We start from the raw sequence: 106,173 nt of genomic DNA, 5'->3' as shown, positions 1-106,173 counted from the left end.
CGCCAGGAGTAATTCCTGAGTTCCTGAGTGCAGAGCCAGGAGTAACCCCTGAGCATTGCTGGGTGTGAAGAAGGAAGGAAGGAAGGAAGGAAGGAAGGAAGGAAGGAAGGAAGGAAGGAAGGAGGGAAGGAGGGAGGGGGGGGGAGGGAGGGAGGGAGGGAGGGAGGGAGGGAGGGAGGGAGGAAGGGAGGAAGGGAGGGAGGGAGGAAGGGAGGGAGGGAGGGAGGGAGGGAGGGAGGGAGGGAGGGAGGGAGGGAGGGAGGGAGGGAGGGAGGGAGGGAGGGAGGGAGGGAGGGAGGGAGGAAGGAAGGAAGGAAGGAAGGAAGGAAGGAAGGAAGGAAGGAAGGAAGGAAGGAAGGAAGGAAGGAAGGAAGGAAGGAAGGAAGGAAGGAAGGAAGGAAGGAAGGAAGGAGCCCTGAACGCCGTGGCAGGGAGTATGAGTCTCGGCGAGTACTGAGCACAGCATGTGATGCGCCTGCAGCCACTCTGAAAGTTGGGACAGTCAAAAAACAACAACAGCAAGGGAAGGGAGAGGGAGGGGTGGGGAGGGACATACAGTGAAAACAATCCCGGAAACAAACACCTTTTAACACCTTTGCTTCCCCTCGGTGGGGGAGGAGGGGACTGTGCCCCCTGCTCCTGAGAGCGTGTGGGGACCGGAATGGAGGGCTGGGGGCTGAGCCATGGTAGGCCGCACGCATCAACCTCCGGTCCAAGAAACACACTCACTCCCCCGCCCCCACCTGTCTAAACACCGCAGTTTACAAAGTTGTCCATGGGGATTTGTTACAGGCATTCAATAGTCCAACCCCAGTCCCACCACCACTGTCACCTTCCCTCCACCATCGTCCCCATTTCCCAACCACCCCTCAGCCTGTCCCCAGAGATTTATTTTATTTTTATTTTTATTTTTTTTTTTTTGCTTTTTGGGTCACACCCAGCGATGCTCAGGGGTTACTCCTGGCTTTGCACTCAGGAATTACTCCTGGCGGTGCTTGGGGGACCATATGGGATGCCGGGGATTGAACCCGGGTCAGCCGCGTGCAAGGCAAATGCCCTACCCGCTGTGCTATCGCTCCGGCCCCCGGAGATTTATTTTATATTGCTTGTTACCACTAAGCGGGTGATGGAATAATCAGAAAATACTTCAGTGGAAGAAAACTTGTGAAAATTGTTATATTTCACATGGGGACATTGGGTTCTTGCCTGGGGGTTTCTAAGCTGTTGTTGCTAGTTGAGCCTTCCCTGTTACTATTTCTGTTAGTTGGTCTTACTTGGCTTCTACTTTACACTCCCATCCAGTCTCCTGTGCCCTACTGCAATGCGAGTATCGCAGGGTTTGGGCATGTCCAAAAAGTCCAGACTGTTTATCTGGGCAGGGTCTTACCTGGCAGCAGACACACAGTAAAGACTGTCTAGGTGTTGTACGAGACTGTAAATCTGTGGGAGGAAATAAAGTTTTAGGATGGGTTTAGGGTTCTGGGTGATGGTTCCCCCGAGTTAGAGGAGGAAGTGGTCTGGACTGGGAGGGTAATTTAGTCAGATCTGAGTTACGGGCAAGATCCTTATCTCATTTACGCTGTTAGGAATGTTTGCCTGCCTCTCCTTTCCCGGTGGTGGTTCTCCTGGCGAGCAGGTGGCACAGCCCTTTATGGCGTCTGCCTGCACCCACTGGGGAGCTAACCCTTGGTTGGGGGCCCGGGAGTCCCAAACACAGAGCCACTCACTGGGCATTCCAAGCACCAGTCAATCTAAGTAGAATTTTACATGTGAAAATCATGCATACATGAGTTTGAGTTTCTAGAGATATATCAACATTTTCCTATAAAAAAAAAAAAATCCATGCTCTCCACCGAGATGTGACCCAAGTGGCCACATGTGTTCGGCCTCTCGGTTGCTGGATGACCATGATCCCGGAGGCAGATAAACTACTTTTGGTACCAGCAGCTTCTTGCAGAAATGTCTCTAGACTGTGAACTTAGCCACGGCCCCATGCCGCCCCAGGAGGGGAAAGGTTTTCCTCTCTCCGCTTTTCCTTTCTGGGGGGAAAGGCGTAGTGACCACCATCTTATAAGGACCACTAAAGAGAGGTACGAGCTTGCAATGATGCAATTTCTGGCAGAAATCCAAAACCTCATATCTCTTCATTCTCAGCAATGGAAAACAAACTATCAAATGCTCCTTTTCAGCAGGTCTGATTTTGGGGGGGAAACTCTAAACAATAATAGTGAGTTTTTTGTGGAAATATTGAATGTAATCAAAGTAAAGAGAAAGTAAAGTGAAAATCATCAGCTACACAGGTGGGGGCGTGGGGGTAGGACGGGAGGTATATTGGGGTTCTTGGTGGTGGAACATGTGCACTGGCGAAGGGATGGGTGTTTGACCATTGTATAACTGAGACTTAAGCCTGAATGCTGAGGAACCTGGTTTGATCCCCAACACCCTGTATGTTCTTTGAGCCCTGCCAGGAGTGCTCCCTGAGCACAGAGCCAGGAGTAACCTCTGAGCACTGCTGGGTGTGGTGACCCAACACAAAAGCAAACAAAAAAATTTAACTTTATTTTCTTTCATATTTTTTTGGTTTTGGGGTCACACCTGGCTGTCCTCCACTTACTCCTAGCCCATCACTCAGAGATCACTCCTGGGGGGCTTGAGAGGCCCCCTCGGGTGCCAGCGAGTGGGACCAGGGCCAGCTGCGTGCAAGGCAAGCACATTATATGCCCTACTAACTCTCTGCCCCCCAAAATCCAATTTTAGAAAAACCTGCCAAAGTCCCTGCTGATCCTTCTCGGCACCCCTCTGCTGCCTTCGCAGACAGGATAGACCTGTGCTATAACTGAACACTCCAGTGTGAGAAGCGAAAATCCCGTCTAGTCCTCTGCTGCGAGGAGTTAGGGAACAACCCTCTCCCAAGCCTTGCCGCCGCCTCCTGTCCTTGCCGGAGTCACGCAGAGCTCGCTTGTTCATGTGACAGGGAATCTTGGGGACAGACCCTGGCCAGTGTCACTCACAGAGCTGCCAGTCCGAGTGTCCACGCTGCTCGCTGTCCTCAGACTCCAGCCCTGTCACTCACTGACCACGCTGGCAGTTTCCCACTTGCCATGGGGGTTGGCGCCCATTCCCAGCCCCCACACTTTCCTTTTTTGAAGGTCATGGACCCAGCAAGGCTATTCCTACCTCACTTGTGAGGGTCCCTCCCAGTCTTGCAGAGCCCTGAGCTGCCTTTCCAGCCCGCCCCTGACTTTTCTTTTTTTTTTTTTCTTTTTGGGTCACACCCAGCGATGCTAAGGGGTCACTCCTGGCTCTGCACTCAGGAATTACCCCTGGCCATGCTCAGGGGACCATATTGGATGCTGGGAATCAAACCCGGGTCGGCCGCGTACTAGGCAAATGCCCTACCCGCTGTGCTATCGCTCCAGTCCCCGCCCCTGACTTTTCTTTTTTTTTTTAATTTTATTTATTTTATTTTATTTTATTTTATTTTATTAAATCACCGTGTGGAAGATTACAATGCTTTCGGGCTTAGGTCTCAGTTATACAATGCTGAAACAACCATCCCTTCACCAGTGCCCATATACCACCACCAAAAAGAAAAAAAAAAAAACAAAACCCACACAGTACACCTCCCATCCCGCCCCCCTACCCCCTACCTTGTAACTGATAAGTTTCATTTTACATTCTGTTTACTTTGGTTACATTCAATATTTCAACACAAACCTCACTATTGTTGTTAGGAGTACCCCACTAGATTCAGACCTACTGTGAAGACAAATAAGGTGAATTTCTGTACTTTAACAAGAAGTCCAGGGAGATTTCTTCCAGATATTAGATAATTGCAGGCTTGAAAACCCAATCTGTGGTCGTCTTAATATGGCGGCCACCGCGCCCTTCATCCCCGGAGAGAAAGAGGCAAGAGAGAGAAATACCTTTCCCCTCCTGGCCGGGCACGGGGCCGAGGCTTAGTTCTCAGGCTGGAGACATTCTGCGAGGAGTTGCTCACACCGAAAGAGGTTTTGCTGGGTCTGGATTCACGCTTGTACAGCTGCGGAGAGGCCGCACATGTGTGCGGCCCCCGGGATCACATCTCGGCGGTGGGAGGGCGCCCCTGACTTTTCAAGTGAAGTTTCCTGCCTCCCGAGAGGCTCCACAGACCTGATTTGGAGCACCTGTCACTGTCACTGTCATCCCGTTGCTCATCGATTTGTTCGAGCGGGCACCAGTAACATCTCTCATTGTGAGACTTATTATTACTGTTTTTGGCATATCCAATACACCACGGGTAGCTTGCCAGGCTCTGCTGTGTGGGCGCGATGCCCTCGGTAGCTTGCCTGGCTCGAGAGGGGCGGAGGAATCGAACACGGGTTGACCTCGTGAAAGGCAAATGCCCTACCCGCTGTGCTATCACTCCAGCCCTACATTTTCCAAAACTCAAGTCTTATAGCTCTCCAAGTGGGGGCAGGCAGGCACGAACAGTGCTCCCGACCCACACAGAGAACACAGCCATCCTGTTTCGATGGCCAGTCAGGGGACAAGCAGGGAACCTCACCCACCAATGGATGAGGCCACTGGGTGGGCAGTACCTGCTGTGTCCGAGCCCAGCCGCAGGCCTCTCTCGGGCCAGACCTCTCTCCTCAAATAGTTTTTCTCCCCTTCTCAGCCTCTCATCCCTGTGCATCCTTTCAGGCCAATGGAATCCTTAGAAAGGGGTCAGGCTGGCATCACTAATTCTCTTGGCTGTTCTTCAATGGCCATAAACTGACCTCCAGGATGCTCCCCTCACTCCCCCCGCCCCCCACACTGAGGCAGGAGCAAGCCATAAAGCTGTCCTCTGCATTTGCCTTGTTCACAGGCGGGCAGACACTTCCCAGTGACCGCCGTCCCCTGCCCCCAGGCTTCCCCTAGTAACTCATTGGCGACCTGGGTGCTCAGGTGACAAGTTCTGGTACAGATGCTGATTGGTGTTACTGGTCTAGATCAGGAACCCAGCCATCCCATCCGTTCCAAAACCAAGTTCTCTGTAGAAGGAAGAAGGAAGGACATGGCCAGTGGAGTTTCTCAGAGGCCACGTTCCAGTAAGTTCCCGTCGCCATACACTGCCTGCCTCCTGCGCCCAGAAGCAGGGTCGCCTTCCCCACGCCCCGCAGCTTGGCGTGGCTGTGTGAGCCCCGTTTCCTCCTCTTCCCTTCTCTGTACAGGTGCCGCAGCGAGTGTCCCACGAGCACTCAGCGTGGAGCGTGCACCTAGGGACAGGGCTCCGCAGGGCGTGAGTCACACTCAGCCATGCTCACTGGGGATGGTTCAGTCTTGGCTGCACTGGACCAGCACCTGCTTGACGTCACGAGTGGCACTGTAATCAGATGCCAAGCTTCCAGCCTGCAAGGAAGGTGCTTCTGCCGCTGAGCCGTCCCCACCCCACCGTGATCGGCTTCTAAGCATATGCTAGAGGGGGCTGGAGTGATAGCCCAGCAGGTAGGGCGTTTGCCTTGCATGCGGCTGACCTGGGTTCGATTCCCAGCATCCCATATGGTCCTTTGAGCACCACCAGGGGTGATTCCTGAGTGCAGAGCCAGGAGTAACCCCTGTGCATTGCCGGGTGTGACCCAAAAAAGCAAAAAAAAAAAAAAAAAAGAAGATGCTGGAAGGTGGAGAAATGAATGTAACCCCTAGGAAGTAAGGGGAAAGTTTATGTCTTAGCTTTCCCTCCAACCGCTGAGGGAAAGTGGATGTGGCTGGGAGCTGTGCTCAGCCAGTGAGGCACGTGACGGAAGGGGGGACCTGAGGGTGCCACAGGGCACAGAGGTGACCACACCTTAAGCATTTACTTGAAAGAGAACAACTTCTGTTACTTTCAAAGCACTATTTTACAGACATACCAATACCCCAGTAAATACAACTGCCTTAGCCCTCTGCCACACATGGGTGAGATCCCACCCCACCTCTTTACCCTGAGTCTTGGATTTCCATCCTGCCTCTTCACATCTGAGCAAGCAGCAAATACAAACTCCAGTCCTCACTGAAGTAGAAAATGCCTCACAGACCTGTGTGGGGTGGGGTGGGGGCGCTAGAGAACCATTAGCAGCAGTGATCTAAGGCCACAAATAAGGTCACCTAAGCAATCACAAAACCTTATCTAACGATAGCAATGGACGGTATCCAGCTCATGAGTTTGTCTGGGGCTGGACTGGGCTGGGCTGACCTCACCTGGACTCACTCAGTGCTGGGTCAACTGCTGGCTGGCCAGATAGTCCACTGGCTTTGGCTAAGCTCGCCCTTAGGGCAGAGGCTATGGCTGTCTCGGGCGGCCTCAGGGAGACCTGGCCCAGGGCCCTGTCTGTCACCTTCCGGAAGGCAGCCTACATGCACTCCAGTGCCCAGGACTCGCTGCATGTGGGCCACAGCCACTGAATCTAGTGTTTCCCCCAAATTCATCTGCCTGTTGGATGCCTTTGGGGCGTGGCGGCCAGCCCTGCAGAGCCAGAGGCTCTTGGCTGTGTGTTCAGGAGTGACTCCTGCTGAGGCTGGAGAACAATCCTAGCGCCGGGGATACCTGGGAATTGGTCGCACACAAGGCAAGCCCTTCACCCCTGCGCTATCTCTCTAGCCCGAGAGTCATATGTTGAGAAGCAAATACCCAGGGAATGACAAGGGGAGAGGGTGTGCTTTGGGAAGTGACTAAGCCATGAGGGTCAACCCTTCAAGAATGAGTTTAGAGCCCCAGACGGGCCCCATGCTCCTTCCACCATGGAAAAGCAGAAAGTGGCCAGTCTCAGCAACACCGGGGATCCAGACGGAGGAGGTACAGCCAGCACACCTTCTCCAGATGGAGCCCCGGCGACACTGAGCAGCAACTAACACGGTTCCGGGATGCGGGACTGGGACAGCTCCGAACCACGCGGCCGCTAACGTGGCCGCGTGACCTTTTCTAAAAACTGAAAACATACAATCTTTTAATGGAAAACTAATTATCAAATGCTTCCTTGGTAGTAGGGCTGTCTTTCTTGGGGGGAAACTCCAACAACAATAGTGAGTTTTGTGTTGAAATATCGAATGTAATCAAGGTAACGAGAAAATGAAGTGAAATTTATCAGTTATACAGTTGAGGGTGGGGGAGCGGGGCTGGGGGTATTCTGGGGTTTTCTGGGGTATTCTGGTGGTGGAATATGGGCATTGGTGAAGGGATGGATGTTTGAATATTGTATAACTGAGACATAAACCTGAGAACTTTGTAACTTTCCACATGGTGATTCAATAAAAATTTAAAAAATAAAAAAAATTTAAAAAAAAAAAGAAAGTGGCCAGTCTGCAGCCCAAGGCTAGAGCCCAGGCATACTGGCACTGTGATCTAAGGCACTCGATCATGAAAAGCTGGGTCCACCACGAGGACTGGTCCATGGGTGGAAGCTGGCCACAGACCGGGGAAGGGGGGTGTTGGGGAAGGTCGTTAGGACAGAGAAGGTACCACTATGACAATGAGAGTTCGAAGTGATCACTCTGGCAAGAACTGGGTGCTAAAAGGTGGAAGGTGGAGGCATGATAGGCATGATAGGCATGATACCCTCTAAGTAAATCACAGTGCCTAAAAGCGGGGGTGGGGGGAGAGAGTGAGAGCAAGCAAGCGAGAGAGAGAGAGAGAGAGAGAGAGAGAGAGAGAGAGAAGTGTCTGCCATAGAAGCAGGTTGCAGGCAGGGCTAGAGGGAAACTGGGGGCTTTGGTGGTGGACATGTACAAGGGACGGGTGTTGGAACATTGTATGACTGAAACCCAGTCATGAGCAGCTTTGTAACTGTGTATCTCAGGTGATTCAAAAAAAAGGGGGAAAAGAGAAAAGGTGGGTGCAGAGTCCAAACAGGAGAGTCCAAGCAGACAGCATGGCCTCAGAGGAGCACATCAAGGCACCTGGGGCCAGCACCCGGCCAAGCCACGCTCTGAGGATCTCACAGGGTTGGGACCTGGGAGACACTAGTTGCTGATGGGTATCTGATGCCACCGCCGCAGCAGGAGCCCTCCTGGCACTGAGCCCCCAGCTCCCTCCCATGGGCGCTGCCGTGCACAGCAGCTCCGCACAGCAGGTGCCTCTCGGCTGCCTGTCGCCTTCCGCCTCCAACCACACCTGATTGTCTGGTGAGGTCGCCGAGACATGCACCAGGAGCCCGAGCTGGTGCAGAGCTGGTCCTCCCCGCGCCGACCTCAGAGAGGAGAGCATTCTCCACATGTAGGAGCAGGGCTTTGTCACAGGTGGTGGGAAAGAACACAATGATGAGGAGGGCGGGGAGAGGAAGAGGAGGAGGAGGAGAGGGACACACTGGCCTCTCTGATGGAGCTCACGCTTCTCACTGCCCAGCTCCATCCATCATGCAAAACCCAGAGTCACGGCCACACTCACAGGGCACAGCCAGCTAGGGTCCAGCCTGTTTACTTGCTTGTTTGGTGGTTTTCTTTTCTTTTTTTTTTTGCTTTTTGGGTCACACCCACAATGCACAGGGGTTACTCCTGGCTCTGCAGTCGATGCCAGTGTCAAGGGGATACAAAGTCAAAATAATTAATCGGGATTCTATTAAATGGAAAAACCTGTGCAGCAAAAGAAAATATAAACAACATGAAAAGGCAGACTACTGAATAGGAGCTTCATGCACATCACACACCTGGTAAGACTGTATGATAAACAAGCCATGCAGGGCCAGAGCAATAGCATAGTGGGTAGATGCTGGGTTTGCATGTGGTTGACCCTCATTGGGTCCCGGCACCCCATATGGTCCTCCGAGCTTTCCAGGAGTGATCCCTGAGCGTGGAGCTAGGAGTAAGCCCTGAGCACTGCTGGGTATGGCCCACAAACAAACAAAAAAAAAAATCAGGCAATTGAACAAAAACCAAAAAATACATATACATATACTCTATCAGTGAAAGGAGGGCTTGGAGTGATAGTATAGCAGGGAGGGCTTTTGCCTTTGCATGCAGCGAACCCAGATTCGATCTCTGACATTCCATATAGTCCTCTGAGCCCACCAGGAGTGATTCCTGAGCACAGAGCCAGGAGCAACCACTGGTGTGGCCCCAAACCAAAACCAAAAATAAAGAGAGGCTTGGGTGCAGCAGAGCAGTAGAGCACATGTTTCATGGGGATTAGGTTCTGGGTTTAATACCAGGAACCAAAAAAAGTGGGGAAATGTTGCATGATAATACCTATAGATGTGGGGAAAGCGTTTGATAAAATTTGACACTCATGATAAAAATGCAATTAGAAGGAATACATATCAGTATGATAAAAACTATAAACTATTAACCCACTGCTAATATATACAGTAGTGAAAGAGAAAATATTTTTCTTGCTTTTTTTTCCCTTTTCCGGGTTACACCCGGCGATGCACAGGGGTTACTCCTAGCTCTGCACTCAGGAATTACTCCTGGCAGTGCTCAGGGAACCATATGGGATGCTGGGAATCGAACCCGGGTCTGCCATGTGCAAGGCAAATGCCCTACCCGCTGTGCTACTGCTCCAGCCCCTTTCTTGCTTTTTTAAATGTTTGTTTTTCTTGCTTGCTTGCTTTTATTTTGTATCGCAGTACTAGGAACCAAACCCAGGGCGTCACACATGGAAGACTCTGCCTACCACAGAGCCGTGTCCCCGGAGCCCTGAATGACTTTCCTTTAAAGATGTAGATGTTCTCTCCCACCATGTCTATTTCGTCTAGTACTAGAGGTCTTAGAGCAAGTAAGACGGACCCAGTTCAACCCCAACACTGCATAGTCCCTCGGACACACCAGAGAGTGGCCTTGACACACAGTGGGTATAAGTCCAAAGCCAGAACAAATTACCCACTTCAGAAAATAAGTAAATATTTTTGAGGGGGTAGGTTTGGGCCACACCCAATGGTGCTCAGGGATTTCTTCTGGCACTAGACTCAGGAATTGCTCCTGACAGTGCTCTAGGAACTAGACAGGATGCCGGGGGTCAAACACGGGTTGGCCACGTACAAGGCAAACACTCTACCCACTGTGTGCTGTACTCTTGCTCCAGCTCCAGAAAAGAAGCAAATCTTTAACCGGATGAAGGGTCTAAGACCACACAGCAGAGAAAGGAGAGTGTCTTCAACAAAAAGAGCTGAGAAAATGAGTCATGTGTAAAAGAATGAAACTGGGTTGCTTTCTAACCCTACTTCACTGTATCACTGTATCACTGTCATCCCATTGTTCATTGATTTGCTTGAGCGGGCACCATTAACATCTCCATTGTGAGACTTGTTGTTACTGTTTTTGGCATATCGAATACACCACGGGTAGCTTGCCAGGCTCTGCTGTGCGGGTGGGACACTCTCGGTAGCTTGCCGGGCTCTCTGAGAGGGGCAAAGGAATTGAACCTGGGTCTGCTGCGTGCAAGGTGAATGCCCTACCCACTGCGCTATTGCTCCAGCCCCTAACCCTACTTACAAAATAAATTTTAAATGGGTTAAAGACCTCAATGTAAGGCCCAAATCCATGAAGTATATAGAAGACGACATACGTGAAATATTCTGTGACATTTGTATCAGAGAAGCTTGGGGCAGTCGATGCCAGTGTCAAGGGGATACAAAGTCAAAATAATTAATCGGGATTCTATTAAATGGAAAAACCTGTGCAGCAAAAGAAAATATAAACAACATGAAAAGGCAGACTACTGAATAGGAGCTTCATGCACATCACACACCTGGTAAGACTGTATGATAAACAAGCCATGCAGGGCCAGAGCAATAGCATAGTGGGTAGATGCTGGGTTTGCATGTGGTTGACCCTCATTGGATCCCGGCACCCCATATGGTCCTCCGAGCTTTCCAGGAGTGACCCCTGAGCGTGGAGCTAGGAGTAAGCCCTGAGCACTGCTGGGTATGGCCCACAAACAAACAAACAAAAAAAAATCAGGCAATTGAACAAAAACCAAAAAATACCCCCCAAACAATCCAATTAAGAAAAAGGGGCGGAGTATTTGAATAGATAGCTTCTCTAGAGGAAACATCCAAGTGGCCAATAGGTAAATGAAATGCGCTCATCATCACTGGTCATCAGAGAAATGCAAATGAAGGCTACAATGAGATGCATTTCCCACGTGCTGCTTCAGAAGCAGCAACAGTGGGCGGGGAGTTCACTCTGTGGGCTGGGGACATGCTTTGTACGCAGAAGCTACAAACAAACAAACACACAAACGTGGCGATAACAACGGGGATGAAGAAAAAGAAACTCTTGCACACTGTTAATTGAAATGTAATTGTTGCACTATTTTAGGAAACACTAGATTTTCCTTAAGAAGTTGTAAGATCAAGTTGCTGAATGATTCCGCTATCCCTCTTAGGTATCTAACCAAAGAAAATGAAAACACTGAAACACAACATTGGATCCATTCCAGTGATTACAGAATTATTAGCAAACCTGAAATAAAGAAGTAATCAAAGTGCCTGCTGATTGAATAAAGAAAATGTGGCACATTTATACAAAGGATTATTATTCAGCTAAAACCAAATGAAATATGACTATTTAGCAAAGTGGAAGGAGCTTGCAGGAGCTATGCAGGGCAAAGTAAGTCAAAGGGAAACAAAGACGAATGTTGTACCATTCCACCTATGTGTTTTTGTTTTGTTTTGAAACCACACTCCATGGTGCTCTGAGGTTACTCCTGGCTCTGCACTCAAGAATTACTCCTGGAAGTGGTCAGGGGACCATAAGGAATGCCAGGGATTGAACCTAGGTCATCCGGGTGCAAGGTACTTGCCCACTGTACTTTCTCTCCAACCCCAAATTTCACTTATGTTTTATCTAAGCTTGATGAACAGATGAAAAAATTAAAGTGATCAATAATAGAACTTAGATTACCTGAGAAGAAGGTGGGAGAAGGGAGGCATGATGAAGGGATATAAAAACAAGGAAAAGAAAAGTTAAAACAAACAAATATGCTTACTGAGCACCATTTGAAATAAAATAATCAGGGATGACGATGACAATGAGAAATATTCATTCACAGAGCAGAAGAGTATGTCACAGTCTGGGGCTGGAGCAATAGCACAGCGGGTAGGGCATTTGCCTTGCACGCAGTCGACCCGGGTTCGATTCCCAGCATCCCATATGGTCCCCTGAGCACCACCAGGAGTAATTCCTGAGTGCAGAGCCAGGAGTAACCCCTGTGCTAAGCCGGGTGTGATCCAAAAAAGCAAAAAAAAAAAAAGATGAATAAACTAGAGCACCATGTATCAACAGAATGCAAGAAGAAGTTGCCAAAGCATATGTACAGTGTGATGCTATTTATAAAGTTTCAAAACATGAAAAACATGTTTGTGGATACACACATACGAAGTGAAAGTCTAAACATACATAAAATGCTGTACGCATCACACAGGACCGTGATTTCTACAGGAAAAAGGATCAAAGAAGGAGCAAGAGGGGAATTAAATTATATGGTAAGGAATTTTTTGGTTTTGTTTTCCAATATTGTTCTGATTAAGCAAGTATATATTCTTGCTACTCCTTTGTTTTATTTTATTTTTCAGTGCTGGGAATTGAGCCTAGAGCTTCATACATACAGGCCAAGTGCCACTACTGAGCTACATCCACAGCCCCATGTCAGTTATTTCTTTCTTTCTTAAGTAAACTAATAATTTTTGTGGGGGAAGCATACCCAGTAATGCTCGGGGATTACTCCTGGCTCTGCACACAGGAATCACTCCTGGCAGTACTCTGGCGACCATACAAAATGCCAGGGATTCAACCTGGATTGGCGGTGTGCAAGGCAAGTGCACTACCCACTGTCTTGTTACTCTGACCCCACCTGCCTAAATCTTTGTTCTCTTTTCCTCTCCTCCCCTCCCCTTTGTTGTTGCTGTGTCTGCAGGGATGGAGAGGCGGGGATCAACCCTAGGTCAGCAGCATGCAAGGGAAGTGCCCTCCTGCTGTGCTGTCTCTCCATGAAGTAAAATAGTTTTATTTAAAGAAATTTACTTAAATACAAGGGAAGTGGGGCGGAGAGGGGGAGGGGGGGAAGAGGAGAGAGAGGAGAGAAAGAGAGAGGAGAGAGAGAGAGGAGAGAAAGAGAGAGGAGAGAGGGGAGAGAGAGAGGAGAGAGAGAAGAGTGAAGAGAGAGAGAGATGTTTAAAAGAGAATAGGGCTTCTTCAGAGGGAGGAACCAAAATGCTTAATTTTCTTTATTGCAAGGCCTGGCAAATAACCAACACGGGTCCTATCTGGCATGATGGATTTTGAGTCTGTGTTTTTGTTTTGGGGCCACAACCTCACGTTCAGAGTAGTATCAAGCAGTGCTCAGGGGACCATGAAGTGCTGGGAATCAACTCAGGGCCTCATATATGCAAAGCATGTGCTTAGGTCATTGAGCTATCTCCCTGGCCCTTGACATGATGTTTTTGCATGGCCCATGAGCTAAAAATAGGTTTTACATTTGTTTAAAAAGAATTGAGGGCCAGAGACATAGTATGGTGAAGGTACTTGCCTTGTTCTACACTCAGGAATCCCTCTTCGTGTTCAGGGCACCACCTGAGGGGCTGGAATGAAGCCCAGGACAGCCTGTGCAAGGCAAGCATTCTACCTACTGTACTCTGGCCTTTCACAAAGAAAGTTTTATTGGAACACAGCTATGCCAGTATATTTTTATATTTACTGTGATTTCATGTTACAATGCCTCAGCTTAGTTGCCACAAAGACTGTATAGCCTGAAAAACCAAAAAGACTCACGATCTGGCCTTCATAGAAAAAGTTCATTGTGTTATATACATTTCATAGTAACTCAGTAAGTGGTAATCTTAAAGAACCCCCAAATTAAGATGTATAATTCTACTGTCTAACAAAATTTACTTAGGTTTTCTTATGTTCTTTCACAAAACCCATATAATTTTATTAAAATCAGGCAAAGTTAATTTTGCATCTGCTTCCCCCCAATATATAATTTTATAAGCTTTTAAAAACATCCTATGTCACATTCAAATTTGCACCCGGCATAAAACCACACAGCACAATCTGTATAATTATCTCGTGTCTGAATCTTTTTGGGGGGTGTTGGGGCACTCTTGGCAGTGCTCACGGGTTAGTCCTGGCTCTACACTCAGGGATCACTCCTGGCGGTGCTTGGGGAACCTTGTGGGATGGTGGGGATTGAACCTCGGTTGGCCACATGCAAAGCAAGCACCGTCCCCGCTGTCCTATCACTCTGGCCCCTCATGCCTAAATCTTTCTGTTCTCTTTCCTCGCCTCCCTCCCCCTCGTCTTTGCTGTATCTACAGGCGCTCACTTGCTTGCAGTGTGCTCATAGGGTCGCACACTTTGCTGTGACTCCCACAGAAGGGCTGGATTGTGCTCGGCATGTGGGGCAGTGTCTGAGACCAAACCCTCAGTCTCACTGGCTCTGAGTCTGCAGGACAAGTGTTCTAGCTCTGAGCTGATCTTGAGCCCCCAAACTGATATATTCTTTTTACAACCCCCCTTATTACTCATAACAAGACAGAGTGTACATGTATATTTTTACTTCTCCATCCTTTTGCCTTATTTTCTTATAATAAATGCTTATGCATTATTTTATCTTGTTTGTTTGTTTTACAGCCTCACCCTGTGAGTATAAGAATCACTCGTAGCAGTGCTCGGGTGACCACATGCTGAGGTGGGGATTCAATTGGGGTCAGGAGCATATAAGGCAAGAGCCTTGCCTCCTGTACTATCTCTCTGACCCCTTAATCGTCCTCTTATCACAGGCTGACTCCACTTCTTGGCTAAGACAAAGTCTGCCAGTGATCTCTTTAGAACTAAGTCCAAAGTTAAGGGTTTTTTTTCTTTTTTCCTTCCCCATGAGTCCACTTTGAAATCACTGCTCTATATTCTTCAGGTCTTTCTCCTTCCTTTCTTTTCTTTTTTCCATTTCTCTCAACTCAAAACTTATTTCTTCTTCCCAAAACTGAAATTTTCCCCAAGGAGAGGAATATGTGCACCTCTTTATTCCACTTTTTTCTAATATAAGTTGTTTTACTGAGCCTAGACTGGAGATGAAGTCAAGAAGAGAAAAGTAAAAACTGCCAGATGAGTCACGGTGGGAATCCCCTGTGCTTTGTGACACCTGGAGCTCAGAGGGCCAGGCGGTGCTGGGACTCAGACAGGATCAGCTAGCCGCAAGGCAGGCAGCCTAGCTGCTGTACTATCTCTCTGGACCCTGGAGTCAATTTTTTAAATCCTGGAAGGGAAACTGGTTTAGATATAGAAAACGGTGAGTGGGAGCAGGAGAGTCGCTAAGGGTATGGCCTGGGAATCAGCATTCTTTAGCATTCCTTAGATGACCACAGGACAAAAACACATCAGGACAGTTCTTTCACCTGGTGAAGTGTCATGTTAATAGGAAGTATCTTCTAGAATACTCCTGACACTACAGGAACGGCCTGGGAATCATGGAGAAGGGCAAGTTCTGGTGATGTCTTTCAGCTCATAAACTCTGGTGCCAGAGAGATGGTTCAAGGCTGAGCACATGGTTTGCAGGGTAGACTCCTGGCACTGCTTAGTCCCCAGAGGACTGCCAGGAGTGAGCAGAGAGCTAGAGTTACCCCCCAAACTTTGGCGGTATAGCCCCAAAACAGCACCAACAAAACCCAAGAGAAAAAATAACAGATAATGAGCTCTGAACAGCCAGTTGCTACCAAGCAGCACCACCTAGAGATTGCTACAGGCTGGTTACTTCTTCATGACATTAGTTCTTGAAAAGTCCCGAGTGCGAGTATAAATTCTGGCTGAATGGAAAAAAGATAAGAACATTGCTTCTACAAAGCCTAAGGAAACCAGCTGGCTCTGGCTGCCTGAGGAAGAGAGCAAAGGAAAGGCAGCCAAATGATGAATGATGGGGTTTTGTCTGATGGATTAGCTGTCCATAAAGGTGATCATCTGAGACAAGAGAAGATCAAAGTCTACAAAGGCCTAGAAGATTTAAAGATAGCCAAAATAGCTCTTTTCATCCAGTCCTATCATTGTGAAATTAGAGGACCAAAGAAGCTTAAAAACAAGGGTAATGTCTATGTAGAAACAGATCACAGGAGGACATACAATAGACGTCCAGTAATAGTTGGGGGGTGGGGGGCTCTCTAAGTATTTTCCAATATGTGAAAGGACTTATGGTAGCAGAAAGCAGGATTGGGGTGGGGTGACCAATCCATCTCAATGGTCTTTATGTTGTTGTTACTTTGGGTTCACATCTAGCAGTGCTCAGGCTTACTACCTGGCTCTCCACTCAGATATCAATCCTGCCAGGCTCAGGGAACCATATGGGGTGCCATGGATTAAACCTGGGTCTGCTGTGGGCAAGGTAAGCGCCCTGCCCCCTGAATGATCACACCTGTCAATGAGCTTTTTGATCTAAAAACTGTAAGTCTAGCGTAGGCCCCAGATGCTGTGGGTACAATCAGGGAAATGGAGCAAAACCCCAGAAGATATTAAAAGGAGTAAAAGGCTGGGGCTGGAGCAATAGCACAGCGGGTAGGGCGTTTGCCTTGCATGCGGCTGACCCGGGTTCAATTCCTAGCATCCCATACGGTCCCCTGAGCACTGCCAGGAATAATTCCTGGGTGCAAATCCAGGAGTAACCCCTGTGTATCGCTGGGTGTGACCCAAAAAGCAAAAAAACCCCAAAAAACCATGATTAGACTTCATCAAAATTAAGACAACTTTCAGAGGATAAAAAGGCAAGCCATTGATTGGGATAAAATTTCTGCAGTGGGGCTGGAGCAATAGCACAGCAGGTAGGGCGTTTGCCTAGCGCGAGGCCGACCCAGGTTCAATTCCCAGCATCCCATATGGTCCCCTGAGCATCGCCAGGAGTAATTCCTGAGCACAGAGCCAGGAGTAACCCCTGTGCATTACCAGGTGTGACCCAAAAAGAAAAATAAATAAAAGATTAATAATTATTAAGGGGCACGTTACAAATGTTCCAAGGGCATTAAAGCACCAAGTTTTGCATCTCAGGCACCAAGCGGCCTCTGAGCATTGCAGGACGTGGCCCTAGAAGGCGGCCCCACCCTCCACAAGCAGGGCTTGGCACTGACGCATTCTGGGCCCAAGTACTGAACCACAGGCCTGAGTGAGGGAGGACTGTAGGGAGGGGCCTGAGTAGTCCAGTGAGCACCCCTTGGAAGCCTCCCCAAGAATGTTTGGGACACAATCCTTAATCTTTGTGATTCATATATTATAGATAATATATATTATGTTCTTGCAAGAAATATTAGTAGTAGTCTGAATAGAACGGATAAAATAAGACTTGCCTAAATAACGTAGGGACACATGCAGGTTCCCACTGGCAGAAAGTGATCGTTACTGGCTGAAACAGGGGTTAAGTGACTCGGATTTCACCCACAGTACAAATCCTTTAAACAGTGTTGGTTAACAGGGTCGGAGAATCTTATTTACCAGAACCGACCGTTACTCGCGTGTTGAACTGTTAGCAACCCAGGGCTAGCGGATCCTTACTGATCTTCCTTCTGGAATTGAACACAAAGTTGAGTTCTAACCGTCCGGGGGGATGGAGGCAGGTACTCGCCATCGTGTCACTGAACTGGGAGATATTAAATATGAGCTGCAGCCCACACACGGGCCCTAAGTTTCAGGGTTCTGATGACGAAGAGGGATACATAGGCTTCCTCTTTCTGCAAAAGATGAGATTGAGAAAGCCTCTCTCTTCCCACGCACTGTCCCTTTCTTTACCTGTTCCTGCCCCGGAGTAGAAACTTTGAGCCCCGCCTCTCGCACGCCCAGCCCCGCCCCCGGCCCACCTGCGCGCCCGGCCTCTGACGTAAGCACGCGGCTTCAGCGGCCCGCAGGGTTCCGACTCCCGATTGGTCGGCCTCGGGCCGGCGGCGCCGCGCGCCAATGACAGCGGCCCGGGCCGGGGGGTGCCCACAGCCAAGATGGCGCCCCCGGGAGCCGGGAGCGGGTGAGCGGCGGCGGGGAAGCGGCCTGGGTCGGCCTCGGATCGCGGGGTCGGGCGTGTGCGCTCGGCCCTGCCGCCGCCCAGGCCCGGCCGCGCCATGGCCGCGGAGGGCAGCAGGCAGTTCTGGAAGAGGAGCGCCAAGCTGCCGGGGAGGTGCGCGCGGGCGGCGCGGCGGGGGCGGGGGTCGCGCGCAGGTGCCGCCCCGGCCGGAGACCCCGGCCCCCGGCTTCTCCCGGGAACGTGGGCGCCGCCGGCCGGGGCAGCGGGGGCCTCGGCGACCCTCCCGCCGGCCTCGTGCGGGCCGGGCTGCGGAGTCCGCCGGGCGGCCGGCCCGCGGCCACTCGGGCTCGGGGCCCGCGCGCGGGCGGCGCTGTCGGCCGCGGGGGGCCGGCAGTGGGCGGCGGGCAGTGGGCCGCGGGCAGTGGGCGGCGGGCAGTGGGCGGCGGGAGTGGGCCGCGGGCAGTGGGCCGCGGGCAGTGGGCGGCGGGAGTGGGCAGCGGCGTCCCCGCCCGCCGGCTCGTGTCCGTTCGCGCGGGGCAGGGCGCTTAGAGCGGGAGCAGTTTAGCCCGGGAGGCTGCTCCCTGTAGCGTTAGAACGTACGTGTGTGTGTGTGTGTGTGTGTGTGTGTGTGTGTGTGTGTGTGTGTGTCTCAGAGTGAGATGGCCCAGTGCTGACCCACAGCAGTCCCTGAAGCCTGCCAGACACGTGTGTGTGTGTGTGTGTGTGTGTGTGTGTGTCAGAGTGAGATGGCCCAGTGCTGGCCCACAGCAGTCCCTGAAGCCTGCCAGATGTATGGAAGATAGCCTGGGACCCCGTGTGTTTGTGTGCGTGTGTGCGTGTATGTGTCTCAGTGTGCGCGTGCGTGTGTGTGTGTGTGTGTGTGTGTCTCAGAGTGAGTGTGTGTGTGTGTCTCAGAGTGAGATGGCCCAGTGCTGACCCACAGCAGTCCCTGAAGCCCGCCAGACGTGTGGCGGGCAGCCTGGGACCCCGTGTGAGCGGGACCTGCAGGCTAGGCGGGATCACTTCAAAGTGACTTGCAGCTGTCAGTAGCGCTGGAGATGGCTGTGTTTTCAGATAAGCACCACTTCCTGACAACTGATTCCTTTTCCTTTCTGGTCTGGTGAACCTCAGTCTAGCTTTAACAACGATTGTCTGGGTTTTTCCATGGTGAGATCACTGAATTTTGACATCCTAGGGTTAGGGTCAGAACCAGTCGCTCCCCGTGGAAGTCAGGAAGCTGTGTGTGAGAGCCAGGACAGGGTTTTGTGCTGAGTCTTACAACAATCTTTTGTCTTCTGCATTTCCTCAGTTACACTGTAGGAACTGTTTACTTTTTTCAAAGCACTGCCTTTATGAGATAGGCAGATACTAATTTCTTTACATGTCTCTTTTCTTTCACTTGATGACTACATTTGAGTTCAGAAAGACTTGACTGTTTAGACTCTGGCCTGTGTGATCAAGCATAAACGATTTACTCAGTCTCTCTCTGGACTGAGTTTTCTCGTGTATGAAATAAAGGCAAAATACTTTCCTTAGGACTGTTGTAGTGGCTGAAATTAAGGGTTGTTTGTTTTTGTTTGGGGGCTGCAATGTTCAGGGTTGCTCCTAGTTCTGCACTCAAGAGTCGCTGCCCTGGGATCATGTGGGATGCAGGGATTAAACACGGGTTAGCTGTGTGCAAGCAAATGCCCTCCCCACTGCACTTCTCTCCAGCCCCTAAACTCCGTATTTGTATATTTCCTAGGCCAATATTAATTTAGTACATTATAGTTGCTCAATAAATACTAGTCATTATGGCTGGAAAGATTGTAAGGGGGTAAGACAGTTGCCTTGCCCGCAGCCAGCCTGGTTTGTCTGGCATAATTCCTTGAGCTCTGCCAGGGCCATTCCTGAGCATAGAGTCTGGACGAGCACCCCTGGGTGTAGCCTCCAGACCGAAATAAACAAACACTAGTTATTATTAATCCTTGTTAAAGTAAGTAAATATTTAAAATAATGTTTCTCAGTTGTTTGTTTACACTTGCACTAGGGACTCATTGTCACTGTTTATCGTAAGGCATTAAATGTTGCCGCAATTCATAATAGTTTTATTGGTTGTCAGAGAATTATTGTTCAGCTGTGTGCATGTAGCAGGGAAGCCCTAGGAGCCTCTGGTTACCGGGGAAAAGGAGAGCTCTTTGAGATAGAAAGTGTTTTGATTTAAGGGAAAACTTAGGGCATTTTCTCAAGAATAGAGTTTTGCATTTGTGCTCTTTTGGTCCTAGTGAAGGAAGGCTTTCTCCTGGGTGGGGAAGGGAACGCTGGTGGCTGTGTGAAGCTGGTCTTCTGCTCTTCTGCAGATTGAAAGGCAGGTATTCTTGTGGTGGCGGCTTCCTTTCGTTTTCTTTGTTTCCATTCAACAACCTGAAAGGCTTTTTACTAGCAAAGTAATCTAATTGAAAAATCAAATAAACATCCTTATTTTTTGGGGGGCGTGGAGTGTTAGTGGTTTCGAATCATACTTAGGCTGGAATCTTCTCCCAGTGGTACTTAGGGGACCACTCGGTGCTGAGGGTCAGATCTGGCTCTCACATACAGCACATGCACCCCAACCCTTTGAGCAATCTCTTAGCCCTAAACATTCTTTAGAACAGTAGTTTTTATTAACACACCATAAAAACTTAACCTGTTTTTTATGGTGCAAATTTTTTTTTAATTTTTTTTTTTTAGCTTTTGGGGTCACACCCGGCGATGCACAGGGGTTACTCCTGGCTCATGCACTCAGGAACTACTCCTGGCGGTGCTGGGGAGACCATATGGGATGCCGGGGATCGAACCCAGGTCGGCCTCGTGCAAGGCAGACGCCCTACCCGCTGTGCTATCGCTCCGGCCCCAGCAAATTTTTATTTTTAAGGTGCAAATCAGTAGTTTTAAGTATAGTATAGATGGTTTTGAGCAATTTAAGTGATTTCTTTCAACAGGTTTTGTGATTTATAATACTGTTAATGATGGTTTCTCATGCACATAATTCCAACACCACACCACCATCCCCAATGTACCTACCTCCATCCCCAAGAACCCCAGTGCCCTCTCAATAACTTGGCAACATTTTTATCATCCCACAAAGAAAACTTGTTTCCATTAGATTTAACTTCCTACTCCACTTTCCCTCCAACTAAGCTTTCTGATTTTATGAGTTTATGTATTCTGGTTAGTTCATATCATTAGAAACTGTGATATGAGATACTTTGTGAAATTTTTTATATTAAGCATACCATTTTCTTTTCGGGGTGGGGCAAACCTGGTGATGCTCAGCGGTTTCTCTTGGTTCTGTACTGAGAAATTACTCCTTGCCATGCTTTGGGGCCATATGGGATGCTAGGGATCGAGCTGTGACAACCGCGTGCAAGGCATGCACCCTCCCATCTGTGCTTTCTCTCTGGCCCAAGCACACCGTTTTCAATGCTTCTTCATGTTGTATCGGCACTTTGTTCCTTTTTACAGCTAAATGGTAATTCATGCTGTGTTTACACATCATTTTATTCTTTCATCAGTTGATGACATCTGTTTTTTTTTTCTATTTTTGTATTATTGTGAATAATAATACTATAAGCCAGAGAGTCTCTGGCCCGAGCATCTGGCTGTTTTCTTGGGCCATTCGGAGGGGATGGACTCCAGTTTTCCTCCCCGCCGCGAATAGAACTCCCACGGCTGAAGACCTCCAAAGCCTTAGCCACAGCCATGCTCAAGGCCCCTTTCCACACGTTTGGGCGAGCCTCACGCATGAAGGTACCGGCAGAGGAACCCAGGTGTGTGGGACCCGGGGCTGAGACTTCGAAGCCTGCTCGGATCAGGACTGGGCCTCTTCTGCCCAGATTTCCCATTTTCCAGTAGCTAGGCAGTCACACCCAGGGACTGCCCCCTGTGCCGTGTAATCCCGTCAATGGCCAACATTCAGAGACTTAAAAGCAAGCTCCCGGAACCACTTCTTATAGCTTACTTCTCCCTCTGGGAGAACCGGCAGGCTACCGAGAGTTTCCTGCCCATATGGGAGAGCCTTGCAAACTCCCCATGGTGTATTCATATGCCCAAACCAGTATCAAGTTGGTTCTCATTCCCCTGACCCTAAAAGAGCCTCCAATGCAGCATCGTTGGGAAGGACGAGCAAAGAGAGGCTTCTAAAATCTCAGGGCTAGGACGAATAGATATGTTACTGAGACCGCTCGAGAAATTTGATGATCAACGGGATGATAATGATGATGACGATGATGATGAATATTGCTATAAACATACATGAACAAGTTTTTGTGTGGATATATGGTTTCCATTCTTTTGATTATATGTGGGAATGGAATTGCTGGATGATAGAGTAAGTAGACGAATTTAAGCGCTTTTTTTAAGAACTCTCAGTTAAAATGTCCTTGTCTGTTTGCCTTCCTGTGTAAAGATAGGCGGTATAAAGTAACGTTGTGGTTAAGAATTCTCTGGAAACTCCGGCAGGACGTGAATAACACACTGCATGGTGATTATTGTCAACAACACTGTATTGTAAACTTAGAGTTGCTGAGAGGCTAAATCTTAATTGTTCGCACCACATGCAAAAACGAGAAAGAAATGGTAATTAAATGTGATAAATTACACATGATAATGTGTTAGCTAATGCTATGGTGGTAATCATATTACACTATGTAAACGTATCAGACCAACACATTGTACACCTTAGACTGCTACAATGTTATAATTTCAGTGGTATCTCCAAATAAAAAAACCAAAAGAATTCTGTCTTTGGAACCTTGAGATCGAGGCTGCAACTCTGCTGCTTTTTAGTTATGTGACTAGTAATTCAGTTACTTCTTCGTGCCTCAGTCATGTCACCTGTAAAATGGTGACAGAGTAGGCCCCATTTAAGGTTGTCTTAACCTTAAGGCCACCAGAGAGATACTTTGGGGGAGGGAGAGTAGGCTTTTGCCTTACATGTGGCCAACCTGTGTTCGACCCCCAGCATGGCTGGGAGTTACCGCCCCCACCCCCAAAAGTACTACAGGATGTGTCCCAAAACCCTCTCCCAACTACAAAAACATAAGGTTGTTAATGAGGATTAAATGAGATAATGTGTGTGTGTGGGGGGGTGGGCGGGATTGCTGAGGAAATGGCCAAGAGGGTAGTAGAGTGCATGGTTTGCCTGCAGGAAGCCCAGGTTTGATATCCCCAGTACTGGATGTTCCAAGAGCACTGAGCTGGGAGTAGCTCCTGAGCACTACTGGGTTGTGACCCCAAAACAAAATAAAAAGGACCAAAGCATTAGATGCTTGCCTTGTATGTCGCTGGCCCAGGTTTCATCCTCATTACCACATATACGTCCATGAGCACCACCTGGAGTGATCCTTGAACATGGAGCCAGGAGTAAGTTCTGAACACCACCAGTGTAGCCCCAAAACACCACTACCATCACAATCATCAAAACCCAAATTTTAAATAAATGAGATAATGTATAGAGTGTTATGTGGAATTAATATTCAGTGCAATAATACTAACTTTAATACTAACTTTTACAAAAGCAAGAGTTGTGATTATGGTAGCTTCTATTCTTATGTTTCTCCCCCTTGATTTAGATTTGGATTCTTTAACTTTGTCCACTTTCAACTTCTTTTGCGGGGGTGGAGCACACCTGGTGATGCTCAAGGGTTACTCCTGGCTCTGTACTTTGAAATTACTCCTGGCAGGGCTTGGGGAACCATATGGGATGCCCAGGATCGAATCCAGGTTGGCTACATGCTAGGCAAATGCCCTACCCACTGAACTATCTCTCTGGCCACACTGTAAACTCCTTTCCATATAAGAAAAGTTTAGTTTGGTTTGGGGCCCATACCTGGCGCTGCTCCAGGACTACTCACAGCAGCTCAGGGGTTTTTCTTCTGGGAGTCCTTGGGGGACCATAAAATGCTTTGGATTAAAGCATGCAAAGCATTCATTCTCTCCAGCCTATTGAGGTATCTCTTTGACCTTCTGAGGAAAACAAATTTTTTTAATAAATGTAGCCACCATGATTTCCAGTCCTGTTAATAGTGATGTTTCAGACATTTAGTGTTTACACCACACCTGCCACTGAGCTGTCAGCCGGCTCCCCGCCCCGCCCCACTGTCTCTGATCCACTTTCAGCCCTGCCCCACGCACCCCCAGTTCTGTAGTCCAACTCAGCGTCTATTGTCATTGACTGTTTTTTATTCCCTCACTATGTTTCTTATACTCCACATGTGAGAGAGATGATTTGGTATTTGTCCTACTTTTGACTCACTTTGCTCAGCGTGATGTCCTCTAGTTCCACTCATGGAGCAGCAAACTGCAGGATTTCATCTTTATTATTATCTGAGTAGATCTTGTTATGTATACATAACCACAGTTTTTAAAAAAGTTCTACTAATCTCTTCTTGGCACTTGAGTCGTTTCAGATCTCGGCATTGTGAATAGCATACAATGAACATAGCTGTGCAAATACCTTTTTAGATTCATGTTTTCATGCTCTTGGGGCAGCTGCGAGGAACGTGGAGGTTTTGGTAGTACCTTTGTGAGAAGTCTCCTGTTGCTTTCCTTAGAGACAGAGCCAGACAACATTCCCACCAATAATAAAAGATGATCTTCCCGCCCATTCTGCTAGCCCTGTTTCCAGTCTTCTTGATGTGTGCCAGTCTCACTGATGGGATGTGATACTTGATTGTGGTTTTGATTTGTGTTTCCCTGAAAAGTGATGAGAAGCACTTTTTCAGGTACCTTCTCCTTTGAGGAAGTGTCTGTTCATCTCCTTTTCCGTTGTTTTTGATGGGGTTAATTTTTTTTTTTTCTTTTTGGGTCACACCTAGCAATGCACAGGGGTTACTCCTGGCTCTGCACTCAGGAATCATCCCTGGCGGTGCTCAGGGGACCATATGGGATGCTGGGAATCGAACCTGGGTCTGCCTCATGCAAGGCAAACGCCCTACCTGCTGTACTATTGCCTCAGCCCCAACATGGGGTTAATTTTTTGTTGCTGTTGCTAGCTGTCATCTTTGGTTCTGTGTTGTAGAGGCATCTTCATTTGATGTGATCCCATTTGTTTATTTTTGCTTCTGTTTTCTTGGCCAGTGGCATTTAGTCTTTGAAGATGCCTCTGGAGACAGCTTTACGGAGCGTTCTGCTACATATGTATTCCTCTGAGTATTTATGGAATTGACACCCGAAAACTTTTATACCATATGCCTGGGTGTACAGGAATGTAAATCAAACATTTCCTGATAATCATTCATAATGAGATTTGTTTGAAAATGATTCCCACCTTAAGTTTTGGTGGGCTGGAGCGATAGCACAGTGGTTGGGCTTTCGCCTTTCATGCAGCCAACCCGTGTTCGATTCCTCCGCCCTTCTCGGAGAGCCCGGCAAGCTACTGAGAGTATGGAGCCCTCGTGGCAAAGCCTGGCAAGCTACCCATGCGTATTGGATATGCCAAAAACAGTAACAATAAGTCTCTCAATGAGAGACGTTACTGGTGCCCGTTCAAACAAATCGATGAGCAACGGGATGACAGTGACAGTGACAGTGAAGTTTTGGTATCCCTTATGGGAACTGGATGAAGTCTAGTTTAAGAACCTCATGTATGTAGGCTGATCTCAAAGGGCTCCAAACTTAATTGATCTACTCCCCCTTTTTAGAAAAAAAAATCACTTTATGCCTTCTCCCCCAAATATACCTTCTCTAAACCAACAAATATAGCACCCCCAGCTACCCCTGACTCTCTTGGGTCCTGGATTGTTCCAGCTCCCCCTGAGGGATGGAACCCCCATACTGGGAACCACCTGAGATCTGAGAAATTGAATAGCTTAGGAAAGTGTTTCTTACCGTTTCCTAATCCAGACTCTCAGGGTGGCCCTTTTGGCCTTGTTTCCTTCCTTGTCTCCTGTCATGTGGTGGTGTCTAATCTCTGACCTTGCCACCTCCTGCCCTGCCCTGCGTGTGGCCTAGTGGAATACTCATCCCCGCCATTCAGAGACATTGATCTGGGGCTGGAGAGATAGTCCAGCACACAGGGCCTTTGCCCTTGACCCAGGTTTGATTCTTGGCACCCTTTGTGGTCCCCTGTGCTTGCCAGGAATCATCCCTGAGCACAGAACAGTTTTGGGTGTGGCCCGAAGACCAAAGAAAGGAAGAAACATTGCTTTAGAGAGCCTCCAGTGAGTCCTGGGGAGGCAGGAACCACCTATGGGACATAGCAGACGGTTGGTAAAGTCATAGAGACCAGTGCAAGATTGCTGTGAGCCTCAGCTGTTTATTAGTGGTGAAGATGATTCTGAGCGATGGTTCTTTAATGTTTGTGAGAACATCTCATTAAAGCAAAGATTTCCAGGGCTGAAAGGGCTGGAGCATGTGCTTTTGTTGTTGTTTGCTTTGTTTTGGGGCCACACCTGGTGATGCCCAGGGGTTACTCCTGACTCTGTACTCAGGAATCACTCTTAGTGGGGTTCTGGGGGCCATATGGGATGCTGGGGATTGAACCCAGTCTGCTCTCCACCGTACTGCCCCTTACCCCGCGGGAGTACGTGCCTGTATGCGGGAAGCCAGCTTCCATCCCCAGCACTGCATGGTCCCCCCCCAGCCCCCCCAGCCCCACACGAAGATTGCCAGGCCCCACTGCCCTGGTTTCAGATTCAGCTGGTCTGACTTGGGACCTGAGCAGTTAAGCACCTAACAGGTTCCCACGTAGGCAGAACTATTGGGGACAATCTTGGTTCCCATTGACAGAGCCACGAGGACAGTGCCACGTGGCTCAAGGCGTCTCACATTTGACATGCCTGGACTCCTGGTTCCCACGTCTTCCACTTTCCCAAAAACATCCTTCTGTCTCTCTCAATGATTCCACTGGTCACTGGGTTCTTCATCCCCAGATCCTACTGTCTGGTTTTTCTCTTCCCCTGCCTGTCCTACCCAGCTCATCAGTGAGTCCGGTAGCTCATGGGAGCATCCTGCAGTCAGCCCAACTGGGTCGGCCTGAGTCCTTCTGGCCGTGGGGCTGCTGTCACCTCCTCATTGGTCTTCCTGCTTCTCTTTTGCAGACCTCCCTCACTAGTTATTGGAATCAACTCCAAACTTTTTCAATCTTCTAGGTCCTTCCTGCTCAGAAAGATAAACCAAGTTAAGACTTTGATATTTATCACAAGATGGTTGTGCCACTCTTAGATTTGCATTTAGGAACCTACCATTCTGGCCGCCGCAAGGTAAAAGAGTTGGGCCTGTTTTCAGTAGATGGGAGTGGGGACACACAGGTGGTTTATTGAACGGGTTAACTCCTGAGTGTTTTGGACTACGGTTGTGTCACACCTCCGGCCTTTGTCTCTGAACACCAGGCTGTCCCACCAGTTACTGGACAAACACCCTCCCCTCCCAACACATGCACGCGCGCGCGCGCACACACACACACACACACACACACACACACACATTCCTCAACACTTCATCCCCTCAACACCTCCAGCTTCCTCGTCACACACAAGAGCAGACTGAGTGTAGCTCTAGTCCCCTCAGTCCGTAGACAGGGCAGCAAGATGATGTGGACTAAGACGGGATGAAGAAGCGAGCTCAGAATATCTGGAAGATGCAGTAAACCATTGGATTTGGGGAGTGAGGGAAAAGGAATGGCAAGGAGGTGTCACAATCTGATTGATAGTTTCTGGCTTTGACAGTCAGGTAAGAGGGTGGTGTCACTGACTCGGAGAAAGGGCCAAGTGTCAGGGCAGTGGACTTAAATACTCCACGCTCCGTTTCCCTATACAGGGAATGAGAGGTTTCCACTCAGTGGGCTCTAGAGCTCTTAGTTCTGAGTTGAGTGACAAGTTTAATTGTCCCAACTCCAAGTCGTGCCATGGGATATTTCGTGCTGGCTCTCTCTCACACCAGGCGTGATTGATGGGGTGGGCTGGATAGGATGGGGTGGGGGGGCAGCTGGAAGCAGCAACTCCTTGGCATTACCAAGCACTGCTTTCTGTTTTTATTTCCACTAGGTATATATTACTTTTGTAATCAGATAAACTTCCAAGTGGAAGTGGTGAAAACACATGGTTGAAGGAGATGATCAAGAAATAGTTTCCCAAGCCAGAGATTGTAGAATTCAGTGCCAGGCTTACTGCAGGTTGGGGGAAGTGACTGTCTCCAAATCATTTGGCATAATAGCACATATTCTTGCCTCGGGTCCTTACTAGCGTCTCCCCTTCCTGAAATCTCTGCTTGGGGGGACACCTCCTGGTGGATCTCATCCAGCGCAGGGGTGTGGACACTGGCAGGGAACGTGTCCACAGCCCTTGGCCGCAGGCATAGTGGCGCCAGCTCTGGCTCCTCTTTTGGGAAGGCAAGTATTTATTTTTCAGATCAAGAAACTCCTTTTTTTTTCCCTAAGCATTTAATGAAGTTGACTAAAGTCCATTTGAATTACTTGGGAGCCCATGTATTTTAAGCAGTTTTGTGTGTGTGCGGTAATAATGACTGAATCTCATGGTAGACATGGCATCCTGGCCCCAGCCTGTCTGGGCAGGTATGCTACAGCCTGTTCTTAGCTTGGAAGTGTCTTGCTGATAATGAGTGGGAGATACTGAATCATTACTCACGCAGCGCAGGTCGCTGGTGCTGGAAGTCGGCCATCAAGTGAGTGTGTGAACCCGAATCAGTCACCAACATGCTGGACTTGAAATTGGCTCGTTCCAGTCCCATGTTTGCTTAGCAGCTTTGTCGGCATTAAGCAAACACCTGTTGACGGTCCTCCCAAGCACTGTGCCAGCTCCACGAGCCAGCGTGCCCATCCGTCCTGCCGAGTGCGTTTTAGCAAGAGAGTGGCGGGCGTGCAGGGGTGTTTGCTCTGTCCTAGGCTCCGGTAGGCTCATGTGTGGCTTGCTTTTCCCTCTCTGCAGGCAGTGGGATCCACCAGCTTTTCGGGCTAGGGAGAGAAGCAGCAGCTTCAGCAGAGCCGGAGGGTTTGTGGAGTCCCTGTCTGGTCACCTGAGCGTTGAGTGCCTGCTGGCATGTGCTGCCAGGTGGCTGGGACTGTCGCTTCGGCCCGGAGCCAAGTGTCTGTGTGGCACCATCACTCCCCCGGGGGAGGATGTTAGTGTTAGTGACTTTCTGGGTTTTCCATGGAACATATGTTACATTCGTGATGCGAAAAGCTTAAAAGTGGAGCTGGATGGAAAACACTGTTTAGCGAGATACGCAGGGTGTGGAGTGCTGGGTGTGGGGTGCCGTCTCTTCTGACAGGTTTTGAAACATTCCAGGTTGGACGTTGCTCACGGAGGAATGAAAATACATGAAAGCATAGCAACCGACGGGAAGGCTTTCAGACCTATTGGCGATTCCCTCTTGGGGAGAAAGGGGGCCGGGCTGGGCACAGAAATTGTGGATTCAGTCACCGAATGCTTAATTTTTGTTGTTGTTTGTTTTGCTTTGAGGCCACACCTGGTGCTTCTCAGAGGCCGTTTCTGGTTCAGTGTTCAGAAGTGACCCTTGGCAGTGTGGGGGGATCATACATGGTTCTGGGGGCTCGAACCAGGGTCATGGGCTGCAAGGAAGCCACTGACCCTTACCTCCTATACTGTCTCTCCAGCCCGCCCCCCATGCTTAATTAATTGATTTTTTGAAGAAAGAAATATGACAAATATTAACATTTGTGAAATTGGAGTGATAGGTTTTTGGATGTTCATTATAGTCTCTGTAGTTTCCCTATATTCTCTATAGTTTTGTATTTGAAACTGTCGAATGCTTTTTACACTTGTGTCAGGGCCAATGTTTTTTAAATCTGTATTTGAGAGATCAGCCAGGCAGCCATGAAGTTAATATTTAAAGTATCATTCACAATTTAGAGTCAAAAGAAGTCGTAAATTTAGTGTAATGTCTCTAATATAGTTCTAAAAAATATTTTGTTAAATAAAAATGTAAAAGCAAAAGTGAAGGTGAAAATTGCTTTTGAAAATGGAGAGGGAGAAGAGCCCAGGTTGGTAATTAAGGTCACAGGAAAGGTCAGAGCAAGACCGGCTGAGAGCTGAGTTTGGTGGCGATGAGAAGTGCCAGGAAACCGAGTGCTCAGCTTGCGCGGTTCCCTCTGGCCCCTCTGCCTCCCCCAGTCTCTGTGCTCAGCTTGGCTTCTCTTCCTTTTCTAATTTCTTGCTTGTTCTTTTTGAGTTCTAGTAAGTTGATTAATTCAGTTCCATCACGTGTTCCAGATACAGTTGGGTTAAAAAATATGGTAATGAATTCAGCTTATGCTCTGATGCCCTCGATAATGAGTTTATTTTTCATTTATTTTGGTCTTTCTGGCTGTGCCAGTGAGTTGGGTTGATAGAAAGTCTACCTAGTTTCTGAGATATCTTTTCTGGGCAGTAATTGGTAGCTTTGATCCTTACTCCTTTACAATTAGGGCTGCTTTTGTTTGTTTTGGGGCCACTCTCGGTGGTGCCTGGGCTCCTGGCTCTCTGCTCAGGGAACAGATGGGGTGCTGCGGGTTGAACCCTGGCCGGCCGCATGCAGGGCCAGTGCCCTCCCCACTGTGCTATCACTCTGCCCCAAGGCTGCCTTTTTTCTCCCCGCATGAATTATTAGCAGGCCATGGTATTCTTTTAGGAGAGATTCTAAAGGCCTCTGACTTTCCCTACTCAGTCAGGGAACTTAAAGCGGCCTGTCAGGATCTTCCTGAAGAGTTTATTCTCTGATCTCCATGTTTAGTTACAAAAAGGCTTGAGGACTTGAAGAGTTTAGTCGACTCATTTTAGCATATTTGCAGGCATTGAATCAATCGCTGGCCTTGGTGTATTTGCATTTTGTTTTGTCTGACCCTTCTTACAGCCGTACTTCCCTTATTCTTTGATCTCTTTTTGTCTCTCCTTTTCTTCTGGGCAATAACTTGACCTAATACAAAATATTTTTGTTAATTTTCACGGATACATGTAATGGTGATGGTTTGTTTATAAATTACCTAATAACTTTCCCGAGAAGTTTAGGGAATAGAAATTCTTACAGCTGACGTAGCTGTAAGCCTGGGACAGCCGTGGATGAAAAGCGCCCGCTCTGTGAGCATGTGATGAAGGCTGCGACCCCGCCTGTGGGCCCTGCAGCTGGGAGTGACCCAAAGGAGTCCCGCAGCCAGCCCTGGGGGAGCAAGCAGCGGTAGTGCAGGCTCAGCAGGGAGAAGCAAATTAATGTTTACAGAGTACATTTGAGAAACAAAGTTTGTACACAAGAACTTTTGGTAGACATCCCATGAATTGGCTACATTTTATTTGAAAGCAACTTTAGGCTCTATCACATCTGTGATATTTAAGTACTTGATCTTGGTAAACTTGTTCCCCCTCCTCCCTCTCCCACTTTCTCCCCTCCTCCTAGCTTTGTGTTCCGGATTTCTTCTGGCAGGCTCGGGGTGGGAGTCACACGTGGCCATGTGCAAAGGTCTACCACACGGGGGACAGGTGCCCTACCTGCTGTATCATCACTCCAGCGCCTGCTTTCTAAATATTGGAAAAGAAATTATAACCGTTTGAGAGTATAGAGGGTAAGGCGCATCCCGCTGCCCCCAGTTTGAATCCCAAGTACCACATGTAGTCCTGGAGTCCCACCGGAAGACGTCCCTGAGCCCAGAGCCAGGAGTAGGAATGGTCCCTGAGCACCACTGGGGAAGGCCCCAAAACAAACAAATAAAGCACATGCCAGGAGCTGGAGAGCTTGAAGAAAGGTTCTGCCTTGCACACAGCAGATCCCAGGTTGATCCCCAACACCTAATAGAGACCCCGAGCACAGAGCCGGAAACAGCCCTCGAGTAATACCACCAGCTATGTCCCCCAAACTGTGAAATATTTAAATTACAGAAATGGAAGAGAGGAAAAAAACCAACATTTCTTGGTCAGGAAGTTGTCCCGGGCTGCACCGATAGTATAGCGGTGGGGTGCTTGCCTTGCATGCGGAACACCACCAGGAGGTCTTTGAACAGAGTTGGGAATAAGCCCTGAGCACCACGACATGTGACCCCAAAAAGGAAAAAATAAGCAGTGTGTCTCAAGGCACTGGAGGGTAGTACAGTGGGTAGGGCACCTGCCTCGCCTGTGGCCAGTCAGGTTTGATCCCCGACGTCTCATTATGGCTCCCCAAGCTCGCCAGGAGTGATTCCTGAAGAGAGAGGCAGGAGTAAGCCCTGAGCTTTGCTGGGTGTGAACCAAAAACAAGCAAATAAATAAATAAAAGCATGTGCTAAGTAGCATTCGAATAGTGGGAAGATCTTATTCTCTGCTAGTATTACCACCTGCCAGGAGTTGTGCTAAAGGGTATTTCCCACCTTAAGTTTGCTTAATTTCTTTGTGAGAAAGGTGAGTCATGTACATGGTGCCCTTTCAGAAAGACACAGAGAGTCTTGACTCCCTCGCCTGGCCTTCCAGCCTTCTGCTCGGAACCATGTCTCCAGCCTTGGGCAGTCCTGCAGAGATACACTGTAACACAGAGAGCCAATCATATGTACATATGTGAATGTTTTAGTTGAAAGAGTTTTTACCAAAATAGTGACATATTGTACATGCAGTTCTTTTTTCAGTGAATATCTTTGTTTTCTGTTTAGGAAACTGTCTCTTTCTTTTTATTTTTTTGGCAGGATGGGCGCCCCCATGCAGTGGTGCTCAGGGCTCACTCTGGCGGGGCTCAGGGGACCATATATGGTTCCAGGGGTTGAACCCGAGTTGGCCGTGTGCAAAGCACTGCCCTGTGCACAGTGCTGTTGGCCGGCTGCTGCCTCCTGTTTGTGTAGGTTTCTGTTGCTGTGGCTTCGGCTCACTCCCCTCTCTGCACTCAGGAATCCCTCCATGCAGGACTCAGGGGACATTTGGAATGCGGGGATTCAGCCTGGGTGGGCCACATGCAGGGCAACTGTTGCTCTGGCCCCTGCCTTGCTTTCTTAAAAGCATGGGGTTAATTTATTAGCCTATTTCTGTTGATATGAATCCTTTTTCTTTGAATAGGTAAACTTAGCCCATTTATATTTACTGGAAAAAACTGATGTGTTTGATTTTAAGTCCAGTTATAACACACACACACACACACACACACACACACACACACACACACACACACACACACCGTTTTTTTTTTTTTTTTTAAATTTATTTATTTTTAATTAGAGAATCACCGTGAGGGTACAGTTACAGATTTATACACTTTTGTGCTTATACTTCCCTCATACAAAGTTTGGAACCCATCCCTTCACCAGTGCCCATTCTCCACCACCCGTAAACCCAGTGTCCCTCCCACCCTCCCCAATCCCATCTCCCCCCCACCCCACCCTGCCACTGTGGCAAGGCATTCCCTTCTGTTTTCTCTCTCTAATTAGCTGTTGTGGTTTGCAATAAAGGTGTTGAGTGGCCGCTGTGCTCAGTCTCTAGCCCTCATTCAGCCCGCAACTCCCTTCCCCCACATGGCCTTCGACTACAATGTAGTTGGTGATCGCTTCTCTGAGTTGACCTTTCCCCGGAACGTGAGGCCAGCCTCGAAGCCATGGAGTCAACCTCCTGGTACTTATTTCTACAGTTCTTGGGTGTTAGTCTCCCACTCTGTTATTCTATATACCATAGATGAGTGCAATCTTTCTATGTCTGTCTCTCTCTTTCTGACTCATTTCACTCAGCATGAAACTTTTCATGCCCATCCACTTGACTACAAAATTCTGACCTCCTTTTTTCTAACAGCTGCATAGTATTCCATTGTATAGATGTACCAAAGTTTCCTCAACCAGTCATCCGTTCTGGGGCATTCGGGTTTTTTCCAGATTCTGGCTATTGTAAACCACACACCCCGTTTTTTTTTTCTTTTTTTTTTTTCAGTTTTTTGTTTGGAGGCCACACCTGGTGGTACTTTGGGCTTTCTCCTGGCTCTGTGCTCAGGTATCACTCTTGGGGGCCTTGGGGGTCAGTATGTTTCAAGGACTAAATTGGGGCCAGCCTTGCGTAAAGCAAATGCCTTACCTGCTGTATTACTTACTTGTCTGGCCTCCAATTTTGTTTTTGGTTTTTTTTGGTCACATCCAGTGATGTTCAAGGGCTCCTCCTTGCTCTGCACTCAGCTGTTACTCCCGGCAGAGTTTCGGGGACCATATGGGATGCTGGGGATCAAACCGATGTTGGCTGTGTGCTAGCAGTCACCCTATCTGCTGACCTATTTCTCTAACCTTGGTCTTCAATTTTTAATATTTTTTTTAAAAGCCTTTCACACTGAGGCTGGAGAGGTGGTACAGGGGTTAAGGCGCTTGCTTTAATTGCATCTGACCCTGATTCTATCCCCAGCACTACATATGGCCCCTTAAGTACCTCCGGGAATCACCCTTGAGTACAGAGCCAGGAGCTCTGAACACCACTGAGTGTGACCCTAAGAAATAATTTTTTAAGCTGGTGGCATGCTGATCCTCAGAGGGCTGAAGCACAGGGTGCAGCTGTCCCAGGTTTGTTTGTTTTTAATGTTTAACTTATATTTTCATAAGGTAGGTCACATTAATTATTACATTCAATCTTTCAACACTAATCCCACCACCATTACACTTTCCCACCACCATTATTTCGGATTCTCCCACCACTATTCAGGCCTGCCTGCCACAGCAGATGCTAGATAATTTATTTTCTATTTTTTGTTATGAATATCATGAGAGCTCCTGGAACCCTAAAATTGTAAATGGTTAAAATAAATAAATAAATAAATAAAATTGTAAATGGTTGGGGTCGGGAGACATCTCTGCAGGGAGCTCATCCATCCCGAGATTCACTCGGGAGTCTCTCGATCAAGGCCATGACTCGCTTAAATATGGCCCGGAGGCGGAGTTTTCAGCCCCTGCTCCCGCTACCTGGGATTTTCTTTTCTTTTCTTTTTATTGAATCACAGTGAGATAGTTACAAGCTTTCATGTTTGGGTTACAATCTCAAACACCCATTCTTCCACCAGTGCATGTCCCCCCTCCCCCCAGTTGGTGGGCACCAGGGCTTATCTGGAGTGGGCGGAGAGGGGCCCCCGCTCCATCTGAGGTGCCCGGTGAGACCTCTGGCGAGCTGCTGAGTGCCCCAGGTTTGACTCCTGGTATCTCATAGACCTGCAAGCACTATCCGCGGTGGCAGCAAACGGAAACGCGGTGCAACGGAATAGTGAAATTAAGAAGCAAGAAAGAAGTTTGTTTCGGGAGTGTGTGTGCTCTGCTGACTTGGAAGGATTTTTTTCCCCCTTTTTGTCATGAAGTTTTGTGGAGAGGCCTCCCGGGTGGTGCTCCCAGGGGTCTTCAGGTCATGGTGCTGGGGGATGGGGTGAGGCGTGTGATGCTGGGATTGGGCCCCAGTTGTTCAGACTTGGGGCACCCTGAGCTACCCCCCAGCCCTGGGGTTACACTTTGAAATCTGACTCAATGCCGTATTCCCTCCCTTAATGACCTTTCCTATGAGCACTCATGAAATTAATAATTGTATTTATTGCCCTTTTCCACCTTTTAATTATTTTTAAAATTTCTCTTAAATATACATATGCTTCTACTAATTGAACTATTAGCTTTATGAATATTTTGAGTGCAAAGATGAGGATATCAGTGCATATTATTACTTCCTTTTCCTGCATTTCATTTTAACATTTGTCAATTTTACTATTTTGTAATTCTCTTCTGTAATCATGTAGCTTTAGCTTTAAGGCTCAGTTGTGTGACTAAACCATTCCCTTGTTCTCTGCCAGTCCTCTTTTGGTTTTGGTTTTGTTTGGGGACACGCCCAGATGTACTTAGGGCTTACTCCTGGCTCTGCACTCAGAAATCCCTTTCAGCAGTTCTGGGGACTGAACCCCGGTTGGCCACATGCAAGGCAAGCTCCCTACTTGCTGTTCAGTCTCTTCCTGCCTCTGCCAGTTCTTTTGGCATGTTTTGTGTGTTTTTTTTCTCCACTTATCTCATTGTCAATTTAAAATATTTCTGTATTGGTTTCTTCCAGAGCTATTGAAGCCATATGCCCTGAGTTCTCATATGTTAAAGCATGTTTATTTATCATGTTTGTGTTTAAACAGCAGTTTGGTGTGATGTAATTGTTCTCAGGTCCTTTCATTTTGCTCTGAGGAGACCAGCATTAGGCAGTGCTCAGGAGTCGCTGCTGGCTCTTTGCTCAGGAGTAACCCTGGGCAGTGCTCTGGGGAGCATGAAGCAAGCTAGGGTCAGCTGCACTCAGGTCAGGTGCTTTACCTTCAGTACTGGCTCTCTGGCAGGTCATTCCTTCGCAGTGTGAAATATTACACAGCAAATCATGCAAAAGCAACCATGTGCAATGGTAGTGATGACTCATCAGTGACACCCCAGAAGTGGACTCCCTGGAAATCCGTTTACATCTGTTCCCTGTCACTCCCTTTCTCCTCCTCCTCAGAGATCACCAAGTCCTTTTTACTTACAATGTATGCTTTCTTATCATCCAGCTTTCTTAAGATGCTACTCTGCCCCTAAACAATTAACTTTGAGACTAGATCACTCTACAGTCTCTGCAGCATTTACCCTTTGTCCTTTGCATGTTCTGCTCGCTGTGGTATTTATGAGTCACGTTGCCACTCACAGCCTCCCACCTGTCTGTGTTGCTCTAAAGTCCAGCAAATGGACTGCTCCAGTTTATTCCTGGTGGGCTGTTGGTGGGCTTGGGTTGTTTCTAATCTAAGACTGAAAGGAACCGTGATGAGGGCGCGGGAGACAGCTGCAGAGCCCGAGTTCAATCCCTGGAACTGTTCACTCCCGGGTTGGCCTGGTGGCCACTGACCAGCACTGGGTGGTCCTGGTGGCGTCAGCACCACTCGGCCCGAACAGCCCGTCACCGGCAGGGGCGTCTCAGAGCATTAGGTCTTCACCTCTCAGTTCCCAGCAATTAAAAATAAAAGTTTTGCATATGTTTTCAAAAGCACATATTTCTGTATATTATTCTTAGGTTAGAGGGATAGCTTCCACACAAGAAAAGGGTTTGGGGGTGGCTCAGTGGCCACATGGTGCCTGTCTCACAAACGTGAGGCTAAGAATTGGTGCCCAGTGCTGCCCACATGTGCGCGGGTGGCCCTGGTGACTCTGGAGTGTGGGACAGAGCGTGGGGTCTCTAGCGCCCCACAACCAGTGATTGCGCAAGCAGCTCTGCAGGGAAGAGCCCCCACCCGCCCCAGCCCCCTGCTAAACGGTGAGCATCACAGCCGAGCAGGTGTGTGACCCCGCTCGCTGGAGCAGTAGCAGCAAAGAGAAGGGAAGGAAGACAGTTTTTAGTCTATTAAAATGCTGGGTCTTCACGCTTGCTTATATCTGTCTTCTTGGGTAGGGCCAAACATCTGAGGTGGGTGTGCCATTGTGCACCACTAATGGCTGTGTGTGAGAATTCTTTGGCTCTCACCTAGTGCCGTTTCACTGCCCCTTAGCCCAGGTGTTCCTTTGGGTTAGTGAATGTTCCCATCTTACAGTTTCTTGTTTTACAGATGGGAAAACAGGTTCAAAGAGGTCACGTTACTCAGTGCCAGTACACAGATACTGAATGCCAGCACTGGCATCTGAACATGGTCTCTGGGGTTGGAGAGCTTGGACAGTGGTCAGCCACTTGCCTGGCACACAGCTGACCCAGGATCTATCCCTGATACTACCCTTGGGTGCTGCCAGGAGTGATCCCTGAGCGCAGAGAGCACCAGTGGGTGGGCAACCCAAACAAGCAAAAAAGTAACATGTCTGAATCTGCTGTCCGAATCCAAAGCCTGTTCTTCACAGCTCTGACTCCCCAGCCTTCTCGGGTGAGGCACAGACCCTTCTCCGGAACATTCCCAAGGACACTTCTCCACAAATAGGCTATTGCCTCGTGGCTCGGATGTGGTGCGTTCTCGGAGGCGACCTGTGTCTCAGAGACCCTGCACTTCTATTCCGCAGGTGATACTCAGCTTTCTTCCTTTTGTCTTGCTTTTAGCATCCAGCCTGTGTATGGAGCACAGCATCCTCCACTGGACCCTCGGCTCACTAAAAAGTAAGTCCGATCTCCCTGTGCATGTCTCGCTCTCAGCCTGATCGCACGCCTGCCTGGCTGAAATCACTGCCCTGTTCTAGCCCCGCTGCCCACTCGGGCCGGAAGACGAGCAGCCTGGCTTCCCACTCCTCAGTGAGTGGAGCTGCAGTGCGCAGGCAGGGCTGTGCTTTGGTCAGAAAGTCCCTGTCGTGAGATGTTGTCCAGAAACCAGATCGTTTCTGACTTCTGAACAGAGATCATCTGCTCATTGCCTCTGCTCGCCGGTATCTCCCACAGAGACTCGTTGCTATGAAATCTAAGTGATTGTGAGCTACAGGGTCCTAGATTCTCATCACCCTGGGTCCTATGTCAGAATACACACCTTTTCTTCTCCTCTCAAGTCAGCAGTGGGTACTAAAGTGTTTTGCATCCCTAGAGAAATTGTATGTCTAGTATGCACTATCAATAATTTGCCTTCCCCAGGCCAGAGTGACAGGCCGTTGAGTAGGGCATTCGCCTTGCACGCAGCCAACCCGGATTCAATCCCCATCATCCCCCAAGCACTGCCAGGAGTAATTCCTGAGTGCAGAGCCAGAAGTAACCCTGTGCAACACTGGGTGTGACCCAAAGAGCAAAAAAATACATATAAGTAACTTACCCTTCCACTCCAGTAACTTTGCTGAATAGATAGTATTCATTAGAAACCGCCAACTCTTTCACTCTGCTGTTCACCTGTTTTGCCTGTTTTGTGGCTCTCTGTATAAGGTCAGTTCCCAGCCCGATCTGGAAGCATGCCTGCAGCTCTTTTTGAAAGTTTGCTTTAGGGTTGGTTATTTTTGTGTTCGCGGCCGCGCGATATCTTATAACCTACTTCTCCCTCTGGGAGAAACTGGCAAGCTTCTGAGAGTTTCCTGCCCACATGGGAGAGCCTCGCAAGCTTCCCATGGTGTATTCATATGCCAAAGCCAGTAACAAGCTGGATCTCATTCCCCTGACCCTGAAAGAGCCTCCAATGCGGCATCATTGGGAAGGCCGAGTAGAGAGAGGCTTCTAAAATCTCAGGGCTAGGACGAATGGAGAAGTTACTGAGACCACTCGAGAAATTCGACGGTCAACAGGATGATTATGATGATGATGATGATGATGATGATGATGATGATGATGATGATGATGATGATGATGATGATGATGATGGTCAAACCCAGTGGTGCTCGGGAGTTACTCCCAACTCTGTGCTTGCACAGGTTTCACCCCTGGTGGTGCTGAGGGACCAGGCGACACTAGGCACCAAACCCAGGCCTCCTGCATGCAGGGTGAACACTTGGCCCATTAAGCTCTCTCCAGCTCAGGTGCCTGAATTCTATCAGAATCACTAAACAGGGGAAAAAACCAAACGAACAGGGAAAGAACCCCCAGAGCGAAACAAGAACGCATGTGAGGGTGAGCCCGTGAGGCAGAGGCTGTGCTCACTGTGCCGCTGTGCCCTTCGCACCTCGAGTGGCACATGGCGCCGAGGAGACATCCTGGGTGAAGGTGTGGAGCTTGGCGTTTATGGAGGCTGTGGGCTTCTCTCTGGGTCCACTCACCCCTCCCTTGGGGTAGCTCTCCTTCACAGGAACGTTTGGTTTTTCTTGTGATATTTCCATTGAGTGAGTAGAAAGAATTTCTTGATTGCCGGGTTTTGCCAGCCACAGACTCTGGTCCGATGTCAGGGTGGCGGGCGCCGTTTCCTTGCCTGCCTGTCCTCCCACCGCCACGGCTGCTTCGCTCAGGAACTGTGATTTCCTTGCCCCACTGAGAGGAGGCAGGTTCCTTAAAGCAGGCATCGGGGCTAGTTCTGCAGCTTTGAATAACTGTTTGGTGATCGAGTGCTTGGTCGGCAGCGGCTGGTCTGGTGGTCAGGTCGGCAAGGGGAGAAAAGGTCTCCGGGGCCTGGCTCCTGGGCAGGGCTTCCTGTGGCCAGAGAGAGCACTTTGTGAAGAGGGCACACGTTTTGCCTCCACTTTCATGTTTCTGCCTTTGAATGTGCTTAGTGTGGAACTGAGGGGGACCGGCCACAGAACACCAGCCAGTGCTCTGACATCACGCCTCTGTGGGCACACGTCATAGCCGAGCCATTTCTGCTCCCAGCCACCTCTGTGGATGGTGATAGACTTACCCGCTGTGTTTCAGGTGGCCCTTGCGAAGCATGCAAGTAGCACGTAACTGTGTCTGTCCAGCAGTTAGGCGGTGGGGTCTGCTTTTCCAGTTTATACTTGAGACCTTGTCTGGTCCTGTGTTTGAGACAGGTTTTGAGGAATGTCATATTCCACATGCCAGGACTCTATACTCTTGTTTTCTCACCAGTTAATGTACAAAACCACACATATTTTCACGTGTCATCTGCTAGAGCCACTATCATCCTTTGGGTCGAATTGGCACTTGGCTCTGCAGTTTGGGGGAGCACAGTCGTCCTGCATGGGGACTCCTGCACTTGACCACGGGGCAGTGTCGGTCTGCACTCGACTGGCTTGTGATTCCCGATGGCTCCTATGAGACATTAGTTGGGACACTTTTCTCCTCTCTACTCCCTGGTTGCTTTCCACTCCCACGGCCGTTAATGATGGCGTGTCCATCCTCATCTTCGCAGGAGCCTCTCCGTGCGCTCTTCGGTCACATCAACCGCATGAGCACTGAAGTTCTCCTCCTTTGTGGATGTTGACTTCAGGTTGCCAAAGTAATTATAATTAGTGACAATATTGCCTGTAATAATTTTTATAGCTCAGGTGAAATGAGTCTTATTAGTGAGTGGCCCACAGGCCATCAGTGACACGACCGGCTTCTAACTATACTGTTCTCTGAATCTGTGCTAAAGTGTATCGATCTCGTTTTCTGTTTCTGAGTTGTGAAACTAAGTCACCTGGGGCCCGAGAGATAGCACTGTGGGTAAGTCACTGGCGTTGCACACGCCAACCCCAGTTCAAACCCTGACACCTCATATGGCCTCCTGAGCCCCTCTAGGAGTGACCCCTGAGCACTGCCAGTGTGTCCCAAACTGCCCCCTAAACAGTCTGATTCACACGAAGCCTCACCTATTGTTGAGGCCACTGGACTTTTTTTTACTAGTACTTCTTGCTTTACATCCCTACCAGGATCAAACAGTATGTTCCTAAAGACACGTGTGTCATGTTTCTATTAAGTGGACAGCCATATTATTAAAAACAAGTGTTAATCGAGTCACAGATGGTTGATCTTTGATTCCTAACTTGTATGGTCTTTCCAAAAATATCTTTGGTTATTTTTGTTGCCACTTAGCAAGATTTCATTTACCAAACATTTGCTTTCTCTGAAATAAATCATTTGCTGCGTTTTAGAGAGTTTTTACTGTCAACTACACTTCTAAAATCCCCTTTTTATCACCACTTACTAACTCCATAATCTTGAGCAAATTACTTAACTTTTCTGAACCTTAATTTCTTATCCATAGGCCTCACAGAATTGTTATGAGAATTAAATGAGAGATTTGTGAAAGTGGTTTTTAAACTGTAATTTGACATACAGTTGTAAGGAGGTACCAGAGGCAAGTTTTATTGTAGCTTTGATATAGTTTTATTAAATAATGGCTTTTGGTTATGTTTATTGTTTTATTTACTTGTTTGGGAAGGTGTTAAAATCAGGCAGCCTGTAAACCATAGGCAGAATTAACTGGATTGATTTTCTTTTTTTTTTTTTAAATTTGGTTTTGGGGGCCACACCCGGCAGTACTCAGGGGTTACTCCTGGCGGGGATGATATGGGGTGCCAGGGAATCAAACCCTGGTCAGGTCATAGAAGGCAAGTGCTATGCTATCTCTTACCTGCTGTGCTATCTCTCCAGCCCCCTGGATTGAGTTTTGGTACACTAACTCCTGGCTTTGTGCAGGGAAAGAGAGGAGGAGACATTTCTCCTCCCGCAGCCCGTCCCTGGCCAAGGTTTCTCTGCAGCCTGGCTCCCATGTGTGTGAGCAGACAGCGTGTGCTCGTGCACGGGGGCTCGTGCCCTGGCTGAGCTCACACGGACTCTCGCTCTGGCTGCTGTGCTCGGCTTTCCCGTGCCTCCTCTCTGCTCGCTCCAGGCTCAGATCCTCTGTGCGCCACCCTCTGCCCTCTTCTTCCCGGCTCCCCAAAGCAGGGCTCGGCAGACCCTAGGGTCCTGCTAGTGATTCTTGGCCAGGTGGGCCAGTGGTGGCCCAAAAAACTGAAAACAGAACAAACGGAGCCAGGGAGATGAGTACACTTTAAACTTCCAGTGCGTTTCAGCCACGGTCCGTGCCAGTATGTATGAACGTACCTTCTCTGCAGAGAAGTAAATTAATAAAAAACGCAAAGCTGCAAAGCTTTAACTCTCATTCATGTCCCTAGTCTCTAGATTTTTTTTTCTTTTGGCTTTCAGAGGTAAGCCCCTACCTTCTTTTCACTATCTTCTTTTATTGTTTTTAATTTGAATTATTTGGCTGTGGAAGGGCCCACCCAGCAGTGCTCAGGGCTTTCTCCCAGCTCTGTGCTCAGGGGTCATTCCTGGTGGGGGTCTGGGGACCACCTGGGGTGCCAGGGGCCATCTTGCCCACTGGGCGATCTCTCTGGCTGCATTTTATTAGTGTTTTAATCTGGAGTATGTTGGTGGGCCTGGCTCTTCGGCTGGGGAGGACCCGGGGCTCCGGGTGCTGCTTTCTTCAGGAGCAGCTTCTTTCTCTGAGCTGGCAGAGGGCCGTGGAGCAGCCTCGGCGGAACTGCGGCTCTCGGTGGCCGAGAGCACCCTGGGTGGTTGAGTGTCTGGTTTTGTGCGGTTGGTGTCTCTAAAATATCAAGAAGTTATTTGGGAAATCACAATCAGCAGGACCCCTGCTCAGCCCCTGGCCGGTGAGAAGGCAGCAGGAACAGCCACGTGTCCGTGTGGTGGGCCCAGGCCGGGCTCCTGAGCCCAGCCACCTGTTTGTGCTGTCTGCGGGCTCTTGGCCTTCCACATGGCACAGAGGTGCTGGCATAGGGTGGCACTGCCATTGCGGCAGAGTCTGCTAGGGACGGTGCTGCCCCAGGCGCGGGGCTGGACCATGCAGAGGTTCGCACTGCCTTACTTTCACTTGTTTTTTCTGGACTTGGGCTTTGCTCTTTTTTTTTTTCCTTTTTTTTTGGGGGGGGGGGTCACACATGGAGATGCCCGAGACTCACGGGTGGCTCTGCTTTCGGAGTTGATTCCTGATAGTGCTCACGGGATCATATGGGGTGCCAGGGATCAAACCTGGGTGGGTTGTATGCAAGGCCTTCCCTGCTGAGCTGCCACTCCAGCCTCTCTTGTTCATTTCCAGTTGTTCGTTGAATAGGTTTATATGTATTCTTAGGAATTGGTCAAAACCATCAAAACAGCCTATCTACTGATTAATAAAAAGTATAATGCTCCTCATTGTAGAAAACAATTCAGAGAAGTATAAACATGAAATCAACTATCACTTATGAGTTAAATAGCACTGTTAGCATTTTGAAGTATTTTCTCCTGGTTTTTTCTATATCCATACTTTTAAAAAAATCATAAAAATACATAATATTGGTTCCAATTTTCACTTTGATAATTTTCTAGTGTGATATTTTTAATGACAGTATAACTTTCCATCAGGTGTGTGTAGTCACAAAAGGGCAGCGGGGCTCTATCTCTCCTGCCACCCGTGTTCCGTAGTCTCACACTACCTCCCCCACCCCAGGGAGGTTGATGGCGATGGGCAGGTGAAGGAAGGAAGGAACAAGTGCCAGGCTGGTTGCCAGGCTGGTCAGTATCAGTTGCAGTTTATTCCAATCTCCATTCCCCTTCTGCTTCTGTCTCGCAGCTCCCTCGGTTCTTACAGTCTTTTTATATAGCAATCACATAGGGTGGTGACACAAAGGTGGGTCGGAACATTTAACAAATTAACAAAGAGAGGTAAGACCACTCCTCAAGGACAAAATCTCATCTGAGGAGATTACTCCAGATTACTAGGGGATCCACTCAAGGGTTGGATCCAAACAAGGGTGTGTCGCTTTCTTCCTTCCTCAGCTAGTAATCCACTTAAATAGTTGTAGTAAATCTACTTCTAATATTTCTAGCAATGTCATTCTGTATGAGCACATTAAGAGATATAATCTTAAAGTTTGGTTCTTCCTGAGGACATCTCACTATACATTCCAGACCACAGTCCTCAGGCCAGGGATCTTCCTAACCCCAGCAGGGTCCTAGTCTCGTCATTACCTTTGGATCATGACAGCAGTGTCCATGATCATGCCCTCAACCTATAGTTGAGTATTGTGGCGCTTTGGCCTGGCCCATTTCGATGCCAGGGTAGCTCACAGCTTGCCCTGCGTTCATTCCGTCCCTCGTTGGGACCCTGCTTTTGGGGTGCTAGGAGCTAAGGCCACTGAGTCGAGAAAGCAGATGCCCGGGAGTAAAATTATTGGAGTCAATCAACTCCCAGGTTACAAGAACATAATATTAACTGTCTTCCTGTGTCCATACAGAAAGGACATTGCTTTAAGGTAAACTATGCAAAAATCAATATTTAATTTACAATACAAATTCAATGTCCTAGAAGGATCTGATCTTACAAGTTAACAGAATCTGATTAGGGGAAAGGTGATTAACTGGTTGGGGAGGAGAGCACAGAGAAGAGTTTACAGATAAGCAGAGGGATGGGAGTGTCCTCAGAGCGCTTAAACCTAAGCTCCCTGTGGCATGGGAAGAAGGACAAACCAAACCAAACTAAAATGTTTAGAGCTATACTCCAACACAGGTGAATCAGTCCTTTTAATTCAGCATTTTCCATTTCTAGATGTTTATATTGATTGCAGTTTCTAACCAAAATAAATTCCAAATAAATAGAACATTGCAAATTGTCTTTAAATTCTCTTAGTTTGATTTCTATATTTTTCCAGTGGATAGACTGAACCATTTTAAGGTCCCTGGAACGTATGTCGCTAGATGGCTTTCTTGACGTTTGGCCAGCCGGCACCAGCAGCCGGTCTTACTCCGTCCTGGGGCACTGTGAGCACATCTGCAAGGCCTGGTCACTTGTGACACACGCCATCCTGTTTCTGCCCCCTTTTGAACTGTTACATTCTTGTAATCTTGTGTTTCTTTGTATTTCGTGGGTCTTGCTCCTGGTGGGCTGCTAATGATGACATCCCGATGAACTGGGCAGATGGGAGAGATTAGTGGCCAACCACCTCTCACCCAAGGGGAAGAAACATCTTTGAAATGGGGAAACTTCTGCTCTTGAGGCCAACCCTTGTTTTTACAGGAAAGCAGGTGCTGAGGTGCTTTTAAGGATGTGTTGACTCCTCAGTGGTAAATTCATGGCAGACTGTTCCCTTTGTTCTTTGTTTAGGGTATGAGTTAGAGAAGTCCCAACTTCATCATCTGCAGCCAGATTTTTAGGGCCTCAGACATTTAGGGAAGAGAGAAGAGAATCCAGGTAGGAGTGACCCATGTGAGTTAGGACTAAGCTCTTTTGCCCCAACATTTCCCCTCATAGTTCTCAGACTGCACACATGAAGCTTTGTTATTATTTTTTGTTTTTACCATATTTTATACTATATTCTGCTAAATATATTTTGAAGAGAACCCATTTTTGTTTGTTTGTTTATTTATTTATTTTTTAATTGAGTCACCGTGAGAACAGTTACAGGGCTTTTAGGATCGAGTCTCAGTCATACTATGCTCAAACACCCATCCCTTCACCAGTGCACATGTTCCACCACCAGTAACCCCAGCATACCCCCCTTTCCACTCCCCCTCTGCCTGTGTGGCAGATGATTTTCACTTCACTCTTTCCCTACTTTGATTACATTCAGTTTTCGACAGGAAACTCACTATCATTATTTGGAGTTTTCCCCCAACAGTCAGACCTGTTGGAATGGCATCGTTAGATTGTATGTTTTCTATTGTTGGTAACAAAGAGCATATGATGTTGCACGGTTGAGAAAGCGGCCGCCCAGATTTGGAATTCTGGTATTAAGTCCAGAGGTATTTCTGCCAGCAGCCACTGCATTCCGAGATTGGTTTCTGTGGCACTGGGATCATGGCTGTTCAGGAGCAGAGGAGCTGTACATGGACGACCGCTCGGGGTCTCATTTGCGCCGAAGGCAGGGCCGGAGAACCCATTTATTGACAAAAATAGACTTATTTTTACTTTTGAAATATTCTGTTATTACCTTTATTTTGTGGGATGTAGTAATATTGCTTCTTTTTTAAAAAATTTTATTTTTATAAAGTTGTTCACAATAATTGATTACATTCAGTATTTCAACACCAATCCCACCACCATTACACCTTCCCACCACCGTTATTTTGATGTGTTCCACCACCGCTCAAGTCTGCAGATGCAAGATAATTTATTTTGTATTGCTTGTTATGAATGTTATAAGATGTCTCTAAGGGCCTATCTCACAGTGATTCAACAAAAAGAAAAAAAAGTAAAAACATATGAGATGTTGTGGGGTGCTCCTGGATTTTTAAAAATTAATAAAATTGGGGTCTGGAGCCATCCCTACAGCAAGCTGCTTGGTTCTGAGATTCATTTGTGAGTCTTTGGACCGTGGCCATTAATGTGCTTAAATGGTACCCAGAGGCAGTTAGTGGGCGTGACAGCCAGGACCCAGGAAGGGTGGGCAGGGAAATGAGTCCCAATCCCCTGAGACCCGGTGTTTTCAGTCATTGGTCCTGCATACCTGCGTTTTTCAGTGAATTTACTCTCTTACGTGGGGTCCCAGGATGTGGAGATCGGCCGTGAGGGCGGTGGCGATTGGTTTCTGGAAGTTAAAAATAGACTTATTTTTAAAAGGAAATTTATCACTGTGTGAATGGAAAACCCATTTACCAATATTATTTGCATGCATTGAAGAATAACCTTAAAAAGAGGGCCAGAGCGATAGTATAGCGGGTAGGGTCTTTACCTTGCACACAGCTGACCCAGGTTTGATCCCTGGCATCTCATGTGCCCCCCCTTGCATTCCTGAGTGCAGAGCCAGGGGGAACCCCTGAGCATCTCCATTTATGGCCCCAAACCCAAATAAACACAGGAGAGGTCTGGGAGATAATGCAGTGGGTATGGAAACACTGGGAGAGGCCTGGAGATAGACAGTACTTGCCTTGTTATGCAGTCTAGACAGATTCGATCCCCGTCATCATGAATAGTTCTGAGCCTTGCTAGGAGTGAGCCTTTTGAGCACAGAGCCAGGAGTAATCCTTGAATACAGCCAGGTGTGGCCCCCAAACCAAAATAAATAAGCTGTGAAAACTAATTGGATATTTCCCTTTTTTCTTTTGTTTTAGAAGCCATATCCAGTGATGCTCAGGGTTTATCCTGGCTCTGCATTCAGGAATAACTCTTGGAAATGCTTGGGGAACCATATGGGCTGCCAGGGTTTGAGCCCAGGCCAGGCACGTACAAGGCAAATGGTTTACTATCTTTCTATCCCCAATCTTTTTTTTTTTTTAATTTTGTTTAAACACGGTGGTTTACAACATTGTTTACGATACAGTTGTAATGGGCACTCAGTGTTCCAGCACCAGTCTTCACCAGAGTGACCTCCCTCCACCATTGTCCCCATTTTCCCAACCAGCTGCAAGCCTGTCCCATTAGCATGCACAGAATAATTTCTTTTATATTGCTTATTACAACTAAATGGCTAATGAAATTATCAAAAATACTTCCATAAAAGAAAATTTGTGAAAATTATTATATTTTACCATGGGGTCATTAAGTCCTGGTCTGTGGGTTTACTAAGCTGTTTTGTTGCTAGTTGAGCCTTCTGTGTTACTGTTTTCATTTACTGAGCTTAGTTGGCTTCCATGTTACTTTCCCATTTGATGGCTGTGTTCTTACTGGGATGGCACCATTGTGAACTTTTTGGTGTTGTGTGGCCGTATGCCCCCATGCAGTCCAGAAACCTCAGGGTCTGTAGCGTTGGGCTGATGATTGGCGTGGCAGAAACTGTAGCATGTGGGCATTGCTGCCGGGGTTTCTGGAAGTTTCGGGGGTAGGGAGAGGATGCCAGGACCCACTCTGAGAAAACCTCCAAGTTCCAGCCTGAAAACCAGAGTACCTGGAGTTTTGGCAGTTTGTCTCCACAGAGATTAGTCGTGAGTCAGGGGAGTTGGGCTTCTGTCCAGCCCCAATCTTAATAAATTCTAAGCCAGATTCTGTTGTTTGCAAATGCATTAACCTTGAAGCTTCTCTTAAAATGCTTAAAGTAGCCTTAAAAGACAGAGTAGAGGTAAACTAAGACTGTCTTCTCGAAGCTAGTAGAATAAGATAGAAGTGACTTGTTCATTTCTGAACTCAGAATTTAATGCTTCATATGTGGAATACCTACTATTGCCTGTGGATCATGCCCCACTCCAAGGAGTGCTCGAGTTTGTTTTGTCGTAAGAAATTAGCCTGAATTCTCAGTAAGCTGACCCACCAAAGATTTATTTCTTGCTCATCCTAATGCTCCTTTCTTAAGCTTCATCAAAGAACGGTCAAAAGTCAATGCAGTTCCTCTGAAGAGTAAGAAGGCCTCCAGTTTTCACGAATTTGCCCGGAATACCAGCGATGCTTGGGACATTGGTGATGATGAAGAAGAGGACTTTTCCTCCCCTTCTTTTCAAACTCTGAACTCAAAAGTTGCTTTGGCAGCTGCAGCCCAAGTTCTGGAAAACCACAGCAAGCTACGGGTGAAGCCAGAACGGTCCCAGTCCACAGCATCGGACGTCCCCGCAGGCTACAAGGTCATCAAATCCAGCAGTGATGCCCAGCTGTCGCGGAATTCCAGTAAGTCCCACTGCTTCCCTCTCAGCAGAGTGCATTTCACTCATTCGCTTGTTTGCCCAGGTACTCGTTGATTGATTTTTGGACCTCTGCTCAGATCCCTGGCTCTGCGCCCATGGATCACTCCTGGCGGGACTCGGGTGACCACATACGGTGCCTGGGATGGAATCGGGGTCAGCCACCTGTGAGGCCGGTGTCCTACCCACTGTGCTACCTCACAGGCATTTCTCCTGTCCCTAAGGGCCAACACTGCCTGCCAGGCGCTGTGCTCCCTGGAGAGAGTGGGCTGTGGTGCTGGTCGGTTTGACGGGGTTGGATACTCTGTCCGTTGCCGTGTCGAATGCGACCCAGAGGGCCTTTATGGAAGTCAGTTGCTCTGAGCTAGAGGGGCAGTGCCACCATCCTAGCGGAGGCTCAAACAGCAGACTGAGAGATGAGAAGGGCAGCAGAGGCCTGCTGGGGCCCGGAGCATGTCCGGACTCGGCTCCAGGCAGACTTTCCGATTCTGCGCTCAGGAAGCTCTACTCTCAGGCCCCCGAAGTCATGCCCCGTAGCCGACTTAGAGCCCACTGGCAGTGCCCCCTCAGCCAGGGTCTGGTGGCTGGCCTGCAGTCGGTGCGTGGTCAGGCGTTTGCCTGCCCTCCTGGGAATCCCTGGGCAGAGGCGCTCCTTGCAGCACAGACTGTTCCCAGGCCCAGGGTTACACGTAGGTTTCCCTTCCCTGTGTCCGACCTGAGGCAGTTGTTCTCCGTTGGCTACTTGTGCTGGTGGTCACCATTTCAGTCTTCTTGTGAGTGCTGCTTTTTAGGGTCCACAGAGGTCAGGGATGTGACATAGTCACAGAAAGATGTCAGAATTTACTGTTGTTGTGTTTTGGGCGGCCTTGTCCAGCAGCACTCAGCACTTGCTCTGGCTTCATGCTCGGGGGTGACTCCTGGCAAGTCTGGGGGACCGTATGAAGTACCAAGGGTCAGACCCGGGTTGGCCACATTTAAGGCAGATGACTCACCTGCTGTACTGACTTGACAGTCAGAATTTTAAATTGAGTCTATTTGGGACAATAAAACAGTCACGGCTTTTAAATGAGCAGACCTAAGGTAACATCTCAGCGCTCACCTAGAAATTATTTAACCTCTCAACCGCAGTTTACTCTCCAGTACAGTCGTCACAAGCCCCTACCAGATGTTGGAAGCCTCCAGTCAGGTGCTCACACGGTGCCTGGCATGGGGGAGCCCCCCATGTGGGTGCTCAAGTGCTCATTTCCCCAAGTGCTAGTTCAGGAGTTCTGGCACCTGGTGTGGGTTCGGTTTGAAGCCGTGCTAAGTTCTGGCCAGACCCCTGTGGAAGGGGGAGCCGGGGAGGCAGGGAAGTGCCCTGGGGCACACGGGCAAGAGGTCACAGCTGGGCTTCCAGAGGGCAGCCTCCACCTCCTGTCGTTTCTCTGCTCTGCTCAGCACTGCCTGCGCCTGTGGCCCCTACACTCAGCTCAGAGGAACCAGGTTAAGGGAGAAAGAAAACAGTAGCCTTCACAAGGGGCTCCAGGAGGGCTGGAGTCTGACGACCGAGTCACGGCCAGACTGGGGAGCGCAGGCGCACGGGCGGCAGGGCTGTGGGCTCAGCCGCCCGTCTCTGCCTCCCCTCGCAGGTGACCCCTGCCTGAGGAACCCCCTCCACAAGCAGCAGTCCCTCCCGCTGCGGCCCATCATCCCCCTCGTGGCCCGCATTTCCGACCAGAATGCCTCGGGGGCACCTCCGATGGCTGTGCGCGAGAAGACGCGGCTGGAGAAGTTCCGCCAGCTTCTCTCCAGTCACAACACGGACTTAGGTGAGTGCTGGGCCTGGGCCCTGAAGGTCGGGCTCCTGCTGGCTGGACCCACGCGAGACCCGGGTGCTCTTACTCTTCATTCTGCCTTCTTTTACTTTTCCAGCGTCTCCTGGCCTGGTGCCCACTGCAGTGACACGCAGGTACCAAGTGAGAAGTGCGCGGCGAGGACCTAGGGCAGATAGGCAGGGCGGCGTCCTGGCTGTAGGCGCTGGCGCAGCTCTTCCGGGGGATTCTTCCCGACCCCCAGGCCTACTGGCTGGTCGCTCTTCCCCTCTGCCTCTAACGCCGCGCCCCCAGCCTGACCTCGCATCACGCTGCTCAGGGCTGTGCGGGGCTTTTCCCTGTGCTTGCCAGTCACAGTGGTGGCGGGCACTGCTGTTCACGGCTGGCTACCCGGTGTCTGTGCGAAGGGCTGATCCAGCAAAGCTGTTGTGTGTTTGCAGATGAACTGAGGAAGTGTAGCTGGCCAGGAGTTCCCAGGGAGGTCCGGCCTGTGACCTGGAGGCTCCTGTCGGTGAGTGCGCCCTCTCAGCCCTGCCTACCCAGTCCGCACGTTTCCTGGGCATGGGTGTCTTCCGGGCCTGCGAGGCCGCCAGGCGTGCTCCCACGGGGCCACTGTCCTTATTGCTGTGCCGACAGGCTCAGTCTCTCCCGCGTTTCCTCTCACACGTGAACTCGCACACGCCACTCTGTCTCTCTTGGCTCTGGGGAGGAAGGACACGGCCTGGCTGGGAGATCCCACACTTGTCGGGGCTTGTCCCACTTTCCCTTTCATTAGGTTGAAACCCGCCTTGCCACGCTGAAGAGTGATAATGGGTTGCTGAGGCAGCTGAGCTAGTGTGCCAGCACTGTGCCAGCCTCTCAGATGGGAACTGGGAAGGGCTGGGAATTCATTCATTCAGCGAGGCAGGATCTGCTGAGGGCCTGCTGCTCCCCAGGCTCGGTGCCAGGTGCTGAGAGGGCATAGGGAAATGCAGCCGCCCAAGTGCCGGCCCCCAGCACCCGCTGGGAGACCTGGTCCAGAAATGGGAGCGGAGCGGCTGCCCTCCTGCCCGCACCCAGCCCAGCCCCAGCCAGGCCCCACCAGGCCTGAACACTCTGAGACGTGGATTCGCCGAGAATGGAAGTGGGGGTGGAGATGTGGGGCCCGAGAGTGGGCTCTGCACCAAGGCTAGCAGAGAGGGGCTGCCGCCAGGCACCGTGGGCCTGGTCGCTGCAGTGTCCTATTGCAGGTTCCGTCCAGCTTCCCGAACACGCAGCTCTGGACAGGACCCTGGAAAAGCCTGTCGAACCGGCCCTCGCTTCTCCAGGCTGCCTCCGGGCTGCACAGAGAGCGCCTTCTCCCTGTGCTGGGCAGAAGCCCCAGGGATGTGGCCCCGCCTTGGGCCCTGCTCCCTCCCCTTGGCCCCCCAGACCCACTCGCAGTGCTCTGGAGGGCTGGTGCCATGGGGGCAGCTGGCCTTGCTTCAGTGCCCAGGGGGTCTCACTGCCTGGGCGCAGGCGGACGCTGGGTGGCCCGGCCACAGGGGAACCTGCTCTTGTCTCCGTGGCCGTTTCCTTCCCTTTCCTTCAGTGGGTTCCCAGCCACTGTTCAGCTGAAGTAGAAGCACAGGGCTCAGGACTCTGGCATCTGTGCCCACCTGACAGCCCTCCGGCCCGCAGGGCTACCTCCCGGCAAACACGGAGCGGAGGAAGCTGACGCTGCAGCGGAAGCGGGAGGAGTACTTTGGCTTCATCGAGCAGTATTACGACTCTCGGAATGAGGAGCACCACCAGGACACCTACAGACAGGTGAGGGCTCTCCGCACACCTACAGACAGGTGAGGGCTCTCCCCGCACACCTACAGACAGGTGAGGGCTCCCCACACACCTACAGACAGGTGAGGGCTCTCCGCACACCTACAGACAGGTGAGGGCTCTCCCCACACACCTACAGACAGGTGAGGGCTCCCCACACACCTACAGACAGGTGAGGGCTCCCCGCACACCTACAGACAGGTGAGGGCTCTCCCCACACCTACAGACAGGTGAGGGCTCCCCACACACCTACAGACAGGTGAGGGCTCCCCGCACACCTACAGACAGGTGAGGGCTCTCCGCACACCTACAGACAGGTGAGGGCTCCCCACACACCTACAGACAGGTGAGGGCTCCCCGCACACCTACAGATAGGTGAGGGCTCTCCGCACACCTACAGACAGGTGAGGGCTCTCCGCACACCTACAGACAGGTGAGGGCTCCCCGCACACCTACAGACAGCTGCAGCCTCTCCGCACACCCACAGACAGGTGAGGGCTCTCTCTCTTGTCACCTACAGACAGCCTCTTCTGACATGCACAGACAGGAGCAGCCTCTTCTGACACGCACGAACAGGCGCAGTCTCTCTCGACACTCACACACAGGTGCAGTCTCTCTCGACACTCACACACAGGCGCAGTCTCTCTCGACACTCACAGACAGGCACAGTCTCTCTCGACACTCACAGACAGGCGCAGTCTCTCCCGACACTCACAGACAGGCACAGTCTCTCTCGACACTCACAGAAAGGCGCAGTCTCTCCCGACACTCACAGACAGGCGCAGTCTCTCTCGACACTCACAGACAGGCGCAGTCTCTCTCGACACTCACAGACAGGCACAGTCTCTCTCGACACTCACAGACAGGCGCAGTCTCTCTCGACACTCACAGACAGGCGCAGTCTCTCCTGACACTCACAGACAGGCGCAGTCTCTCTCGACACTCACAGACAGGCACAGTCTCTCCTGACACTCACAGACAGGCACAGCCTCTCTCGACACTCACAGACAGGCGCAGTCTCTCCCGACACTCACAGACAGGCACAGCCTCTCTCGACACTCACAGACAGGCGCAGTCTCTCTCGACACTCACAGACAGGCGCAGTCTCTCCCGACACTCACAGACAGGCACAGCCTCTCTCGACACTCACAGACAGGCGCAGTCTCTCTCGACACTCACAGACAGGCGCAGTCTCTCCCGACACTCACAGACAGGCACAGCCTCTCTCGACACTCACAGACAGGCGCAGTCTCTCCTGACACTCACAGACAGGCACAGTCTCTCTCGACACTCACAGACAGGCACAGCCTCTCTCGACACTCACAGACAGGCGCAGTCTCTCCTGACACTCACAGACAGGCACAGCCTCTCTCGACACTCACAGACAGGCGCAGTCTCTCTCGACACTCACAGACAGGCGCAGCCTCTCCCGACACTCACAGACAGGCACAGCCTCTCTCGACACTCACAGACAGGCGCAGTCTCTCCCGACACTCACAGACAGGCACAGCCTCTCTCGACACTCACAGACAGGCGCAGTCTCTCCTGACACTCACAGACAGGCACAGTCTCTCTCGACACTCACAGACAGGCACAGCCTCTCTCGACACTCACAGACAGGCGCAGTCTCTCCCGACACTCACAGACAGGCGCAGTCTCTCCCGACACTCACAGACAGGCACAGCCTCTCTCGACACTCACAGACAGGCGCAGTCTCTCCTGACACTCACAGACAGGCACAGTCTCTCTCGACACTCACAGACAGGCACAGCCTCTCTCGACACTCACAGACAGGCGCAGTCTCTCCTGACACTCACAGACAGGCACAGCCTCTCTCGACACTCACAGACAGGCGCAGTCTCTCCTGACACTCACAGACAGGCACAGTCTCTCTCGACACTCACAGACAGGCGCAGTCTCTCCTGACACACACAGACAGGCACAGTCTCTCTCGACACTCACACACAGGCGCAATCTCTCTCGACACTCACACACAGGCGCAGTCTCTCTCGACACTCACAGACAGGCGCAGTCTCTCCTGACACACACAGACAGGCACAGTCTCTCTCGACACTCACACACAGGCACAGTCTCTTCTGACATGCACAGACAGGCACAGCCTCTCTCGACACTCACAGACAGGCACAGCCTCTCTCGACACTCACAGACAGGCACAGTCTCTCCCGACACTCACAGACAGGCACAGTCTCTCTCGACACTCACAGACAGGCACAGTCTCTTCTGACATGCACAGACAGGCACAGTCTCTCTCGACACTCACAGACAGGCGCAGTCTCTCCTGACACACACAGACAGGCACAGTCTCTCCTGACACACACAGACAGGCACAGTCTCTCTCGACACTCACACACAGGCGCAGTCTCTCTCGACACTCACACACAGGCGCAGTCTCTCTCGACACTCACAGACAGGCGCAGTCTCTCCCGACACTCACAGACAGGCGCAGTCTCTCTCGACACTCACACACAGGCGCAGTCTCTCTCGACACTCACAGACAGGCGCAGTCTCTCCTGACACACACAGACGGGCACAGTCTCTCTCGACACTCACACACGGGCACAGTCTCTCTCGACACTCACACACAGGCGCAGTCTCTCTCGACACTCACAGACAGGCACAGCCTCTCTCGACACTCACAGACAGGCACAGCCTCTCCTGACACACACAGACAGGCGCAGTCTCTCCCGACACTCACAGACAGGCGCAGTCTCTCTCGACACTCACAGACAGGCACAGCCTCTTCTGACATGCACAGAGAGACGCAGCCTCTCCTGACACACACAGACCAATGCAGCCTCTCCTGACACTCACACACAGGTGCAGCCTCTCCCGGCTCTCACAGACCGATGCATCCTCTCCCACTGCCCTTTTCCTTACTGGGCACAGCTTTCTCGGTCTCCTGGCTCCCCGTCTCGACTGTGGCACGTGTGTGTGGAATGAAGTGCACCCCAACCTGCTCTTTCTCTCTCCAGCCTGCAGCTCTCATGTTAGTTGTCTAAACTCGGTTCAATTCTCTTGGCTGTTTTTTTGTTTTGTTTTGTTTTTGTTGTTTTTTGCTTTTTGGGTCACATCCGGCAATGCACAGGGGTCACTCCTGGCTCTGCACTCAGGAATTACCCCTGGCAGTGCTCAGGGGACCATATGGGATGCTGGGAATCGAACCTGGGTCGGCCGAGTGCAAGGCAAATGCCCTACATGCTGTGCTGTCGTTCCAGCCCCCGGCATACGTCTGTTTTGTGGCCCCTCAGATTTGAGTGCAGCTGCAGCCCCCAGGATGTCTGTGAAATCCCACCCACGGTGGAGGGTGGAAACGCAGATTCACACTCGGTGGGTTTTGAGGCGAGACCTCGCTTTCCACAGCTCCCGGGGAAGACGAGGCTGCTGCTCTACAGACCCGACAGCTGTGCGGTGACAAGTACGGGGTGGAAGACGAGTCTCTTAGCGGGGCATCAGTGTCCCCTTCTGATCTGGGCAGCTACGGCACCTGCCTAGCAGCCGCATCTGTCCATCCGTCCATCATTCTGTCTGCCTCTTTGCACCCACTGTGACAGCCAGAGCCCAGGAAGGTGCCTGGGAAGTGGGTCTGCTGGCTGCCCGGGGCAGGTGTGGAGCCCTGCAACCAGGCGGCCTCTGGCCACTGGCACAGCTCTCAGGACTGTACACTGGGAGCCCCCTGGTCTGAGCCAGCCTAAGTGACTGCATCAGCTACAGAAGTGGGACTTTCAGGCCAGCTCTGGGGGGCTTGCTCCCCCGCCAGCCCCTCCGACTTCCCCGTCCTGAGCAGCGCCTTCTCCGGCTCCCTGCTTGCTGAGGTCCGTAGCTGCCGAGCGCTTTCTGCTCGGAGGCTCTCATGCACGTTTCCATCTGGCACTCAGAGTGTCAGCCGGAGGGGGAGTGGCAGCTGGCCTGCCTGGGCCGAGACGCCCAGGCTCTGTGATGGGCACTGTTTATTCTGGGAGGCTTCCCCAGGCCACTCCTCAGGAAACACACCCATGCGACTTTGTGCGTGCGTGTGACAGCCAGTTCTCTCTGACAATTCAAGCAGACTGCTCGCACACTCCCTGGATTCTTGGTGTTTAAGAAAGAACTCTGCAGGGCCCAGAGAAACAGCACAGCAGGTAGGGCATTTGCCTTACACGCGGCCGACCCGGGTTCGATTCCCAGCATCCCATATGGTCCCCTGAGCACTGCCAGCAGAAGTGATTCCTGAGTGCAGAGCCAGGAGTAACCCCTGTGCAATGCCGGGTCTGACCAAAAAGCAAAAAAAAAAAAAAAAGAAAAAAGAACTCTGCAGAAGAATACCCTGACACTCATGGTGTTTGGACGTGACTTCTCTCTTCCAGATCCACATCGACATTCCCAGGACAAACCCTCTCATTCCATTGTTCCAGCAGCCGCTTGTGCAGGAGGTGAGGGACATTTGACTCGGGCCCCTGAGACCTTCCTGAGCGTGCCGGCCCCAGCTCGAGCTCGGAGGGAGACCGTCTGGAGCCACAGCGGGCTGGCTGCACTCTCCCTCGGCCCAGAGCGCGAGGGCATTCGAGGAGCAGAGTGGCCAGCGGCGTCCAGGAGGATCTGTGCCCTCACAGCTGCACAGCAGCCTGGGAAACAGCCTCCACGGTGCCACTGGGACTCTGCTCCTCTCCTGCTCCAGAGCCGGGCAACTGCTCACTCCTTTGCGCCATTCTTCCTGAGAGATCTCTGTCGGCAGGTCTCTCTGTCCCCACTCCCGCCACATGTGCCACTGCCTCTGCCATCTCTCTGGCCTGGCCACTAGGGTCCTGAGGCCCCGTCAGAGCCACTGTGAAGCTTGGGCCCCAGGAAGTTAGTGCGTGTTTGTGGAGGGTGTAGGGTGGCAAGCTTAGAGGACCTAGTGAAAATGGGCGTATGGCCGAGTGGGACAGGAATAAAAGATGCCTCTTTCTGGTCTATGCCTCTGGTCTCTCGTGGTGGACATTAGGTCCTAGAGGCTTTCCGAAGAAGGCTGGCTGGTTCCTGTGTTTCAGAATTCCCGGCTGTCGGAGCCCGTAAGATGTGGCCCATTTGTTTTCCTATCCCAGAGATGGTCCAGGTTGTATCCTGGTTTGTTAGGTGACTTCCTGTATTTGTGGCAGTCACTGGTTCTTAGTCATCTGCGTGAGAACTAAATCTAGAGCTCCCTCCAGCTCAGGGTGGGGTCTGGAGAAAGGTCAGAGGAACACTTCCCTTCGAGATGGAGAAAGATAATAGAACTCAGATGTTCTGATAATCGTGTTCCTGGAAATAGAGAAGCAAATGAGTGTGGTGGTCAGAATAGGTTCTTTTAGGTTCTTTTTGTGGTTCTTTCTGTGTATTTGTCCTCTCCTTTTCCTAATTTTATATCGCAGTAGATACTACAGTGAACAGGGTGCAAAGTGTCGAGAAGCTCCCGGCTTGAGAACTGTTCCTGTTTGCATCTTGTTCCCTTTGGTCCGCAGTATTAGAAATTGTCCTAACGTTTCTGAAACAGTCCTGAGATAAGGGTGAGGGAGTGGGCGTATTCCCTGATTTAATTGCTATGTCCTATTTCTTCTCTCCCCAGATCTTTGAAAGAATCCTCTTTATCTGGGCTATCCGACACCCTGCCAGTGGCTATGTCCAGGGAATTAATGACCTGGTCACTCCGTTCTTTGTCGTCTTCCTCTCAGAATATGTGGGTAAGAAGCAGAAGTGCCAGCTGAATAAGCTTTAGCTCTTTCTTATCTGTCATTGGTTTTCCCAGAAGGCGTATCTCGCAGGAACAGAGCCATGACATTCCCGTACACACAACTAAGCCTGTTAAAGCAGCAGCATCTGTCTTTTTTCTGGGGTCTATCACAGATCTCACCTAAAAAGATCACTTTGTCACAGAGTGGACAAATTCAATAGTTGGATTCTTCCATAAATAGGAAGCTTGATGGTTTACTTGAGATTAGAATCCTTTTGCGCTTGTCTCAAACACAGTCCCTTCTTGATGAAAGCTGGAGTTTTCCTTTGCACACCAGGCCATCTTATTTCAGCGCACACCATTAGTGTAGAAGCAGGACATGGACACAGAGGAGGGAGCCTGTGGCAAGGAGCCCAGCCCCCGTGGGCAGTATAGAGTGGGCCAGGGTTAGTTCCAGGGCTATGGTCGCTCCCCCGTTTTCCTGACCGCTTGTAGCCCAGCCTCCCCAGCCGGCCTGAACAAAGCAGAGTCGGGGAAGTGCAGGTTCCTGTGCGTGTCCTTCTGGCACCGAGTCCCTGGTGTGGAGGGTCCCAGGAACGCCCGTCTGCCATGGCCTGTGCTCTCCTCCTGTAGGAACCAGAGCACTGACGGGGTTGAAACCCTTCCACCTAATTCCCATTTTACAGATGGGTTGTCCCTCCTTGGGGCTGCAGAGTTGGAGCTAGAAGCCCTTTCTCTCCGCTCGGGGTGGGGATTCTGTGGTTCTGTGGGAGGAGGGCAGCAAGCCTTGGACTCGAGCCTCAGGGCCTCCCCGGGCGGGTCACACAGCTGCCTCCTCTGCCGTCCCTGCACTGCATGGCTCCAGGACCACTGGGAGCACCCCTCGCACCCCAGACACGTCTCTAGACGAACAGTCTCACTTGCTTCATCTCCTCGAGGATTTCTGTTGGGCTGCTGGGTGATGTCTTGGTTCTTCATGGTCCCGTCTCAGGTTAAGGGAACCGGCTGAAGCTACCTCATTCCCCTTCCATGACAGCTCCCAGGTCCCGCTGGGGAAGGGTGGGGGGTTGAGTTTGTCAGGTGATCCCAAGCAAAATGAAGACTAGATAAAATTTAGCTACAGAAAGCATAAAAATTAAGCTTTGGCCAGAGGACTTTGACTATTTTCACACAAAGAGGTTAAGTTTGAGGCTACTTAATTCTGTGACGAACTTCATTAAGAGAAGAGCATCTGGGGGCTGAAGCAATAGCACAGCGGGGAGGGTGTTTGCCTTGCACGCGGCCGACCTGGGTTCAATTCCCAGCATCCCATATGGGCCCCGAGTACCACCAGGGGTAATTCCTGAGTGCAGAACCAGGAGTGGCCCCTGTGCATCGCCAGGTGTGACTTAAAAAGGAAAAAAAAAAAAAAAGAAAGAAGAGAAGAGCATTTAATCTGTTGGGATTTGGGGGTCACTTCTTACGACAGTATATGAAATACCTGTAAAGTAGTATTCCAGAATGGACTTAGGAAGGTATTAATCCATTCATCAATCTGCATTTGAAGCCTAAATGCTAAGCAGAAATCTTTTTCTTTGGTGGGGGCACACCCACTGGTACTCAGAATGTACTCTTGGCCCTGCGTTCAGGAATCACTCCTGGCAGTGCTCAGGAGACCACACCGGATGCCGGGGATCCAATCTGGGTTAGTTCCATGCAAGGCAAATGCCCTCCCCGCTGCACTACCCTGGCAGGAAGTCTTGTCATAGTGTCATGCCGTCAGAAATCAGCCTCAGTGGCCTTGTACTATTTCCTCATTTTGTTAGCTGCCATCTGCACTTCGCTCCCGGTTTTCCTTTCCTTTCTGTAGACTACTTCCACGAGTGCCTCCATCCCCTCAGCTCCGTGGGGGCACCTCCTGCCCTTCTTTGGGACCTGTCTCGGTTACATTCTGGTTTCCCTCTACAGCAGATGACTACAGATTCCAGATCTTTTCACCTCAACCTAGACCTGAGAAAATGGAGCCTGTTCATTTGCTTTCGGAACATTTATATTATGTTAAGTTTCAAACCTGTGAAAGTAGGAACAAAACAGTACCCAAAATTTCCCTCTATTTATCACCTTCCAGTAGCAGCCAGTTTTGTTGTTTTAGTTTTCTGTTGTTTGGGTCACACCCAGTGATGCTTGTGGGTACTCCTGGCTCTGCACTTAGGAATCACACCTGGAGGTGCTCAGGGGACTGTGTAGGACGCCGGGGATGAAACCTGGGTCAGCCGTGTACAAGGCAAACGCCCTCTCCACTGTGCTATCACTCTGGCCCCCAACCAACCTTGCTTTATCTGTATCATTAGCCATTCTCTCCTTCGTCAACTTTGTGAATTATTTAGAGGAAAATCTCACCATGCAGCACCATATAATTTCATCCATAAATTATGGATGTGATCATTTGAAGATTGTATCTAGACTGTAGAGTCTGAAAGGAGCCCCTGGCCGCAGCACAGTGATTACATCTGAAGAGCGTAGCTGGGCTGGGAGGCAGTGGGGGGGTCTGGAACTCGTGTGCCCAACCCCAGTGTAACTCCGGGTGCCTCTGGCACACTCAGCTCCCAGCATCATGTGCCCAGGGCCAGGGGCTTCCTGGAAACCCCTGTGTACCCTTGGGTCCTCGCATTGAGCCACCCTGTTGGCCAGGGACCCATCGGGAGCACAGCCTGGAGCGGAAGGAAAGCTGTACCGGCCTAGTGTATTTTAGTGAACAGTCTGTGTGCAAACCATCCTGATTTTTGTATCTACATTCGACAGGGTCTTGTTTGTTTGGGGGCCTCACCTGGTGGTCCTCGGGGTCTGCGTCCAGCTCAGTGTGCTCTGGGGACCCTGTGGTGCTGAGATCAACTCTAGGCCTCCTGCATGCAGAGCCCAGCCTTAACCGCGGTGCATGCCAGGCCCTGCTAAATCATACCGTGAGGTCTGCTCTCCCCCTGCCTGGCGGGGCTGCGGCCCCTCTGTTTGCCAGCGTGGCAGCTCGGCCATCACTTCAGCCGGGTCTCCACTGCCACACTGGTGGGATTGTCTATCTTTTCTTTTGTGATCTGCTTATCCAAATCTTACACATAAAATCTTTTTTGTTTTCTATAGGGTTATTGGTCTTACTATTTTGTGAGAGTGTTTTATAGGTTAGACATGCATCCTCCATATGACGTGCTAAAAATGTTAGGTTGAACCCCATTTACCCTCAAAATATTTAACCAGTTTTGATTTTTTGTTTGTTTGGGGTTTGGGCGGAGCCAGGGGTCCAACCCATGGCTTCACATAACCAAACTGAGTGTTCTTCCTCTGTGCTGTACCCTTAGCTCTTCAGCCTCCCCAGTGGGAATTTTATTTTACTTATTTTTGGTTTGGGGGCCACACCCAGCAGTTCTCAGGGCTTACTCCTGGCTCTGTGTTCAAGGATCACCCTCGCTGGGGCTTAGGGTACCATGTGTGATGCTGGGGATCGAACCTGGGTCAGCCGGTGCAAGACAAGCTCTACATACTGTACTACCTCTGCAGCACCCAAATAGGAATTGTATGGGATTTTCTTAGGGTTAGCTTTTTTATTGGGAGGGGGGGCGTGGTACAACACCCATCAGTGCCCAGTTCTTACTCCTGCCTTTGTTCTCAGTGATCACTCACTCTGGGATACAGGGGTCAAACCCAGGTCAGCCCCATGCAAGGCAGCTGCCCTACCTGCTGTGCTATTGTTCTGGTCCCTTGAATTTTACATGACTTAACCTGTAATTTTTCTCCCAGGCCAACACTTATCTTTTTATTTATTTTTAAAATTTTATATATTAAAATATATTTATTAAAATATATTTTATGGGGGCTGGAGCAATAGCACAGCAGGTAGGGCATTTACCTTGCACGCGGTCGACCCGGGTTCGATTCCCAGCATCCCATATGGTTCCCTGAGCACTGCCAGGGGTGATTCCTGAGTGCAGAGCCAGGAGTAACCCCTGTGCATCGCCGGGTGTGACCCAAAAAGCAAAAAATATATATATGTATATATGTACATATATATACTTTTTTTTAAATATATTTACTTCATTTCATAGATACATCAGCTCCTGCATTTATGGACAAATAATCTCATCCATACTCCGTGTTTTGAGACAGTTCCTTCCTTGCAAATCATTCATACCATAGTGGTATATTTAATTCCAGTGCCCAGACTTCCCCAAAATAAAATCCAATTCCTAGAATATCATCTCACCTATGATATTGTTTGGGTGCCCACAGAGTGTGTTACTAAATCCTACACAGGCCCCCCAGAAGAAATGGCCACCAGGTTCAGTGGTTCTTGGGTTCAGTTAGAGTCCAGTACCATATACTCTAAGACGTGCAATTCCACCATCTGAAAAAGAAAAGATACCTCTGTTGTTTCATTCTTCAAAAGTATCTCTTAGAGGATCACAAACTACAGAGCCCCTGTCCCTCCCTGCTCTATTGTTCAAATGTATCAGCCCATTGTTCCAGAATATTTGCATTTGCCAGTCTTTAGCACAAGAATAATTTTCTCAGCTCTCCTAAAGATTGGACTGGAGCGATGATAGCATAGCGGGTAGGCGGTAGACTTGCACGCAGCGGACCTGGGTTCGATTCCTCCATCTCTCTCGGAGAGCCCGGCAAGCTACCGAGAGTATCCCACCCGCACGGCCGAGCCTAGCAAGCTCTCTGTGGCGTATTCCATATGCCAGAAACGGTAACAAGTCTCACAACGGAGACGTTACTGGTGCCCGCTCGAGCAAATCGAGATGAACAGCAGGACGACAGTGTATCAGTGCTAATTAATGTGCCCATTCACCAGGAACTGACTGGGCTCCTCTGTGCCGGGTACTGGAGTGGGTCCACAGCAGGGTGGTGCTGGGAGAGAGCCCAGGGCAGGCGCCTTCCTGGTGTGGCTGCACCAGTGACTGCCCTGGGCTCCCTGCCCATGGTGGTCAGCAGGGCTGCTCTGCCGCGTGGAGCTCCTCCCTCTGGGGTGTGCGGGACATGCCTCCCCTCTCAGGCCCGGGTCCGGCATTTTGCTCAGGACGCCCATCCTTCCTGCCTTTCCTACTCGGGTACTGCACAGATGCTCTCCCATGTTTTCTTTTAAAGTTTTTATGGTTTTGTTTTGGCCCTAGTGTGAAGGTTCCATTAGTGATCTCTTTCCTGTGGGAGGTAGTTGGTATTTCAGGCTGCAGTTGCGGTGGGTATTGTTCCAACACCGTTTATAAACAGTACCTTATTTCTTCGCACACATGAAATTCCTCTCCAAGACTCAGTAATGGAAATTCTTTTCTTTGCCTGGTTCTACCTGTTTGTCCCACATTTCACTGCTTCTAAGTAAGTAGCACACAGCTTGAGTTTTTTGGTTGTTTGTTTTTTTTTTTAATATTTTTTAGCTTTTATAGTATGTTTTATTTTATGCCAGGGTTGTTCTCATTCATTATACTTTTAAAAAAATTGTTTTGGCTCTTCTCCCAAATGAATTTTAGATTCAGTTTGCCAAACTTTAGAAGGTAGGGAACCCTTTATACTTTTTCTTGAAGTAAATTGATAAACTAAAAAATTTTATAACGTTTTTAGTGGGTTGTAATTAGTATATCATACAATTCACTCATTTGAAATATTAAATCTGGGGCTGGGGAGATGGTGCCAGTGGTAGCGTGGCTGCCTGAGACCCGCAACCCCCTCTCTGCGCCGAGTGGCCCCTACCTGCCCCCTCCAAAAATGATTGTTCAGTTTAGGTCTTTGGTTTGTTTGGTGGCCACACCGGATGGTGCTGAGTGCCTGCTCCTGGCTCTGCGCTCAGGGATGATGACTCCTGGTGGGCTCAGGGGACCATATGGGATGCCAGGGATTGAGCCCAGATTGGCTGCGTGGAGGCACTTGCCCTCCATGCTTGCTTTCTCTTCAGCCCTAGGGTAAAGACTTTCACATGTACAATAACCATCCTTGCAGCTAGTTTTATCACAGTCTCTCCAAAAACAAGCCCTCTTCCCTTAGGGCTCACTCCTCCACTTCCTCTCTAGCAGCCACTGATCCATTTTCTGTCGTGATGAATTTACCTTTTCTGGAAATCTCCTCTAAAGGGAACCGTACGGTATGTGGAAATTTGTGTGTGGCTTCTTTCCCTTTGGCCTTTTCTCTCTCTCTCTCTCTCTCTCTCTCTCTCTCTCTCTCTCTCTCTCTCTCTCTCTCTCACACACACACACACACACACACACACACACTGCTTATTAAAGTTTGGTAGTCATTTTTTAGTTACAATACCATGATTTCAAAGTTGTTTATAATACAGTTGCTTCAGGCATTTATTGTTAAAACACCACCAGTGTGACCGTCCCTCCGCCAATATCCCCAGTTTCCCTCCCAACTCCAACTTGCCCCCTTAAGCACATAAACAAACTTACTTTATATTGCTTGTTCTAACAAAACTTAAATGGCAAATACATGATCAGAAAATAAATCAGTAAGAGCCAATTTCTGATTGCTACATAGTTTTAACTTATGTAAATACAGAAATTAAACCATTTAATACAATATAATAAAATACTTGTTCTTATTTATTTAAATAAGTTTTCAACTCTGGAATTTAAAGTATATTGCATTAAATTTTATTTTATACTTGGATCACATTGTGGTAATCATAATGTCTTACTGTCATTAATAAAGCTTTAAAAAGATTCCATGCTAATATATTTTGGAGTTTACATGAAATAGGTAAGGCTTTCATATCACTGTATCACTGTCATCCCATTGATCATCGATTTGCTCCAGTGGGCACCAGTATTGTCTCCATTAGTCCTAGCCTTAAGATTTTAGCAGCCTCTGTTTACTCATTCTTCCCAGTGGTGGAGGCTCTTTCAGGGTAAGGGGAATGAGACCCATCATTGTTACTGTATTTGTCACATTGACTACACCATGGAGAGCTTGCCAGGCTCTGCCGTGCAGGCAGGATGCTCTCTATACTTTGTCAGGTTCTCCGAGAGGGAGAAGTAGACTAATAGAAGTTGTGCAGCCACAAATGTGGCCACGTGCTTCCGGGAGCTTTGTTTTATAGTCTCTGGATCTTGGCCGTTGATGGGATTACATGCCCCCCCCCCCAGCATTTTGTGGGTGTGGCTGCCAAGCTACTGGAAAATGGGGGATCTGGGTGGAGAAGGCTTACATATGTTAAAAAAATTTTTCACCTACACTTTACATAAACATGGTTTACAAAGTCATTCGAGACAGCTATTACAGGCATTCAGTATTCCAACCCCAGTCCCACCACCGCCACTTTCCCTCCCCATTGTCTCCAGTTTTCTCACCACCCCTCAAGTCTGCCCCATAGCAGGCCACAATAACTTATTTTGCTTTGCTTGTTATCAATAATTTGCTAACAGAATGATCAAAAAGTGTTTCCATAGAGGAAAGTTAGTATAAGCTGTTATATCTCACCATGGAGACTTTAAGTCCTTGTCTGAGGGATTACCGAGATGTTGTCCCAGGTCAAACCTTTTGTGTTTCTATTTTGTTAATTGAGATTGGTGATTGGTTGTCTTCTGTGTTCCATCTCATCCAGTCTGGTTGGGTGCTACTGGACCATCAGTGTTGTAGAGTTTGGAGATGTCCAAGGAAATCCAGAGTGTTTAACTCAGTGTCTGCCTTGGGGTGTGGGTGTGACTGCCGGAGCTTTGGGAGGGACAGGGAGGAGGGAGGGGCCCATCCTGACTCCAGGAAGCCTGGAGATTTCAGCCATGTACCTGGACTTTGGGCAGGTTGATTTTTCAGTGAGACTTGATTCTGAGATGGTGGGGTTCAGCCAGAGACCTGGTGGTGATTCGCAGTCTGGTTGTGTGTGGCTGCCAGGGCTCTGTTGAAGCGGGAGCTGGGCTGGCCCCCCCCCACACACACACACACACACACTCGGGGTGCTCCAGTTGTCTCAGCCATGAGTGGGTGTCCAAACATATTTTTTTTTGCAGCTAATTGATCTCTTAGGAGATTTATTTGAGTCTCTGGATCAAGACTGATAGATGGACTTCCACGCCGCTGGAGGTGGCTTGTCCCTGTGGTCAGCAGGACTCAGTACAGCACTCCTCTTTATGCTCCAGCATCCCGTGCCATCACGGACCACGGTTCACTTATCCATTAGCTGATGGAAGATTTTAAGTTTTAAAGAAATCGGGCATAGAGACTCTTCCCCTTCGGTGCCTTTCTTCAGCACAGATAGAATGGTATTTGTGGCGCTGATGAGCACTTCTCTCCGGGTACCAGTGCTGTGCTTCTGTCCCTTCTGTAAAACTGAGTGGTGCCGTGACAGCTGAGGCTGCTGCTGTGAAGGACTCCGGGCTGTGCCCTCTGCAGGGCCAGGGAGCAGCCAGCACCCCCCCCTTCCTGCACGAGGGTGCTGTGTGGCCTCCAGCTCCTCTCTGCCTGCTCTCGGCGACCCCTCTCAGCTGGGCTGGTTCACGCTTTGTGTCCGGCTTATGTAAGAGAGTTACAGCCGGAGATCCCAGAGCCGTTTCTGGCACCAGCTGCTCTGCCTGCTGGCTCTTCCGTGGGTTGAGTCGACGGGAGGCTCCCTCCTGGGGAGAAGGTCTCTGGACTTTGGTCCCCAAGTGTGCACAAGACCTCTGACTCTCGTGCCAAGACCACCCAGGCGTGGACGGTGCAGTTGCTGAGTCTGCGGTGCCGGTGTGTTCCCGTGAGAGCAGCCGGGAGGGCAGCGACTGAGGCGATGCCTGTGAGGGCTGCAGGGAGGGCAGCTCGCTGCCGTGTCTGGTTCCCAGGGTGGGGCCTGGTGGTTTCTTCGCTAGGGAGCAGGTGCTGGCGTGAGAAGCGCGCCCTCCTCTGCGGTGGCTGTGTGGTGGGAGTTTCGTTTCAGCTTTACTGAGAAGCTCGACGGCAGTGGAAACACAGAGAAGTCTGTCTGCCTCTCCTCTTTGGTGGCACCCAGTGGCACTTAAGGCTTTCTCCTAGTGGGTCACTTTTTTATTATTTTAAATCTGTTATATATTTACTTTGGGCTCTTGAACCCCACCTGGCTGTGTGCAGGGCTTACTCCTGCTCTGTGGTGGCCAGGGATCACTGCAGGCTCAGGGGACCGTATGGGATGCTGAAGATCGGACCTTGGTCAGCCACGTGCAAGGCAGATGTCCTGCCTGCTGCTCTCTCTCCCTCTCTCCTTCTCTCCCTCTCTCCCTCTCTCTCTCTGTCTCTCTCCCTCTCCCTCTCCCTCTGTCTCTATTTTTGGGGCCATACCTTGCAATGCTCCGGGGTTACTCCTGGCACTGTGCTCAGGAATCACTCATGGTGGACTTGGGGGGATCATGTGGGCTGCTGGCTATCAAACCATATGGTCATACGCAAGGCAAGTGTCCTCCCTCTCGCTCCAGGCCCTCAGTTTTTGGTTTGTTTTTGGGGCCCCCCTCTTGTTAAGGTCTGTTCCCTGCACGTGCCCTCCCCTGCCATCACCGTCTCGTGATGGCCAGCTGCCCGGCTCTGGAGCACCCACGTCAGGTCGCCGTGCTCATGGGGTTGGCACCCGTCAGTTGTGGTGCTTGCCAGGACTCACAGCTGCGCCCACACACCTTTTTGGGGTGCTATGCGCTGCTGGCGAGTGTTTGGGAAGGCTCCAGCCAGAGCCACGGGAGCACACTCAGCGCGAGGGGCCCCCGGGAGGAGGCCTCTGGCCTCCCGTGTCTGCTCTGCGCTTGGTTAGAGCCAAGTGGCAGCAGGTGACAGGGAACTCTGAAGAACTGCTGGACGCGAGCTGGTGAAATGGACACTTCTCTCCCATTAAGAGCCAGAGGCAGGGACCCAAGCCATAGTCCAGCGGCAGGGCACTTTTCTTGCACACAGTGGACCCAGGTTCGACCCCCGGCACCCCTTAGGGTCCCAGGTGCCAGGAGAGAACTGAGGCAGCTGAGTTAGCGGCGCCTCCCGTGCCTCCAGCCCTGCTCCGTGCCTCTGCCTGCCTTTGGTGGCCCTGTACTGCTGAAGGCCCAGGCATGTCATTCTCCGTCTGGCTTCATCCCCGCAAGGCTCAGCTTCCGCACCATTCAGATGGGTTCGCGTGGGAGGCGCCTGCGTTTACCTTGCGCTTGTGTGTCGCAGCTGGTTAAGCTGTAAGGTTCTTTGAGCCGTGCTTCCTCTCTTACCCCTTCAGCTCAGCAGTACAAAATTGGTATTTTATTTTTCATTTGTTTGTATTTGGGTCACATCCAGCAGTGCTCCGGGGTCCCTCCTGGCTCTGCACTCAGAAATTACTCCTGGTGCTTGGGCGACCATACTGAATGCCGGGTATGGAACGGCCAACGCCCTCCCCACTGTGCTGTTGTTCCCGCCTCAAATTGGCATCTTAGTGTAGACCCTTGTCCTGCGTCGCCCTCTGTTCCCTGTGTGCCCATGGCCTCGGGAACACAGAGCCACGCACAGCAGTGCACTGGGGCTCCAGGATGATGTGCGGCGACTGGCCCTTCTCAGGCTCCCCGCTCCCTGGACTAGCCACCCAGTGCCTCCCCACCATCCTCTCCATTTCCCCTGTGGCACTTCACTGTGTCAGCTTGCTTTTCTCTGTTTCCTGCCCTCTGTTGAGATACAGTAGCGTTCTGTTGTTTGTGTGTGACTGTTCAGAACCAGGAACGGGGAAATACAGGGTTGGTCTGGCTTTTCAGGACCTGGCTGGCCACTAGAGGGCAGGGAAGGACAGTTCTCTGACACGGGGTGGACGGAAGGTCCCTTTGCGGAAAGGCTGGTGCTGCTCCTGTCCACACCTGCATGAGCCCTGCGCGGAGCGGACGCCACGCTCGCGGCCACTGTGGAGCCCCTGCCCCACAGACATAGATGAGTAAAGTGCGAGTGAAGCGCAGTGTGCGTTCCTGAGAAGCCCGTGCGTGTCCAGTAAATCCTCCTAAAGAACCTGCACAGAGACTGGAGCGTTGCCAGCGCTGCCTCGGCTCGAGACCCGCCTTGCCTCTCGTCCCCTCTCGCCCTTTACGTAGAGTGAGCCACGCGCCGTGGCATTCCTGTGCCCTGGTGGCACTGTTAGTCCCGAGGAAGCCGAGGCACAGAGCTGCTCTAGGGTCTTTCCCCGCCCTGTTTGGGACCCTCCTTGTCCTTGTGCTCCGTCCGTGCCCTCTCAGGGCTGGGCAGCCTCTGAGGCACCCAAGCCAAGTGGCCCCGAGCTAGAGTTCCTGTCCAAGTGGACGCGCGTGCGCCAGCGTGCTCTGCCCGGGCAGCTATTGGGAGGCGCGCGTGCTTGGTGTCGCTCTCTCGTCGGCCCAGGAGTGAGAGGCAGACTGTAGCAGAGGGGAAACTGAGTCCCCGGCCTGTTCGTGATACTGGAGCTCGCTGGGGAGCTGGCGTGGGACTGACATTCGCTCTGGGCGCCCATGTCTCCTGAGCCCTTTACACCCCCAGCATCTTGGGGATTTTGCTGCCTTTCTCTGCCTGTGATTCTTTTTTTTTTTTATTTTTGAGGGAGGGGCCCACCAGGCAGTGCTCAGGGCTTCATTCGGCTCTGGCTCTGTGCCAGGATCACTCCTGGCAGTGCTTAGTAGTGCTGGGGATCGAACCTGGGTCAGCCGTGGGCAAGGCAAGTGCCCTCCTCACTGTACTATCTCTCGGGCTCTGCTCTGGCACTTTCTTAAAATTTGGGGGCCAGGGTGTGGTCTAAGCGGAGATAGAGCTTTGGTCTCAGTTCCTGACGCATTCCAGTCCCTAGCAGTCCGCATGTTTTTCTGGATGGACTCGACGTTCCTGTCGAGTGGGCTTCTTTAGATGTGTGACCAAAAGCCAGATTGTTTCATTTGCTCATTCGGTTTCTCTTGGCGCTAAGGAAATGTGACGTCTTCTGCGCCTAGTTCTTAGAAGGCAGGAGTCAGGTAGACAGCAACTCTGGGAAGCAGAGTTTGTGGTGCTCCCCGGGAGACCGAGGCTGCCCCTGAGGGCAGGGAGTGGCTCAAGCAGGGGTAGGCTCAAGCAGCCAGTGCTCTCGCAGCTGCCATGGGGGCTGAACCAGCACAGCATTTGGCGTTCTCTGAAACATGAGCCGGGGCATCTTAGCAGTGTGTTCTTGTCGGGCCCAGCATGGACGGCGTTGTAAAGAGCTTTCCGTGGCTGGGCGATAGCACAGCAGGGAGGGCAGTTGCCTTGCATGCTCCGACTCGGCCCAATCCCCAGCATCCCGTATGGTCCCCCGAGCACCACCAGGAGTGATCCCTGAGCATTGCCGGGTGTGACCCCCAAAAAAGCCGCCTCCACAAAAAAGAAGAGCTTTTGGTTCCTTGATCCTGGACAGCCACAGGCCGCCTCCTGCCAGGGCCTGACTCTGCGTCATGCTCCGGCCAGCTCCCGCGTGTCTTTCCGGCTCGAGTGGGTCCCGGGAGAGCTCCCAGTTTGCCCTGTGCAGTGCTGGGATGGGGCCCCCGAGCTTGGGCGCCTCCTGAAGGATCAAGACGGCGGCCAGGGCGAGCTCAGAGCACTCCGACTCACGCTCCACTCGCAGGAGCCCGGGTTCCATCCCTGGCACCACACGCTCCCTGGAGTTCTGCCAGGAACAACCCTTAAGTACCTCAAGGCATGACCTAGAAACAAACAATTAAAAAGAAAAAAGAAAGAAAAAAAGTCTACCCGCTCCCAAAATGAAAAGCACTCAGACGAAAATAGACAGCTTTGGGAATGGACTTGTTACATTCTCAGATGAGTCCAAACAAGCGTCCGTTTAAACACGAGAGCTCTGACCAGTGGGGGTGGGGGCCTCTCCCTTTCCTCGACACCAGGTTAGCCTGGTCCCCCCACCCTTGGGACCCCGTCTGAGCGACCACCCTCTCCGTGCTCAGAGACCTCTGGGTTGTCTCCGTCCTTTGTTTCACAGAGGAGGATGTGGAGAACTTCGACGTGACCAACCTGTCTCAGGACGTGCTGCGGAGCATCGAGGCTGACAGCTTCTGGTGCATGAGCAAGCTCCTGGACGGGATCCAGGTGGGCCCCAGCACCCCCCACCCCGCCCGACCTCTCCCCTTCTCCTTGGCCCCTGGCGCTGCGGCCCCAGAGGGCCCTGGTCTGGAGTCTGAGGACATGGTCTGCCTCCTGGGCGTGTCCCCCAGCCCTGGGGTTCTCCCCCCTAGTGTGATGACGCTGCTGCCCTGTAGGCCCCGCCCTGTCCCCCACGCCCTGGGCTTGGCAAAGCTGCAGGTGTCAGGCCTGTCGCCCTGGCCCAGGGGGCCGCAGTCACCGCTCCGCTCCTTTCAGGATAACTACACCTTCGCACAGCCGGGAATCCAGAAGAAGGTCAAGGCCCTGGAGGAGCTTGTCGGCCGGATCGATGGTAGGCTGGGGCGGCCGTGCGGGTCCTGCGCCACCCTTGTTTTCTGTCGGGTTTTCATATGCAGTTGGTTTTTTGTTTTATTTTGTTTTGGGGCCACACTTGGTGGTGCTCAGGGGTTACTACTGCCTCTGCACCCAGGAATCACTCCTGGCGGTACTCAGGGAACCTATAGGACGCCGGGGTTCGAACCCGGGTCAGTCCTGAGCAAGGCAAGTGCCCTGCCAGCCATGCTATCCCTCTGGCCCTCATATGTAATCTTTATTAAATTTCTTCTATTCCTGCTTATGTGTGTGTGTGCATGCGTGTGTGCGCACACGTGTTTGCAGTCTGATTTACAGAACTGTTACTGATAGACTTTCGTACATAACCCTGGCCCTTTTCCTTAGTGGGGGTCCACACTGGGCGATGCTCTGGGCTTGGTTCTGCCTCTGCACTCAGGAATTACTCCTGGTGGTGCTCAGGGGACCACATGGGTGCAAGGCCTTAACTGCTGTACTATTGCTCTTTTCTATCACCAGCGTCTGTCATTTCTCCATTGGCATCTCTCTTCAAATTGAGCTTTCTCCTCCGATTTCCTGGTGCTGGTCCAGCCAGGCACAAGTCACGGATTCCTCCTAGAAGGGTCTGCCTCCGTCACACTCTTCCTTCCTTCCTTCCTTCCTTCCTTCCTTCCTTCCTTCCTTCCTTCCTTCCTTCCTTCCTTCCTTCCTTCCTTCCTTCCTTTCTTCCTTCCTTTCTTCCTTCCCTCTCTCTCTTTTCTTTCTTTCTTTCTTTCTTTCTTTCTTTCTTTCTTTCTTTCTTTCTTTCTTTCTTTCTTTCTTTCTTTCTCACTTCCTTCCCTCTTTCTTTCTCTCTCTTTCTTTCTTTCTCACTTCCTTCCCTCTTTCTTTCTCTCTCTCCTTCTTTCTTTCTTTCTTTCTTTCTCTCTCTCCTTCCTTTCTTTCTCTTTCTTTCTTTCTTTCTTTCTTTCTTTCTTTCTTTCTTTCTTTCTTTCTTTCTTTCTTTCTTTCTTTCCTTCTTTCTTTCTTTCTCTTTATTTCTTTCTTTCACTTTATTTAAACACTACAGTTTACACTGTAGCTGAAGTTGCTAGTTGAGCCTTCTGTGTGAATGCTCTTATTCATGGAGCATAGTTGGCTTCTCGTTACATTCCCATCCAGTCTGGTGTGTTCCTACGGGATGTTAGTACTGTAGGGTTTAGAGATGTCGCTCTGGAGAACCCAGGCTCTTGAACTGGGCAAAACACCTGGAGCTTTGGGCATTTAAAAAAAAAAAATTTTTTTTTATTATATCACCATGTGGAAAGTTCCAGAGTTCTCAGGTTTATGTCTCAGTTATACCGTATTCAAACACCATTCCTTCACCAGTGCCCATATTCCACCACCAAAATTCCCGGTATACCCCCCGCCCCCCACCCCAACTGTATAACTGATGAATTTCACTTCATTTTCTCTTCACCTTGATTATGTTCCATATTTCAACACAAACTCACTATTGTGGGAGTTATGCCCCAAACAAGATAACCCTACTAAGGAAGCATTTGATAATTAGTTTTCCATTAAAGATTGTATGTTTTCAGGTTTTAGAAAAGGTCGCGCAGCCACATTAGCGGCCGCGCGGCTCGGATGTGTCCCAGTCCCGAATCCCGGAGCCGTGTTAGTTGCTGCTCAGTGTCGCCAGGGCTCCATCTGGAGAAGGTGTGCTGGCTGCACCTCCTCCTTCCGGCTCCCCGGTGTTGTTGGCCCCAATTCGGGTCCGGAGCATTTTCCGGGCCGTGTTGCTCACCAGAATGCCTGGCCGCTTCTCTGTTGATTGTGGCAAGATGGCGCCGAGGGTGGGTCGAGGGCGTGACTTCCGGCGGTTGGGACCACTTGGAGTTTGGGCTGGCGCCGCCCCACTCCAGTGCAGCTTTGGGCATTTTGGCATCTCTGTGGGGCTCAGTTGCGAGGTGGTGGGGTTGGCCATCGGCATGGCGGCAGCTGTTGGGTTGTGAGTGTGGCTGCTGGAGGTCGCCCGGGACCCCTGCCCTAGGCATATGCCCCCACCCCCGCATCCTCTGATCCTGTCTGGGCAGGGCCTTCTGCTCAGACCTCCTGGCCGTTGAGTGGGCAGAGTGCAGAGCGTGGCTGTGGCCAGCTTGCGCCGAGGGACCCAGGACTCTGGGGCTGGCTGATGCCCAGCAGGGATGAGGCAGGGCAGGCGGAGGGGAGAGTCACGGAGATGAGGTGTCTCCGGAGAGGCCCTGCTGTGACAAATGGAGAAACTGAGTCCAGTGAGAGAATTCAGGCTTATTCCGGAGAGTGCACCACCCCACACGTGCCCATCCCGCTGGACAGTGCCCGGAGCAGCTGACAACCCTGAGTTGTGGGCTTTCGGCATCCCTTTGTCAGGCGTTTGAGGGCAACAGAAAGTGAAGCCAGACCCAAGCAATCACAGGGCCAGGGAGCTGCTGCCCGAGCACTGCCTTCCTCCCGCCCTCCGCTGTCCGCCCCACCCCTTCCCTGGAGGCATGAGCGTCTTGGTTTCCCTTCCAGGGCCGCTGCCAGCCCCCTCTGCTCCCCTCTGCCCTGGCCCCTGAGTCTCGTTTCCCTTCTTCTCACGAAGACGTGACCGTGAAAGCCTAATACTCTGGAGTGGCAGGTTTGGCTTCAGAGCATGTCCGTATCCGCACTGTGGCTTTGGCCCAGAGACGTGCTCTGCACTCGTTGCCCCCAGATTTAAACAGGTCAGAAAAACACGGAAAGTGAAAGCGTCTGCTCTCCTTACGCTGTGCTCCCTGGATCACTCTCTGGGGTGTAGTGCGTGGAGCCACAGCAGCGCTCTCTGCCGGCCCACTCGGGGCCCTCGGGAGCTCAGACAGTCGCGCTGCTGGGGACTGAACGCAAGTCAGCTGCTCGGAAGGCGAGTGCCGTGCCCGGCGCTGTCTCTCTCGTCCCTCATGTTCCTCTTGTTCCTCTTCTGTCGCACGGTCAGGAGGTGAGGCGCAGCACGCAGCCAGCATGTCCCGTGCCCATCACTGGCCAGGGCCTTGCAGGCCCCCGCCCTACTCGGTGGCCCAGGTAACCCCTGGCACCACGTGCCTGGACAGCTGGGGCCCTTGCACTGAGCCACTGCCGAGTTGGCTGAGAACCTCTGGGAGGGACCTTTGACCTCCTAAGCACTGCTTGGGGAGCCCCTTGCATCCCCACCCCCCCAAATGGTGTTAGGAATCTCACGTGCCAGGCACTGCTGAAAGTCAGCACTTTGCTGATTTTGCCTTCCCCTGCACCTTCAGAGGGCTGAGTGGTTTATTTCTACTCGCTAGGCTAGAAACTGAGGGGGACAGTGATCTTCAGATGCTATCAGGAGTGGCCAGAGCAACAGTACGGCAAATAAGGCACTTGCCTTCCAGGTAGCTGACCCAGATTCACTCCCCAGCATCCCGTACAGCCCCCCGAGAATGGCTGGGAGTGATCCTGAGTGCAGAGCCAGGAGTAACCTCTGAGCAGTGCCACGTGTGGCCTAAATACTAAGCAAATAAAAAAGTACTATCAAGAGGGCTGGGAAATGGTACAACAGTTATGGCATGTGCCCGACTCGGGTTCGAGTCCCTCCCCAGGCATCAGCAGCTACAGTCTGGAGCCCCCAACACCACCGCAGGGGCCCATGCAGCTCCACAGCTCAGGCCCCTTATTCGCCCAGTTGACCGAGAACCGCTGGTGGGCCCCTGCCCAGCCTCCTGGACAGTTGGGTGGCCCCGGCAGGAATAAGTAGAGCAAAATAGGGTCCAACCCAGCATTCCTGAAGGGCCCTGCTGTCGCAGGGGCCAGCTGCTCCAGCCTGCCCGGGAAGGGCCCACAGGGCCGTGCTCTCTGGTGATTGATTCAGGACCCCCAAGGGGCGGCTGCCCGAGGGGAGGCAGAGGCCGGTCACAGCAGCATCTGTCAGGGACGCTGAGAGGAAGCCCTGTCCAGCAGGAGGGTGGCCCAGCCGGCCCCCAGGCTCCTTCCCATCCTGCTTCCTCTCGGAGAGTCGCGCGCTCACGTCTCTGCCTTCCGGCCGGGCCAGATAGCCAGTCATGCCCTGCACAGCCAGGAGTGTGGACTGCAAGGACAGTCTCGGCCCTGGCCAGCTGGGCCCCTCTCTCCCCGGCAGCCTGGGGATGGGGGCAAAAGAGCAGCAGGTGCTGGTCTTGGAGACTGGCCCCTCGTTGTGGCCCAGAACCAATCTCCCCCCGTTCAGAGCAGGTACACAGTCACTTCAGGAGGTACGAGGTCGAGTACCTGCAGTTTGCCTTCCGGTGGATGAACAATCTGCTGATGCGGGAGCTGCCTCTCCGCTGCACCATCCGCCTATGGGACACCTACCAGGTGGGCCGCCCACACCCGGGGCCCCGCACCCAGGGGCCCCGACCTAGCCCCCGGCCCAGCCCCCGACCCGCACCAAGACCCCCGCCCCAGCTCCCGGCCCACACCCACTGCCCCCGCCCCAGCTCCCGGCCCAGTGATGTGACCACTTGGAAGCTCCCTCTCCCACCTGGGCCTCTCTCTGCCTCTATCTGAGAGCCGGGACCCCACCTAGTCTCCACGGCCCGGCCGGCCGCCAGGACTTGCTGACTGCTCTTCCCCTGCAGTCTGAGCCAGAGGGGTTCTCCCAGTTCCACCTCTACGTCTGCGCAGCCTTCCTGGTCAAGTGGAGGAAGGAGATCCTGGATGAGGAGGACTTCCAGGTGAGTGGGTGGGCGACGGGCTGGGGAGTGCCAGGAACAGAGCAGGGGTGCGTCGCAGGAGAGGGGGCAGGAGACCGCTCACGGAGGGCTGAGCCCCACTGAGGTGGAGAGAGCTCACACAACAGTGTGCGGTCAAGGAGAAGAATGTTAGGGAAACGAAGGCTTTTTCCACTGAGCCGTCTAAAGGATGATGAGCTGGTGAGTCTCCAGGAGGTGACATCTGAGTGCATGTCGGGGCGTGGGGGGCCCAGTGAGACATGTTGGTAGGGGATGGGGAGTGCAGGCCGTCAGGGGCCCTGGAGCCAAGTGGGTCAGGGGGGCGTGGGGGGAAGTGCTGCTGAGATGTCATGAGGCAGGTGACAAGGACCGTGTGGCCCAGCCCTTCCTCCTAGCAGAGGACGGAGGGGACGTGACTTTGATTTCCAGAGCTCTCACAGGCTCCCGTGTGGGTGTAGTGTGGGCCCGGGGGCTGTTGTCTTCATGGAGACCTGCACAGAGTGTGGCCGTGGCCGGAACTCACCCTGTGGTGGCGCCAACAGGATTTCCCTGGATGGTGGGTGTAGGCGTGTCGGCTGAGGGGGCTCTCAGAGGCCGTTTCCTGGCGATGGCCAAGCCACTCACATTCACCCGAGTGGGGAGGTAGTGCAGCAGGTGTCAGTATCGCTGGGGTGTGGGCAAGTGGGGCCTCACTGTGTGGGACCTTGGGCTGGTGGAACCACAGACAGATGCCAGATGAGATCCCTCAGGGCGGTGTGAGCACAGAGCAGAGGAGCAGCCCGCAGGGGGTGGGTTAGCCAGGCAGCCACCTGAGAAGCCCAGGAAGGGGGCATGAGGGTTCGGCCAGCAGATGGCCAGCTCTGCCGTCTGCAGAGAGAACGGCCTGGAGCTTGGTCATGGCACTTAGCTCTAGTGCAGCTGTGGGTCGTGTGTTTCTGCTTTGTACATTTCTGAAGTGTTTTATAGTTTAAATGGGCATGTATGGGCTGAAGCAATAGCACAGTGGGTAGGGCTCTTGCCTTGCCAACCTGGGTTTGATCCCCAGCATTCCATATGGTCCCCGGAGCACCACCAGGAGTAATTCCTGAGCACAGAGCCAAAAGTAACCCCTGAGCATCGCCAGGTGTTGCCCCCCACAAAAAATTGATTCCTAAAAATCAAACATAAATGGGCATGTATCTCTTCTAATAGTATAGCGGGAGGATACTGGGCGGTAAAGCAGATGCCCCGCGAGAGTTGGTTTCCCTGACACCACAGTATAAAGAAATCAGGAGCAGTGAGAAGAAAGCGGGCACCGAGTGGCTCTCTGAGGCAGGCAGTCTGCATGCAGTGGCATTGCCCTGTCACTGGCGCTAAGCCATTAAGCCCCGATGGCTCAGCGGGTACCCGGGGAGCCGGGCCCGGCTTGCCCAGGAAGGGCCGGGCAGGGCAGCGCAGGCCAGGGCACTCTGTGCGCCAAGGCAGCAGCTCCTGCCAGCGGGCAGCGCGAGGATGGCTCGAGGCCACAGGCCAGGGCTGACGGCCCAGGGTGGGCCGAGCTTCAGGGGACACTGGCTTTGGGTGCCGAGAGCAGGTCACGTTTCGCTCTCACGGCCAGGCTGCAAGGGCCTTGTCATCCGTGGAGAAGGTGCTTCCCCGGTTGGCTCTGGGCGTGGGGGCGATTCCTGGGTGGCTTTTGGCAGGCGTGGCATAGCGTCTGCCTGACCCCTAGAGAGGCTCTCCTTGATCTGTCCCGTCGCTAGGGCCGGGTGGGTCTGCCGTCTCTCTGCAGCCCCTGCGCCTGACGCCAGGCTCTGCCCACGCCTGGCAGCCTGCTTCGGTGCAGTCACATCCCTCCCCTTGGGCAGAACTGGATAGGCCTTGGCACTGGGTGGTCTGCAGCTCCTCGCAGTGCTGTGGCTCCACGGGAGAGCGGGAGTGTTCCTGCCTCGGGCCGGCCGTGAGCAGGTGAGACTGCTGCCCTCCCCCCACCCAGGGTGCTTGGGGAACGTGCCAGGACTGAGTCGTGTCTGCAGCTGCAGCTGCATGCCGGGCAGGCGTCTTAGCCTCCGGACTGTCTGTCTGGCCCTGCCTCAGTCTCATGCCCACGGTCGGGGCTGAGAGCTGTAGTGAGGACTTAGCAGACGGGCACCGTGAGCAGTCGAGCCCTCCAGACCTGACTCCTGCGTGGGCTGCCGGAGCCTGGGGAGCAGGAGCCGGTCGCTCCTCCCCAGGCCTGGAGCCTCAAGACCCGCCAGCGGTTTCCACTCCTGCCTCAGCTGGGTCTAAGTGCTCCCAGAGAGGTGGGCCAGGCTGCGGGGCGGAGGCGCTCTCCTCCCAAGGACCCAGAGAGGCGGGCCTGGGCTGCATGGCTGAGGCTCTCCTGGTCGCCGGGACCTCGGCAGCCCAGGCTGGGAGAGGAATTAATGAGGACATTAGATTGGCTTACAGAAAATCATGTTTGTGGGTCCAAATGGCCAAATGTTGGCGATTTTATTAAATTCTGTTTACTGCTAGCACTGTTAATGTGTCAGGCACTCAGCTAAATGCTCACCTGTGTCGAAGCGTTTGATCTTTGCAGTGAGCCCCACAGGTGGTTATGATTAGAAGGGGAAGTTGAGTCACAGTGGAATGAGCTGGGCCAAGGCCACGCAGAGGGTAGGGGTGGAATTGGCATCATGCTCTGCCACCTGCTCCCTCGGACCATCGTCTGCTTGCCCCTCCTCCTCTTCTTCTCAAGGCTTTTCCCACCCTATACTCTGCCATTCTTCCCCTCTCCTGGATGGTTCTAGAAGGCTTTTGTCTCACAAAGTAAATTTTCAAAAATTTGGTTTAAAACTGAATGAGGGGGGGGGCTGGAGTGATAGCACAGGGGGTAGGGCATTTGCCTTGCACGCGGCCGACACAGGTTTGATTCCCAGCATCCCATAGGGTCCCCCGAGCACTGCCAGGGGTGATTCCTGAGTGCAGAGCCAGGAGTAAACCCTGTGCATCGATGGGCGTGACCCAAAAAGCAAAAACTAAAATAAAAATAAATAAATAAAACGTAATGACAGGCCAATGGTCAATTGTTTAAAAAAAAAAAAAAAACCAACTGACGGAGGGGCCAGAGATGGAGTCCAAGGGCTCCAGTGCCCGTCTTGCACATGGCCAGCCCCACCTGGTCCCGGCACCGCCTGAGGTCCCTGAGCACCTCTAGGCTCAGAAATGACAGAAAAACGAGAAACTGAGTAGGTCTCCCACTTCTTCCTTCTGACTTGCTCCTCTCTGGGAGGAGGGCCCAGTCCCCTGGTGCCTTGCCTCGCTGCTTCCTAGGGGCTCACGTCTGGGAAGGACCCCACTCCCGAGTGCAGTGGGGAGGGCAGGCGGGAGGCTGGGGAACCGCTTCAGCCTCGGCTGGTTTTGGCCTCTGGTGCTGGGATGGATCCAGGGGCTCATATGTGCAAAGAGCACATGTCCCCCATCCCCCCAAGCTGCATCTCTGGCCCTAACTTGTTTTTCAAAGTGTTTTTCTACTTCTTGAACATTTTATATGGAAATAATTTTACAGTCATAAAAATGTTGCTCAAAAATGCAGCTTTATAAACCCCTCTCTTACCCACTTAATATTTACATCTCACACAGCTGTGCTGTCAAAACCCAACCAGGAAATTTGTGTTGATCAAGTACTATTAATCCCCAGGTCTTATTTGAATTTTTCCCCTTAGTGACCTTCTGAACCAAAAGCCTAATCTGAAACAGTTCCTTAGTCTGTCTCCCGGGACCAAAAAAAAAAAAAATCAAACTTCTGCAGCGAGCTGTCTGTTACTGGTGCAGCACCCTGGGTCTGGGCCTTGGGTGTTGTTTCCTCCTTGTGAGGCTGAAGGTCCTGCTGTGGAGGGGGGAGGTGTGGGGCCTGTTTCCTGGCGGCAGGGGGTCGGCTGCCTTCCTGCCTTCCTTGGAGTCCCCTGGGGTCCCTGCCTCATTCTGGGGAGATGCTGTGAGGTGCGAGAGCTGCAGTGGCTTGAGGCCTGCCCTGTCTCCTTTTGCTCCTTTGTTAGCTTCCTTTTGGGTCACATCCAGCACCTGGGATTGAACCCAGGACGCCCACATTCGAGTGTGTGCCCTGCCCCATGCCATTGCTCCTTTTTTTTCTTTCTTTTTTTCTTTCCTTTTTTTTTTTTTTTTTTTGGAGGGGCATGGTTGGTTTTGCAGTCACATGTAGCGGTGCTCAGGGCTTACTCCTGGCAGTTTGGGGGGCCTTACGGGATGCCGGGGATCCAACTTAGGCGGCCATGTCAGCAGCCCTACCACTGTTCTATCTCTCCAGCCAGGAGGTTTTTTCCACATGCCTGAATACACTTCACATTTGCAAAAAGTGTGCTAGTGTTGTGAAGTGCTAGTGTCTTATTTCATAGTGTGTGCTGTAAGTGACCTTGAAGTCCTTTCACTGTTCCTTATTACATGTCCTCTTGGTTCCACTTGACCCCTAAGGCTGAGTAAAATTAATCGTCTCTCCAGTTTCCTTCAGATAACCTCTGGCGTGGTCATTTCCTTTCGTTCCTTCCAGGTTATGCTTGGCTTCCGCTGCTTGATGGGTGGCAGCCTGGGGGATAGTGGAGGTGAGTGGGCAAGCACAGGCTCTCGGCCCCAGGCACATTCTCTACCCTCTGCCTCAGTTTCCCTCCTGTAAAGTGGAGGGCAGAGTGAGCCCTGCCTGGTCTGCTGTGTTCCCACTGACTGCTCGGCGAGAGGCGGCCGAAGAGATAGCGCAGTGGGGAGGCTTGTGCGTCTCCAGGCAGTCCTGCGCACCACTGCGTGTGACCCCCAAAACAGAGTCGGACTGTTCAGCGAGTGATGACTATAGTGTGAGGGTTGGCACCTGGCCCGCCTCTTCTCCCGGTCTCTTGACTGGACACTCTCCAGTGCCCCCAACCTTCTCCTCCCAAGCCTTCCCTTCTCGTCCTGTGCTCCGCATCTTCTCCTTCTGTCTGTCGTCTGTCCCAGGGTCGAGCGCTTTCCTCTCTCTGCCCCGCCCCGTGGGTCCGAGGATGCTCGGCACCTGGGCCGGCCGCTGCCCTTCCTGCTCTCCTCCGGGGCTCACAGCCCTCCGTCTCTGTCCCACGAGCTTCCTTTGAAACTGCCATTTGGTCCCTGCCCTGGAACTGTCTGGAAGAGGTCTCTAGGAGAGGCCCCCGCCCCCAGCTGAAAACACCTGACTGTTGATTGGTGTTCCACAGCCGTGGATGTTCCGTTCCTACTCCTTTGTCCTCGTCCCAGGTCTCCGTGCGGTCAGCAGTTCAGGTTTGCTGCGCTGTCTGGTGTGTGCAGCTCCTGGGCTCCGCCACCAGATGGCAGTGCTTCCTGCCTGCTGAGCCTTGAAGGTTTGGGAAAAATAGGGAGGTAAATTTGGCCAGAGGTAGAATTATTTCAAGGCTTCAGGGGAATTTATATAAAGGCTGATTGTATTGGAAAATACAGATAGGTCTTCTCCCAGCAAAGAATATTTTCCTTGAGGGCAAAAGCAGCACTGTGTATCAATTATGCGGGTATATCTAGCCAGAATTGGAAAGTTAGAAAATACCAGTTAGCACTGTTGTTCGTCCCGTTGTTCATCGATTTGCTCGAGTGGGCACCAGTAACGTCTCCATTGTGAGACTTGTTACTGTTTTTGGCATATTGAACCACCACACCACAGGTAGCTTGCCAGGCTCTGCCATGTGGGCAGGATACTCTCAGTAGCTTGCCGGGCTCTCCGAGAAGGGTAGAGAGATTGAACCCAGGTCGGCCTCGTGCAAGGCAAACGCCCTACTCGCTGTGCTATAATTCCAGCCCAGTAAGCAAGATTGTATGTATATATATATATATATATATATCAGGTACTTTAACTGTTACCACACAAAAGTGGTGTTTTCTTTCAGATTTTTTTTGTTTATTTTTGGGCCACACACAGCATGTAGCTCAGGTCTTTCTCCTGGAATTCCTGTCCTCAGGAATTACTCATAGAATGCTCAGGTGCCATATGGGATGCCGGAGGTCAAACTGGGTCAGTGCATACAAGCTTCCTATCCACTAGACTATCTCTTTGCCTCCTCCCAGACATTTTTGAGGAATAAATATGTAACATCATAGGTATGTTACATATAATAACCAATAAATGTGCCATTTTGTAACTTTAGTTTTTAAATATCCTCTTATGTTTGCATAAAAATGCAGTGGATGTTCCTTGATGTCAGGAGTGTAGGTCTCCGTCATTGTTTCCAAGTTTGTAGTTTTTATACATAACATGAATACATACCGGACGAGAACATTCCAGTAACGAGTTGGCTGCCGAGTAGTCTGTGATGTGCCTTGGTTTCTTCAGTACAGGAGCACCGTGTGGTGCAGGGGTTTCCCTTGCATGTATCTTTGCTTGGCCCATACCCTAGCGTGCTTCCCTGCTTGCCTGAGCCTTTCCCTTCCCTGTGAGAGCCCCCGCACTCATGGCCTGTTGCAGCCAGAGTTCTGTGGGAGGCCTGAATTGCTGGCTCTGGCCCAGTCTTCAGAGTCTAAAACTTGGGGATACCCTTGAGCTTGTGTTTTCTGAGGGTACCTCAGCCAGTTCAGCTTCTGCAGCCTGTGCTGAGCCACTAGCCATGAGGAGTGGCAGTCCTCCCACTCCCCGAGGTGCCAGCGTCCTGGAATCTTCTGGTTCTGGCAGGCGAGGGAGCATTGTCCTGTGGGGTCCCTGTCGGGAAGACAGGGCTGATGGGCACAGGAAGACAGTGAGTGAGGGTGGCTCCAGAATCAGGCTAGCAGTTTGACCTCACTGAGCAAGTGGTGGAAAGTGGGAATGAATTTCTGCTGACAGAAATAATTTGTGCAAAATTAAAAGTTTTTGATGTGGATAAATTAAGTTTTAAAAGGTAGCATTAGTGTTAACTTGGACTGTTGGATGCTCCTCTGGCCTCTGTAGGGAAGTGTAATAAGAATTCTTGCTAACTGAGGGATGTTCCGAGAAAGGGCAAGAGATGAACCAAGGGTCCACATTTGGAGGCCAAGGGATCCACGGGTGTGAAGGGAAAAACAATTCTTTATTTTCAACAATCCCAAATTGAAACTTAATGTGTGCTACAATAATGAATGTTAGAGTAATATTACCAGTACCTTTTTTTGTCACTAATTATAAGCATTTTCTTATATTAAATTATTACAGGTATTTCAAAGTATTATGTTCATTACTGTTTAAAATTGTAATGTTTAATCTGCCGAAGAAAACATATCCTCCATAGAATTTATTAATAAAGTATATATATATATTGAAAATTGAAAGGGATTTCTTTATTTATTTGTTTTAATTTATTTATTTTTTAATTAGTGAATCACCGTGAGGGTTCGTGCTCATGTTTCCCTCATACAAAGTTCGAGAACCCATCCCTTCACCAGTGCCCATTCTCCACCACCAATAAACCCAGCATCCCTTCCACCCCCCCAATCCCATCTCCCTGTACCCCACCCTGCCACTGTGACAGGGTATTCCCTTTTGTTCTCTCTCTCTAATTAGGTGTTGTGGTTTGCAGTAAATGTGTTGAGTGGCCATTGTGTTCAGTCTCTAGTCTACATTCAGCACGCATCTCCCTTCCCCCGCATGGCCTCCAACCACATTTTACTTGGTGATCCCTTCTCTATCTGAGCTGCCCTCTCCCCAGAATGTGAGGCCAGCTTCCAAGCCGTGGAGTCAGCCTCCTGGTACTTATTTCTACTATTCTTGGGTGTTAGTCTCCTACTCTGTTATTCTATATTCCACAGATGAGTGCAATCTTTCTATGTCTGTAATAAAGAATATATTGCAGTAGCACAAATTTGTTTTTAAAAAACCTTAATACCCATGTCTCAAGTGATGTCTGTGTCCTGTATATATAAAACCATTATTCTGAGAAGGGTCCATTGATTTCACCAAGGAATCTGGGGTGCACTAAGATTAACACCATTCAGGGCTGGAGTGATAGCACAGCGGGTAGGATGTTTGCCTTGCACGCAGCTGACCCGGGATCGATTCCCAGCATCCCATATGGTCCCCTGAACACCGCCAGGGGTAATTCCTGAGTACAGAGCCAGGAGTAACCCTTGTGCATCACTGGGTAAAAAAAGAAAGAAAACAGAAGTGTTGATTCTCTTAGAAATTAGAAGTTTTTGAACCAGAGCAATAGTACAAGAGGTCAGGCACTTGCCTTGCGTAGGGCCGGCCTGGGTACAATTCCTGGCGCCCCATATGTTCCCCTGCGCTTACCAGAGGTGATCCCTAAGCACAGAGCGACTGCATCACTGGATGTGGTGCCCACACACAAAAAAAAGTCAGAGATTTGAGGCAGACATGAGCCTAGTGGGAGAAAGTGGGTAAGTGCTCCAAGACACTAGTCTCGCTCGCAGTAGGGCTCGGGTCAGCACAAGCCCAAGATATGGCCCCTCTCTGATGCCCAGACAAGCAACAAGCCTCATGCTGTTGCACAAGGCAGTGTCATTCCTAGGAATCTCGCCCCAGGAAGTAATCTAGACTTTGACTTGTCACAACAGCTGTTGACTATGACTTCATTATATAGTTAAAAATGCAGAAATAAATCAAGCACTCAGTACAGAAAAGAGTAAATTATGGAAGACTCTTGAGCCATTGAAAACCACAAGGTAAAAAAAATTTTTTTCCCCGTTTTTGGGCCACACCCTGCACAGTGCTCGGGATTTACACCTGGCTCTGCACTCAGGGAACACTCCTGGCAGGGCTCAGGGGGCCATATGGGACCCCAGGGACTGGACTCCAGTTGGCTGCATCTCATGAGGCAGACACCCTTCCCGTTGTACTGTCAGTCCAGGCCCAAAATGTCTTAATTAAATAAGGGACCAGAGAGGTGGTGCAAAGATTAAGGCACTTGCCTCGCGTACAACAATGATCCGAATCCTGCCACCACATACGGTCCTCTGAGCACAGGCATGCGCCTCCCCCACAGCCTCCCCAAACAAAAGGTCCACCCAGAGTCTGGGGGTATTTGGTTGGGTTTTATTGTTTCCGATGCTACTCCGGGCTCGCTGCTGCTGGTGCCCATGGGGCCATGTGTGCTAATGTGGACAGAACTTGGCCGGCTTTGTGCAAGGCAGCCACCTTACCCCCCGGACTATCTCTCCAGCTCCTTTACAAAGAATTGTAATAATAAAGGCAATGCTGTGTATTGTGCAGATAAGGGACTAGAAGGGAATATTCCAGAATGACCGGCAGGGGCTTTCCCTTCATGGTGAAGTCGTTGGCCGCTTGCGTGCTGCCTTTTTATGCTTTACCTAGACCAGACTTCCGCAGAGAAGGTGTTGCTATTTAAAAACACTCGATCATGCGAGTGCTGTGCAAAACAACTTCAGATATTTAAACCAAGGGGCTTACAAGGTATAAAAGTATAATGAATCAAAATAGCACAAGGGTTTTGGAGCGATAGCACAGTGGTTAGGGCATTTGCCTTGCACGCAGCCAACCCAGGTTCGACCCCTGGCATCCCATATGGTCCCCCGAGCACCACCAGGAGTAATTCCTGAGTGCAGAGCCCTGAGCATCGCCGGGAGTGACCCGAAAAAAAGCACAACAGAAGAAAAAGGAAACAAGCAAAATGTCTTTCATGACTGGAGACATGCTGTTGGCATTCTGTCATCCACCCACACCTGTGTGCTCTCATGCACACACGTGGTGGATATATACTAACATGAGGTTTTGTTCTCTCTTTGACTTGAGTGGGCTCATATGTAATTGCTTAGGGGCATCTGTGGGTAGTGCTCAGGGCTTACTGCCGGCTCCGAACTCAGGAGTTACTCTTGGTGGGCTGGGGTGGGGCCCACATGTGGTGCATTGAGCCCTGTGAGGCGAACGCCTGCCCTGCTGGACCATTCGGACGACGGTGACAGCCCCGTGCTCTCAGGCTTGCTCCTGTTCCTGGGAGGTGGGGAGCCGCTCGGGAGCTTCTCTGTCTGGGAGTGAGCCAGACTCCATCTCGCTGGCCACCCAGGGCCACAGGCGGCCCTGCGTCCTGCTGAAGTTCCGTTTCCTGGGAAGAAAGCCGAGCATGCTCTCCGAAACGAAAACGAGGAGACACGGCGTGTCCAGACCGGCTGAAGGGGCCGGAGTGGCCACCCACCCCAGTGATGGGTCCTTCTTTATCGCTTTTCGTCTTGGTTGTCTTTCCTCTTTTCTCGCCAATTTGTCAGCATTCTTTTCCAATTAACCGTTGGCTTTTGTAGATGTTTAAAATATTTTCTTAGAGTCAGTTTTTTCCATTTAACTTTGTATTTGGTGCCTCTTGACATTCTGAGTTTTGTAAACTCTTATCAGATCTGTTGGACTCTTTGTGGCTTTGAGTTTTATGTCTGGCTATAATTACTTTATAGTAAAAAAATTAAGAATATCCAGTTCACAGAGACAGACAAAGCAGCAGCCACAGCATGGGTAACTGGATTACAGGGATAACCTAAAATCTCACTTTTATTGTCTACTTTAATCCCCCTCGATAGCCCATCTCTGTGGAGCTGTTTGGGGGAGCAAGGCTTTGAAAACCAAATAAAATTTAGATAAGTGGAGGAGAAAAGAGGTGTTCCTTGAATGGAACCATATGAAGTAAGCCACGGAAATGGACGGAAAGAAACGTGGCCGACGTGGGCCTATTGGGACCATGCTGTGTCGTGCAGAGGGAAACGGCTGGGTGGACGGTGGAGCAATACCCCAGAGCACAGGCTGAGGGTGGAGCCAGCGGCTGGACTCACACGGGGTGAGGAGAAAGGTGGCCAGTGCAAACAGACATGTACGCAGCGGTCTTCAAGGTGTGGGGTTTGTTTTGTTTTTTTCAGGAAGCAAAGTATGTATCTAACCAAAGAGAAGTAGTAGAGAAATTAGGGTATAGCCACAGGATGAAATACTGACGTTGAGAATAATCATTTTGTAAGATGCATGGAAAAACATGAAACTTACAGTTAAAAAGGATGATCAAAAAGCACATAAAATCGTGATCGTTATTACAGCTATTTAAAGAAATGCATGTGGAAAAGAGATGGAAAGGAATCCTTCAGAACGGAAGGGCGTGCTTGGGTGAAGATGGGGTATTGTCTCTCTCCGGTGTCCTGATTCATTGCTGGGGTCGGTTCAGAGGCAGGTGCCGATGGCTCCCAGGCTCAGGTGGGGCGCGGGGCGGGCCTGTGAGGGGCAGTGCCAGGTGACCGTCCTCTCTCCTTCCAGGGCCTCCTCATGCTGCTACAGAACCTCCCCACCATCCACTGGGGCAACGAGGAGATCGGCCTGCTGCTCGCTGAGGCCTACAGGCTCAAGTACATGTTCGCCGACGCCCCGAACCACTACCGCCGATAGGTGCTGCTCCCGCGGGCCCCGCCGCCCGCCTCCGCTGGCAGTCTCGTCACTGTGGCCCCCGAGTGTGGCCCCCTCTCTGCCGGGGCTCGGGCCACTGTCAGTATTCTGTGCTGTGGGATTGGGCCAGGACGGAGGAGGGGTACCGGGGCGTCTGCCCCTCTCAACAAAACTGGACAATTCAAGGCAGGTGGCAGGAGGCTCAGGGTCCGACTCACGTCCCCACCCATGTGGACTGGCTGTCCTTGCCCTGCTCTGCCCGACACGCTGTTCCGTGGGGCATTTGTTTGATTTGATCACAGGTTAAAAACCGCCTTACTTTCCAAAACACCCCCCTCCCCCCGCTCCCCTCCTGCCTCGCTTCTGCCTTTTCCCTGCCGCCTGGTTTGAGCCAGGGCGGGTTTAGCCCTTAGACCGGGTCTGGCGGAGGCGCCCTGCAGAACACTCCACCCGGCACCAGGCGACACATGAGAAGGCCCCATGAGCTAGCCAACACACTCCCCCCAGAAGGACCAGGGCGGGGCGGGGCCTTTCCCTCTGCAGCCCCTGCTCCAGGATGACCCACTCCAAGATACTAGGTGTAAATTGTGTTACTATGTATATGGGTTGATGTACGAGTGCGTGCCCTCTTTGTAGCAGATTCGGTTTTATATTTATAATGTGCATCCACACGTGAAAGCAATCGAGGTTGCCTGGCCTGGCCCATGGCCTCAGCCCCTCCAGGTTGGCCCCCGGGGTCCTTGTGAGTGGAGCAGAGCGGGCCCGGGGCCTCTGCCCTGCTCCTTCCCTCTCTGGGGCTCCCCGCCCGCACCCCCGGGGAGTCCCCAGAGGCAGAAGGCTTCTGCATGTTAGCCTGCCCTTCGCCTGGACCCTGGGCAGGCCTTTCTTGTTTTCACATGTTTGTCACGTTGTTTTCAGGACAGCAGCTGTCTGCGACTGACTTGGTGCCAAGCACTGGGGCTCGGGTCTCTCCTCCGAGCGAGGCAGCACCCTGCATCCCCCACCCTTTGCGCCCCACACAGTCCATGGAGCATAGTTGTGGGGCCCACGTTCGTGGGGGGAGGCGCGGCCCCAGGGAAGCCAGCGCAGCACGTGACGTTTCTCGTTGGCAGCTGTTTCTCAGGCATCCTTCCCGCCCCTCCTCTCCCCCCTCCCGTGTGCCTCAGAGCCTCCTCCACAGAGAGGGGGGCCGTGACCCTCCCTCGCCCGACAAATTAAAGAAAGACACTTGTGTTCCCAAGTGGTGGTTTTATTTTTTTAGTTTTTATGTTTGTACGGGAAATTGTGGATAAAGTGAGAACTGTAAATAAATAGTGTTTCCTCCTCCACTGCTGAGTCTGCTCGCTGGGATGTGCCGCCTGGCACCGGGCAGCTCTCCCCGGGCCGCTGCTGACCCGGAATGCAGGCGGTGCGCCTTCAGTGAGTTCGAGGGCGCCTGCCAGCACCGCTGCCCTGGAATGCGCTGCTGAGGCTCCAGACGGGAGCTCTCGTAGCTCCCTGTGGCTCAGGCCTGGCTCTGCCGTTAGCTCCTCCCCGGACCGTCCGATCGCCAGGAGTAGATCACCAGGAGTAGATCCCCTCACAGGGGCCGTAGATGATCTAGTCCCACGTCCTCACTGTTCACAGGAAAATCCCACCAGAGGCCCAGGAGGGGGGTTGGGTGAGTGGCCGCACGCCTGGCTTGCCTGCATGGAGCCCCACCAGAGCCAGAAGAGCTGGTGCTGGACCGCTGACTTTCCGCTATGGTCCCACGGAGCACGGCTGGTTTCTCTCTCAGTGACGTGTCTCCAGAAAGGCAGGTGAGGGGCCAGAGCAACAACAGTACAGCGGGGGTGGGGGGGAGGGGAGGGGGGCGCTTGTCTGGTTACGGCCAGTCTGGGTTCAGTCTCGGCATGCCAGGCACCGCCAGGAGTAACTCCTGAGCACAGAGCCAGAAGTAAGCCCTGGGCACCACTGGGTCTGGCCCAAAAACAAAAATTTAAAAAATTGCATTTATTCATCTACAAATGATAGCTTATATCCACAAAGTCCACTCAGAACTCAGGATTCATTTGAGAGTGTTTCTTGGTTTGGGTCACGAGGAGCTGTATTCGGGTTGAGTGCAGCCACATGGAACTACCAGCAGAGCAGCCCGGCCACGCCTGCGCACTCCTCCAGGGCTCACAGCAGGAGGGGTTCGGGAGCTGGAGACAGCTTAGAGCTGGAGCACAGATCCAGGTTCAATCCCCGAGCGCCTTCAGGAGAGACCTCACGCCCCTAAGCACCACAGGCGGGCCTGAAACAAAACAACACAAAAGATGAGACAGGGAGCGTGCCAGGGAGGATTGGGAACTGCCAGGGCCAGTCCTGGAGGTTTTCAGGGCTGTGTGCAGTGCCAGGGATGACACTTGACATGCTGGTCGTGTGCAGGGCTTTCCTTGCTGTTACGGTCTCTCTGGCCTGGGACTCACTGCCTTTGCCATGGAGAAACCAAACCTCTCAGTAACAGCTTGACCACCCCTGTCCCAGACTACCTGGCTGTCCACAGGAGGAAAGCTTAGGACTCTACAAGCCACTGTCTGTGAGCTTTTCTTTCTTTTTTTTTTTTTTTTTGCTATTTGGGTCACACCTGGTGATGCATAGGGGTTACTCCTGGCTCTGGCTCTGAACTCAGGAATCACCCTTGGCGGTGCTCAGGGACCATATGGGATGCTGGGAATCAGACCCAGGTTGGCCTCGTACAGTGCCCTACCCACTGTGCTGTCACTCCAGCCCCTGTCTGTGAGCTTTTCGTCCATCCTTTCAACCTACATATCAATATGTCATGGGGTTTCTCCAATAAAGTGGGTCACTTCCGGAGATGCTTAGTCTGAGGCTCAGTGGTGCTGGGAGCCACCAGGTTCACCCTAAGTGAAAAGTGTACAAAGATATATCAACTATTTGAAATTCTAAAATCAGGATGAAGCATCTGCATGTAAGAAATCACCTCAAGGTTTTCCAAGCTTAATTATTTCTTCTTAAATAATTTTAAATCCTATACAGATAAAACAGATACAAATATATTCGTGCAGATTAACCTAACTTGAATTCTATATTGTCTGATACAAGCTCGGACACTCTAGCCTTTTTTTTTTCCCTTTTTTTTTGGGTCACACCCGGCTATGCACAGGGGTCACTCCTGGCTCTGCACTCAGGAATTACCCCTGGCGCTGCTCAGGGGACCATATGGGATTCTGGGAATCGAACCCGGGTCTGCTGCGTGCAAGGCAAACGCCCTACCGGTTGTGCTATCACTCCAGCCCCACTCTAGCCTTTTTAAGGGAATTATTTACTTGATGTATTGTTCTTTCAGCCTTTGACTTTGAGCCTGTATTTGTCTTGACTGTTCAAATGTGCCTTTAGTAAGAAGCAGAAAGTTGGATTTGGTTTTCAGATCCATCCTGCCGCTGAGTGTTTTGATTGGAAATTTTTTTTTTTAATTTTTGGGTCACACCCAGCAATGCACAGGTGTTACTTCTGGCTCTACACTCATGAATTAGGCCTGATGGTGCTCAGGGGACCATATGGGATGCTGGGAATCGAACCCGGGTCGGCCACATGCAAGGCAAAGGCCCTACCCGCTGTGCTATCACTCCAGCCCCTGAGTGTTTTGATTGGAGCATTTAAGCCATAGGCATTGAATGAGGTTATTGACACAAAGGAGGTTTTCTTGCCACACTCTGTACAGGCTATGCATGTTTGTGAAACTTGTCTTAAGATGGTTTCCTCCTTCTTACGAGGCTGCTTTCACGGCAGTGAAGTCCCTAACTGTCCTGTTCTGTGGAGTCCTGCACGATAGTCTGCTGGGTGGTGGTCTCGGCCAGGTGGCATGTCATTGGTTTGTCATTATTTTATTCTTTTACTATATTCCACCATTTTTCCTGGACCTTAATGTCTCACTTGATCAACCTGTGAGTTGTGTCTATGTATGTAATTTCTCTCTCTGACCTTGTTATTTTCAATATTCCCTTTTGTTGACTTTTGTCATTTAGATTATGATGTGTCTTGGAGTAGTTTTGAGGGGGGGCGCACACCCAGTGGTGCTTAGAACTTTCTCCTGGCTCTGAGCTCAGGGTCACTCCTGGCAGGACTTAGGGGACCATATACGGTGCCACAGATCAAACCCAGGTCACCTGTGTGCGAGGCAGGTACCCTACGCACGGGCCTATCACTCCGGCCCCCGTGAAGTATTCTTTGGGTCTCTTGGCTCTTCTCGTCTTGGTCTCTTATTGGTGTTTCTTGGACTAATGCCTCTTTATCAGATGCACCTTGTTCCTCTGGGACTACAGTGATTCCTACATTCTTCCTTTTGACCCCATTCCGTAGTTCTCGTGCATGTTGTTTTCATTGAATTTATATTTTTCCCTTTTTCTCTTTTGTTTCCTGCATTCTGTCTTGGGACTCACTGCCTTTGTCCTCAGTCGCCGTCACTCTGCTCTTTCTCTGGAACTTTTCATCTCACCTACCAAGCTCTTTACTCTGTCACTCCTGATTGCAGTTTTCTTTCCTGACCACACGCTTTCTTGTCCCGTTCCATTGTTCCATTGAGCATCTTGAACATCCCCAGCGTGCTGTGTCTGAGGCACTCATTCGAGAGCTTACTGAGCGGGGTAGTGCCAGTCAAGTCTTGAGCTGTTCTGGTCACTCTAAGGTCGGGGGTCCTGTGCTGCCTTCCCAGGTGGCTGTCCGGTCTAGGGGAGTCTCCCTGATTCACTCCCTCCACCAGGGAGCTCGCCACGTCATTCGCGTGAGTGTCGCTTTCTTCCTTTGTTATTTCTAAGTGGTTTAGATTTCCGCCTTCCCGTGTCATCGGCCCTGCCTCTCCCCCTGTGATTTCTGACCCCCGTGACAGGAGGTTGGAGCCCGACTTAGCGCTCGCATGGTGTGGCTGGGGTGTCCAGCGTGGCCGCAGGAGCCATGTGCGTCCCTGATGAAGTACAAAGGAAGGGCATGCTGCTTCTGGGGAAGCGTTTCCCACTGAGGTTTGCTGCTGTGTCGTGGGGGTCATTTTTACAATAAATTCCTTTGTGACTATTACCAGTGAACGTCTGATTTGTGTATCTGTTTTGTACACCAGTACACCCAGGTTTCCATAACAGTTTCTCAGAAGCAAAGAGGCTGCGGGTGGGAAAGTTTAAGAAGCCTTATAGGGTGTCCAAACCATGAATCCTTCCAACTTGTTTTTGTCAGTAAAGTGTCACTGAAACAATGTCATGCCCACCCATGGACACTCCCCTTGGAGTAGCAAGGCTGAGTAGTTGCGGTTGGCTGATGTCCCCAGAGCCTCAGTGGACGGGGCTCGGGGCAGGCGGGGCTCACCTGGCTTCCGTCCCGGGGACCACGTGTCATCCTGCCCAGCAGCAGCCACACATTTGGTATTGGAAGTGTTGTGAGTTGAGTGGGAGGAACAAGAGTTGTTTAGGTTTTTTCCAAGAGTTTTATTTTCTTGGTCTTTGGGCCACACTCACTGACCTGGCACTGTACTGAGGGGTTACCCTGCTGGTGACTGGGGTCAGCCACATTCAAGACATGGGCCTTAATAGTTGTACTTCCTCTTAGGCTCCTCTCTGAGAACTTTCGCTGCCTCTGCTACCAGGTAGCCCTCCAGCTATGCCTCTCCTCAGGTTAAAGCCGTGAGAGAAAAGAGGGAAATACTGGACAGAACGACCCCCCAGATAACTTCTCCCAGTTTGTTAGGCTTCCCCCACCCAAGTTCTCAACTAGTTGTATTTTGCCAAAAATTTTTCCATTGCAGTGGTGGCAGAGAAAGTCTAGTGGACTTACTCCATCTTGTCAGAACCAGAAATCCAAACTTCTTATTTTTTAAACCAGAAGAGTTTACATACAGACATGAAGAATATTCCACACACATCCACACACAGTACTCACCCTTCAGGTGGCCTCAGACCTGTTTGCTGTATCTCATTTATTTATTTATTTATTTATTTGTTTGTTTGTTTAATTTATTTGCTTTTTGGGCCACACCCAGCGATGCACAGGGGTTACTCCTGGCTCATGCACTCAGGAATTACTCGTGGCGGTGCTCGGGGGACCATATGGGATGCTGGGAATCAAACCCAGGTCAGCTGTGTGCAAGGCAAAATGCCCTACCCGCTCTGCTATCGCACCAACCCCTTATTTATTCTTTAATTCTGGTTAAGATTCATTATTGAGTGCTAATTTGAGTTTGAAAAATTCACCTCTACTGAAACAGGAAAGGTAAGGTTGCACTCATTTAAATAAATGTAAGCATTTAAATCATTTAAATGAATGACTTATTTATTATTCAATAAGTCCTGAATAATAAATATCAGAGCAGATGGTATAATGGATTTAAGAACAAGATCTTTTTTAAATATGATGGAAAGGGCCTGAGTGATAGTACAGTGAGAGGGCATTTGCCTTGTAAGTGGCCGACCTGGATTCAGTCCCTGGTGCCCCATATGGTCCCCCGAGCACCGCCAGGAGTGATTCCTGAGTGCAGAGCCAGGAGTAACCCCTGAGCATCGCTGGGTGTAACCCAAAAAGCCAAAAAAAAAAAAAGTATGATGGGATCATAGAAATGATAGTCTTGGACCCTAGCTTCCCATGAGAGACCCCCCCCACTGCCTAATCATGGGTTTAAGTCTCTGGCTCTGGCTTTGTTCTGCTCTCATCTCCGTCATGGTTGGAGGGGGGGGGGCGTTGCTTGGGGGCTGCTTGCAGAGATGCCTGTGGCCATGTGTTGGTGGGACTCACTCCAGCCCTCTCAGCTCTCCAGACCGCTTTGTGATATTTCTAGTCCAAAATCCCCAACTCGAATGATGTGATTCCATTGTTAGGTCACCCCAAAGCCAGAGTTTGTAGGTGCTGTAGGTGACCAGGGGCTCCTGGGACCATTCCTACCCAAGACCCCTTCCACCCTGGAAATGTTTATAGAGATATAAAACAAGTATAAAATAAAAACATTTAGGGGCTGGAGGGATAGCACAGCGGGCAGGGTGTTTACCTTGCAAGCGGCCAACCCGGGTTCGATCCCCACCATCCCGTATGGTCCCCCGAGCACCACTAGGGGTAATTCCTGAGTGCAGAGCCAGGAGTAACCCCTGAGCATCGCCGGGTGTGACCCCAAAGGAATAAAATAAAACTCTGGGGTAAGAGTGACAGTACTGCAGTGCCTGCCTTGCATGTGCTGGATTCACTCCTCGTGCCTGCATGTCCCCCCCAAGCCCACCAGGAGCAGCCCTGAGCACAGCGGGTACGGCAAACTAATTTATTTACATTTATTTTAAAACAACATTTTACTATTTTTTGCCACCTCTACATTCATTTACACGATGATATGAGGCCAGAAGCCGCAGTTTAGCAGCGAGGCTTCCCCAGAGCTGCTCCTAGAGCTGAGCTCTCCACATCAGGGGCGTGTCGAGCATCTGTGCCCCCAGCCCTGTCGTCAACAGTATTGGAAATCATGGTGCCTAACATTGTAAAAATAAAAATAAATAATTATTGTTTAATAACTTAAGAAACTAGGCTTGGGGCTGGAGAGATAGCACAGCGGGTAGGGCGTTTGCCTTGCACGCGGCCAACCCGGGTTCAAATCCCAGCATCCCATATGGTCCCCTGAGCACCACCAGGGGTAATTCCTGAGTGCAGAGCAAGGAGTAACCCCTGTGCATCGCCAGGTGTGACCCCCCCCCCCAAAAAAAAGCAAAAAAAAAAAAAAACCAAAAAAAGAAACTAGGCTTGATACATCTTTTCCATGGTTGAAGCCAGATCTTTCATGTAAAGGGAGTAATTATCACTGGTTTACTTCTGAATTTTTCCTATTATTGCTGTGATGCCCTTTGTGTTTTTTTTTTGTTTGTTTGTTTATTTTTAATTGAGTCACCATGAGAAACACAGTTACAAAGCCGTTCATGATCCAGTTTCAGTCATACAGTGTTCCAACACCCATCCCTCCACCAGCGAACATTTCCCAGCACGGCGTCCCCAGCTTCCCTCCCGCCTCTGCCTTTCCCTCCCCCTCCCCCACTCCTCCCCCCACCTTTTGGGCATTATGGTTTGAACTACAGAAACAGAGAGCTTATCATGTTTGTTCCTTTACCTACTTTCAGCACTTCTCTGCCCTCTTTTTCCCTTTCCTCTTCCCCTTAGTGAAATCAGATGAGTATAACACATTTGAGCTGAACACTGATCCTTGTCAAGGTAAAGGGTGTAGCTAGCCAAAAAGGAGTGTGATGTTTTCCTGCAGTGCTTATTTCAAGTGCACCATCAACTTTAATGACTGATTACAGATGTCTCCAGAATATAATAAATTTGGTGCCGCATATAAGTACTTCCTAAAAATACACTTGATTAAAGGCATCAGAACTATCTTCAGCTCTATGCTTGAAACGCCATGTTCACATAAAATAGCACTCAACACACAAGCTGTCCGAAACAAATCATTATTTTCTCCTCACCTACTTCTGGTTGTCTAGAACATTCCTCTCAAAAACAGAAGGCATCTTTGCCTGAATCCTTCCCATAGAGTGCTTGATATGGGTATGGGTGGAGAGGAGATTTTAATAAAAGAATAAATAAGAGAATAAGTATAAGACTGGAGAGAGAGTACAATGAGTAGGGCACTTGCCTTGCATGAGGCCAGCCCAGGTTCAATCACTAACATCCCATCAGGAGTGACTCCTGAGTGCAGGGTCAGGAGTTACCCCTCACGCATTGCGGGGTGCACCCGACATCCCCCCCCAAAAAGGGAATAAGTATAATAAATGAGAGTAGAGCCATCATTTGTGAAGTATATCCCAGCTTCACAACCACCAACACACACACACACACACACACACACACACATACACACACGCATGTGTACGCATTCATTATCTAGGATTTTACTCCCCCATATCATCTGAATTCCTCCGAGTCTAGGGAACCCCTCACTTCCCAGCCCACTCCCAAGATGACTAAACGAAACAATCTGTTGAGACGCTTACCTGTGTTCTTACAGACTACTTAGAAAAATGGATTTTAAGATGTGTTTAAGATGTATAACAAGACTTCTTCCTTTTATATTCAATCTTTTGAAAGCATCATAAATTCTACTTATTCCTCATCAAACCTCACACAAAGGAGGCACATTTCAGACCAGTTAGTAGAGCTGGGCTCCCAGATTGGACCGACCCTTATTTACAGAGGGAAGTATTTTGTTTAGACATTTAAAAAGCCTGGAGGTGTGCGGTAAGAGTCCAGAACTAACTTAAGGGGTTTCCGTAGCTGTTTAAAATCAGGAAACCATCCTTCTCTCACATTTCTTAGAGTAGAGAAAAGGCAATGGGAAATGAGCTTATACCTGCGGGCGGAGAGTTCTGCTGCAGATGACACTCCATTCTTCCACAGCAAATACTGAACAATTATTGGGTACTTTGTACCCAGCATAGCCATCTTAAAGCAATTGACCAAAATCCTATAATCCTTAAAACAGTCATATAAATTAAATGCTTTCGTTATCATCACCTGCCCTTTACAAATGGGGAAATAGGCTTGGAGAAATCAAGGAGCTTGCTCAAGTCCTTAGATCTAGTAGGGATCAGAACGGGCCTGAATGAGGAGTGTTCGACTTAAAGCCCTGCCTTTGGTCCCCGGAGTGTGCTGGTCGCAAGCCTGGCATCTCAGCTGGTTGAGCCCGGCAGCTCTGAGGTCTAGGACTCCGTGGAGCAGCAGAGCTAAAGAAGCAGAAGCATCACTGCGGGAAAGAACAGCCCGATAAGTATGTTGAACACTGGAGGGATCTCAGTCAACACCACAACCATCATTCGGGTCGTGGTGTTTGGGCCACACCTGGCCGTGCTCAGAGGTGCAAGGTGGTTGGTGCAAGGCCGAAAACTGAACCAGGCTCTGCCACTTGCAAAGCAAGGTCTGTCTCTGGCTCCACAGGCAGAACTTAGGATCTTGGTGAAAGGTGTGGCACCCAGCAAGCATATGCCTGAGCACTGCCGCTGGAAGACTCGGCCTGGTGAGGACAGAAGACAGGTGCTCAAGCGCTGCTGCCTGGCATGGGGCCGAGGAACACCTCAGCCTGTCAGCAATAACCCGGGGGGGGGGGTGGCAATGAAAACAGTAATCATAAATAAAATGAGCAGGTATATAAATTGAGTATATAAATAAAAATGTACTGATTATGAATCATGAAGATTTTTTTTTTTTTTGGTTCTTGGGTCACACCCGGCGATGCACAGGGGTTACTCCTGGCTCTGCACTCAGGAATTACTGCTGGCGATGCTCAGGGGACCATATGGGACGCTGGGAATCGAATCCGGGTCGGCCGCATGCAAGGCAAACTCCCCACCTGCTGTGCTATTTCTCCAGCCCCATGAAGATTTATTTTAAAATGAAATTTAAGAGACTGGAGAGATAGTAAAGGGGTTAATGCGTTTACCTTGCATATGACCAACCCCAAGTTCTTTGAGTTTTGGGGCCACATCTGACAATGCTCAGGGGCTACTCCTGACTCCACACTCAGGAATTACTCCTGATGGTGCTCAGGGAACCCTATGGTGAAGAATGATGAGGAATGGGATGAAGGAAGCAAACCTTGGGCCAGTCACATGCAAGTTAAGGGCCTACCCACCCTGGCCCCTGGTCAGCCCCAGGTTTATCCTGGTACTGTCAGGAGTGAAACCCGATTTAGAGTCAGGAGTAGGTCCCGAGTACTACTGGGTATAGCCCCAAGTCCCCAAAATAAAATTTCTCAAAAATTCCCCATATGGTTTTGCAACCTGTAGTTTAAGAAGCAAGGTTTAGAGAAGGGCCAGGATGGCTAAAAGGAAGAGCTCGTGAGAATTCGGGTGACATCATCCAAAGAACACAAACTCTGAACATAGCGTTCTGCAAGCTGACTCCCTGAAGAACACGGAACCGAGGACAAGCTCCGAGCTAAGGAGGGCCTCCCTGGGTGCCAGGGACTAAAGAGAGAAGGCAGCAGTGAGCCAGAGCCAGGAAATACCAACCTGAGTGGGAGGGTGCGGGACACGAAAGAATCAGCAAATTCCAGCTTCAAGCCAGCACTCGCAGAGCCGATCCTGTGCTGGGGGTGGAAAGCACAGTGGGTGCGCCTCCCAAGGGCACTGCAGCCTTATCTCTACCCCCCAGACTGAGCTGACGGCCCCACCACCTGCCCAGTCGGTGCTTGGTGCTGAGTGCCAAGGATTTTTTTTTTTCCTTTTTGGGTCACACCCAGCAATGCACAGGGGTTACCCCTGACTCTGCACTCAGGAATTACTCCTGGTGGTGCTCAGGGGACCATATAGGATGCTGGGAATCGAACCCAGGTCGACCCCATGCAAGGCAAATGCCCTACCCGCTGTGCTCCAGCCTCTGAGTGCTAAGGATTTAAAAAAAATTTTTTTTTATTGAGTCACCATGTGGAAAGTTACAAAGTTTTCAGGTTTAAGTCTCAGTTATACAATGCTCGAACACCCATCCCTTCACCAGTGCACATATTCCACCACCAAGAATCACAGTATAGCTCCACCCCACACCCCCACAGCCCTAGCCGCCCCCCCGCCCCTAGCTCCCCACCCTTAGCCCCCCCTGCCTGTGTAACTAATAAATTTCACTTTACTTTCACTTTGATTGCATTCAATATTTCAACAAAACTCACTATTATTGTTTGGAGAGTCTCTCCCCTAAAGTCGGACCTGCTGAACTGAGTGCCAAGGATTTTTGCAGAACTCAGTTTTGTATTGAGCCTGCTGAGTTGAAAACCATCTTGACTTCTGAAACCCAACAGCACACAGCCATACCCAACTGGGGCTGGAAACGGTCGTTCCCAGGCCGCCCCCACACCTCAGCCCACCCGACAGGGCCAGCCGGAGAGTCCCCCTCAGGGTCACAGCTGTGGTGTAGGCTGGTAGGTGCTTGGCCATAGCCAGCTGCCCAGGGTGGGTGCATCAGACCTCGTCTCCACGCGAACCCAGGAGTAGCTGTCCCTAGGCACAGCAGGGAGAAGACACCAGACCTGAGCCCACCCACCCAGCCGTGGTCCAAAGCAGCCATCCCCAAACTGATCCTGGCAAATTCAAAATCCTCCCCATAGCCACGAAGGTCACCTTGCTGAACAGCTGTTACGGGGCTCGCATGACCACATCCAGTTGCCAGGTGCCAGCCAGTGTGAGAGCGGGACAGTGCGCAGGCCAGCTAGGCCTTGTGCTGTAGCAGCCACAGGACACGGTACCACTGCACCCTAAGTCGGGCCATGACAGCTCAGGCCACAGGCATTAGTTTGGTCTTGCAGCATTTAAGAAGTCTTCTCAAGTGACTTGCAAGCAGCTGACCTGGGTTCAGTCCCGGATATCCCATATGGGCCCCGGTCCTGCCTGCCAGGAGGGTTAGCCCTGAGCACCACTAGGTGCGGCCCAAATATGAAAGGGAAGGAAAGAAGGAAGGGACAGAGGGAGGGAGGGAAAAAGGGAAGATGAAAAAGGACGGGAAGTCAAGTCTTCACAAGGCATGTGTGGTTGCCAGGGGCCTGCTACTACAAAGGTGTCACAGAATTGCTCCACACACAAACTTCAACTCAGACCTTCAACCCTTAGTTTCCAGGAAGCACCAGGAATAGCTGCAAGGGGCTGGCGTTGTACGCACGTTTGTTTAGACAGTCTGAGGTGCTGAGACAAGGAATGAAGAGAAATTATTTTTCACAGAGGATCCCAGGACTCACTCAGATCTTGTGACCAAGAGCAGCCGGCTCGGCCTCCTTTTATTTGCTGGCTTATTATAATCGCGGCCAGTGAAATTCAACAGAGTGGGAAGAACCAAAATAGGGAAGCGGAGGCATAGGATCAGCATGTATCCAAGCCTACATTGTTTTGCCCTGTTTGCGAGGGAAGCAGTTATAATACCCAGGAAGGAAAACACGGTCAGTTCGAGTTTCTGGGGAAGAACATGGCCAAGCACTAGGTGCCATAGGTCACGACTTCCTCACACCTGGGGTCTGCGATAACGGGAGAGGATGTTTCCATCTAAAGGTTAGTAGGTCTGAGATACCTGAGAAGGGGAAGCTGCTGCTTTGTGCTGTGGGAACCTGCTGGCCGCAGAGGGTCGATTTGGCCTTTTCCATTATCAACCGGACTCGCAGCTTAGGCTTGCCCACGTAGTGCAAAGTGGAGTCCTGGTTCTGCTTCCTGCTTGCGGGGCAGCGTCCAAGGACTCATCCTCATGATCTGTTGGGCACCAACAGGGTGGGGAAGGGATTAAGACATTTAGCTGCTGGGGCTGGAGTCATAGTACAGTGGGTAGGGCGTTTGCCTTGCACGGGGTCGACCTGGGTTCGATTCCCAGCATCCCATATGGTCCCCCAAGCACTGCTGGGAGTAATTCCTGAGTTCAAAGTCAGGAGTAACCCCTGTACATCGCAGAGTGTGGCCCAAAAAGCAAAATTAAAAAGAGAAAAAAAGAAATTTAGCTATATCAGTGGATGAGACAAAAATCCTAGAAAAGCCTTGACCTACATGAGAACTTTCTACACTGCCCATGGCTAACTTCAGATCAGTGAGTCTCTCAATGTTCATTGAGCTGAGGAAAATACTGGAAGAGATTCAATAAACTTGAAGAAATAAAACTGATGGAAAACATGAAAGCACTCAACCAGAAATGGAACCAAGTAAATATAGCAGCAAGCCACAGCAGCAAAATGGGAGAAGTCAGAAACTGACCTTGAAGACAAGGTACACCTATCAAATAAAAAAAGAAAATATAAAAGAGATGGTTTTTTGTTTCATTTTGTTTTTGGGGTTTTTGTTGTTGTTTGTTTTTCATTTTGGGGCCACACCTAGCCATGCTCAGGGATCACTCCTGGTGGGGTGCCAGGGGTGGAACCCAGGTTGGACTCTGCAAGGCAGATGCCTGCCTGCTGTACTATCACTCTGAAAGAGTTTCTTTTTTTTTTTTTTTTTTTTTTTTGCTTTTTGGGTCACACCCGGCAATGCACAGGGGTTACTCCTGGCTCTGCACTCAGGAATTACCCCTGGCGGTGCTCAGGGGATCATATGGGATGCTGGGAATTGAACCCAGGTCAGCCGCATGCAAGGCAAACGCCCTACCCGCTGTGCTATCGCTCCAGCCCCTGAAAGAATTTGTTAATGAAGAAATTTTAAATTGTCCACTAGACAATATTCAAAGGAGCAACTGCATCACAGGAATTCCAGAACTAGAGGCAAAAGATGGGGGGAATGGCTCCTGGGTGAAATAACAGCTGAGACTGTTGCCGGTGAGAGGAAGGAGAGCTGTGTGCTGGTCCTGGAGGGCAGAGCTGAGCCCAAACAGAGCAGCACTTTCATCAGAAGGGCAGTCAGCAGTGGGAGAAGTCAAGAGCGTTCCAAACAGGGGGAGGGTGTTTGCTCTGCAGGTGACTGGTTTGGGCTTGATCTCAAGCACTCCGGTGCTTGCCTGGCTGACAGCTGACCCAGGTTTGAGCCCTGGCACCAAGGGAGGTCCCCTGAGCACTACCAGGTGTGATCCCCGAGTAAACCCTGAGCACAGCTGGGTGTGGAGGAGGGCGGGGCAGGAGGGTGCAACTTGGATGGAACAGATTAAGTGAAGTAAGTCAGAGGGAGAAGAGCAAATACCGGTGACTCTCCTTCATCTCTGTAGGTATGGAATGAAGCTAACCTTTGACCTTACATCACAAAACTGTTAGCAAGCCACTGGGAAGAGGGTGGGAGGGTAGTCTCCAGGGCACAAAATGTCAGCTGTGGAGGGTTTTGAGCACTTTTGTGGTAGTGGGGATGCAGTGACTTTTTGTACATTAAACCCTTGATTGTTGGCATTATTATAACCATATTGCCTACACTACAATACAATAAAAATTTTAAAAGAAGGTAGTCACAAAGCTACCGCATGAGCAGAATGTCATCTCTGTGAAATTAAGCCTTTCATTCCACCTTGACACAGGGAGATAAGATGGGCACGAGAAGGAGAGCGGCTTAATGAGACGACTAGTCTGGCTTCTAATGTGTGCCAGACAGCTGCTGACCAAAATTTATGTTCCTATCCCTATAGAATTGTTTTTGGTAATTAATTGACTGATCGGCCAGATAATACATTTTCCAACCTTCCTTGGGGCTATATGAGGTCATGTCACCATTTGTAGCCAAAAAAATTGGAGCAGAGACACATACATCACTTTGGGACGGAGAAAGTTAAGAAACAGCTATTCTGGGTTGGAGCGATAGTACTAAGGGGTGAGGCGCTTGCCGTGTGGCATACGTCCACCCAATTCAGTCCTGGCACAGCATGGACACTAGGCACTGCCAGGGACTACAGCACAGATCCAGGAGGGGCTCCTGAGGCAACGCAAGCTGTGGCCCAAACCCTGGGCCCAAATAAAGTTTTTCTTCAAAAATAAGAAACTGCGGGGGTGGGGTTCAGAGAGATAGTTCAGTAGGTAGGACACTTGCTTTGCATGTAGCTGACCCGGGTTTGATCCCTGGGACCCCATGTGGCCCCTGAGCACCACCAGGAGTGATCCCTGAGCACAGAGCCAGAAGTCCTGAGAGCTGCTGAGTGTGGCCCCAAATGGAAAAAGAATCAAAAACAAGGAAAGGATACTCTCTCCTGTTTACACCTTTCCCCTCGTTACAGAGATTTTGAAGACCCGAGTTCCTGACCCTCAGTGCGGGTTGGACACCACCTCAGTTAGTGTAGTGCACTGTCTGGACAACTACATGACTGATACACTTCTGGGGTTTGGGAGTATGGCACAGGGGTCAGAGCGCCAACTTATCTTGCAAGCAGCTAACCTGGGTTTCATCCCCGGCACTCACATTGTCTCATGAACACCACTAGGAGTGATTTCCTGAGCAGAGCCAGGTAGGGCCCAACCACCCCTTTAAAATTATTTTTAAACTTTTATTGATTAGGTTACTGAAATTTGGGGGTTGATGTTTTGGCAGCTAGCATTACCTAAGTTAATATACAAAGTATATAACCAGTGACTATCTAAGAACCCCTCCTCATCTTCCCTGTTTGCTTTAATTTTGTTTTTAAAATGGAATTACCAGAGCTGTGCCTGTTTTCTTTTGGGGGACCACACCCACACCTGGCAGTGCTCAGGAGGCCATCTGGGGTGACAGTGGGTCAGCCATGCACTAGGCAAATGCCCTACCCACTATACTATCTCCTTAGCCTCATGTGCCTGTTTTAAATTTTTCTTTACTTTTTTTTTTTGCTTTTTGGGTCACACCTGGCAATGCACAGGGGTCACTCCTGGCTCTGCACTCAGGAATTACCCCTGGCGGTGCTCAGGGGACCATATGGGATGCTGGGAATCGAACCCGGGTCGGCCGCATGCAAGGCAAGCGCCCTACCCGCTGTGCTATCACTCCAGCCCTTCTTTACTTTTTAATGCCACGCCAAGCTGTGCACGGGGCTTACTCTTGGCGCTGTGCTTGTGGGATTGAACCCAGGTCGGCCATATGCAAAGCAAGTGCCCTAGCTGCTATACTATCTCTCTGGCTCTGTGCCAGTTTTTTATTGCTCCATAACAAACTGCTCCAAAACTAACTGGCTTACACACATGGTTGTCTTATGCTCACACTGTGTGTTAGGGACTCAGACATAGGCGTAGCAAGGGTTGCTTGGCTCTATCCTGTGATGTCTGGAGCCTCAGCAGGAAGGCCTCAACAGCAGGGCATGACTCCCTACTGCGGTAAAGGCTGGCATCTCAGAGGGCATCTCCATTCCCACGTTTGATGGCTGGTGCTGAGTGGCGGCTCATGCGGACACAGCTGAAGCCTCCGGAGCATCGTCCTCTTTGCGCTTCTCTCCACTGCCTCATGGTCACTGCGATCCAACAGCATCCTAAAAAGGCCTGGGGAAAACTGCATCTTTGCACGGCAGAGCATGTCCTGCAGGAGCCCACTGACCGGCAGGGCCCAAGGGGAGGACTGCAGATGACATTTCACAGTGGGAATGTAAGATAACATGGGCTTTGTCCTTTTAGCCTTGCTGCAGGGAACTTAGTTTACCTTAGAGCAATAGCCTTTCTGTATGGACACAGGAAGAAATATTATGCTTTGTAACTTGGGAGCCGATTGACTCCAATAATATTTACTCCTGGGCATCTGCTTTCTCAACTCAGTTGCCCTTAGTTCCTAATACCTCAAAAGCGGGGTCCTGACGAGGGACGGAATGGACCCAGGGCAAGCTGTGAGCTACCCTGGCATCAAAATGGGCCAGGCCAAAGCACCACAATACTCAACTATAACTTGAGAGCATGGTCATAGACAAATGCTGTCATGATCCAAAAGTAACAACGAGACTAGGACCCTGCTGGAGTTAGGAAGACTAACCTGGCCTGAGGACTGTGGTCTGGAATATATAGTGAATGTCCTCAGGAAGAAACGAACTTTAAGTCTGATATATCTCTTAGTATGCTCATACAGAATGACATTTCTAGAAATATTAGAAGTTAATTTACTATAACTATTTAAGCACATTACTAGCTCACACCCTGACACACCCTTGTTTGGACCCCACCCTAGAGGGGAACTCCTTAGATGAGATCTCCTTAGATGAGATTTCCTTAGATGAGATTTTATTAATCTCCCCGAGAAATGGTTTTACCCTTCTTTGTTGATTTGTTAATGTTCAACCCACCTTTGTGTCACCACCCTATGTAATTTGCTATATAAACTCAGACTGTGGGGCACTGGGGGAGACAGAAGAAGACAGGGGGTACAGAGGAAGAAGACAGGAGAGACAGAAGAAGAAGACAGAAGAGACAGAGGAGACACATGAGAAGACACGAGAGAAGAACGAAGAAGACACAGAAGCAGAGCACAAGGCGAAAGAAGTGAGAGTGAGGGAGAGAGAGAGAGAGAGAGAGAGAGAGAGAGAGAGAGAGAGAAGCAGAACGGGAATGGGAACGGAGATTGGAATAAACTGCAACTGATACCGACCAGAAGCGGCTGGAGACTACCGAGCTCGGGCGGTGGGAGAGAGAGCCCCTCTGGCCCCCTCCTTCTTTGTGTGTTTACACATGGGAGGAACGCCAGTGTCACACTGTAGCATGTATGGAGGGAGATGGCCTCCCATCTCTGAAGACACCCACACGCTTTCTCCACGCGTTTCTCTCCTCAGAAGCCCCGGTGCTTCTGACTGCTTGTGTAATTTACCCCTCCCACTGCCTGAGCTTCGCAGCGTCAGTGCTAATGTCCCTTGGACCGGTCTGTTCAATTAACTGGTTTGGGGAACTATAGTTAGAAAGAAAAACAACTAATAGAATCCAATTCCCAAATGTTACAGGATACTATTTCCAAACTGTTTTGATCAATTCACTCGTACATTTTGGCTTTTTTGGTCACACCTGGCCCCGGTGATGCTCAGGGGTTACTCCTGCCTCTGCACTCAGGAGTTAACTCCTAGTGGTGCTCGGGGAACCATTTGGGATGCCGGGGCTTGAACCCAGGTCGGCCACATGTAAATCTAATGCCTTCCCAGCTGTACCTTGACCCCAGTCATGATTTTAAAATATATTTGTATAAATACATATCTTCTCTGTTGTTCGTTTACAAAACTAGATTTATTTATTTATTTATTTGTTTGCTTTTTGGGTCACACCCAGTGATGCTCAGGGGTCACTCCTGGCTCTGTACTCAGGAATTACCCCTGGCCGTGCTCAGGGAACCATATGGGATGCTGGGAATCGAACCCAGCTCAGCCGTGTGCAAACGCCCTACCCGCTGTGCTATCACTCCAGCCCCAAAAGTGGATTTATTTTTTAATGGATAAGTGGAACCTTCAGATAGACCTCCATTACTTCTGAAGACAGGCACA

At 50.7% G+C, this 106,173-nt stretch overlaps 1 protein-coding gene across 2 annotated transcripts; it reads left to right on the top strand.

Annotated features, from left to right (window-relative positions):
* Window positions 1-17,874: 17,874 nt before the first annotated feature.
* On the top strand, window positions 17,875-88,673 carry TBC1D22B (TBC1 domain family member 22B). 2 transcript variants are annotated; one of them, XM_055137966.1, is made up of 13 exons: window positions 17,875-18,073; window positions 37,861-37,917; window positions 48,384-48,691; window positions 50,334-50,513; window positions 50,957-51,027; window positions 52,176-52,304; window positions 56,675-56,740; window positions 57,892-58,006; window positions 70,865-70,971; window positions 71,242-71,317; window positions 75,539-75,666; window positions 75,930-76,025; window positions 87,220-88,673. In XM_055137966.1, the coding sequence occupies exons 1-13, from the start codon at window positions 18,018-18,020 to the stop codon at window positions 87,346-87,348; spliced, it is 1,518 nt and encodes a 505-aa protein (XP_054993941.1). In that variant the 5' UTR covers window positions 17,875-18,017; the 3' UTR covers window positions 87,349-88,673. The 2 variants fall into 2 exon arrangements, with proteins under 2 accessions (XP_054993941.1, XP_054993942.1); XM_055137967.1 differs by lacking the exon at window positions 37,861-37,917.
* Window positions 88,674-106,173: the final 17,500 nt, after the last annotated feature.

Source organism: Sorex araneus, chromosome 5, assembly GCF_027595985.1.
Source record: "Sorex araneus isolate mSorAra2 chromosome 5, mSorAra2.pri, whole genome shotgun sequence".
In the NCBI taxonomy this organism is placed as follows: Eukaryota; Metazoa; Chordata; class Mammalia; order Eulipotyphla; family Soricidae; genus Sorex; species Sorex araneus.
The sequence above is the reverse complement of the archived record's forward strand: the minus strand, read 5'-3'. Positions and strand labels throughout refer to the sequence as shown.

Bases quoted from the DNA above. Each gene is read 5' to 3' on its own strand.
- TBC1D22B (XM_055137966.1), top strand. From the start codon at position 18,018: ATGGCCGCGGAGGGCAGCAGGCAGTTCTGGAAGAGGAGCGCCAAGCTG. The intron at 18,074-37,860 runs GTGCGCGCGGGC...TCTTGCTTTTAG, and splicing joins AGCGCCAAGCTGCCGGGGAG to CATCCAGCCTGTGTATGGAG. The intron at 48,692-50,333 runs GTAAGTCCCACT...CTCCCCTCGCAG, and splicing joins CCAGCTGTCGCGGAATTCCA to GTGACCCCTGCCTGAGGAAC.